This window comes from Hibiscus syriacus, unplaced genomic scaffold (genome assembly GCF_006381635.1).
Source record: "Hibiscus syriacus cultivar Baekdansim isolate YM2019G1 unplaced genomic scaffold, ASM638163v2 tig00001818_pilon, whole genome shotgun sequence".
Taxonomy (NCBI): Eukaryota; Viridiplantae; Streptophyta; class Magnoliopsida; order Malvales; family Malvaceae; genus Hibiscus; species Hibiscus syriacus.
In genome coordinates, this window is record NW_024061892.1 from 349,408 (window position 1) to 493,586 (window position 144,179).

General features: G+C 34.2%; 7 protein-coding genes and 3 pseudogenes across 11 annotated transcripts in view; 5 read left to right on the forward strand and 5 right to left on the reverse strand.

Moving 5' to 3' along the window:
• LOC120134849 (bifunctional nitrilase/nitrile hydratase NIT4A-like) overlaps positions 1 to 2,960 on the forward strand; it is a 3,383-nt gene extending 423 nt beyond the window's left edge. Inside the window, exons 2-4 of the mRNA XM_039151234.1 lie at positions 812 to 1,105; positions 1,760 to 2,041; positions 2,606 to 2,960. Of these exons, the coding sequence (XP_039007165.1) occupies positions 812 to 1,105; positions 1,760 to 2,041; positions 2,606 to 2,763 (734 nt within the window). The 3' untranslated portion in view covers positions 2,764 to 2,960. The remainder of the gene's footprint in view (positions 1 to 811; positions 1,106 to 1,759; positions 2,042 to 2,605) is intronic.
• An 11,678-nt stretch (positions 2,961 to 14,638) lies between these two features.
• On the reverse strand, positions 14,639 to 17,066 carry LOC120134858 (uncharacterized protein At5g41620-like). The gene is made up of 3 exons (XM_039151244.1): positions 16,434 to 17,066; positions 16,219 to 16,317; positions 14,639 to 16,069 (listed from the first exon to the last, which is right to left on the reverse strand). The coding sequence occupies exons 1-3, from the start codon at positions 16,488 to 16,490 to the stop codon at positions 14,723 to 14,725; spliced, it is 1,503 nt and encodes a 500-aa protein (XP_039007175.1). The 5' UTR covers positions 16,491 to 17,066; the 3' UTR covers positions 14,639 to 14,722.
• Positions 17,067 to 28,186: 11,120 nt separating this feature from the next.
• LOC120134868 (mRNA-decapping enzyme-like protein) lies at positions 28,187 to 32,103 on the reverse strand. Its single transcript, XM_039151254.1, has 8 exons — positions 31,870 to 32,103; positions 31,735 to 31,775; positions 31,612 to 31,661; positions 31,228 to 31,372; positions 30,281 to 30,343; positions 29,466 to 29,592; positions 28,468 to 28,926; positions 28,187 to 28,347 (listed from the first exon to the last, which is right to left on the reverse strand). Exons 1-8 carry the CDS (start codon positions 32,017 to 32,019, stop codon positions 28,291 to 28,293), a joined length of 1,092 nt encoding a protein of 363 aa, XP_039007185.1. The 5' UTR covers positions 32,020 to 32,103; the 3' UTR covers positions 28,187 to 28,290.
• Positions 32,104 to 48,521: 16,418 nt separating this feature from the next.
• Positions 48,522 to 52,541, forward strand: LOC120134878 (protein TOC75-3, chloroplastic-like). Its single transcript, XM_039151263.1, has 7 exons — positions 48,522 to 49,725; positions 50,358 to 50,579; positions 50,719 to 50,826; positions 50,939 to 51,130; positions 51,220 to 51,468; positions 51,731 to 51,985; positions 52,161 to 52,541. The coding sequence occupies exons 1-7, from the start codon at positions 48,583 to 48,585 to the stop codon at positions 52,398 to 52,400; spliced, it is 2,409 nt and encodes an 802-aa protein (XP_039007194.1). The 5' UTR covers positions 48,522 to 48,582; the 3' UTR covers positions 52,401 to 52,541.
• A 2,824-nt stretch (positions 52,542 to 55,365) lies between these two features.
• On the reverse strand, positions 55,366 to 57,627 carry LOC120134648 (transcription factor LUX-like). 2 transcript variants are annotated; one of them, XM_039151098.1, is made up of 3 exons: positions 56,786 to 57,625; positions 56,704 to 56,743; positions 56,409 to 56,673 (listed from the first exon to the last, which is right to left on the reverse strand). In XM_039151098.1, exons 1-3 carry the CDS (start codon positions 57,534 to 57,536, stop codon positions 56,484 to 56,486), a joined length of 981 nt encoding a protein of 326 aa, XP_039007029.1. In that variant the 5' UTR covers positions 57,537 to 57,625; the 3' UTR covers positions 56,409 to 56,483. The 2 variants fall into 2 exon arrangements, with proteins under 2 accessions (XP_039007021.1, XP_039007029.1); XM_039151090.1 differs by adding an exon at positions 55,366 to 55,438 and having other exon boundaries at positions 56,466 to 57,627.
• An 11,379-nt stretch (positions 57,628 to 69,006) lies between these two features.
• Positions 69,007 to 97,205, reverse strand: LOC120134425 (annotated as a pseudogene).
• On the forward strand, positions 83,863 to 102,171 carry LOC120134898. 4 transcript variants are annotated; one of them, XM_039151286.1, is made up of 3 exons: positions 83,863 to 83,869; positions 92,891 to 92,896; positions 101,737 to 102,116. In XM_039151286.1, exon 3 carries the CDS (start codon positions 101,756 to 101,758, stop codon positions 101,990 to 101,992), a length of 237 nt encoding a protein of 78 aa, XP_039007217.1. In that variant the 5' UTR covers positions 83,863 to 83,869; positions 92,891 to 92,896; positions 101,737 to 101,755; the 3' UTR covers positions 101,993 to 102,116. The 4 variants fall into 4 exon arrangements, with proteins under 4 accessions (XP_039007217.1, XP_039007222.1, XP_039007211.1 ...); XM_039151280.1 differs by lacking the exons at positions 83,863 to 83,869; positions 92,891 to 92,896 and adding an exon at positions 100,735 to 100,878 and having other exon boundaries at positions 101,745 to 101,999; positions 102,037 to 102,171; XM_039151291.1 differs by lacking the exons at positions 83,863 to 83,869; positions 92,891 to 92,896 and adding an exon at positions 100,010 to 100,081 and having other exon boundaries at positions 101,745 to 102,116.
• A 2,882-nt stretch (positions 102,172 to 105,053) lies between these two features.
• On the forward strand, positions 105,054 to 107,902 carry LOC120134434 (annotated as a pseudogene).
• Positions 107,903 to 108,036: 134 nt separating this feature from the next.
• On the forward strand, positions 108,037 to 109,066 carry LOC120134445 (probable protein phosphatase 2C 24; the record flags this gene model as incomplete). The annotated part of the gene is made up of 2 exons (XM_039150881.1): positions 108,037 to 108,145; positions 108,750 to 109,066. Coding segments are annotated over 2 exons (426 nt in total), but the record flags the coding sequence as incomplete, so codon positions are not given.
• A 513-nt stretch (positions 109,067 to 109,579) lies between these two features.
• LOC120134887 lies at positions 109,580 to 113,894 on the reverse strand (annotated as a pseudogene).
• Positions 113,895 to 144,179: the final 30,285 nt, after the last annotated feature.

Consider the following 144,179-nt stretch of genomic DNA (forward strand, 5'->3'; position numbering starts at 1 on the left):
TGATAAATTTTTCAGATACCGGAAGATAACAAATTTTGGGTTTTTTTTTTTGAAAAAATAATTAAAAAATATAACATTTTTAATATTTGATTAAATAATCACTTTAATTAATAGTATTTTAAAAAAAATTCATTTTTTGGGTGAGAAGTCTCTTTCGTGGATGAAAATAGCTTCTAAAAAGTTCTTTAAAAAATAGGGTGAAATAGACAAATGCTTGATTATGATATTATTAAATGGTTATAAATTATAAGATATTATTTTGTTAAGTTATTTAATTATTATAAGTTATAAAAAAAGTAGTTAATTATTTATGTTTTTTAAATTTATTTTTTTTATTAAAAATACTGACATGGTTTGAGCTGGATATAAACTTGGTATCAATAAGATAAAATTTAATTTTTGAATTTTAAATAACTATTATATTCAAGTTAGTGTTTTATAGTATGGGATTTTTCTGTAATTTTTAGTGGCCGAGATTTTATAAAATAACATCTTATATTTAAAATATTATTTTATAATTTTTAATAGTGACTCAACAAGGGATACCGACTTCTACTAAAAAAAATAAAGATGAAAGTAACTATTAGTCAAATGTTAGGAAATTATTTGTTCTAAAATAAAATTTTGAAGATAAAAATGCTCTATTAGTGAATATTTAATCAAACCGTAAGTAATATTTTGATATTATGTCAAACAATGGAGGTAAATTTTGATTCTTAAGATACTATTGTAGCTTAAACTTATAATTTATGATCCAAAGTTGATGTTACTAGTCTTATTTCACATTAATGGCTAGTGCTAATTGTTGCAGGTCCTGAAATTGAGCGTTTGGCGGTCATGGCTGGAAAGTATAAGGTTTACTTGGTGATGGGTGTGATAGAGAGAGATGGATATACTCTATATTGTACGGTCGTGTTTTTCGATTCCCTAGGCCGGTTCTTGGGGAAGCACCGGAAGATTATGCCAACTGCAATGGAGCGTATAATTTGGGGGTTTGGCGATGGATCCACAATTCCAGTTTTCGATACTCTGATTGGGAAAATTGGCGCAGCCATTTGTTGGGAAAATAGAATGCCACTTCTAAGAACAGCAATGTATGCAAAAGGTTTGAACTTTTGGACCGTTCGCTTACATTTTAATGCTGAAAGTACTTATTGCATTACGTAATGTTATTTTGATTGCAAGTAGGGGCCAAGTTAGACTAGAAAAAAATTATTATTATTATTTTGCTTGGAAATGCATTTCATTGTTTAATTCTTTTTGAAAAATGCTTTATATTTCATGATTGAATTTGGATGAACTTTTTATTAAATGAACGGTGGTTCAAAACAAGCTAGAATGAAAAGTGATACTGGTCGGATTAAACTTGAAATTGTGGAACACCATATCGTTTATGCTAATGCTAGCAATAGAAAAATTTGTGTATGTTTTCATTAAGTAGTTTACTTCTATAAATTTTGATATACTAATAATTAGTCTTATATAGATTTTGTGGTATTCTTTTTTTTATGCAATGTTTGTTGTATGACTTATATCGTGTTCTATTTCCTCTTATGTGGTATAGTTGTGTATGATTGTATTCCAGTTTAATGTCATCAGTGTAAGCAGGCATAACATTTGCTGAATGCATTTGTGCCGGTTTGAGGATAGTAGATAATTGATCATGTTAGCCTTATTCAACGTCAAAGAATTGTCAACCCACAAAGTTTTAAAGCTATTTAGCATTTTTTATGTTTTGATCGTTTACATTGGATTGCAGGTATTGAAATATATTGTGCACCTACTGCTGATTCCAGGGATGTGTGGCAAGCATCAATGACCCATATCGCTCTTGAAGGCGGCTGTTTTGTTTTGTCAGCCAACCAATTCTGTCGGAGGAAAGACTACCCACCTCCTCCAGAGTATCTGTTTTCCTGGACAGAAGAGGAACTCACTCCAGATTCCATCGTCTGTGGCGGTGGAAGTGTCATTATATCACCATCTGGAGCTATTCTGGCTGGACCCAATTACGACGGGGAGGCACTTATATCGGCAGATCTAGGTATGTACCGTATTCCATGATTTAATATCTACCTACTCAACTTTTCTAACTTGGCCAACATTGCTGGATTGAATGCAATTGGTTGTTTCTGGACAATGCATTAGAGAAATGTCTAAATAGTTCAAGGTGCTATTTCACTTGGGATTGAACTCTGAACCATAAGGTTCAATGTGCCGAGCTAAACAATACGTTGCGAGTTAGTTGAATTGTAACATTTGTCATGGTCCTAGAAGGAAACCATAAAAACAAAAAGTTTGACCCAGGATTCAAGCATACATAACCATGTATTAACCTGTTAGATGTTTCTTGTGGACAAAAGTGTGAGATCTAGTAGATTGGTTTGGACCATGGTACCATGCCTCCATTTTTGTGTCTGCATCTGTTTCTCTCTCTTTGTTTGCCTGTTCAAGTTCTTTTAGGCGGGGGATTATTGTTTACTATGATTATTTCCTTTACACGTTTTGTCTCCAATAGTTTCGATTCGGTGTGCGAACTTTGAAATTAACTTTCTTTATTGATTACCGACTGAAATGAATGATATATGTATGATCAAATGACTTGCAGATATGGGAGAAATAGCACGGGCAAAATTCGATTTCGATGTGGTAGGTCATTATTCAAGACCAGAAGTGCTTAGTTTGATTGTTAGGGACCATCCAGCGAAGCCAGTTACTTTTACCTCAGCAACTGAAAAAACTGAAAACACTCATAAATCATTGTGACCATAAGGTATATTCATTGGTCCCTTACAATCAGATGAATACAAGTTGTATAGCCATCCGATGACTGTATTAATTTCTCGGTATCTATTGCATCACTTTCTACAGATGATCCCCTACTCTGTGATCATGTTCATGCCTTGTATTGGTATAAAGATTTCTTGAACTGAAAGTTTTATGCTGGGATTCATTAGCTATTATGGTGGAGGTTCAGTTCATCGTGCTTGCCATTGATGTGGTTTATATTTCTAGGAAATTTCTGTGAACAGTCTAGATGATTATAAGGTAGTATCTGCTTAGAATTTTTTTTCCGACCATTGACAACGAAAATATGCCCTGTAGACGCAACTGCTCAAATTTAATGCATCTAGGGAGAACAACACTCTTTTTAACCACTGAGGCTATTTGTTAGGCTTATAGATTTTGGGATTTTTAGATCATATGCTTTCATAACATTACTAAAATAATTAATTTCAATTTTCTACTTAATAATTTTGAGTACCGAAATTAGATATGCTGCAACTCCCTCCCTTTAGAAAATCCATTCAAAATTTAGCTTGAGATGAAAAAATTGAGGGTATTATTCTTTTAGTGGACTCTTAGGTCCTCAGGTTACTTCTTAGTTTTATGATTTCGTAGCTCTTTTACCTCACAAGCCTAAATTGGACATATTCTTCCTTGTAGCTTAATCAAGGTAGATTTTGATAGATTCTGGTCGAATGACATGGTAAGGATTCAATGTGAAAGCATTGTGGACTTGATAATTGGTTCTGGAATTTCATAAGGACTGATAAATTAGGGACTCAATTTGTTTTTTTACTTGCTCAATCGGAGAATATTCTTCAAAGGGGGGACTTTTAGAAATAGTTTCACTCTTTTGGTATCCAATCTCCTTATGTTTGATGTTATTGTAGGTCTTATGCCTATCAAAGGTAGTTTTCAAATGAGTCTTCAACTTTTTCTTTAGTTTTACGAATAGTGATTTGTTTTCGTCAAGTTCATACCAATAGTGATTTCTTTAGTATAGAATGAAACAGTGGGTGTCAGGTTAACTTGGGTTCATATGGCTTCTTGCAATGAATTTCAAGTTCGAGACGTAAATCACAGATCTTGATCAGGGATGGTGGATATTAGGACATCGAAGTCGAACAATCTCCTAAAAATAAAGTTTGACTAATCTTTAAAAGACTAGGATCAGTGTATATTGAAATGAAGTGGACAAAATTGATTAAACGATCAATGATTACCCAAAATAGTCATTTTTCCTTATAATACAAGCTAGTAACAAAATCCATAGTGATTCACTCAATCCCGATATTCAGTTGAAGATGAATTTAGTAATAACCTTCTTTATCTCGGACTGCTTTTGAAGATGTTGATACATTTTTATGCTTCCAAGATCCACAACAAAAGAAATGCTGTGATCTCGCTATAGTATGGCAATTTTCAGTTGACAACTGTGGGTTCTAAGTGATGATTTTAGAAGTAGAGGTAATCATCAAAGTTTATGAAGGAATCAGAATTGGCACTGGTACTAATCTAATATTGAATGGTTATTAATCGAACTGATGTTCATCTCTAAGCCCATACTCGTTGAATAAAGGTTGACATAATCTAAATTTCGACCGATTTACTCCAGAGGTGTAGATAAGTTTTCGGGGAGTTTTAAGGCTACAATCCAAAGAGAATTTGATTCAAAGAGGATTCAAAATGGATTTATAAAAGGATTTTGACAGATACCAGGATAATTTTACGACTACATGAATACGCAATATTATATTAAAAACCCCATTAATTATTCTTTTAAACAGTAACCCCTTAGTAGATTTGTTAAAAAAAAACCCAAATTGTATACGTAGGATTACATCGCATCCTATCTAACACAAGAACGTATCTCGTATTTCATAGGATGCAAGGTATTGTGCACTTTTCAGATTATCCAATTTAATATGATTATTTAGTATCTCGCGTTTTTCAGAATGCGAGGTATTCGAGATATTAGAAAATTATCGATCGCAGAAGTTTCGAGATTTAAAATTTGAAAAGATTCTTTGTAGTTTGCGCTTTGTATAACACGATGTACATTTTTCCCTTCGCATCGGGGAGAGTGCAATGACCACTATAAATAGGGCTCCATCTACCCAAATTCCTCACACCTTCATTAGAAAAAACTATCTTATATATTCTTTCTCATATTATTATTATGGCGGGACTACTAAGGGTTGATCTTTCGCATGTATACACCTATTGGAGGGAAAATTTGGCGGTAATTTTTATTTTATTTTTTGTATTTATTTATTTATTTTGAATTTATATATTTATATATTTATTTTTTATTTATTTATTTTGGATTTATTTATTTATTCAACTTGAATTTATTTATTTATTTCGAATTTATTTGTTTGTTTATTTAGTTATTTTGAATTTATTTATTTGTTTATTTCAAAATTATTTATTTATTTATTTATTTATTTATTTATTTATGTGAAGGGATATAAACGTTTGTTGATGAGTTTTATCAACCTTTTCTCATCCCCTAATGACGATATTATTTCATACTTGCACGAAGTCGGTTTTGGTTACATTGGCACCGTAACTGGTGGTACGAAGTTGCACCCTCCATTGATAAACGCGTTGATTGAACGATGGAGACCGGAGACGCACACATTTTATTTTCCTTGTGGGAAGGCGACTATTACCCTGAAGATGTTGCATACCATCTTGGGTTGCCTATTGATGGAAATCCTATTACCGGTATGGCTCATGGGTGTCGACACCCGTTTTAGCCCGGATACACGTTGTTATTATTATTATTATTATTATTATTATTATTATTATTATTATTATTATTATTAATGTTTTTTACCTTTGCATGCCACGGGCCCACTGAGCCCAAATCACAAAGCAAAACGACCCGATTATAATCCGATCCGGACCCGATTTGATCTCCTACGTGAAGACATTGTGCCTGCAATTCCACGCCTGCCATCACTGTAGCCCCATATTCTGCCAGCACTAACCGATTACGCCATCAACAAGCTCCACGCAGCACGCCAGGACCACTGCTCCATGCAATAATTAACAGAAAATTTTGTTTTTTTATTCTTTGTAATGGGATATAAAGCAATAAAAAACATATTTTAATGGGGGTTGATTGGAAACCAAAAATAATATAAAGAGAGGGGAGGAAAAATCAGGGGTCTCGATTGAAAAAGAGAGAGGAGAGAACAAGGGAAGGGACTCCCAATTCGAACAAAACAATGTAAAAGTCCTTTCCCCTTGTCAATTTTCAGAGGAAAAAATAAATAAAAAAGAGTTCAAGCAATTTTTCCTAAATTTTTTTCTATTTCGATACAAGCAATGTTTTTTACCATTCGGTAGAGCACCACGCCGACGTTAGGGAACATGTTTGATAATTTGAATGGTCAAAACGGAGAAGGAGATCTGGCGAGCAACATACTGAAGACTCGGGTCGATCGGAACGCGGACGGCAACGAATCGAAGAGAGGAAAGTCGAACGATCTTCGGCTGTTTTGCGACGATCGACGCATCCTCCGGTGAAACATAGCCTAGATCTGAGACGGGGAGGCCGAGACGGATCTCCAGGTGAAATTTGGTTGCCAACGGCCACCAGCAACGGAGAAGGCACGGTGGCCGACGAGTGGTAAGCGACGTAAGTTTGAGGAAATTACATTTAGGACCCTTAAGTTTGGCGTATTTTTGCAAAATGGTCATATGAAGGGACCGTTTTTATAATTTACCCATTTCTGATGCATGTTATATATTTTTGTTTTAATTTATGTTTGGTCCCTATACTTTTAGCCGTGTTTTACATTTTGGTCATGTGTAGTAATCGTTTAATTTTTTAAAATGCTTAGGGATTAATTTAGTGATTTTACCTTTTTATTTCTCAGCACTAACTTTTTCAGTTTATTTTCTTCCAGTTCCCTCTACTTTATGCGTGTTTTTCCATTTCAGTCACTAACCCTCTGTTTATTTTATTTCATTAATTTTGTGCTATAATTTGTGCTTACTTTAATTTAGTCATTTTATTATTGTGATTTATTCAAATTTTGTCACTAGTTTTTTATTTTTATTCATTTTAGCCACTGTTTGTATTCTGTTTATTATTAATTATAATTTAGATATGATATTTTCAATTTATGTATTCTAATCACTGATGGTTTATGATTTGGATATTGTATTTATTTTTATTTCATTTTAGTCCCATTTCACTTGTTGTCTTATTTTTTAGATATATTTTAATTTGAGTGCCTTACTTTAATAATTTCCATTTTGGTCTTAAATGATTAAAGTTGGTGTATTTACGATTGTAGTGCTTGGATTGAAAAATATTTGCAATGGTTGCCTTTATTTTTGTTGATTGTATATTTTAATCCCTAAAGTCACTATCATTATTATTTGGATCCATCGTTCATATATTTGTTAATTACTCACTAGTTGTAATATTTTTAAATATTATTTTATTCGGGGAATTTATAGAAACGTGCCTTAACTAACAAGGAGTGTGTTTCCAAGAATTGTTCGAACAAGATAATGCATTTTATATTCGAATGAATTAATTTTTGTTTTAATATATGTATTTTATCTAAAAACTTGGGCAATATTATTTTTATGGGGAATCCATGAAAATGCCCCCTTAACTGACAAGGAAGGTATTTCGAAAATTGTTCATGCAAAATAACAACCTTTATATTTTTCTAAGAATGAATCATAATTTAAATGTATATTCGAATTTTCCAATTTCAATATTTAGATCACGTATAATCACTTAGGTATCGATTTTGGGCGTTGTGGGGGTGCTAATCCTTCTCCATCGACTCTCGAACCCTTTTCAAAACGAATTTCTGGTTAAACGCATATCAAATTTTATATTTTAAAATTATTTTTCTTAAAATTATTTTAAAAGGTATTTTTAGGTATTCGGCCTACCTAACCCAAAGGTCGATAGTGACTCCGAAAATATTTATTTGTTTTATTTTAAAACCCAACCTTCTCCTCAAGATTTAGTTGGATCGATCCCCGAAATAGCCCTAGAAAACTTAAGGACCGTTCCGAAAATGGGGACTGGGAAAAGTTGTGTGAGGAACTGCTCGGAGTTACTCATATAAAAGACAATTTGGATGGAGAGAATGTCTACATTATATTTTTGGACGACGATTTTAATCAGCTCCCCACCGATTATGCCCTAGGAATTAAACATGTACTTTTTTAAATATATGTTTATTTATTGTAATTTATTTATTTATAATATTTAAAGTTTGTTTTAGCTTATGTTATTGTAAATTTTTGACGATAATTTTTTAATGTATTCACACCATTTTTATTTTACATCAATTTTCTCATGCTCATATTTTACAAGTTATTAGGGGGTTTTGATGCCTGATAAATCTCGAAACAAAGTGTATATTACATGGTTGTATCATCTACATGATTTGCAGGCATCTAAAAATAAGAGTTGGGAATCGACAATGTTAGCCTTTTTGTTTCAGGAGTTATGTAAAGGTGTTAATCTGAACAAACAAGCACTTGGAGGTTGTTTGATGTTGTTAAAAATCGTGGGCTTGGTTTCGAATGTCTTTTTTAGCATCAATTCCTTTACAACCGATCCCATTACAATTTCCACTACTTTGGAGGTAATTACAAATAACCTACATTTATATATTTATTACTAGATTTTTTTAGTTTTAAAAATAATTACATTTTATTATATGAATTATATGTGGACTGTCGTACTTAGTCACTCCCACCTACCAAAACGTCTGCGTGATTTTAGATTGTCGATCGATAAGATGACATACGATGTAATTGATTTTATAATTTTAATTTGTAAATTAAATATCAATTTTTTATTTGAGTTTTTCTGACATAGTTTAAAAAAATATTTGTGTAGTTCGAGTGGACGCCGTACAATGATAGTGCTATTGCAACATGTACTCCGGATGAGATACGTGACAGTTCGCATGTTTGGATGTCGGTGGTCCCGTTGATAATCTATGAGATCATCTAGTGGTATCTTGATGATCGCATATTGCGATAATTTAGTCGTGTCCAAATGATTCCGCCACCACCAATAGCCTTGGACAATGCCTTACATCGCCTAACGCGACAGGGGAAAAAAGATGTTAATTGGGAGGTGTATTATGTGGATTGGGTGATACAGTGGATGTTGAGGCTCGTTAGGTAGCCCGTTTCTAAACCCATCTGTTTCAGATGATTACATGTCGTGGTACGAGCAAAATGGGATACTGCGTATACTGATCGAGGAGGAGCAAGTGTGAGAAATTTATAGGCCTCTCCAAAACCGTCCCTTGACGTAACGTGGTACAAGTCGGAGTAGACAAAAACACGTTCAACCCTCATCATCGAAAATGACACAAGAGCCACCTACAAAGCATCATACGTTACTGACGGCACCTACATTCACCCACTTGACTCAATCGATACTTCATCATATGGTGACTCCGTCATCATTTCAGTATATGATACCATCGATGAAAGGTTTTTTGCCGGTATATTTCTTTCCTATCTGGCAGTCGTTGTCCATTATCATTTCCCTCCTACACCAGCTGAACCATATTATCTGTCACCTTTATGTGCATCTGTTCGACTATTAGCAATAGACTTCAGATCTAACAATGTTTATCAGATGCCACCACAAAGCATGTTCTACACCGGTCTTGGTCCCAGTGGCAGTGGTAGTGGTGGTACTGGCCATATAGATGAGGGTGATGATGATGATGATGGTGGTGGTGGTGATCAAAGTGATGATGGTGCCCCCCAAATATAGATTGATTCGTAGAAATCCTCTTCGAACTCATCGTTCACTACAATGCGGTACGAATGAACATAGGCATCATTAGTTGTTTAAATTTGTAATTTTTTTAGTTATTCAAGTTGCATTTTCTTTTTTTAGTTTGTTTTCTTTTTTGTTTAAAAAAAGTATTCGAATATAATATAATGTTCTAGTTTTCTTTTAATTTTTTTTAAAATTATTAATTTGTTTAAGTTATCCTTGAACAATATGATAATTAGTTGTTCGATTTGATGCATAAACAACTTGGGAATCATCATACTCACACAAAATTTATTTTAATACTAATTTAAAAACATAATAAAAAACAAAATACACGAGTTTTTAAAGCTCTCTCTCCCAACATTCAAGGGTAATATGTAGCTGAATTGGCTCTTAGTCCTCATAGCCTTGTGATAATCTAGTTACTCCTTCATTGCTTGTTGAATATGGTTCTTCCTCAAACGTTACAGTCAACTCGATGTTCCTATCACCGACACGTGTGTAAACCTTAAACATTTTCCGTAGGTCACTAAGGTCAACATATAATGTGTTTCAGTACCAGTATTTTCCATGGGAAATTTAGCTTGCAACGAACACATCTGTCGTGTTGTAGATTTTTTAAACTCTATTGAAATCAAGTTGTACAACTCATCTTTATTTATCTTGGCATTGAAGGAAGTGTATAAATAAGTTCCGGAATGGAACATAGTTGTAGAAAATCTCACCATTAGTATTTGTTTTACGAAGGTGTTTCATCCAAAATGGATATCGATTTTGTTTTTATAAACATATTTTCTCGCTCCTTTTAATGCGAGGCTTGCCATTCCAAATCAAATGTTGCTTCCACGTTAGAAATCTCTTCCATGTCAAGAATATTCACCACATTAAGAATCTCTACCACGTCACGAACCCCCTCAGCAACCCGTGTTTTATATAGAGCAAGTTTCCTGCCACGTCAGGAATCTCTGCAAAACTAGTGTTTTGCACAACGCGAGATTACCCAGCTATAAATAAATTCCCCCTTGCACTGATATTGTAAATTTTAACACGGTCTATGCTTATAAGAGGCTTTTCTTGTAGTGGCACAACTTGGCACTAAACTTATATCAATATTGGTGCTATAAATTATGCCACCCGAAGAGAATGACTTTTATAAAAGATATGGCCTTCTTTGACGAAATGATTGTTTCATAAATTTCATCTTCTTCGTCAAAACAATAATATTTATAAAAGACATTCTCTTCGGGTGGCTTCCACTGCAACATTCTCGTGACGTGGATCTCGCAGTGGTGGACATGACTTTCGAATTCCATTTTTATGCCCAACCTGATCCACTCTCCATCATGTATATGTTTAGGGATGACAATGGCTCGAGTTAGGGTCGGATATAGATTCGTTGTTAATAATTTCATTTAATGCATAAATACAATCCAATTATTGTACATAGTTAATTGAATCATACGTAGGGATGGGAACATCTTGAGTTAGGGTCAGATTTTTTATCAATCTGACTTGATCATGTATCCTCCACTCGAACCTGACTCAACCCGAAAATTATATATTCTCCATCCGACCCGACTCTACCGAAAAATATATAACCTCGACCTAACTACGATTCAGATCGAATTTTTAGAGTATAAATCTGACATGACTTGACCCGACCCGGTATAAAATAAGGACAATTAAAACATAATAACTTTTTAAGAAATTACATTATTATCCTTTGGTCGGGTCGGATCAAAGTTTTTTCACGCTCTACCCGAACTTGATCCAACTCGACCTCACCCCCTTAAAAAATCGACTCCACCCGACCTGAACACGATTTTTTTCGAACCTATCATATTGGGTAGGGTTGAAACCAGTCAATTTCGGGTTATATTTTCATCCCAAATCATATATCCCCAAACTATAGGTCACTTTTTAGATTGGTTTTTAAACTTTTGAATATTTTAATTTCATCCTCAAAATATGACTCTCATTCTAAATTAGTCTTTAAAATTTTGAACATTTTAATTTCATCTCTAAACTATGACACCCTTTCTAAATTAGTCCCCAAACTTTTGGATATTCCAATTTCATCCCCAAATTCATCCAAATATGTAATTAGTTTCAACCATAGATTAAACTAAAAAAATTTCAAACATATAATAATATAACTTGGCCTATCGATTTTATTAACAAAAAATGTGAGTAGTATATATTATATGTGATGTATAGTTTGGGATGAAATTGTAATGATCAAAAAGTTTGAGGACCAATTTAGAATAAAAGTCATAGTTTAGGAATGAAATTGAAATGTCTAGATATTTGATGACTAATTTAGAATGATATTCATAGTTTAGGTATGAAATTAGAATATTTAAAAGTTTAAGTCTCATTTAAAATGATTGTCATACTTTAAGAACATGCAATGCAATTAACTATATTTTACACAACAGATAACTCAAGTTTAGAGATATTTTTATTTTTTAGATAAATCATATGAGAACATACTAGAAATAAGAATTTTGTCCCGTAATTTATGTCTTATATTGACTATACATATAGTTTTAGGAAATATATTTGATCAACGAAAATGACAAAATTATTCCAAAAATGTGATTGATAGATTTGACTGATTTATTTTGATATATGTAAGAGAATAATACATATAAGGTGGGTAAAAAGAAAATATAAATATTGTTATTTGTTGATTTTTCTAATATGATATTGTGAATGAGATAAATTTAAAAATTAAATTAGATACATTTAGGGGGACTGATGAAATATAGCTCATCATGCTTACCGACAACATGAAAATTCACTAAAACCGATGTCATTTTGAGCTTCAATTGCACACACAGAATATTTTAGAAATTAAATGAAATTATATTAATTAATTTCAAGATTAACATGTATTTTTTAAATTTTCAATTCAGACATAAAAAAATTCATAACAATATTACTATTGAATGAATTCGAGTTCAATGATGATAGTGTGTATAGAAACTCTCGTGTGGGTAAAATAATGCAAGATGAGACTCAAAACAAGAAAACGCTTTGGACCTGGGGTGGAGGACAACAAATAAGAGCTGTTCTTATTTGATAGGGTAAATTACGTATTTAGTCACTCATCTATTTTTTTTAGTTATATTTTGGTTACCTAACTATTTTTTTTCGAATTTGATCAACTATAGTTAAAAAAAATAGAACTACCGGCATGAATATCTTTTATTTTTCTCCATGATGACGAGGCCTTTTATTTTGGAATATGTCAACATCATCATTAATTTTTTAACGGTGAGTGATCAAAATAGAATGTTAGGTATGATTTTTTTTATAGAAAATTGGATGATCAAAATGAAATTGTGAGAATAGGTGAGTGACTAAATATATAATTTATCCTAGTTAATAATACAAATTACAAGCCATGTGATGTGTTTGGAGTTTTGTCAAATGTATGTTTCCGAGAGAATTTCCATTCTACAAGATCTGGTGCTGGTAGGATAATGTCACATGGAAGATGGTGACTTTATAATAAAACAAATACATAAGATACCAAGTAACATGTCGGAAATAATTCAAATATAAAAAACATAATATTATTTAATTAATTGTTATTTAATATAAAAAATGGTTAGTCTTAATCCTGGTCCCAAACATCCCCCTGATTCTACCTTTGAAGTCCTCATTATGCTGCATAATTGAGTTGTGGTCGGTCATAATTGTTAAGACTTGGGTTGTCCTAATTTGAGCAAAAAATATATAACAAATCGAGAATATAAGACAACATAAAATAAAGGATAAAACTAGACTTATGTGTATATAATCAAGATTAAAGTTCAAAGAACATGCAGAAGCACTAATTAATTTATCCCAATGATTAAATGGATCGTTGTTGTTTTTAAAGGTTATGGGTTCGAACATCATCGACTGAATTAGGATGATTAAATATTCATTGTCAAATGATTAAAAATATTTAAAACATATACTATTTTATAATCACCTTAACTTAAAAAAAAACATACAGTAAAAAAATAGGATTCCTCATCATATACTACTTTAGAACAAGACATTGTAACCCTTATTTTTTTTCTAGGGTATTAAAGTAGGATTCCTCATCATTGGAACTATAAATTGAGTACTAGATCATTTAACTGTCGACACCCGTATTTTTTTAAGATATAATGACGATAAATATTTCTAACATCTTATTAAAATGTTATTTTAAATCTTATTTTTACATATATTTTAATCTTAATATCTCATTTTTTAGTAAAAAAGTTCATATAGAGATAAAAAAAATTGTTAACCAATAAATAATTTATTAACGTTATATGATATGAATCTTTTTTTATTTATTTTGAATAATATGAACTTATTTACTTTAAAATAAAATATCGATGATCAAAATATTTTAAAGAATAATATAAATTAAAATAATTATTTATTCAAATATTAAACATATTTTTTCACATTATGTATTTTTCCAATCCGATTTAATCTTAAGAGGGTCTTTTAAAATGAAAAGTCACACATTTGAATTTAAAGACAATACAATCAAACTCTTACGCAAGTAATCCCATGATCACTAATGTTTGGATAAGTATTCGTTTTCACCACTGATGTTTGAAAAGTTATTAACGTTATGGTTTGTTACAAAAATGATCACTCGACGTTGTTACAACATCATCTTTCATTTCATCATTGCAGAAGAGCTAAATCAGTCATAGATGGTTCGATTGAATAAGAAGAAGGGGTTGGATTTAAGAAAGTTCGTTGAAGAGGAGGAAGAAAGAGTTGAATTAATAAAATTCAATGATGAATGATGTAGCTTACCCGTGATAAGTTCGGTTGTAAATGATTTGACTAGCACGCAGCTTCATTTGTCAGATAATAAATTTAATTAGTGATAAGAAACGAGAGCAAAGATGGGTGTCAGCGAAAGTATAGTTTGAGGAGAAAATACAACAATAGGATTCTTAAAATGATGCATTAATTGCAATTGTATTCATAATTCATAGCTTTAATTTGCATAAGTCAGCCTCTCAACAACTCGGAGTTGGCCGATTGAGTCAAACATAAGCAAAGAAATCAGCCTTTGAATTCAAGAAAATGCAACAACTCGAGAAAAAACAAATAAATAACAAGTGCTCCTCTCACTTATCAGCTGTGGCCTTCACTTTTTTTGCCAACGAGATTAGGCTTCAACAAAGGCGAGCCAGTCCGGCCGGCCGCCTCCTCGGAATGCATGGACCGACTCCCTTGCCGGGTCGGACTTGGAAAGCTTTGGATGGGAGCTATCCTATTACTAGATAATATGTGATCTCTAAGACTCTTTATTGATCTATATCTTTTTATCTCGTCTTCGTAGCGTTCGTTCGTTTGTCGGTCAAACTCTTCTGGGCTTTCAAGGCTAAAATCCACATCTTTAGAGTTTGAACGTGCTCTTTCTAAGTAAATACTTCCCCATGAAATCATCTCAGAAAGTGATTTCCTCCTCTTATTTTCCTTTTCAATAGGAATCTTCTGTGAACCACCATCAACATAACTTCCGCTACCATAGCTCCATTTGTAGCTCATGTCATTGTTGTCCATGTTTAATTCAATGGATTGAAGATCACTATCACCTGAATCATCTGCTTCGCACTCTTCTCCGTCGACAACATCGACTTTATTGGCAACTTTCTCGACCATTTGACAGGAACCCAAATCGATATCCTTCAAATAAGCTTCAAGCTCTTTGATCCTCTGCATATTCAATGAACCACCACCATTTTCTTCGCCTTGTTTGGTGCCTAGGTAGGTCTCAAGTTCATTCCTCAACTTTTCGACGGCGGCATTCTTCTCCTCGAAGTGATATTTAGCTTCAGAGAGCTTCATCTGGACTCGCTCCTCGCGTAACACTTCGGCAAGCCGAAGCATATCCCTTTCCTTCTCCATTTCTTCCTTCGCTTCAGCAGACTCTCGTTGCAGTTCTTCGATCTTAGATTGATCTTCTCCGATTCCTCGAGCCAACTCATCGCAGACTTGCTCGAGAATCTCTTTGGCTCTCTTCTCGCTTTCGAGCTCTTTCGTTGCCTTGGACAGTGATGCAGCTGTATCAGCCAATTCCTTTCCGAGCTTCTTGTTCAATCTCTCAGTTTGCCTCCTGAGTTTCTTCTCCACCTCGAGCTCTTCGGCGATGCACGCTATGGCGCCGCGGATTCTCTCGCGCTCTCTCCTCTTCCAAGCAGCCTTTTCCTCGGCGAAATGTCTCATGAGATGCTCGATTCCATTGCGGTTAGATCGTTGATCTCGAATCAATTGATCGACATGGATTCGTGCTCGGTTAAGTTCAACATGTAATGCCGAGACTAATGACATGATCGACGAATCTTCGAAATTAGAAACTCGATTCAAGATTTTAACGATTTCTTTAGAGATGGCTAAGCCATTCCTGACATCCTTTAAACGAGTTCTGATTCCAATTACGCATCCACCATGACTTTTACCTCTAGAATGAGCTTCAATCTGCATTCATGGCATAACATCAGTACCAATATCTTTTACTTATTTTCCCCCAAATTTTCTGGGAAAATAAGGGTTCAGCCCCAAATTTATTGTCTAAATTCTCAACACAATCAAGAACCAAAATAGTTTTTGGAAAATTTCTTTATCACCTCCATGCTCCCAAACTTATAGTCGGTAACTAGAAGCTTTTGAGAATCGATTGAAGCTCTTCTTCTCCTGTTAGATTTGGCTCTGCCTCGATCCGTTTTCTATGAAATTCAACAGCAAAACAACCAAATAAAAAATACCAATGAGATTTTCACAAGAAATGTTTTCTAGAACTTCAAAATGATACAAAGAATAAGAGAATAACTAAAAACCCCACCTCTGAAAAGGGACTGTAAGACGGATCAGGCAAATTTTGCGGCAAATCATGAGGCATTTTTGCAACTCTAGGCGCTTTTCTCCTCTTATCTTTCTTCTCCAATACTTCCTTACGCTTGAGTCTGTAGTTTTGGATCAGAGATTATGAAGAAGATGACGACCAGTCTCGTTTTCTTATCTTACCATGGTGTTGTTGCCATGACATTGTAGATTTCAAAATTTTGATGTAATTTCGATATCATTCGATATCTCATTGAAGATTTAAGAGAAAAAAATCATAATTTTCGAAGATCTCTTTTATTGTTTCATGAATGGGAAGTAAAAAAAATCTCAAGAGGAAGAAGAAGAGAGATTAAAGAGTAGGCATCTTTTCTGTTTAGGTAAGTCCCTGCCGAACTTGTTGCCTTGAATTCATCAAAGAAAGTGACAATCAATCAAAGATTCTTCTTCTTCTCCAGGATTTTCCAGAAAGGAAGAAACAGTATACAATAAATACAATGAAAAAGGAAGATCAGAAAAAGCTTTTCTCAAGAAGTGGGCAGCTGTCAACAACAACAATTGTCAAAAGATTTGACAGAGAAAATAAAAGAAAGGCAAAGATTTCAGCTGTTTGTTTTTGAAGCGTTATTTATGATTTTATCTTCTCGTCTCCATACGTGTATATATAGTCTCATTATTGTTTTCTATTACGTGAAGAGATTATAGAATAATATCGATTTTAAATATTTAATTATTTAATAATAAATAATTAATCATCTTTGTAGACTTTCTTATTTATCTGGTCTATCAAAAATATTATTTTATTATTATTATTATTATTAATTTTGTTTACAACTTTTGCATGCCCAACACTTGAGTCTCAGAGCTCATTACAAGTGACCCAGCTATCACCTAGAAATCCAACTGAAGCCCAATGGAGATATCCAACCCGGTTACAATTTAATCTAGACCCAACTAGAATACGATTGATCCAGGCCTACCTGGATTCGACCCGCACAACATTCGACCCGAATCCAAACCCAAATTCAAAACCGACTCGGTTCCCTAGGGTTTCTGAAACCCTAACCCTAAAGATATGATGTCTATTGCTGCCTGTTCTCCACTGTCACCGTCGAGCTGTTCTCGCCTGCTGCTTCCATCCTACAGTGACTGAGTCAATCAACATGCTATCAATCAAAAATAAAAAATGGAAAACAAATCAAGTCCAAAATCCCGAGGGATTTATCAGATCCATCAAGCATGCAAATAAAAAAAAGAGGAGATATCAGGGGACCAATCGGTGAGAGGAGAGAAAAAAAATGAGAGAACAAAAAATCGAAGGAAAAAAAGAGAAATCCTTACTTATTCGAACCCAACCCCAAAAAAAATGAGAAAACCTATTCGAACCATTGGAAGTAAACAAGAAAAAGAGAGAGAAAGAGGGTTCTTACCGCTGTTCGAAGCATCGGGAAGCCCGAGGGTCGCCATTCCTCTAAGATTTTGAAAGGTATAAAGTTAGATCTAGGGCTCTAGGGGTGTTTCTAGGCTAAACCAGTTAGAGATGTGAGTTGAGGGTAAGAAGACGAACATGTTGGGGTGGTCTGGGTTCTCCGACCATCGTGAGCCGCCGGGAGCTCCATCGACGAGGTCGTTTTTCTTTCCTCCGATGAGAGAGTTGAGAGAGTTTTTTTTTCTCTCTCTCTCTCGGTTTCTGAAGAAGAAAAGAAATTAGGGATATGAGAAATTGAAAGTAATTTTGGGGCTTAAATATGCAGCACAAAATGGTGTCGTTTTGGCACCCCTTTTTTCATGTTTTTGGGTTTGGGGAAAATAGTGGGGTTAGTCCTTATGTTTTGTAATTTCATCGAGTTTTTTATTGTTTTGGGGTTAAATAGTACTTTAGACACCTAGTCTTTTGTATCATTTTATTTTGGCCATTAATGAACTTTGAGACATCTTAATTTGAGCTCTTATCTTTCTATGTTTACTTTTTAGTCACTATCTCATGTATTATATCATTTTCTGTTTATGTTTTAATATGATCATGCTATTTGTAATTGTTTCATTTTAGTCACTGTTTGGTATTTGGTTTAATTATTGTTTAGTCCTCTATATTTCTGGTTATTTATTTTAGTCCTAAATATAATTTATGGGTTATTTATATTTCTAGTTCTTGTATTATTTAACATTTGCGATTTGGGCTCTGGTTTATTTTATAATTACTATTTAGCCTTTTTAGTTTCTGTTAATACCATTTTAGTTCCTAAGTTTCTATTTTTTCTATTTTAGTCCTTTAAATGTTTGTTTTTGCTATTTTAGTCCTTAAAGTTTTTATTTGTACAATTCTAGTCCTTTAAATTTCTATTTTTTCTATTTTATTCCTTTAAGTTCTTATTTATGCTATTTTAGTCCTTTGATTTTATGTTCTTTATTTTAATCCTTTAAGTTTTTATTTTTGCTATTTAGGTCCTCAAGTTTCTATTTTTGCTATTCTGGTCCTCAAGTTTTTGTTAATCCTATTTTGTCCTTTAAATTTTTATTGTTTTTTTTAATCCCTTATGAATGTATAAATTTAACATAGTGTATATTTTTAGGTATAACATTAAAATAAATGTTATTATTTTATGTTGTAAATATTTTATTTTACATTTCTCATCGCATTTGTTTCTATTATATTTCCTTAAATATTAATATTATTCGAATATTTCAAGAACACATATGCTTAGAATGAGCTTGGAAAGCGTCACTTGGTCAAAGTGGTGCATCCAATACAACATTTTAACGACATGAGAACTTGAAATAAAATATAGTTTATTTTACTAATTAATGTGTTCTTATTTAAATGATACAATGTACATTTCTAAACATTAATTTGTTTATTTTAAGCAAATCTCAATTTTCAATTTATATTCGATTAGCGTTTTATTGAAGAGAGAATATTCTTTAGGGATAAGAAATAGTCGAGATAGCTTTCCCGACGGAGAATTGCTAATCTCGATATCTCTTTTCAAGTTAAAGAATTTTCTTTAATTAATAATTCAAAGCAAATTAATTAAATTTCAATAAATGAATTATAATTTAATTTTATATTCTATTCATGATTTCCACCATTTACGATCATGTGTAAGCGATTCAGTACCAGTGTTTGGGCATTGTGGGGGTGCTTACCCTTCCCCACACGTAACCGACCCTCGAACCCTTTTAAATCGAATCTTTGTGAAAGCAGCCCAATTTTTTTGTCTTAAAAACGATTTTTCCTTAAAATTGTTTTAAAATACGTTTTTAGGTATTTGACCTACCTAACCCGAAGGTCGATGGCGACTATTTTCCATTTTATTCAAATCAATTCCAAATCACTCAAATTTTCAAAATTAAAGTCATAACTGTTTTTTAAAATAATATTTAATTGATTTTTAAAAAAAATGGTTATGACTGCTTGACGACTCCATTGGGACTTTTTTTAGAGAGTCAGGCTGTAAGTCGCTTACACATTGTCGTTGTGGTAGAAATCATGAGTTCGAGTCTTTAGTTAATTTATGATCCATTTATTGAAGTTTTTAATTTCTTTATTTTTAATTATCATACTAATATTTTAATATTTGCTTTCAGCCCTGTTCAAGTTTTTGTTGAGAGTTTTTATTTGTTCGTCTTTTGAGTCAAATATAGGTATGTTCCTCCTCACACATATCACGTGCATTTGCATAACATGAGCTCTAGACACGAGATTCGATCCAAATTATTTGGGGTTAATGCTTTACTCTCGTAAGAATTTATTATTCGTATGAGTTTTAGCAAATAACCCATGGGATACATACCTTATACCTTCATAGGGATTTATTCCTCATATGGGTTAAGGTAGTGAATCCCCTCGAATTGAACTCGTTTCGTTCAAAACCTGTAATGGGTGAGGATCGAGGGTTTGGCAGCCCAAGGGGGCACCGACATCAAGGACAACTCGAGTACCCTTTTCCCTGTTAGAGTCTAAACCATGCATATAGTGAACCGTAGAATGGTCACCCTAGGTATAGTCATACCTAACCTCTGTCCGTCAGTAGGTACCCAAAATACTTGTACACAAAGGAGGAGCATTTTTGAACCTTTCCTTTTGCTTTAAATTTTGTCGAATAAAAGCATACGAACTAGATACCATACGGTAAGTTACAAAACGCTTGAGGGGAATCATTTTCAAGGATGAAGATCTGAGATAAAACAATGATCCACTTCAGACTCAACATCTAAGCGAAGGCATGTCTATAAAGTGGATTGTCTTGTAATGTAAAGGCTTTTATTTCTGGTGAAAATTGCTCTACGATATTCATTGTTGGGATTAACATTTTTGCATCTGCATTTGCATCTTTGCATTTTGCATCTGCATTTTATTTTTAAGTATTTTCACATGCATCATTCATAAAAACATGGGATCAATTTGTGAAGAAACCGATGGAAGTGATCCTGATCATGTGACCACATTGAGAATAGAAACAAGAAGTTGAAATCAGTATGATGTGAGCTTGTTCAGCTGGTTGCAGGGTTGAGTCTTCCAGGATGATTTGAGAAAAGAGTCTACATATCTTGAGGGTTATGCTGTTGAAGCTATATAGGAAGCTCTAGACATTCCACTGAAAATTGTAAGGCACTGAAGCGCAAGATCCAGAACCTGATGGATTCAGGGGCATGGATAATCGAAGAAGGATGGGGGCATTGCATCTATCATTTGCATTGTGAGCATTGTTTTGTTTGAACTCATTTTTTTTGTCTTTAATATTTGCTTAAATGTGTTTAATCTTTTAATGATCGAACTTATGATACCTTCTAAGGTTGAAAGATTGAACAAGTTTTAATCTTTAGTTCTTCGAATATCGAATGAATTACAGATTCTCTTAATTCTTCAAGAATTATGGATTTTTGACATATGAGAAGATTAGACCTTTCTTATTCGTCTAAAACCAGATATAAATCTCTTGATTCTTTACCCGAAATAATTCATGGTCACTACCAAAAGACCAAATTTTGACATTACCTTTCCTTGAGACTTTGAAACGTTGCCTTTATCTTTTTTGAGACACAAAAGTCATACCCTTACCTTTCTTTGAGCCAATAAAGCTACATCATTGTCTTCTTAGACGCAAAACAGACATTTTTCTACCAATAAAACCTGAAGACATTGAGTACAATATGTTCACTTGAACATGAACCTTCTTCTTGTTGGGACCGTCAGCGTACCCCATGGCGCAGTGGAAACAAAACTCGACGGTCTCACCAGCGATCCAAGTACAAAAAACTGAAATCGGGAGGAAGAGATTCGAATACTTACAGTGGGTTCCTTGAAAAACAGCAAGGACAACAGTGAATACTGGTGGTATAGATCGGTTCGAATCTTAAGCCTCCACGAAATCACGTCTCGGCCTCTACTCAGTTCACCCGATTGAGAGCAATCTTTGTTTTCCCCAAAACCCCTTTTGAGAGAAAACAGCTGAAGGTTTTGAGTGTGTTGTGTAAAATGACTGCTAGACCTAACACACCCTTTTATAGCCAAGTTACCCTAATCATATTAGGGTTTTATTATTTCAAATTAATTAAATCTATATTTAATTAATTAGAATTTAATAATCCTCTTATATCCAAGTTACCCTAATCATATTAGGGATTTTATTATTTGAAATTAATTAAATCTATATTTAATTAATTAAAATTAAATATTCGGGATTATTAAAACATATATTTAATTAACTCTAGATATATATTTTAGTAACATACAACAAATTGTACATCTTTGCTCATTTCAATCCTAGGGTGTGACATTGTAGGTTCTTGTAACGTTAGCAGTAATTATTAGAACAATTCTAATATTACATACAATGAGTGACATCTAGCAATATATCATTGTCACCTAAGTTACAAGAAAATATGATTCGACATATCATCTTGGTGATTACTCTTTTATGTATTACATCCTTATGTCCTTTATATCTAGAATAGGCACAAGTCTTGGAATAGCCACACTTGTATAGCCCATCTATTGTTTCTTGATATCTAGAGTAGACTTTAATTACCGAATAGTTTATGATATCTCATATCAACTTATTCGAGATAGTCTTACTCAATCAAGTGGCCTATGATATATTTCCTATTATGTAGGAATGAAAAATCCTATCTTAATCATACATACCCACTACATATATTGAGATATATTTAATAACAAGTCTTGGAAAAGTCACACTTGTATAGCCCATCTATTGTTTCTTGATATCTAGAGTATACTTTAATTACCGAATAGTTTATGATATCTTATATCAACTTATTCGAGCATGGCCATGTGTTTATAGTCTTACTTAATCAAGTGGCCTATGATATATTTCCTATTATGTAGGAAGGACAAATCATATCTTAATCATACACACCCACTACATATATTGAGATATATTCAATAACAGTCTTTATAGAGCAACCAATTACGGAGCTTGTTTAGCTGCATCAAAACATACAATAATATATGTTGGGATAGTATTGATCTCAAGTCTGAGGATCATACATATAGTCATCACTATGAGCAATGTTATGACTGTCACATAATAATCCAAGACATATGCTCATGGTCGGTCAATCCAATACATTGTTCTCTAACAATATAATCATATATCAATTCTGACATCTCTATGTCAATGACAACTCATTGTCGTCAATCAATAACATGTTAGTCTTAAGCGTATTATTATTGTCCATGCCCATAATAATACTTGACTAGGGATCTTTTAATAATAACAATTATGTCATTATATGGACTTATTATCTTCCAGTTTATGTTAAACACACATATATAAATGAAAATAATAGCGGCAATGCATTTATTCAATAAAATCGGTAAATAAAAGTATTATTACAATCATCATATGATTGGTCTTTGGGCATACTCTAACACTTCTAAGGAGACAACGTGGGGCATCTAGCTCGATTTTTGGAAGATTAGTCTGAATAATTAAGACATATTGGGAGCAAGAAGCAGAAAAAAGAAAATTTAATTAATTCTATCATACATTAATTACATTGTTTTCATGTGAATAAAAATTTATCCTGAAAATTTATCCCCCTGAGGATACCTCTTCTGCAAAGACTTCCATGTATGAAATGATGAACAACTTTCTTTCTTTATCCCGTCGCAAAAGGAGAAAATTGTATCCCTTGTGTCCCCATTTGAGCCTGGATGATATTTTCTCATGATTCAAATCTAACCAAGGATCACCCTCCACACTGGGGGGTAAGGTGGAGGAAATCTACTCGTATAAGTGAAAACATTGATTCAGATGAGATACCGAAATAGTCGAAAGTTCAATTTATATTCGATTAGCATTTTATTAAAGAAGGAATATTCTTTATGGATAAAAAATAGTCGAGATAGTTTTCCCGACAGAGGATTGCTAATCTCGAGATCTCTTTTCAAGTTAAAGAATTTTCTTTAATTAATAATTCAAAGCAAATTAATTAAATTTCAATAAGTGGGTCATAATTTAATTTTATATTTGATTCATGATTTCCACCATTTATGACCACGTATAAGCGATTCAGTACCAGTTTTTTGGCATTGTAGGGGTGCTTACCCTTCCCCACACGTAACCGACTCCCGAACCCTTTTAAATCGAATCTTTGTGAAAGCAGACCAATTTTTTGTCTTAAAACAATTTTTCCTTAAAATTGTTTTAAAAGACATTTTTAGGTATTCGACCTACCTAACCCGAAGGTCGATGGCGACTTTTTTCCATTTTATTCAAATCAATTCCAAATCACTCAAATTTTCAAAATTAAAGTCATAACTGTTTTTTAAAATAATATTTAATTATTTTTAAAAAATGGTTATGACAATCTTTATTGTAGCCGCTAGTGATAGAACTCGGGATTTCTAGAAATAACAATCATTCTTTTAATTATTGAGGTAATTTGGTTTGTGCATATATATTTTTCATTAGGTCCTTCAGTTTGGTGATGATTTATTGGTAATTTAATTTTCATCTAAAATAATTAAAATTAGGATAAAGTATACAAATGATCATCGACTGTAAGATGATGTTTTGTTGAGTTCCTCAATTATTAAAAGTTACAAAATGATCCACATACTATAAGGTGTTGCTTTTGTTGAGTCTCATGATTATTTAGTATATTTCAAACTCGTCATTTTTGTTTAAAAAATTGACGAATTCTGAGATGGATGTTTACCTGTTGACTGAGACATGATAAAATCTGATCCCAAAATCTCAAAAAACTATCATATTTTAATCAACATGTTAACATTCAGCTCGGATTGTTGTCAATTTTTTTAACGGAAAATTACGAGTTTGAAACATAATAAATAGTTGGGTAATCATTTTGTAACTTTTAATAATCGGAGTATTCAACGAAGCAATACCTTGTAGCCGGGGACTATTTTATAACTTTTAACAGTCGAATGATTAAATAAAATATCACCTTATAGTCAAGGGAATACTTTTATACTTTACCCTAGAAAGAATTAGAGAAAATAACTTCAGTGACCGAAAATGTCTTGTAATATTCGACTTTAACCAACTTTTTTTGGATTTGCAAAAATAACCAACAAATTCGCAACACGAACTCCTATTTCGCAACACAGTTTCCAAATTCGCAACTCGAACATGGAAATTTTCGCAACGCTAATTACCGATATAGGTAATCACAACTATTCGCAACGCGAATTTCGTTTTCTTAAATCGAATTCACCAATTTCGCAACTCAATTACCGATATAGGTAAACACGGTAGAAAAAATCCGGTCAAAAATCTCAATTCGACAATTTGAAAACTGAGTTGCGAATTTGGCAAATTTGTGTTTCGAAATGTAAAATCTCGTCTCTTAAAGAAAAAAATTAAATGACATAAAATGCACTGGAGTGGTTTTCAACATGGGACATCCCAGTTGCTAAGTCCACATATGAATCACTCAGCTAAACCTACGCCTGCAAATGAATTGAACAAACACGAACAAAGGTATGTTCATGTTCGTTCGTTCGTTTAACTTTAACCAAACAAACGAACTGTCGAAATGATTTTTTCTTTAAGAGGCGAGATTTTACATTTCGCAACACGAATTTGTCAAATTCGCAACTCAGTTTTCAAATTGGCGAATTCGGATTTTTTACCGGATTTTTCTACCGTGTTTACGTATATCGGTAATTGAGTTGCGAAATTGGTGAATTCGATTTGCGAAAACGAGATTTGCGTTGCGAATAGTTGTGTTTACCTATATCGGTAATTAGCGTTGCGAAAACGAAATTCGCGTTTCCATGTTCAAGTTGCGAATTTGTTGGTTATTTTTGCAAATCCAAAAAAATTGGTTAAAATCGTATATTATAAGATATTTTCGGTCACTGAAGTTATTTTCTCGAAACAGTTATCAAGCATATCAAATGTTTTATATTAGTTTTCAATTAATAATAGTAATTTCTTTCCATATATCTAGATTTTCCAAATTCTATACATATAATTGAAGTAAATCTAAATTCTAGAATGAAAGTAGAGCAGAACACATCTATCATCACTTAATTATAATTTGTTTTTGATCATCCATTTTAATTTGTTCAACTAAATCACTTAATTATTTAAGTGTCATTAGTCAAGCTACTTATCGTTAATGTTTAATGCAGGATAACTTGGCCATTAAAAAATTGATATAATCATATATTTGGTCATCACTATTGTTTATATATACGATCAATTTAGTCTTAATTCTAATTCAATTAAATAAATTTAAGGGTAAACTACTCAAACGACCACTTAACTATGGAATTGGTGTCCATATAACTACCATACTTCCAATTTTGACGATATGACCACATAACTATTTAAGTGGTTCTAATATAAATACTTATTGTTAAAAACATACGGTGTAAGTGATGTGATTGTTATTGACTAACGGTCTTAGGGGCTTGAACCAAGGACCTAAGGGAACAATGGACATACTTGAATCATTGAGCCAAACTCCATACTTAGTAACATATACAAATACAACATTTACCATATAACCTATTATAAATTTGCATAGAAAAAATAAAGTAAAATGCTTATGAGGAGACTTAAACTTGAGAATTTAATAACTGGAGCGCACACACTTTAGCCACGAAGCAGAAACTCGTACTTGTATAAATTTAACATTTCATATACATAATCATTTAATTGACTTTTCTTTAAAAAAATAAAAGGAAAGATTGATATTTTTATATTATAAAGCTAATTTTTGTTAGTTTACACATTTATTTTTATATATAATCATTAAATTAAATTTTAATTTAATTTAACAAATGATTTTAAATTTTTATTAAAAATAAAGTGTATGTCGCATTTCTTAATCAAATTAAAATGATTAAAATTTTATTTTTTAAATAATTTAATATATAAAAAATAATATATGAAATAATTTTAGAGTAATAAATAAATTTATTGGTCAAAATATAACAAGTAAATAAATTGGCATGGTGGTTAGACTTTGTGCCTTCCATTTAAGGATGAATATTGGTTTGTTTTTCGGCCAACTTGATTCGACCCAAAAATATGTACATTTCACTCGAAACTTGATTTAATTTGGATTTAGGGTTATTTCATCTAACCCAAATATGACTTGTCATTTTGAGATAAAATTTGAGCTTAACTCGACCTGGTCCGAAATAAATATTTTTTAAAAAGTATTTATTATATTCAATAAAATAAAGATATACTTTAAAAAAATCATAAAGGGATATTATTACAATTATCTAAGTTAAAAAAACATTATTTTTTGAGTCGATTAAGATATTTTCACCCGAAATATGAACACAACCCAATCCAAACACATTTTCTAAAAAATGTAACCCGAACTCGTATCTTTTTAAAAAACAATGAACCCAATAAAATTGAGTTAAATCAAAACCCGTAGAATTTGGGTGACATACCAATCCTACTTCTATTCACTAGGCTTGGGATTAATTCCCATTATACTCTCTTTGAAATTAGTTCAATTCCTATTTTCCTTAAGTGTTAATATGTTGTTAATTATTTCCATTCAACTATAAGATATTTTGTCCTAAAATGAAGGGACCGAAATGTTTTAAAAAAATAGAAATCAAACTAATTATTTTAGTAAACAATAAAGATTAATTTTGTTAGCATTCTCATCTAAAAATGAATCTTAATTATATGATTTTTAATAAGATATTTTTCAAAAATCTAAACAACAATTTTAGTGTAAAAATCACATCACAACAATTTTAGTGTAAAAATAAAGTTAGGAAAAACGAACATTATCAAAAACACATCGAAATTAGCCGAAGTCTGAATTTTTTTATGGGTATATATTTATATATTTTCTAATTTGATTACTAAAATATAGCTTATTTTCAATTTAAACCTCCACATCACTCATTCGTTGGTTAGAAAGACCACATTTTTAACGCCATCAATTAGAATGAAATCTAAAAGCCATTCTGACAGAAATTAAGGATAAAAACAAAATTTTGGATATAATTCAGGGATCAATTTACCTATTAAGCCTAAAGAAAATTATTTTAGATCTGGAAAAAGAAAAAAAAAACTTTAAGGACAAAAATAGGAAAAATGGTATAATTTAAGAACTAAAATATGCATTAAGCCTTTTTTTTAACTTCCCTCGTTTAATTAAGTCATCCTCAATATACCAAGTACGAACTCTAAAACGCGTTGCGGGGGGGGGGGGATTCATAATCATATTATCTATTTATTAATCATTAAGAGTATATCCATGGAGGAAGACAAAATGATATACAAATTGTATTTTTTTACCCTTTAGTAAAGAAAATAACAACAATCACAAGACACAAAAAAAGTACAGAAAAAGGAATAAAACCAGTGCCTTGAATATGGTGGTTAAGAGAGATGTGCATTTAGCAGTGCTCGGTGGACCATGTCAATGAATTGATTGTCCTGTTATAGATACAATGCTATGGTCAGATTCATGGCAAAATAACAGTTAAAAACAAGAACCAAGTTCTTTCAAATCAGCCTAGAGGCTCGAAACAATGCTGATGTGCAGACAAAACTAACCTGAACCAGAGCCAAAAGTGCATCTAGAACTTTCTCTTTGCTGACAATCAGACCATAGCTCTGAGGGGGAACAGCAGGAGTAAGAGATGGTGATGGTGTGGGTGGTGGAAAAGGTTGGAGCAATGGAGCACCATAAGGACGTTGCAGACTCGAAGGAGTGTTAGGTAGAGGAGCAGTGGGCAAAGAAGCAGAAACGTGTGTTGAAATATGTACAGAAGAGGAAGGCGGCTCAAAGAACGTTGAGGGCTTTACAAGATTTGTATAATTGCTGTTGGATTCAGGAGTACTGAGTAGTGGTTTCGACATAGTAGAAGATGGTAGAGACAATAGTTGCAAGGCTGATTGTGTGGGGGAGGCAACAACGGTAGGGTTAGAATGTGCAGCAGGCATAGCTGCAGAAGATATGTATGGTTGTGCAGAAACTGCTACGTTCGAACCACTTCCAACATTCTTAACTGTCTGCAACCACATAAGAAAGGATTCAGTCACTATAAGAAATATCATCGCAATGCCGAACACATTGAACACTTCACAATCTTTAACAAGACAAATTTAAAATCACATTGACCGTTCAACAATAATATTACCTCGTAGCCCTAACATGTTGAATTGTTCTATCCTTTACATGTAAATTTTAGAACTTAGGACATGGCAGAAAGAGAGATGGATTAGAAAAAGGACTAAAGAGTTAGTTATAAATTATAAACTCGATACGATGCATCCCCTTTCCTTATAATAAACATGCTTCATTAAACAATTATCATTCAATGTGCTATCCAACAATGCATAAGAACGTCCAAGTATTGGCAGTGAAAGTAAAATCACAATTCTGATCATTAATTCAAGACAATCTGTCATTGTAGAGTCTCACAATGAGCCTTCAGAAAGGATGATAAATTTTTTGTAGGCAGAGAACATGTTGCATGAAAGCAGAGGATAGAATCAAACGCATTGAAAATTAATTCATTAAGGTACACTGTTTAGAAAAGACTGCATACACTGAAGAAATTCACAAAGGCATGATCAACAGGGGCATCAGCAGCATTGGATGCAATTGATAATGATGGCTCCAGAGGACCGTCCATAATGGCCACTGTTGGAGCAGCCTCCAGTTCTTCAAACTCCCTGCATTTGTAATTAGTATCATTACTTGGAAAATTGCAAAAGAATAGGAAAGTTCCTTAAATATTTACAGGAAAGTCAAAAGATATTACCAGTAATGGTGATGAAAAGTAAGAAAAATTCAAATATCTTGGAAATTTACAAATTAGATAGAACGACATCAAAATTGTTGCATTCATAATTCATTACAGTTAAACTTTTTACAACTGAATCTACATTTCAAAGTACAAATTTCCTCTAAAAAAAATACACCAGCAAATCTTGAAAATTAGGCAGGATTACAAAAATATTGCTACTATTTTATCACAGCATACTGCTGGCTGAAACAAACAAAAGCACAAAAAACCAGCACCTATTTTGGTAGAACAAAAAAGGATTACAAAGTCCAATATGATAATAGTCTAAGGAACTCAACTTAGAGAAACAAAAACACAGGGAAACACTACCATATCTTTCAGAAACATATAAGACAAAAGATGGTCGTTTAGTTTTGAAGGATTTTCATATTTCTTGGAAACTGCAATATTGATTGGAAAAAATCAAAGACAAAAGCCCTACAATACTAGAAATCTAGAGAAAATTCAACTTGGAGTAATGTGAATATGCTGATCTTAGAAGAAAATGTTAATTCCAAGTATATGAGGAAACATATGCATCAACGATAAAAAAAAGGGGGGAATATAATGCTTACCCTTTTGTGGACGTTGCCTCAGCCTTTGACTTCTGAGGAACCTTTGAGTATGCCGAAAGAATCCTGAAGATGCCAAAAGTACATAAAATGGCATGCATATGCAGTTAAAATTTGCGCCACCGCCCCAACAACAAAATAAAAAATTCCAAAGGCAATCTAGAATACAATTAAATTCTCACCACAAAATACACACACAAACATGAAAGCCTCTTTGAGAGAGCTATAGCATAAGCTGAGCGGCTGAGCCAGCTTGAATTCAAGCTTTATATTTGCAACATAGTCCTAAAAAGGCTCAAGGCACATAGCAAGCAAAACCTTTTGGTTTCACTCAAAATACAAGGTCCAACCTACGCTGACTATACATTCCATGGCACTACTATACACTTGCACTTGACCATACACTGCCTTTCAGTAACGTAAAATCTTAAACAAAAGATGACCTAATGATTATTAATAACTCATAATAGGAAATGAGAAGCAAACAATTTATTAGGCAGATTCTCTAAAGGGAAGAAGCAAACAAAGGGTGACTATACATTCCATGGCACTACCATACACTTGCACTTAACCAGACACTGCCTTCCAGTAACGTAAAGTCTTAAACAAAGGGTGACCTAATGGTTATTAATAACTCATAATAGGAACTGAGAAGCAAACAATTTATTAGGCAGATTCTCTAAAGGGGAGAAGTCACAAAAATTAACCCTCATGGTTCAAAATCAAAATAATCATATTTAATGCAAAATGGCACCTAAGAAAATGTTTAAAAGTGGACAATCATGCAAATACATAGACAGGGAGAGAAAACCCTTCTAATTACTATCGCAGACTAAAGGAGAACCAAAAACGTATCAAATGACCCATGACCAGGAACTCGGCAAAGACAGAATACTCATATGAAGTGTCTGTTAACCGAAAGAAAAACTAATGACAAAAATTAGTAGTACCTGCTAAAAAGGTTTGCAACTTCTTCAAGTTCACGAGCATCATAGAACCAAATACCATTTATTTCCTGAGAAGCATTGCGGTAAAGTAGATATTTATCCTGAACTTCATACTCAAAATCTCCCAAGAGATTTTCCACCAAATTATCTGTTTAAAGAGGTGCAATGAAGTTTCTTAGTTAAATGAACAAATTCATCTTATGATATTCTATTTTTTAGCTTTCAAAACATTACTACAAAACACATAACGCGAATCAAAACGTAAAAAATGTTAGAATAAAATAGAAACTGCATAAGTAAACCAAGCATTCTGGGACTTAAGTTACAAGAAGAAAAATGTAAAAAAAATATTGATAAATGAAAAAACAGGGGCAGCGTGGCACTAACCAGTGTTGCGTCTATTCATCACAATAAATTGAAATCTAGGCTGCGTATTCCTGAATTATGAATCGAAAGTAATACTTCAAATTTATAAGTTTTAAAAAAATAAAATAAAGCTTTCAAAGTTACCTCTTGACAACAAAAAGAGATCCTTCGACGTCCTTACGGCTCTATAAAAAGGAAAATAGACCAAAGAGAAGTTAATGAAAAGAAGCAGAAAATAGGAGTGAAAAAAAAATAAAAGCATAGAAAAAGGAAAGAAACCCATTGGCTAAGGTCGATGTTGAAGTCGTAGAAGGCTACATGAGCGGCGGTGAAGAGAATTTCCTCGATGAAAGGGTCGATGCGACGGAGGACCGTTAGATTGAGGAGCTTGGTGCTTTGTTGGTCAAGATTAGGCATTAATTTCGACATTCTCTTCTTTCAATAATTCTATTGAAACGGAAAAAACCCTAAACCCAAACCTAACCCTACAGTTGCACAGATTCTTGTCCTTTAGGCTTAAGAAATGGAAATGATCGAGAAGCCGAACTCTGGTGGTTAAGAAGTTGTACAATAAAGATTAAACTACACAAATGGTCACTAGTATTTGGATAAGTATTTATTTTTATCATTGATGTTTGAAAAGTTATAAATTAACTATTAATATTATCGTTTGTTACAAAATGATCATTTGACGTTAACAATCATTAATGTAGATGACCTAAAGCTAATGTAATACGTTAACTGTTAATTTGACACCGTTTAACGATTAGTTTGATCTACTTTTTTCTTTTATCTCCACTCGTCTATATATTTCTTTTAGCTCAAAACTCATTAGATGAATTAAGCTTTCATTCCAACCTCATAAAATTTAATACAAAGGTCCTCCTACCCAAATCAAAACTGCACAAACCAGCCCTGCACACCCAAACCAGGGGACAGCAAAAAAAAAAAAGGTTCTCTGCAACGAAATAAACAAAACTTATACCACCCTATACAATCAAGCTATCAATGACCCAAGCAACACAAAATATTCTCTTAACAGACCCCCCCAGTTTTAACTCTCATTTCATTTCTTCTCTTCTACCATTTTCCCCTCATTTCATTTTATGCTCTCTTCTTCGTAGATTGCCTTACAACTTTACTGGTCTTTGAAAATATCATCAACAAAGGTAACTTAATCCCTTACCCCCTCCAAATTTTATTTTCTGGGTTTACTTAGATTCTTCTTGGGTCTGATCTAATTAGTTCGCTGTTGAAAAAGGAGGAGAAAAAAGAAAGTAAAGTAACGCTATAGGAGCTATTAAACTTCATCAACGGGATCTGGTTGGCTCGCTGTGACGAAAGAATCATCATTTTCACGACCAACCATGTCGGGAAGCTTGATCTGGTTTTGTAGAGATGTCGTATTGTAGGTTTGAAGCATTCAAGGTCTTGGAAGAACTACCTGAACATTGATTCTCATCCGATTTTTGGGGAAATTGATAGATTGTTGGAAGAAATGGATATGACACCGGCCGATGTTGCTTAGAACTTGATGTTGAAATCGGACGATGATGAAGAAGATGAAGCTTGTTTGAAGTGTTTGATTAAAGCACTTAAGGCTAGAAAAGAGGAAACAATGAAGAAAACAGAGGAAGAGCCTAGTTTAAAAGGCAAAGGATAAGAAAAACGAAAGAAAGAAGCAGGAAAGAAACAAATTGTTGAAGAGGTTGTCACATAAGATGCAAAATCAGCTAAAGATGATGTGGTAGAAGAAGAAGACGAAGGGGTTGGGTTGAAGAAGAATATGGGTCGGTCAAAATGGTCTAATATAGTCAAATAATACCAAAAAAATCAGCAGTTAACGTGGTACATCTGCTTTTCGTCACTTGACTCTTAACATCAATGTTAGTGATTAATTTATGATTTTTAAAACATTAGTGATGAAAATGAACACTTATCTAAATATTAGTGATCATTTGCATAATTTACCCTACAATAAAAACATTAAATATATGATTATATAATTTATTAAAGGTTTAATTAAAAAATAAGTGTGCAAACTATAACTTAATTTTTAAATTGTTTTTTTATTAAAAGGAGTTATCTAATATTTTTTTATTATAATTTTAGGTGTTTATGTTGCATTAATAGTTAAATAAATCATTAAATAATATATGTTAGTACAATCGTCGATATCAAATTTATTGATTAAGTAATTCAGATCGAGTACTGCAGAAGTGAGGGTAATTTTTCCAACCCAATTTGCTCTATCACAAACGCTAGAATTTGAACCACTGACCTTGCTTAAGAGATTTAGTGTCTTATCCATCCCACTGGACCAATTGGTTATTAGTAAAAAATAATAATATTTTTAGAAAAAATACAAATATTATTTTAAAAAATAATTAAAAAACCCTTAGCCGCTTAACATCCCCTTTCCCGTCAACGGCTTATCTCTTGAGCTCAATGTAGTCATTAGTAGGGGTGACAACGGACAGGACGTGGATGATTTTGCATTATCTACTCCGTCCTTAACACTTGCGGGTATAGTTTTGAGGAATCCTCATTGTATGTTCGGAGATTTTTTTCTCCCCATACCCATCTCTTACCGATCCCTACGGGTTTCGGTTAATCTTCATCCCAAAAAATAAACAAACATTTTTTAAATCAATATAATACCTAAAACTTGTAAGATATATTAGATTATCTCAAATTGGTATATATATATAATATGAAAGTTTCAAACGTCAATATTCATCTTACATCCAATGTATATGTACAATCTTACCATTTTCAATATCAACAAATCAATGTATATTAAATGAAAAAATATTTAAACTTCAATTTTAATTACTTTAAGATGTAACAGTGGAAACAAGTAATCTCACAATTTTATTATATATAAATTTTTTTATTAAACTATATATTAAAGGTATATAGGTAAATGATTATAAATATATTTTTAAAATTTTGTAAAACATCGAGGATCTCTACATATATTTTTCGGGGATCCTCACGGTTATTCACACGAGTACGGTTCGGTTATCCCCACTGTTCGGATATAGCAATCACTGTCCCCATCCTCATTTGAGCTTCGGGGATAAAACTTCCCCATCCTCATCCCGTAGATGAAGATTTCGGTTATTCCCCATTCCTGTCGGTTTAGATCCTTACAGATTTCGATTTTTCTCCAGCCAATTTCCAGCCCTAGTCCTCAGTGCCAGTTGTATAATGATGGACACAAACGAGATAAATTGGCAATCACTTGGAGTGCATTTGCAGCTGTGGTTTGATAAGGTTGGTTCAGGTCAGGTCTTGAACTGATGGGCTTATATATCTTGCTACCTTTGCCATCTTCAATTACTTGGGTTCCATGGTTGTCGCATTGTACACAAAGGAATAGCTTTTTTCTGCCTTGAAATGCAGTTTTTTAAAACTTCTGCAATGGATTATGTAATTTCATTTATACATTATGCAATGCATGAAGACAGTTTGGTTGAAATTTTCAAATCACATAACCGGGGAACTATCGACTTTGCCAAGTAAACAATTTGTTTATTGTAAGAAATTAAAGAATCCCATAATTGCGGTTACACAAATGAACATCAAAATAAAATAACCCAGAAGCTTGTCTTCATGGGAAAAGAAACCATGGAGCATTACACGATTGTACAACGCAGAAGAAGAACATCCATCATTTTGCATCATTGGCAATAACGCATTTGTTTTGAAACTGAGCTAAGAAAGTCGAAGCCTCTACATTAAACCCTGTCCCAATAGGTTGCTTCCACCCAAATGGTGTAGGTGTTGGAGCATTCATATCCTTGGGTGTCGGGAACGTGAACTCGTCCGTCTCGGTGAACGGAATAGGCGATAAAGAGAGCGGTGTGAGTAGCGGAATCGGAGTCGGAGCCTCAGAAATGCCGGTCGTGGCAACGGAGGGTTTCATTAATTGATCAAGCTGAAGAGATTGAGGGGCATGGTTCTGTAGCCTGGTGGGTGGCTTCCCTACTTGGATTTTGCTTATCCCAACGAATCGTTTCTCAAATATGTTCCCACAGTCCTCCATTGTTGAAATGAATGAAAACCTTGCCAAAGGGACAAAAAGCAATGGAACTATCAGTGGTTAAGCATAAGCATGGAAATGGCAGACATAAAAGAAAGTAGAGACAAGAAGGGGAATGGTCAGTTAATAAGTAGTTATGGGAAGCCATTTTTTTAACGACAGTTACAGGCATCCGTCACTTACAGCAAATTACTGATGGTTTGAATTATTTGTGAGGCTAATATTTTTTCAAAACACTTGAAATAGTCATATAAATAGGAAACATGAGACAGCCACAACCGAGTCAGAAAAGGTTGTTCTTTTTTTAACCCAAATTAATCAGAAAAGATTGTTGGTTTTATCGGTAGAGGAATAATTATATACAAATACTTGATTTTGAATTGGTTTATTATTTTAGGTATCCCGATTGATCCATATTTTTAAGAGTTTTTTTTTTTAAATTTTGTTGTGCCATTCTCATTATTTTCCTCCATAGGACCAACAAAAGTATGCTCGAGTAATTATATGATGCAATGATATATATGATTAATCCATGATATGTTTGATTCCGAATATGAAATACATATTAGATGTGCTAAAGTAAAGTAATTTATTTAATTATTGAAATCATGTGAATTGAAATAAAATAAATGTTTATATATTATTTATATGATTATGTTTAACCTATTTTGATAAAACGGCAAAATGTTTTTGGACTTAATAGTTCAATATTTTCAAAAATGATTCAAAGTTCATAAAATTTGAATTTAGACACAAAATTAATGTTAGGGTGAGTAGTATTGATATTATTCTTGCAGTATCGATATTGCATGAACAATACCGATATTGTTGTTATAGTAACAATACCAAAGGTAAGATAAGTATCGATACTACCACGATAAGAGAGTTAAATAAACAATTTTGTCAAATCAGACGAGGGTTTGGAGAATTTTAGGAAAGGTTTTGAAATTTTAAGTAGACTGTCTCAAAGGTTTCGAAATTTTAGATGAGGATTTTAAAACTCATAGTAGTCTAACTCAAAGGTTTCGAAACGAGTTCGTATCCTATTTTACGAAAATACAGTTTACTAAATTACAAAAAAAAAATCCCTATTTGATGCTTTAACCAAGAAACTTTGAAACACCAACTTTGACGTTAAGTTATACACAACATGCATTAGAAAATCACCAAGAAAATGACATACACGAATTTATGTCATCATTTACACACAATTCAATCCCATATAAACCTTAAGCAGAAATCATGATTTAAATTCAAAAGGTTACAATTAGACATGCTTTTAAGTAGGCACATTTATGTTAACAACATAAAATTTTTATATGGAGTGTGTACAAATCAAATTCTAAAGTGGACATTATCTGTAAAATAAGTAACTAATAGAAGAAAACTCAGATTTCAGGGTGGGCACGATCAATAAAATAAGTCACTAATCGAAGAAAATTTAGATTTTAGTATGGGCACGTGGCCACCTTCACCAAGCTGTGTGGCTACGCTACTGATTTTATGTAACATCCTCAATACCGGGTTAGTGACTAAAATGAGAATTTTTGGAATTTGGTGATCAATTTAGAAAAAAATTGAAAAGTTCAGGGATTGAAAGTGTAATATTTTGGTAGTGGATTAAATGGTAATTATGGAAGAATAGAAAGGGTATTATGGTAAATTTAGCTCAAAGGATATTTTACCTCCTTATTTAGGGAGATAACACGTGGGTATGAGAGTTGTATGGAAACTCTCTTCTCATTCTTCTTTTCTCTTCACGTTTGCTTCAGCTCCCAAAGGTACATTTAATTTTTAGTTGGTTAATTCTTGGATTTTAAGTTGGGTTTTAATCTTTAGATGATAACTAAGCTTAAGTTGTCTTATAATCAAAAGATGAAGAAGTTATGAGAAATTAAAGCGAAAAGGCTTTTAAATGAATTTCTGATAAAGAGTCAATAAATAAAGTTTGAGTTCGGAATTGAGTTGTCATCAACTTAATTAATAGATATGAAGTGATAGAATTGGATTTATAACATATTGAAAAATTGGTATGATTATTGATTTCTATATGGAGAAAGGAATTTTGAGGTTTAAGATGTGATAAATGAGTATAAATTGGTTTAAGCATATGTATGTGAGTTAAGAACATGAAAGGGGAGGAAACATGAAGTGTTGAAGATGAAAAGAGTGAATTTTCGTGCTGAAAATGTGATTTATGGGCAAAGTGTATCGATACATATTCAATAGGTACTGATACACTCTTGAACGAAAAATCATCGAATGCAATAAGTGTATCGATACACAGGGAGTGTATCGATACCCCCTTAAAATGAAAACTTTCAAATGCAATTTGTATATCGATACATAGGTAGTGTATCGATACACTCGTTAAGAGATGTACCGATACACTATAGAATGTACCTATACCTACCTTAAATAAGAAATGAAAGTAGCATTTCTTTTAGTTTAAGAAATGAAATATTAGAGTATATCAATTAGAATATTGATATGGATCCATGTATTATTATATAGATATAGAACGTAATACCGTTCTGGAACAATCAAAGAATTAGGATTGAATCAAAGCAAGCAAGGCTAAGGTGAGTGCTTAATAGAGTTATAGTTCAATGGAATTAAGACTTGTGATAAGTCTATTCCTTGTATTAGTTTCCATAGTATAATAGTTATGAACATGCATACATGATGATTGTTCTAATACATGCATAAGTTATATCTGTTTACATGATTTGATAAATGATATATGATTCATGTGATATGTGATAGAGGAAAAGATACATGTGATTACAAGAGAAATGATATGAGTACATGAACATATGAAACATAAGAATAATGCCCATGTTATATGATATGAGAGCTATAGGTATAGTTGGCATGCCAAGAGTCGAGGGTTACATAGGTCATTCGGGACAAAATTTCACATGCCCCTAGTGGGACCCCATACGAGCTGTGGTGACAGCATATGTGCACAATCTTAATGTACTCGAATGCCTTAAGTTCTAAGTAATGTATATGGGCCTACAAAAGGTATCAAAAGTGTTTTCTTTATTAAATATTATCATGTTGTTATTATTTATATTGAATTATGTGTGACATGATAGAATAATTAGATTACATGTTCATATGTATAGGAAATGCATTATTATTATATTTTATGCATCACTAAGTCTATGACGTAGCGTGTAAGTGATTTACACGTAGGTATAGAAAAGCAAGAAGACCAGTCTTAGAAGCAGCAGCGCAACATATCACAACTTGAAGATCATATCAGAAGCACCTTACACAGTATGTTGGTTTATGTAATATCTGTGTTGGCATGTAAATAGAGTCGTATAGTATATATGCTCTGATCGATTTTGTCATGTTTCGAACCTAATGATGTAAATATAGTTTTTGTGTTAGTAAAAGTTTAAATTTACTATGGTTTTTATAAATGTATATGCTTTGAAAAGTCAATGTGACACCTCAGATTCGTATCTGGGTCGGGTACATGTTGGGTGTTACATTTTTACCACTTTTATAAGCTTCAAATTCTATAGAAATTACCTAGTAGCATTATATCAAAAGCATAAAAAGCATGACAAGCATGATCATACATTTAAAGTTATGCAAACCTTTACCTTTATATGCAACACATAGCTACCGACATCAAATTACACAAAACCAAACATAATTGTATAGTCACCATTCTAAGTGTTTAGAATCAAGATCATTTAATTGTTTTAACTCGAAATTGACCTGTAACTCTTAAAATGCAATCTCAGACCCTATTATAACCGATCTCCTACTAAAGCAGTTAAAACAAAATATAGCTTACATAGTTCAGTGAAAGAGTAAACACTAATCAAAATGCACAATAATTAGAGACGACGGGTTAATCAAAATGACAATGCTATAAAAGTAGTACTAAACGTGTTAATCCAGACAACGGGTCATACTAGGGGTGTGCAAAATTACCCGACTCGATTGATTCGACCCGCCGACCCGGATCTAAAAAAACCTGGTAATTCTCTAAAAAAATTACATGACTGAGTCGGGTACCCGACCCGATATTTCCCGGGTCGGGCCCGGGTCACAAAATCTAGTTTTCCCGGGTACCCGGTTACCCGAGTACCCGGTTAGTTTTTAATTTTTTTATATATAATTATATAAAATATAATAAATTATTTATATTATTGATTATTATATTTTGTATTTTGAACTTTTAAATTTTATGTTCGGATATTAGAGTATGTAATTCGAAGTTTCGAACATTTAAATTTGTGTATATATTTTTTTAAATTAATAATTTAAAAATAAAAAATTAAAAACTGGGTATCGGGTACCCGATTACTGGGTACCCGCAAAATCCGGGTACTCATAACATCCGGGTTGGGACACGGGCTGAAAATCATCGACCCGGAAGTTCCGGGTACCCGAAAATCGGGTACCCGAAAATCCGGGTACTCGGATTTGCACACCCCTAGGTCATACTAATTTACTCCACTCGTAATTGTTAGGATTCAAATCCCTAATCTTGTTTAAAAAATTTAGTGTCTCATCCTACTAGACTAACTGGTTATTGGTCAAACTTAGCAACAACATGATGAATTATTTGAAAGGTCATATATTTCATCGTTAAACCATAGAGATGCACCCAAAAATATGTAAATTGAAACGAATATTCCAACGGGTGTATATTAGTCATTCTACTCGAAAACCAGCAGGTGTTTATCAAAGCACCAAAGGGTAACACGTAGTAAAAACTAAACATAATAATATATAATCCAACCAGCAAGTTTTTATCACGAATGCACTGCTTCTCTCGAGGAAAGCTGAATTAATTAAGAGTTGGCGCTCATCTATGGCTTTCATGATGAACAATAAATCCTCAATGCTTATTTTTTAAAAAAATTGGGAACAAAATTTTCTTTTAATAATTTGAGGTAATTATAATGTAGTATTTGTTCAAAGATAACTCTCAATTATTTGACATTAAATAGTCACACTCCTAGTATTCTTAGTGCCCGAACTTGGAACCTTAAAGAAGAGAACATATTTTTTTTACATAACGATAATTTTAATACTTAATGTTTACTTTTTTTATCAATTTATAAATTATTTTTTATATCTTTAAAATTATTGATTGGTATGACATAATATCCTATAAACAATAAAACATACATAAATTATCCAGCAAGTTGACCTATCAATGCAGTGAACCCTTTATCAGCTTAATATATATGGTTTAGATTTTAATGATGGCTTAAATGAAACAATGGGTGGAGGTGATAAGGTTAGATGGTGTGTGATGGTCGGTTTGTGAAGAGGTTTGGTTTTTCAGTGATTGTTGGAGTTTGAATCAAGGGTGATAATCACATATGGGCTAATGGGTGTTGAGAGAACGTGAAGCCACTAAACTAAACAACTACAAAACCAGAAAAGAATGTTTTTTTCTCATTGATTAACACTACCCTTTACATGCATTATATAATATTCATACATTCATACGATTACATGGTTGCTAACAACCCTAACCAACTGACAGACTAACTGCAGCAACTCCAAGAGCAGTGATCAGTTGCAACTGCAACTACACGAGCAACTGTGTTGAAAATATTTTGATGTTTCGATGTAACAATGAAGTGTTCTTGAATTTTAAGGTTTTACAATCACTTTTAAAGTATATTCGATTAAATTATTGGAATATCACAAATATTACTCCAAGTTTTTCAAAGGTTATTTTCAATCCTTACTTAAGTGTAAAATTGTGTTTGAAACTTAAAATATTTTTGAAACAATTTTTGGAAAGTATTTCAAACCATAATCGAGCCAAAAATTATTTTTAGGAAGGGATGTACCGATACACTCTTTAGTGTATCGATGCACACCCAACATCGAAGCTATTTTATGTACCGATGCACAACCATGCATCGATACACTCCTATTTTTTTTATTGAAAACATCGAATACATTTTGTGTACCGATACACATCCTATGCATCGATACACTCCTGAATCTTTTGAAACATCGAATGTAATTAGTGTACCTATACACCCCAAGTGTACCGATACAATAGGTCAACCAACTGTCGAAATAATTGAATTTTACACTGAGTGTACCGATACACCTTGAGAGTGTACCGATACACCTTGAGAGTGTACCAATACACACACGCTCCCAACTGTTTTATTTAATTGTTTTCACACCATAATGACTCTATTGACTTCACCAATGATCCCCAACGTTCAGAAGTGATCCAAGGTGTATTTAAATAAGCTTAGGAGCCATTGATCAACAACAAGAAACAACAATTGTGAGAGAAACAAAGAGAAAGCCTTAAACATCAATTTTGAGCAATTTAAGCCAATCTTCACTCAATTTTCATTTTGCTTTCAAGAACACTAAGTGTACTCAATTGTATTCATTTTTTAGTGTTATTTCTTTGTTCTAGAATTGTGCAAACATCTTGCCTAGTGAGGTTTTTTTTATAAGTTTGTAAATTTGTGTATTTCTCTTTGGGAGAGAGTGTTCTCAAGAATTTGGGGTATAATTCTTGAGGGAGTTGTAAGGTTACTCTTTGTCCTCAAAAGAAAGAACAAATTAGTGAATTTGTTGGAAAATCCTTAGTGTAGATAGCTAAGGTAGTGGACGTAGACTTTGGTTGAGAAAGTCGAACCACTCTAAATCGATGTGCAAATATTTTCTATTTTCTGCAAAAGCTTCCACCAAAATTTTTAATTGTCAATTCACCCCTCTTGATTATTTCGTCGATCGATTAACTCAACAATTGGTATTAGATCTACACTTATTTGAAGTTTTAACCACCTTTTGAGTCGATTCAGGAAGAGTTATATCGATATTCAAGTCATCAATGGCCTCCACTTCGAACGTCGACTTCGGTCTTGATTCAATGCCTGTCAACAAGCCTCATTTCTTCAATTGAGCTAATTATGCTTATTGGAAGAACAAAATGTGGTACTTCATTCAAGCAAGCAACATTGGAGCATGGAATATCATAGAAGACGGATACATCATACCTTCCACTCATTCAAGATTGTGGAGTGAAGGAGAGACAATAATGTTCCAGCTCAACTCAAAGGCTATCCATATTATATTTTGTGCTCTTGGACCAGATGAATATGGAAGAGTTTCATCTTGTACAACCTCCAAGGAGATATGGGATAAACTACAAGTTACTCATGAAGGCACAAACGAGGTAAAAGAATCTAAAATTAGTCTTCTAACTCATAGCTATGAAAATTTCAGGATAAAACCGGATGAAGACATCAAAGCTATGACGGATAGATTTTTCATGATTGTTAATGGTCTCAAATCATATGGAGAGATCATTCCAAATGAGAAGCTTGAGAGGAAGTTAGTTTACTCTCTCCCAAAATCTTGGCAATCGAAGAAGACGACAATTATTGAGGCTAAAAATTTAAAATCTTTAACCCTCGTGAGCTTATTGGTTCTCTCCTCACGCATGAAATGATGCTTCAAGATGATGAAGACCTCGAGAAAATGAACGAGACAAAGAAGGAGACAAAGAAGAAGAAGAACGTTGGAATTGCTCTCGAATCCACAAAAGATGAGAGTGATTCTGATGAAGATGACGATGACGAGGAAATGACATTATTTGCCAAAAGGTTCAGAAAACTAATGAAGCCTAATAGAGGAAGAAAATTCAAACGTAATGAAGGCTTCAAGAATGAACCAAAAGAGAATGACCCTATCATTTGCTACAAATGCAAAAGGCATGGGCATATCAAATACGATTGCACATAATTGAAGAAGAATGGTTAATCCAAAAAGAAGCACAAGGCACACGTGGCTACATGGAGTGATGATGAACAATCTGATGAAGAGGAACAAGAAGTAGCAAACTTGTGCTTGATGGCTTTAGGGGAGAATTCTCAGGTAACCTCTAACTCATCTGATTTTGAAGATTATTCTTTTAATGAGTTAGTAGAGGAATATACTAGGTTGGCTTCGAATTATGATAAATTATTTTCGAAATATAAGAAGGATATTTCAAAATTGAAAAACGAAAATAATCTCATATCCAAGACCAACAATGATCTTGAAAGTAAAATTAATGAATTGCAAATCAAACTAAATGAGTTTGAAAAGAAAAATCCTGATTTGCATAATTTACTTTCAAAAGTCAACGATGATCATAAAAAAGAAATTGATGATCTTAAAGCTTCTTTCGATAAAGTTGGAACAAAACGTTTTGAAGATGGAGAAAGTTCAAAATCCAATAGAAAAAGTTTTAAAAATTATAAACATAGAGGTCCCCAAAGAACCTCAAATGAAAAAATCATTAGAAGTATATGGGTTCCTAAAGGACTCATTACTACTAAAGATAAGGATATCCTACACAAATGGATACCCAAGGGGACTAGGATTTTAAGTACTAATGAATATGGACCCAAAAGAATTTGGGTACCAAAAATAAAAAATTAATCTATGTTTGTAGGAAAAGGAGCGTTGATACAAGGCGCAAAATACAAGTTCAAATTCATGGTACCTTGATAGTAGATGCTCAAGACATATGACCGGAGACAATAGCCGGTTCATTGAGCTTAACGACAAAAATGGAGGAGATGTGACTTTTGGTGATAATTCAAAAGGTCACATTGAAGGTATATGTACTATAGGTAATACCTCTTCCATACAAATTAAAAATGTTTTATATGTGCATGGGTTGAAGCATAATCTATTGAGTAATAGTCAATTATGCGATAAAGGATACAATGTCTTATTTGAAACAAATGGTTGTAAAATTGTTGACATTGCATCTAATCAGATTATGCTTGTTGGTCATAGAATATGAAACATTTACATGGTGCATTTAGATAAAATAAATATGACTAATTTATGTCTAGTTGCTAAGGATAAACATGATAGTTAGTTATGGCATATGAGACTAGGACACACTAGCATGAGTGTTTTACAAAGACTAATTCAAGGAGATTTAGTAAGAGGATTGTCAAAGCTAAAATTTGATAAAGATAAAATCTGTGATGCATGTGCTAAAGGAAAACATCAAAGAGTTTCTTTTAAATCCATTAATGATGTATCAACTAGTATAGTATTACAATTGATCCATATAGATCTTTTTGGGCCAATTAGGACTGTTAGCTTGGGTAGAAAACAATATTGTTTTGTATTGGTAGATGATTATTCTAGATATACTTGGGTTCTATTCTTAAGTACTAAAGATGAAGCATTATAAAAATTCGTCACGTTTTCAAAAGTAATCCAAAACGAAAAAGGTTACTCCATAAGTAATGTTAGGAGTGATCATGGTACTGAATTTTAAAATCTTGGATTTACTGATATTTGTAATTCTAATGGTATTAGCCATAATTTTTCAGCACCTAGACCTTTCAATAAAATGGAGTTGTTGAGAGGAAAAATCAAACTTTAAAAGAAATGGTTAAAACCATGCTTTGTGAAAACAATTTGCCAAAATATTTTTGGGCGGAAGCCACAAATAATGCTTGTTATGTTATAAACCGAGTAATGATTAGGCCAATTTTAAAGAAAACTCCATATGAACTTTTCAAAAATAAAAAGCCTAACATTAGTTATTTCCATCCTTTTGGATGTAAATGTTTTGTTTTAAACAATGGTAAAGACAATCTTGGCAAATTTAATGCAAAAAGTGATGAAGGAATTTTTCTGGGTTATTCCTTAAATTTTGAAGCTTATCGAGTATTTAATAAAAGAACTTTAGTGGTAGAAGAGTCTATACATGTTGTTTTCGATGATAATCCCCTTCCGATGAAGGATTCTTGTGTTGATGATGACGTAGATATTGTAGAAGCAAATGACGTTAGACATGACGTTGGAGAACCATCATTAAAGGAAGAAACGAAAAATGAGAAACTCACGATATTCTCTAGAATCCAACCATTGAAGAAAGGGAAGTCTCTTACTCAAGAAAATACAACTATATCAAAGATGATGAAATTATAGGTGATCCATCCAAAGGGGTAACAACTCGATCTTCTCTTAGAAATATATGTAATTATGTTGCATTTATCTCATGCATAGAGCCTAAGAATATCCAAGAAGCATTAAAAGATGAAAATTGGATAATGGTTATACAATAAGAGTTAAATAAATTTGAGAGAAGTAAAGTATGTACATTAGTTGAAAGGCCTAGTAATAAATCTACTGTAGGTACTAGATGAGTATTTAGGAATAAGCTTGATGAAAGTGGTAATATAGTAAGAAGCAAGGCTAGACTTGTTGCTCAAGGCTATACTCAAGAAGAGGGCATAGACTACGATGAAACATACGCTCCTGTAGCTAGGTTGGAAGCAATAAAAATGTTATTAGCATTTGCATGTTTCAGTGAATTTAAATTATATCAAATGGATGTTAAAAGTGCATTTTTAAATGGTTTTATAAAAGAAGAAGTGTATGTGGAACAACCTCCTGGTTTTGAAGATTTAAAATTTCCAGATCACGTTTTTAAATTAACAAAAGCTTTATATGGTTTAAAACAAGCTCCTAGAGCTTGGTATGAAAGATTGTCATATTTTTTTAATTGGAAAAGGTTTTTCAAAAGGGAAGGTTGACACTACATTATTTTTAAAGCGAAAAGGTAAAGATTTATTAGTAGTTCAAAATTATGTTGATGATATAATATTTGGTTCTACTAATGATATTCTTTACCAAGAATTTTCTAAGCTAATGTAGAGTAAATTCGAGATGAACATGATGGGGGAGCTCTCATTTTTCTTGGGACTCCAATTCAAGCAAAGAAAAGATGGCATCTTCATCAATCAAGCAAAATACGTCAAGGTTATGCTCAAAAAGTTTAGATTGGAAGATAAAAAACCCCAAGCCACTCCAATGAGCTCATCTATAAAGCTTGACAAAGATAAAGAAGGTAAATATATAAATGTTAAACTTTATAGGTCTATAATTGGCTCTTTGCTTTATCTAACCGCAAATAGACTAGACATTATGTTTAGTGTTTACTTATGTGCTAGATTTCAATCATGCCCTAAAGAATCACACCTAAAAGTCATTAAGAGAATCTTTATATACCTTAAGGACACTCCTAGTTTAGGACTTTGGTATCCTAGAGACTCTAGCTTTAGCTTGCATGCCTTCTTCGATGCGGATTATGGAGGATGCAAAATAGATAGGAAAAGCACCTCCGGTACTTGCCAATTCCTAGGAAATATGATGATTTCATGGTTTTCAAAGAAATAAAATTGTGTTGCATTATCTACTACTGAAGCGAAATACATTTCAATCGGTAGTTGTTGTGTACAAGTTTTATGAATGAAACAACAACTTTTAGAATATGAAATTGAAGTTAGTACCATACATATCAAGAGATTCAGGAGGCTTGCAACATGTTCAGACACCGGAACTGGACTTCTATAAGAAGTTAATGTATCGGTAACTTCTTTCACCTTTGTAAGATAAACTCGCATGCTAACTCCTCATTTCTTGAGGGATTGAAGCTTGTAATGTAAACTTATTACAGTAGTGGCAGAACGATTAGTAAAGAATTGCAAGACTTTGTTCCATACCTAAGCTAATGTTTCAGCACCAACAAACTGAGGGAGTAAGTGAGGACTGACCGTTGACAACAACCAAGAAGCTAATGCACTATCTTGGGCCAGGAACTCCTCATACTCTTCATTGATAACTGCAACTCATTCTTCTCCAACCACTGTTTCTGGAGGAGGCAGCATTGTTCCAGTCAACATTCGCTCAGGACGATGTTTCCTCACAATGATTAACACTTGTTGTTTCCAAAGAAGGAAGTTTGTTTCATCAAGAATTACATTCATCCTTTTGTTAGTGAAGACTTTGGTGTTTCTTGAAGAAAACTCCATTGAAGTGGCTGTGAAAAAAGCACTTTGATCCATAACAACACGAATAGAGAAAGCAAACCCTAGGATACAACAGCAAATGATACCATGTTGAGAGAACATGAAGCCACTAAACTAAACAACTACAAAACCAGAAAAGAATGTTTTCTTTCTCATTGATTAACACTACCCTTTACATGTATTATATAACATTCATACATTCATACGGTTACATGGCTGCTAACAACCCTAACCAACTAACATACTAACTGCAGCAACTCCAAGAGTAGTGATCAGCTGCAACTACAACCAGCAACTACACGAGCAACTGCAGTAGCTTACTTCAAGCTTACTTCAACAATGAGAAAGTGTGATAATTATCCTTTGAAAATTTAAAATTATTATATATTTTTATTATATATATTTTATTGAAAATATATTTTATCATTTTCTTTAAAATTTTATATGTTTATTTTTTCTTAAAATTTTAAAAATTCATTCACCTAATATAAAATTCTGTTTACGTTCATAATGATAGGAATATGACGATTGAAAGTTAAGATTAATAAATGGTGATAGTTAATTGATATATGCTCATAATCAAGGGACCTATATGTTACTATTGTTTCTTGTACATGTTAAAGTATATTTTTTCCCGTTTTGCAGCTTCTAGAGAAGGATAGAGAATGTATGCATGACCTATATGTGATAGCTAGGTGTTGTAGAAAGAGTTAATTGATTAGGGTAATAGTTGGACATAGATGATGAGATATCTTCACTTAGAAAGAAGTTAAAATCAAAAAGTGGCTAACGTGGTTATAATATATCACATTAGTATTTTGTCATCTATATTAATAGCTAGTTATCGATTTATTATAAATTGATAATATCAATGATTAATTTAATACTTTTCAAATATTAGTAAAAAATGAAACTTCACTCAAATTTTATTGACCAATAATATAATTTATCCAAAATATTATCACTATGCCTAATCTCTCATTTCAAAAGTAATCACAAATTATTTCAAAAAAACAAAAAAAAGTAATCACAAAGAAGAAAAAAATATCAAAAATTTGTGTTCCCTTATCCTCTCCCCAAAAGGAGATCAAAACAATGCAGTCTTTGTCTTCCCCATCCCACCTGCTCCCCTCCTCCACCCGCCGGCAACTGCCCCTTTCTTCCTCACGCGCTTCCCCACGCTCCACCACCATCAAATGCAACCTGCCTTCCCAGAACCCAAAACCCCAAAACCCCACTCCCCTCCTCCACTCCCTCTCCAAGCCCCTTGTTCTTGCCTCCGCTTCTGCTGCCACTCTCCTCATCACCATCTCCCCCATTTCCAACAGTCTCCCTGGAGGCGGTGGAGACAACTGCGGCGGCTTCTCTGGTGGCGGCGGGAGCGGAGGTGGGGGTTCCAACGGTGGTGATGGAAGCAGCGGCAATTTCTGGGAGAAGTTCTTTTCGCCTTCGCCGGCAATTGCGGACGATAATAACCAAAATCAAGAATGGGATTCTCACGGATTACCAGCCAACATTGTGGTTCAACTCAACAAGCTGAGTGGATTCAAAAAGTACAAACTTTCAGAAATTTTATTCTTCGACCGACGGCGATGGACCACTGTAGGTACCGAAGATTCGTTCTTTGAGATGGTTTCGTTAAGACCAGAAGGGATCTACACCAAAACCCAGTTGCAGAAGGAGATCGAAACTTTAGCCACTTGTGGAATGTTCGAGAAAGTTGATATGGAGGGCAAAACTAACCCAGATGGAACTTTGGGATTAACCATTTCGTTTACAGAAAGTACTTGGCAATCAGCTGATAGGTTTAGGTGCATAAATGTTGGGCTAATGGCTCAATCCAAACCTATTGAAATGGACCCTGATATGACAGATAAGGAAAAATTGGAGTATTATATGAGCCAAGAGAAGGATTATAGGAGGAGGATAGAGAGAGCTAGGCCTTGCTTGTTGCCAATGCAAGTACATAGCGAAGTGTTGCAGATGTTGAGGGATCAAGGGAAAGTGAGTGCTAGGTTATTGCAAAAGATAAGGGATAGGGTTCAAAAATGGTACCATGATGAAGGGTATGCCTGTGCTCAGGTTGTCAATTTTGGTAACTTGAATACAAAGGAAGTCGTTTGTGAGGTAGTGGAAGGTGATATCACACAGCTTTCGATTCAGTTCCAGGATAAACTTGGAAACGTTGTTGAAGGGAATACCCGGCTTCCTGTAGTGAGGAGGGAGTTGCCTAAACAGGTGTACAATCGATGGCTTTCTTTTCCCATGTTTAGAATGTTTATTGTTATTTGTTAGATATTGCAGATTCTTATTGTTGTTGTTATAGTTTGTGAGTTGTAATCTTCAATGTTAGTTAGGGAAGAATGCTCTTTGGTTCAATTGTATTCTTGAAGCAAATATTTAATTGTTTTATACGTTTTAGAAATGACTGCAAAGTGTACTATCGGATAAGTTAACTTGATAGCTAGGAAAGAACCACATTGTAAATTCTGATATCTGTTGTTTTGGTTTTTTTTACCGTAAATGGTAGTATGCGTGATTTGATCTTTGGTACAATTATGAAATTCTTGAAGCTAGTTGTTTTCTATATTTTGAAATAGCTTTGAATAAGAAGTGAGAAGAACTATTTTATGAAGTTAAGTAAAGCACTGACTTTGCTGCTTTTGAATAAGCTTTCATGAGCTATGGATTTGCTGATAAAATATATTTTGTCTTCAATTCTACAAGTAATGATTGATTTTAGTGTCTGGTTTCAGTCTCTGATGAATGGCTGATTGTTAGTTCCTTTAGCTGTAGAGTTGCTAATTATGCCTATTTATTCAGTATTGATGATGATTGATTGTTGAATCATGTCTGCATTTAATTTACAGCTTCGACAAGGCAAGGTTTTTAATATTGAAGCTGGGAAACAAGCATTGAGGAACATAAACTCGCTTGCTTTGTTTTCGAATATCGAAGTGAACCCACAACCTGATGAGAAGAATGAGGGTGGCATCATTGTTGAGATAAAGCTCAAAGAGCTGGATCAGAAATCAGCTGAAGTTAGTACGGAGTGGAGTATTGTACCCGGACGCGGGGGACGTCCCACATTGGTATGCAAACCTAATTATATATTATACCTTGAAAGTTGAAATTATTCTTGTAGATTACATAATTGATTGTAGCTTAAAGCCTTAAACTTAAAACTTGTGATTTATAGTGTTTGCTTATTGTGATATTTTTTCTGTTCAGGCTTCAATCCAACCTGGTGGAACTGTCTCTTTTGAGCATCGGAATCTCAAAGGGCTTAATAGATCTATTCTTGGTTCCTTGACCACTAGTAACTATTTTAATCCTCAGGTGCTTTTTCCTAAATATGCATGTTGCTCTCTCATAGTTCTTGCAGCAACTTTTCTCTAGTGGTAAGTGTAAATTTGCATCCTAACAATATTTATGTTTTTCTTTTCTTTAGGATGATCTGGCTTTCAAACTAGAATATGTGCACCCATATTTAGATGGTGTCAATAATTCTCGCAATCGAACTTTTCGTGCAAGCTGCTTCAACAGCCGGAAACTGAGTCCAGTTTTCACTGGTGGGCCAGGAATCGATGAAGTCCCACCAATATGGGTTGACCGAGCTGGTGTGAAAGCTAACATTACGGAGGTATTCTGCTATGTTTAGAAAAAAATCAGGAAGTGACTTTAGGACTCTATGTACCGTCAACTCTATTGTGATCAGTACGTTTCTGGCAGAATTTCACCCGTCAAAGCAAATTCACTTATGGACTTGTGATGGAAGAGATAACAACACGAGATGAAAGCAGTCATATCTCTGCAAATGGTCAAAGGGTGCTACCAAGTGGAGGCATCAGCGCAGATGGACCTCCTACCACTCTCAGCGGTACCGGTGTTGATCGAATGACATTTCTACAGGCAAACATCACACGCGATAATACCAAATTTATAAATGGTGCTATAGTTGGTGAGAGGAATGTGTTCCAGGTTAGCTCATATATTTACATTGTGAATCCGTCTTTGCTGATACTGTTCTAATCAGCAATGAAATGAAAGCATTGTTGGTAAAACATTTGCTCACATGTTTGTCATTTATTCTAATAGAGGTACCAAAGCCATTGTAGACTTGTAGTTATCCTTTTAAAGTTTTAGCCTTCATAACTCTAGTTACATTGTGATTTATTCATAAAATTATACTTGAAAATTTATTTCCTATCTAATTTGCTTGCATTTTTTATGCAATGCACAGGTGGACCAAGGACTTGGTATCGGTAGCAAGTTTCCATTCTTTAACCGCCATCAATTGACACTTACACAATTTCTCCAACTAAGAGAAGTAGAAGAAGGTGCCGGCAAACCCCCACCACCTGTTCTAGTCCTTCATGGCCACTATGGAGGTTGTGTGGGTGACCTTCCAAGTTATGATGCTTTTACTCTTGGAGGTCCCTATTCTGTGAGAGGTTATAACATGGGTGAGTTAGGTGCAGCCAGAAACATTCTTGAGGTAAGGATATACCTAATTAATTTCTTTAAACTTTTGTTTCTCTTAATGTCATCATTTATGCTGTATTTCTGGTGAAAATGCTAAAGAGGAATCTGATAATAAAAATTGTGGGAGAGTTTACACTTAATGAAATGACTAATTTATCTGAAATCTGTTTTCTGATGTTGCCTGCCAGCTTGGAGCAGAGATTAGGATACCGGTGAGAAATACACATGTTTATGCATTCGCAGAGCATGGGAATGATCTAGGAAGTTCAAAAGATGTGAAGGGCAACCCGACAGAGGTCTACAGGCGCATGGGTCACGGTTCATCATATGGGGTTGGTGTCAAACTGGGTCTGGTGAGAGCCGAGTATGCTGTTGATCATAACACCGGAACTGGTGCAGTCTTCTTCCGATTCGGGGAGAGATACTAAGATGTGATTTAAGGTCTAATACCGCCCTGCTTAATGCAGGGTAGCAATTCTGTTTCTAGCAACTGTTGGTGCTGTTCTGAATGTTACAGAGATTTTGAGATGAATGGAACTAGGCGCACTATTTAATCGGCTTTCTTATTTCGAATAAATATTTTTGTTTTTGTATTATTTAGCGTTACAACTTCATCCTATTCTGTGCAAACCAGGAACTGTTTGGATTGACCACTCTCCTTCCACGGGACAGTTTAGAATGAAGGAGATTTTTTCCCTTCTTACATAGATTTATGTTGATATTACTCGACGATGTATTAGTATTCAGTCGTAACAGGCAGGGTCACTAGGAGCATATGAAAACCATCTTTCAAGTGCTAAAGGATAATAGGGTAGTAGTAGCAAAGTGATAAAAATCTATATTTATGGCACAGTCTGGAATCAATAGACCATCAACACTCATGATCAACAGCACTAGCTCGAATAATTGATAGGTTACAACTTTGAGATACAATATTGACCCGAAAGATTAAATGCCGCAATCGATGCATTGTGCAAAGAAACAAAATCTGTGTTAATGGCACTGTCTGGAATCATTGATGGTATCAGAGGAGCCAGTGAGTTGGACATGGAGTTGCAAAACATAAAAGAACATATTGTGGTCGACCGACTCACAAAGTAGGGTCATTTCTTTGCATTCCTTTAAACATTACGATGGTCGATGGCAATGATAATAATGGTACAAGGGGATCATTAAACTACACGATATACATCGATCATGGTTAGCGATCAATATCCCATTTTCTCCAGCGATCAGTGGACATAATTGGCTAGGTTACAGGGGACCTGATTGTATATGAGTTCGGTATTCCACTCCCAGATGGATGGATAGATCGAGGCACCAAATCCATACTTTAAGTTTAGTTTTTTACTTCATTTTAGTATTTCGTTTAAAATTTAACATTAAGTTTTGGAAATATTTTTTGAAAGTTTAGGTACTAAAAGGGACCAAAACTAATAGTTTTTGTACTAAACACATTAAGTTTTTAACAGTAAGATACTAAAATGAAACAAAAACTAAACATTAAATATGATTTAAAAAAATTAAAATTTAGGTATTAAAATGAATCAAAATTGATAATTTATGTACTAAATGTGTAGTTTATCCTTTTATTTAAATGAAAAACCCCTGGCGATTTGGTTTTTTAAGTATTTTGACCCAAACATTTTTTTAAGAGGGATTTTTTAAGTTAAAATGAAATGTTAAAAGACCAAAATATCTTAAAAAGAAATATAAACTAAAATAATTATTTAATCAAACTTGAGATATTTTTTATCTTTATATCAAGAAATAATTACTTGCCTGAATCAGCCAATGGGACCATGCCCGAAAGGCCAATACAACTCCTACTATTGCCTGTAATAACACTACGTGGAATAGAAGAAGTCTACGGTACAACTACTTATTTTAATATTAATATAAGACGTGATTTAAAATATTACAAAATAATAATATATTTTAAATTATGTGTAATCTAAAATATTAATTTTTTCTTATTTTTTTCTGTTACAAATATATTTTAGGTTACAACAGAAAATATTATTATTTTCATAATATTTTAAGTTACAATCGAAAATATTAACAAATATGATCTTTTAAGTTGTACGCAATCTAAAATATTATACTGTTTATAACATTTTAGGTCGTGCTTTATAATATTTTAGATAGTATCTTTCATTAACCTTATATTATGCTGTCGTAGTCTATACACATGGAATATATAAGTAGATGTTGTAATAACTAATTGGGTAAATTACATTGTTCCTTACTGAACTATACTTTATCTTCTATTTTCGTCACCCAACTTTCAATTTTTTTATTTTACTCAATGAACTTACAGATTGAATCATTTTGCTCACTCCCCCGTTTTCTCTCTAACGGCTAGTGATGCGACATTTTTTTTATTTTTTAATATAAAATAATTGAAAAAATAACAAAAAGCCAGAAGGTGGCCGAATGCCACCGTTGGCCACCATCGACCATTGTATATGATGGCCGTTCGATACCAAATTTTATGGGTGGCTTCGTCTCAACATCGTAATTTCGAATCCGACCTCCATTTTGTCGGAAGTTACTCCAAAGTCCACGAATTTGAGATTAAAAGTGATGAATCCAAAACGTTTCAGTCGAGATTCACGGGTTTTAGGACATTTCTGGTGAAACAACCACTATATTCAGATTCAGGGGTCGAGATGACCCAACTCATTAAATTTGTGATCGGACAACCACAATCAACGACGATTGAAAATGGCCAAAATGAAAATGAAATAGTGGCCAATGAAGAAAAAAAAAATAAAAAAGGGTAAATTACACAATTCCTCACTGAACTTTACTTCCTCTATTATTTTATTCACCGAACTTTCAATATATGATTCAAAATGACGTCGTTTTGATGTATATTTGAATTTTTCAAAATTACATCATTTTGATGCTTGTGTCACATCATAACGCCGTTAAATAGTTAGCGACAGAGTGAACAAAACGATTCAGTTTGTAAAGTTCAACGAGCAAAATAGAAAATTTGAAAGCTGAGTGAAGAAAATAGGAGAGAGAGTATAGTTCAATGAGGAACGGTATAATTTACCCTAACTAATTAGATTATATTAGGGCTAAAGTTCAAGCCAATAGAAAAAGGGTAAAGAAGCTCAATATAAGCCAACCGATGATAACTAGCGAGAATGATGCCAAGTGATGGACTCTGGCTTAGCTTTTTTATTTGCTTTTAGTTTCTTAAACGAAAAGCAAAAAAAAAAAAATGATAGTCAATAATAATACACAAGTTAGTGGTAACTACGAATTAAATAAGAAGAATTGAGATTTAGTGACTTGACTGAATTTCTTGGATTCTTCCTGCCGCTATCAAGTGAATAAAGGTAGGTACGATATGTATCTTCTTTAATGATATCAAAGCAAATCAAGAAAGAAATCCAGTGAGAGGTTTGTTTATATCTTTCCCATGTTCATTCGCAAGTCTCCCTCCTCCCGTCTGCAAAATCACGAGAAAGATGAGAGTTCAGGGACAAGTAAACATCAAGTTGATACAAATTTTCTGATTCTACAGAATAAGAATCGAATTCTTAAAACACAAGAATAACACTAAGCCACAGCAAGCATGTGAAATATCAAATCAAACCCCTTAAAACATCGAGCAAAATAACTGGAAAATGCATCGTTTTATCACCCATCATAACGAGGAAAAATAAGAGAGGGAAACAACTTCATCTCGGTGATGCAATGAAGTAGGCACATGAAGCAGATAGTTGAATTCAAAAGTACATACAAATGCAGCAGGCATGGATTGAGGTAGTGCTAGGTTACAGTAGCATCCATAAAATTTTTAAGTTTTTATATATTTTTCATTAATTATCTAATTTTTACATTCTTAAAATTTCATAATTTCGTACCCTTAAATTTTTAATATAATTTGTCAAGTTTATACCCGTCACATAAATTATTGTGTTCGTCCTGATACAAGCTTCCATTACACAAAACTATCTAGTAAAACGTCTATTCTTGTGGGAAAGAGTTGCTCACCAACCAAATCGGTGCTAGCCCTAGGACAATCAACTAGACACAATTATATGCAGATTGCAGAACAGGCAACAATCATATCAAGTAAAATATATGACATTACCCTAAAAACAGAGTCGTTGAGTACAAATGTGAAACTATTGCCTCATAACCCTGTATAAAACTTTAAATCGTATTTTCACATCCATTCCAGGTATACCAAAATAATCTAACCTCAATTGGGTCCATTCCATTCAAATCCTAAAAACATCCAAGCAAGTTCCAGAAGCAACAGTGTTCCACATCAGTTTATATCTCAAGAAAAGTTCGAACAATACAAATTTTAAAACAAATTATGGTGCTGCAATTCAATTTTCAGCAACAAAAAGTCAGACCTTTTAACACGCACACACACACAAAAGGAAAGATTGTAGCTAACAGTCGTGAGTAAACAAATCAATAAAGCTGGGAATTCTTATTATAAAAGAAGGAAAAGGACTGACCTTGGTACAAAAATCTGACTAATTTAATTTATCATCGGGAGCCATGTGATGGGGATACGGCACTACTGACCCATATTTATTCCCACCAGACCAATCTCTCTGCTGCATCATCCCATAGGAGTTCGCTTCGTACCCATTCTGGTGATGCTGCTGTTGTGGTTGATGATACAATCCTTGATGCATCCCCATATGTCCATACATTGGCATCGGTACTGGCATCATTGGTGCCCCATAAGGCATCGGTATAGCCATACCCAAATGCCCATTCAAATTGCCACTACCCCCACCTCCATTACTTCCTCCTCCACCACTGCCGCTTCCACTCTCGTGAGGACTCTGCGGTACCGGCGTTGATGCAAAGAGCTGATCGGAAGCCGATGGGCCTTCGTTGTTCAAGCCTTGCATTCTTTTCAAATAAAGCCGATATTTCTGCAAATGACTGGCGACGTTTTCCCGGGTCAAGCCTTCGACGTTCATTAACTGCATGATCGTTTTGGGAACCGCGTATTTTATCCCTAAATGAGCCACCACATCGACGAATCTCTTGTGCAGTTGCGGCGTCCAAACTAAACGCGGCCGTTTCAGGGTCCTACCCGATGGATCGTCTGAATTATCCGTCGTCCTAGCCTCTGAATCCGCTTCCTCTCCAATTACCACGTTCCTCAACTTCTTCGGGTCCGATCCGGTACCCAATCCCGAACCGTCTCCTTCCGGTTCGACTACTGTTGTGTCATTAAAACAAGGGGAATTGCTATTCGTTTTATTGGTGGTTGAGGAGTGGGCCCCGGTAGAGCGGAGGGAAAAAAGAGTATCCTGAGAAGCGCGGTTGACATCAACAGCGGTCCGACGAGGCTCCGGCGAGATACTGAAAGCGTTGGCAAGTTCCGGCGGGATTAAGGATTGAGTTAAGAGAGTTAAATCATCGCAGTTAGGTAACCCCGTCTCCCATTCGAGGATTCTTTCGCCAACATCGTCGTCTTTATCAACGAAGGCGGTGACGGTGTTTGCGGTAGCTTCTTCATTGTCTCCGCCGCTAGCGTCAAAGTCAGTCATCCTGACTTCTTCACCCATTTTTATCTCTTTGACCTTGAGATTAGAGGTTAAAAATTGAATGATTTTTCAGATATTTTTGTCTTTAGATCGAAATAAAACGGTAAAAACTGCAAAGATTTTTCAAATAACGGCGTGAAAGTGAGGGAGGCTGTTTGGAAGGAAAGGAAAAATAAATTTTCTTTTCGAAGAGGAAAGAAAAGTGTAATACTATCTGATTCCAGATCGGTGTAGCGATGGGGACAACGTCGACGACTTAAACAGATATTTTTGATCCGCTAAATATCTCTCTCCCTCCACATTCCTCCAATTATATTTTGACACGCAAGTGAAATGTGTGTCTTCTGGATGGAACCGGTCGTGCTGGATCCTCGGCGGTAGTATTTCGTTTTTTTCATATTAAATTATTCTATCTACTAAATTTTATAATATATTGTGATTTTGTTTATTTAAACCTTATCATTGAAAAATTATTTAATATATAAGTAAACAAAGTAGATATAGATTTGTTCCAGAATTTGTCGTCATTTCAATTTAAAAATTTATCTTAAATTTAAGAATATTTAAATAAAAATATACAATTCAAAAAAAAAATATAATAAAAACATCTATTTCATCACATTAAATGAATCTCTTTTAATTTTTAAAATTATCTCAATTAAAATATCTTATTAAAAAAATTAACAAACAACAATACTTATATATTTTTTATTTTATATGTTTAATTAATTTATACTTATCAAATTAAATCTGTCAAATCAATTAATCAACTTTTAGAGATGATTTTATCATTTTTCTTAATCAAGTAAATCTTTTAAAATTATGTATATAATATAAGGATGGGCATGAGACCCGAATTTGACGGGTTCCGACCCAACTGGATCGAGTTTTTTTTTTTAAAAAAGGTTCGGTTTCGGGTTGGATTTTTTAAAGGTGATGTTCGGGTCAAGTGAGATTCGGATTTAGGGTGAAAAATGCCCGACCCGGCCTAAAAAATATAATTTTACCTTATATATATTTAGGAATAATTATAATAATATCCCTCAATATATTATTTTTTTCAATTAAATCATTATTTTTATTGAATAAAAATAATATTTTTATTGAATAAAAATAATATTTTTATTATTTCAGGTCAGGTCGGGTTCGTATTTTATCTCAAAAATTCGGGTCAGATAGAGGGTATATATTTTTCAGGTCGAGTCGGGTGAATAATATAAAATTTTCGGGTCGGATTGGTCGAAACCCAACCCATACCCATCCCTAATATAATCAAATATAAATTACAAATCATTGGACATATGAAGTATTATAATTTTAAAAAGTAGACATAAATAGGGATAGACTTAGGTGGATGTAAGTGGAGGCGATCTCCACACTAAAATTTTAAAATTGTTATATATTTTAGATTTTTTATATATTTTATATTAAAAATATGTTTTTGTATCTTAAATTTTTATAAATTTAAATTCATCATTGAAATTTTATAAATTTAAATTTGTTCTCTTTAATATATAATCATGTATCCATCTCTGATCATAAACATATATTAAAAATTGTTCTCAATCATTGCGTCTTATTACTCAAATATTACTACTTTTTTATAAAAAAAATATAATATTAAATTTAACATTTTATTTTAAATAATTTTTAAATTTTTTTTCATGTTACGTAAGGTGAGTGTTTCGTGAGAAGCTTTTTCAAAGGTACTTATAAAAGATGTTTTATGGACACGTTGTGACGGTTTAGACCAAAAATGAAAGAAAAGATAAAAAAAGATAAAAAATTAAAAATTATAACAACTTAAAATCGCTATACTTGATCATAAATTTATTAAATCTTAGATCATTTAGGGCTGTTTGTTTATTTCAGAATGATTAAGTTTTGAATGATTAAGTTTTAAATGATTCAAATGTTAAATGATTCAGAAGCTCTGTATAAATTAACTCTGAATGTGACATGTTGTTTGATAATGACTCTGAATCATTCAGTGTTGAATCATTTAACACTGTTTTACTGAATCAGTCAACACTGAATTATTCAGAGGTGAGAAAAAAACAGTCTGAATGTTGAACGGTTCTGCATTCAATGTTGAATGATTCCATTCAGAGCCAAACAAACAACCCCTTAGATTATTTTCGAACGGTTTAAGTATAACTTTTAAATTATATATTTATTTATTTTATGATTGAAGATAAATTTAATGTATATGAGCATCATTATTATTACTTGGCTCGTATTCGTACTCATGCAAATACATATTTATTGTTTTTGGATAAAAAATCATAAAAAAAATATGTTTATTGTTTTTGCTTTCTCTTTCATTTTGGTCCAGCCTTTAAAAATTTTGACTAAATATTGAATAAATTACAAGTAGTATCTAAACTATTATTTTTATTTTGTTTTGGTACTTAACTTCTTTTTTTCATTATCATATCTAACGTTTAGTTTAAGTTTTAATTTGGTACAAGTCATTTAAAAAATTAACATAACTCTTGATATGTCATTTTTTTTTTATTTTTTTCAACGATGACATGGTATTATCTAATGGTGACACGTCAACATCACCGTTAAGTTTTTAACAACGAGTTACCAAAATAAAACTTAAATTAAATGTTAGGTATGATTTAAAAAAATAAAATATGGGTACAAAAATAAAATAAAATTAATAGTTCATGTGTTAAACGTGTAGTTTACCCTAAAAATTACAGAGATTTTATTTTTTTTAAATAATATTTATTTCTCAATAATAATATAATAAGTTGTAAAGTCTTGTTCTTTCATCATAAAATATTACGATAGAACCATCAATCATATAACAAAAGTAAGCCTCATCTACTATGATTGTCAGAGATTTACCAAAGTGGTCCAAATTCAATTGATTGTCAATTTTTAAAGGTAAGTAATTAAGGAACAATATATTTATTAATTAGAGTTGTTTGATCTTGTATATAATTTTAGTATGTTTAGTACAACATCACTCGAGGATGCATTTCGAAATTTATAGGAGTAACTTATTTTATTATGATTATGTGATATTTATGTATTCGACACCTTTTAAATCATATTTTTTTTATTATTTACTTTAACTTTTTTCTCTAATTTTCTACTTATTATTTCATAGAAATGATAAAGTTTTTTTTGACATAAAAGAATGCATGTTATTATTATTATTAAAACTAGAGCCATTAAATCTCTATCACCAAAACAAATCCAAAAATAGCATACAAAACAGTTGGAAAGCAAAAAGCTGATAGACAAACCAATCGTTCAAACAAAACACAAAAACAAAATTGAAACCGGAGGTGGGTGGAGGTGATCGCCTCCCTAAAATTTTAAAAAGTATACATAAATAGGGATAGACTTAGGCGGAGGTGGGTGGAGGCGATCACCTCCCTAAAATTTTAAAATTATCATATATTTTATATTTTTTCTATGTATTTTACATTGAAAATATGTTTCCGCACCTTAAAATTTTATACATTTAAATTTAACATCTGAAAATTTATAAATTCAAATTCGTTGTCTCTAATATATAATCATGCATCCTTCCCTGATCATAAATTCAAATTTTTGGTGCTCCAATCAAACGTGACAAAAATGTCATATCAATTCAGGATGTTTTGGATTTTGCATCCCTTCAACCCTCTTTAATTTATGCTATAACAAATTTGTTTTGTCTTGTGTGTTTGTTTGTTTGTTTGTTTGTTTGTTTGTTTTTCTTTGTTTTATTTCTTTATTTCTAATTTTAACATTAGGTTTTTTAGTAGAACAACTTCCCAAGCATGTTGCAGCCATTAGAAGGAAGACTCGTTTGTTGTTGGCACAAACGATGACATTTCTGATAAAGTTCACCCTCCTGCACAAATGTCACTGTAAATTGCGATATCTCTGACCAAGCATCACTTGAAGAGGATAATTGATCATATTTGGACTTCTCCACTTGTGGAATCTGAGGAAGACAGAATCTGAGGAAGACACGCCACTACCCACCATCATACAACCTGAACAACCCACTACTAAGCTAAGGAAGTAGTGCATCAAGCAGATGGAGCACAAGATAACTCCACCACCATCAAAGTAAATGTTAGTCAAGAGACTGGTGTAAACCAATATGCCACGGCAAAGTTGGATGCTATCGAGGAATCAACAAGACAGACGAGGGAGCAAATAGACACCCTAAGCGATGATCTCAAGACTTTCTTTGCTTATGTCAAGCAAAGAGACGCAGTCATGGCATCCATTTACAAGGAGATATTCCATCATTTGGCTCATAATCTTTCAGTCTTCCAGGACGCGATCTTGCCAGCAATTGAAGAACATTTCCATATGTCAACCAATAAGATGTTACGCCTGAGCCACATGACACTGTCCTACTCAACACAGTGCCTGAGCAAGTACCTGAGTTTGAGCCCCAATCCCAGACCGAGCCCAAACTATCTAAAGATACCCACAATGTTGATGAACCCTAAAGTGAGATACCCAACCAAATAGAAATATCGTGGCAACCTTCGCCGCACAAGAGTAAACGACACTTAAAAAAGTCTGTTGGGCGTGTGAAGACACCGATTGCCAAGGCTAATAAGGGACCGATCACCCCAAATATTGAACCTGAATCATACCCTAAGTCAAGCCCTACCCCACTAAGGAAGCGCACCAGGCGCAACACTGCCAGCTCGTCACCACCACCACCATAGGAAGTTGAGGTACCTTACTTTGTATTACATTAGATAGCATGTAGTTTAACTTTAATTTTTTTTATTAAATTATTGAGGACAATTCTTCCCTTAAGTTTGGGGGAGGTGGTATTCTTAGTAGGACATTTGAATTATAAGGTTAACAGACATTTGAATTATAAGGTTAACAGAATCATTATGCCATGGCATTAGTAAGAGTTAGGATAGTATGTTGAAATAAGTTAAGGATGCCCAATGATGATAATTCTTTATGGCTAAAACTGAATGTACATGAATTTAGAGTTCGATAGGATTTGCTCTAGGACTTGGTTGTTTGTGCTTTTAATGGTTACACAATTGTATGCTCTTTATGCTTAGAAATTTTTTAGGAAAGAAAGCTTGAATGCCTTAGTGTGTATTAATTTAAATAAAATTAATTGATGAATTAAAATCCCTTATATATTTTGAATTACAGTTAACTGTGAATAAATGCTTCGATATAACTATAGAGGGACACTCCTTTTTGCTATGACATTGCCTGGATACTGCATTTTAATAAATAGCAGCCATTGGCATACAAGTGAATAAAAATAGTCACGGGGTGAATCTGCCTTACTAGCTCAGGGATAGAAGGTATGCTCTCATTCATCTAAAGTGTGAGATATTAGTTATGACAAGCTGACTTCCCTTGTAACAGTGCAAAAAAATTATTTATATTTATTAAGTGTTAAGGAAATGTAAGTAATGAACTTGTGCTTAAACTTGAAAACATGATATGGCAAAATAGTGGATGTTCCTTAGAATTTTTCTAACTTGACTAAGCATAGATTGGATATATTCACGCACAAACACTCACAAAAGACCTTGTCCTAGGGTAATATTCTTAAAATCTCCACTTTTTTAACTTGTTTATGCCAAAACATTTCTGAGGGCTGAAACTCTATCTCACATGATTGTCTTGATTATGAACTTTGCCATGACATTTTTATTTTGCTCACTGCTATCCATTGCTTGAGGATAAGCAATAGCTTAAGATTGGGGGTATGATAACTCTGTAAAAAGGCTATATTTAGGGCCTTTTCACTTAAGTTATTGATTGTTTAAAGGCTCATATAAGTTTATTTAGATGCATTTAGGAGCATATAGTTGCATTTGGTGGATTTGGTTAGCCTTAGCATTTTGTTTTGTGAATTGTGCTATTTTATGGGGAAAGTTTGTTTTGGATGTTGGTGTGCATGATTCTAGGAGCAAAGGGTGTGCGAGGAAAAATGTCATGGCAAACTAAGTTGTTTAAGCTGGCCGCAGAAGAAGACTAAGGAGTGAAGATATTTTCACAAGTGGCTAGCTGTATTTCCAGCACGTGTTCTTTGCTGCCAGCCATCTATGTGGGGACCATTGCCACCTATTGTACTTACACTCACATGAAGGGAATGATCCTAGGGTACTATGGGTATTTTGGCCCAAAAAGCTAGGATATTTTCTTAGTATAAATATAAAAGTTTGGCACAAAAGTGAGGGTGCTAATTCTTTTTGGGAAATTGTGAGCTAAAAAAGAAAAAGGGCTGCTAAAGGTTCCACCCATTCTTCCCCTTTCATCTTTTCAAAGGTTTTCCTCCATATCCAAGCTAGAGGGAATGGCGTGCTACGCGTCTGAGAGGAGCTAACTGCTAAGGTGACGTTCGTGGTGGTATGAGGAGTAAACGACAGTCAGGGTTGGGAGTTTTCCTCCACCCTTAAGCTTTTATTTTCATTCAAATATTTGGGTTGTATGGAAAAAAATATTTTCATGGATGATTCGAACTCCACCATGAACTAAACTTTATTTGGTGGAGGTTCATTTATGGTTCACTAAGTGCTTATTTTAATGAATGTTTGAGGCTTTTATGTTTATCACTTGTTATGTTCATTGTTTTGAATTACTTAAGATTGTAGGAGACATGAGAATGACCATTTCTTAAGTACATTACTTAGTGGTTGAGAAAAACTAAGTTAAGGATCCTTAGTGTTTGAGAGAAACTAGGGGAAGATCAACATGAACAATGAGTTTTAGATAGTAACTAGAGCCTAATCCAGTGTTAGTGTTCGAGAGAAACTAAAGTAGGTTTTCAACGACTAATAGGAGTTGTGCTTAATAGATATATTAGGTGTTGTTTCTCGGGCTGAAAGGATTACCGTGGCATTCTAATTTGTCAGGTTCCATGACTAGAGATAGCATATGGACACTCAAGATTAACTCTGTCGAGCAAGTGAGCCATAGAAACTTAGACCATTCTAAAAGACAAGGCTTAGGATCCCTTAATGACTCCATCATTCATTCCCATTGTAGCTTGTTTGTGTGAGGATTACCAATTATCTTACTTATTTTTCGAGTTATCAATCTGCTCAGCCTTAGCATTTTTAATTGACTACACTTTAAATATATCATTTTGCCACGACATCCCTATTTGCCACCCATTCACACTACCATTCCAATTCCAACTACATACATTTCATTTTTCCTCAACAAAATCATTTGTGCATACCACTGGCTAAACTTAGATAAAGTAGTTTGTTTCTTTGACTTAACTTGTAATTTTCTCCAATCCCTATGGAGACGATACTCACTCATCACTGTATTACTTGTGCTATTGTATATACTTGCACATAATTTTAGTCCAATATTAAGCACACACAACACGAAACAATAACATTCGACCATAGTAGTGTTTACTAAGATTGGATGGATTTTGATTCAATTGGATGTTGTAATGATAAGAATAACATGAATTTTATGCAAGGAAGTTAAATTCATGCTTGAAATTGAATGATAAGCTTACCGTAAGTGTTTTAATAGGTTCATCCATAGGGGAAAATGTTGAAAATTTTCCTAAGGTCTAGAATTGATATTGGATGAATTTTATAAGGTTTGGAGATTGAGTTGGATCAATTTGGAAGCTTGAAATAGAAAAAAAATGTTATTTTGCAAGTTTTGAGAATTATGGGACATTGATGCACAAATGTGTAAATTGGGGTATTCAATGTTGAATTTTAATCATGGAATGCTGAAATTTTAAGTTAGAAAGTTGATTGGAATCAAATTGCAAATTTGGTAAATTAGGTTGGAATTTGAAAAGTCCTAAGAATTTAGGGAATTGATTGTAAGTTTGTAAATGTGATGGTATTATTTTGGACAAGAAATTTTAATTCTGGAAATTGTATTAGCATACTGATTTTTATGTTTAAACATTGGTTTAGGATCAAATTGCAAGTTTATAAAAGTAGGTGGTTGAATTCGAAAAGTCTAAGAAAATAGATGATGAAATTGCAAGTTTTCAAATATTTGAGGATTGGATTGAGTGTATTATTTATGTGCTGGAATTTTCGGTAATTAATGTGAAGTGATCATAATGGTGAAGGACCAATATAAGTTAAATAGAAATGTTGATATGAATTCTAAAAAGAGAAATCATAATTACTGGCTTGATTGTGAAATTGGTAAAAGTTGAAGGGTTGATGATGAAAATAAATATTTAAGGAATCGAATGAGCATTTTGGGAAGTTTGAAATTATGATGGAGATATAATTTAGTTATATATCGATTAAGTATCAATTTTATTTCTATAGACTTTTATATTATTAAGTTTAGATTATGTTAATATGATACTAACATATAATTTGAATATTTTATGTTATTATACGACATTGTCAGATCATGATAAATTTAATGATCCTAACGACCCTAAAGGAAAGGATAAAGTACACGAGTAAAGAAATATCATATAAGCTTTGGTAGTGAGGCAAATGTGAGTGTTGTTTGTTTATTTAATCATTTTAATTGAGGAAGACATACAATAAGTCAACCTTATAATATTTATTTTTAAGTATGATTTTATTTTAGTTATGAAATGTTTCTATAATGTTGATATAAAGGTTTTACAAATGTTTTCAGGTATGAACTGCCCAAACTATGATTTTTATGATGATAAGTTGAAACGATTTTGATTTAGAAATGTTGTTTATTAAATGAATATGATACGATATGAAAGCTCGTTGCATGTTGCTTTGAGAGTCATAGGTACATTTGGCAAGCCATTAAGTTGAATTAAGTCAAGTTAAGTTATGTTACATTCGTGTACATTATGAATAACATCGTTGGTGCATATATTATGATTTGCACTTGGAGTGTATCTTATGATGATTATTATGATTGTCACACATTATGTTCAACTCACGTACCTCGTATTTTCTTAAATATGCATTGGACTTTGAAAATGAAATATGTATAATTGAAAGGAAAAATGATATGCTTATTTTATCTAATAACGTTTATCATGATTTTGATAAAATCATGAGATGATATTGATTTTCAGGTTTATGATGAAGAATTTTGCTTGAGTAGTTGGTTTGAAAATCTTCATATTTTAATATAGTTATTTTTACATGTTTTAATGTAGTTATGATATTTTATTGTTTTATCTCACCTTAAGTTTTATTACCTCACTATGTTATACTTAGCGCGTAATGATTTTCATGCGTAGGTTTTGATAAAGAAATGACGTGCAGTAAGGAGCCTCCCGATCATCTTTTTAGAGATCATATGTATTATCAGTATCAGTAAGACATCTCTGATGTTTCTTTTGGATTTTAGTGGCATGTATATTATATGTGTTAGTTGTTGTTGGGATATTTAGATGAAGCTCAATTGACAACCGAAAGTTTTACCAAGAGGGGTTGAAGTGGATTTGAAAAAAATTTAGGGATTAAAGAGATTTAAAAGATGAGAAAATTGATGCACAAATATTTATAGTGACTCGACTTCTCAACCAAGTCTACATCCACTACCTTAGCTCCTCACCAAGGATTTTTTAACAAATTCACTAATTTGTTCTTTCTTTTTACAGGATCAAGAGATAATCTTTACAATATATTTTCAATGGCTAAGATAGAACCACTTTCCTTTAACAAAAGGAATAAAATGTGTAAACAAGAAAACCTCACAAGGTAGGTGTTTACAAAATTAAGCTCACTAAAACACTAGCTATTGGGGATAGGTGTTCTAACCCTTTTTCAAGTGTTCTCAACTTGTTTTTATATGTTGGAATGAGTTTTTGGCCGTTTCTAGCCATTGGGGATGATTTGGAGCCGTTGGGGATAATTTTTCTGCAAAATAAAACTGCCCAGGACATGGAGTATCGGTACTCCTTTAATGAGTATCGATATTTCCTTTATAAATAAACTAGTCGTTAGGGATAATTTTTCTGTAAAATAAAACTGCCCAGGACAGGGAGTATCAATACTCCTTTAATGAGTATCGATAATTCCTTTATAAATAAACTAGCCGTTACTAGACGTTGGGCTTGACCAGCATCGATACTAAGCTCATGGTACCGATACTACTACATAGTAGTATCGGTACCCCTTGGAGTATCGGTACCTATTTTGCATTTCTAGAATTTGAGCTATTTGAAAACCAACTGGTAGTATCGATACTACCTTGAGAATATCAATACTTCTCTTACATTTGGTATTGATACTACGTGAATAGTATCTGTACTGTTATTGCAGTATCGATACTGTAAGAACAATATCGGTACTACGTACTTAGAAAAGTATTTTGTGCTCAAATTCTATTTTAATTGACTTTAAATTATTTTTGAAAACTTTTGAAAACTTTGAACAAATTCAATTCAAGTCCAAAAACATTTTGCCTTAATTTGTTATATCAAAATATTATAAAACATGATTCAACAATCTCCCCCTTTTTGATATAACAAAACATTTAAAAAATTATTTTTTGGAAAAACTCCCTCTTAATAAAACATTTAATGAAAAAGAGACATATTTTCGAAAATGTTAAAGCTCCCCCTTTTTCATTCTTGAAATTGAATTTTTCAAACTCATACTTCTCCCCCTTTTTGTTATATAAAAAATAATTCAACTTTAAAGTTCAAAAATAACAATGGAGAGTAAGTGATAAATTTTAGCATAAAATCATTTGAAAAATCAAAGCTCCCCCTCAATAAAAGCGTTCCAAACAAAAAATTTGACTTTAAAAGCTTAACACTTAAAAGACATTGAATTTCAACAAAGATTAACAAACATATTAGTAGCATATAAAATTCAATATATCCAAGTCTAATATACTTTATGCAATACCAATTTCTTGTATTTAAGTACATGTGCATAAAGCTATCCAAAAAAATGTTATGCATTTAAAAATTGATATCAATTGTTAGAGAGATATCATTTGCAATAAATCACATGCATAAAAATTTAAATTAAGGTAAAAAAATTAAAATTTGTAAAAACAAAGCATTAAAAACAATTTTGACCAAAATTCATTATGATGAACAAACATTTATGAAACATCATTAAAACTTTACAAAATGTTCATCACAACTCTTTTTAACATACATGAGATAGAAAACATAAAATTTTTTAAAATCAAAACTCATGCATGCATACAACAAATAGACAACCAATTAATAAAAATAAACATTAAGCTTAGAGGTTACCCATTCCTTTTCAAGTGTGGCTAGAGCATTATAGTATCTCCACTTTCATTACAATTGCTCCCATACACCTACAAGAGACATTTAAGTAGATTTTGGTATCCAAGTTGCTTTGGATCCTTGAACGTTAATTTCAATGCCCCTTGTTGCCTTAGGAATCCATACTTGTTTAATTTTAAAATGTTTTCCTTTCTTTAAAGGACAAGTATGTTCCTTGTGACCATGATAATGACAATTTGAGCATTTTGACATTTTTAACATAGATGAATTGTTTTTAGAAATGATTTCTTTTTCTTTTGTTAAACATTCAAGCTTAACTTTCAATTCAAGATTTTCTTTTTCCAAATCTTCAAATTTAGTTTTCGGAAGCTCAAAATCATTTTTCAAAATTTCATTTTGCTTTTTAAAATCCAATTTTGCTTTCAAGAGAAAATCATTTTCAACTTTGAATTTTGAAATCAATTTCTTTTATTTGGAATTCATGGTCTCAAATTCCAAATACAATTCATCGTATGCATCTTGTAACTCATTAAAAGAAATGAATTAGATTAACTAGAGTTAGAAGATACCTCGGGCTCTTCAAGAGCTATTAAGCACACCACCTTTGTTGGTTCTTCTTTTTTGTTCCCTTGAATTTCTTCGAGCTTATTACAAAGCTCATTGGCATTCGAACAAGAAGAAACTCCTTCATAAATATCAAGACCAAATGCACAAAACATCATGTGCATGGCTTTAGCATTTTGTTGAGTTTTCTTCCGTTCTTGGGCTCTCTACTCCTTCGTCTTCTTCTTTGGAGAAGAGTAGTCATTCTCGACCATATCTCATTCATTAAGATCATTGGATTGGATGAATAACTTCATTAATTTCTTCCAATGATGATAATTAGCTCTATTGAAGTATGGAGGCTTATCGATCGGTTGGTAGTCTTCCATGTGAAATGAGCCGAAGGTGGAAGTCATCTTCTCGGTTGCTTCAAAAAATGGATAGAGCTTCTTCAAGGATCATCTGAATGTTGTTAGACCTTCTAAAAGTCAAGCAATGATACAAATTATTGGGATATAGATGAAGCTCAATTGACAACTGAAATATTTATAAACTATTCTTGTTTACAGGATCAAGAGATAACCTTTACAAATCTCTATTGTTTTAATGGCTAAGATAGAATCACTCCTCTTTCACAAAAGGAATAAAATGTGTAAACAAAAAAATCTCACAAGGCAGTTATTTACAAAATTAAGCTCACTAAAACACTAATATTTACAACAGAAAAGAAAATAGGAATAAAAAGCTCTTCTCTTGTGTTTGATTGCTTAGATAGGTGTTCTAACCCTTCTTCAAGTGTCCTTAACTTGTTTTTATATGTTGGAATGAATTTGTGGTCGTTTTTAGACGTTGGGGATGATTTGGAGCTGTTGGGGATAATTTTTTTGCAAAATAAAACTGCCCAAGACAAGGAGTATCGATACCCCTTTAATGAGTATCGGTACTTCCTTTATAATTTTTACATAAACTACCTGTTACTAGCTGTTGGGCATGACCAGTATCGATACTAAGCTCATGGTATCGATACTACTATGTAAAGTAGTATCGATACCACTTGGAGTATCGATACCTATTTTGCATTCTGGAATTTGAGCTATTTGAAAACCAACTGGTAGTGTCAATACTTCTTTTACCTTTGGTATTGGTACCATGTGAACAATATCGATATTGTTCATGCAATATCGATACAGTAAGAACAATATCGGTACTACTTACCCAGAAAAACATTTTTTGCTCAAATTCTATTTTAATGGACTTTGAATTATTTTTGAAAACTTTTGAAAACTTTGAACAAATTCAATTCAAGTCCAAAAATATTTTGTCTTAATTTGTTATATCAAAATATCATAAAACATGATTCAATAGTTGTTTTATAAGTTTTATTTTAAAATGGTCTGTAATAATAAACTAGGACAATTTATTTTGGGTAGTTTTACTGATATTTGAATTTATGCATGAGCATTATGTTTATGTTTTATATTTTAAAATGGTTTTCAAATTAAACAGTGTTTAGACAATTTTAAATAGTTTATGAAACATCACTAAACTGCCTAATTGCTACTTAAAATCAAATTTGTTTTTAATGTTAAAATATTTTTTATAGGTTTATGCAATTAATGAAATAGTTTTCAAATTGATAAAGGAATGTTTTAGAATAAATTTTTTTTAAAGCACTTATGCTCAACAAATGTATGTAATATTTATGAAACATCTGTAACTCGTATTTCGAGACTTATATGGGTTATGGATGTTACATTTATTGGTATCAGAGCTGCAGGTTTAGTTGATTCTTGGTCTAAACCGAGTTTATGTTATGTTGGAAATATGCACATGCCACTAGGATGTCGAAATTACTGATCTGGTATGGTGTGATGATTTTATTTACGATGTTGCTCCTTACTAATGTATAGATATTTGTGATTGTTTAGATGTCAGATTCGGAGGGATCGAGCGAGCTACCGAATAAGAGGTCCCGAGGGAACTAATAGTGGCAGTAACAATGAGGACGAACATGTATCTCATGTCCAACACGACCAGTAGGGAACACATGCACATCATGGTGTGCCAGCTCCGGATCAGAATTTTTGTGGGAATCAAAATTTCGGTACGAGATTTGTATTAAAGCTATAAAACCATAAAGTTTGGTATAGAAATTAGATAATCAAATCAAATCAAAATTTCACAAAAATTTGAAGGATGCTAGATAAAGATTTGAAATATTATTTCTATATTCTAGATCAATTAAATTTAACATGGATCAATGGATTGAAGTTATTTTTCAGATTTGGTTGAATAGTGAGAATTTAGTAACTAAAATGTAATTTTTAAAAATTGCATGGCCAAAGTAGAAAGTTAAAGACAAATTTGGTTCATCGTTGACTATGGAATATTTTAATGGAAGATATTACAATGGAATTTGGTAATTATCAAGATTCATTAATGATAATTTAGGGATTTCTTATTAATTGAATTTTAAATTCAATTATACTAGTTTTGAAGAGTTTGATTTTGAAGGGTTTATGGAGGGCTTATTGATTTTGAAGATTTGATGAAAGATTATTACGTTGTTGATGTTGTAGATTAATTCTAAAGCATGTATGATGATTAAAATGATGTGTAGATGCATATATAACATTTGGCCGTAGTAGGGTTTACTAAGATTAGATGGATTTTGATTAAATTTGATGTTGTAATTATTAGAATAACATGAATTTGATGGAAAGAAGTTGAATTCATGATTGAAATTGAATGATAACCTTGCCCTAAGTGTTTTGATAGGTTCAACCATAGGGGAAAAATTAGGGGGAAATGTTGAAAAAATTCCTATGGTCTAGAATTGATATTGGATGAATTCTATATGGTTTGGAGATTGAGCTGGATCAATTTGGAAACTTGAAATAGAAAAGGGCTATTTTTGAAAGTTTTAAGAATTATGGGACATTGATGCACAAATGTATAAATTGGGGTATTCAATGTTGAATTTTAATCATGGAATGCTGAAATTTTAAGTTGGAAAGTTGATTGGAATCAAATTACAAATTTGGTAAATTTGGAGGTTGGAATTCGAAAGATCTTAAGAATTTAGAGACTTGATTGTAAGTTTGTAAATGTGATGGTATTATTTTGGATGAGAAATTTCAATGATGGAAATTTTATTAGCATGCTGATTTTTAAGTTTAAACATTGGTTTGGGATCAAATTGAAAGTTTATAAAAGTAGGTGGTTGAATTCAAAAAGTCTAAGGAAATAGATGATGAAATTGCAAGTTTTCAAATATTTGAGGATTGGATTGAGTGTATTATTTATGTGCTGGAATTTTTGGTAATTAATATGAAGTGATCTTAATGGTGAAGGACCAATATGAGTTAAATAGAACGGTTGATATGAATTCTAAAAAGATAATTCATATTTAGTGGCTTGATTATGAAATTGGTAAAATTTGAAGGGTTGATGATGAAAATAAATATTTAAAGAATCAAATGAGTATTTTGAGAAGTTTGAAATTATGATGGAGATATGATTTAGTTATATATCAATTAAGTATCTATTTTATTTCTATAGACTTTTATATTATTAAATTTAGATTATGTTAGTATGATATTAGTCTATAGTTTTAATATTTTATGTTATTATATGACGTTGTCAGACCACAATAAATCTAACAATCCGAACGACCCGAAAAGCAATGAGAAAGCACCCGAGTAAAGAAGTATCATATAAGGTTCGGTAGTGAGGTAAAGGTGAGTGCAATTTTTTTATTTAATCGTTTTAATTGATGAAGACTTGCAATAAGTCAACCTCATAATATTTATTTTTAAGTATGATTTTATTTTAATTATGAAATGTTTCTATAATGTTGATATAAAGGTTTTACAAATGTTTTCGGGTATGAATTGCCCAAATTATGGTTTTTATGATGATAAGTTGAAACGATTATGATTTGGAAATGTTGATTATTAAATGAATATGATACACTATGAAAGCACATTGTATGTAGCATTGAGAGTCGTAAGTACATTTGGCATGTCATTAAGTTGAGTTAAGTCAAGTTAAGATATGATACATTCGTGCACATTATGAATGCATCGTTGGTGCATATGTTATGATTTGCACTTGGAGTGCATCTTATGATGATTATTATAATTGGCACTGTGAAATACCTAATGTGCACATTTTGTTCAACTCACGTTCTTAGTGCCTCTTAAATATGCATTGGGCTTTGAAAATGAAATATGAAAGTTATGAAATATGTCGAATTGAAAGGAAAAATGATATGATTATTTTATCTGATAATATTTATCATGATTTTGATACAATCATGAGATGATATTGATTTTCAGGTTTACAATGAGTAGTTGGTTTAAAAATCTTCAGATTTTAATTGTGTTACTTTTACATGTTTTAATGTATTTATGATATTTTAATCGTTTTATCTCACCTTGAGTTTTACTGCTTCACTAAGTTATACTTAGCACGTGATAATTTTCATATGTAGGTTTTGATAGAGAAAAGGACGTGCAGTGAAGAGCCTCCCGAGTATCTTTTTGGAGATCATCTGTATTATCAGTATCAGTAAGATATCTCTTATGTTTCTTTTGACTTTTAGTGGCATGTATATTATATGTGTTAGTCGTTTCATAAGTTTTATTTTAAAATGGTCTATAATAGTAAACTAGGACCATTTATTTTTGGTAGTTTTACTTATATTTGAATTTATGCATGAACATTATGTTTATGTTTTATATTTTAAAACGGTTTTCAAATTAAGCGGTGTTTAGGCAGTTTTAAATAGTTTATGAAACATCACTAAATTGCCTAATTACTGCCTAAAATCATATTCATTTTTAATGTTTAAATATTATTTTATGGTTTTATGTGATTATTGAAATAGTTTTCAAGTTGATAAATGAATATTTTAGAATAGAACAAAATTTTAAGCATTTATGCTCAACGAATGTATGTAATGTTTAAGGAATATCTATAACTCGTATTTCGAGACGTATACGAGTTGAGTGTTACACAAGCGCACCACTATCTTTAAGCATACCCAATGATGCCCAAGTACACCAATGTATGCCACGCTTTAGAGGGGATTTTTGCCACTAGAATCGTGCGACAATACCTTCTAGTTCAGCACATAAACTTCTCAGTATAAGAAAGACATTCATTGAGTATAAAGGAATCGTATGCAACACAGCCTTAATGAAGACTTCTTTACCGCCTTGTGATAAAAGCCTGGCACTCCATGAGTGAATTCAAGAGGACAACAGATCCTTCATAGAGCAAAAAGATGAACTCTTGTTTCGACCGACTAGAGCGGGAAGGCCCAGATACTTTTCTGGATTAAAGGAATTAGGGACCTACAGGACTCGGCACACATCTGGTCGATTATCCGATATGACATTTGAGCTGGAAAAAATCTCGGATTTGTCGAAATTGATCTCCTGTCCCGAACATTAGCCATACAAGCGCAATAACTCCTTTAACTCCGCAGCCGCACTAGCCTTCACTTCTCGGAATATGAAACAGTCATATGCAAACAAGTGATGATTAATTGCTGGAGCGTATCGGTTAATACGAACCTCTCTTAAAGAAGCCGTGGGCGCAAGGGCCCGAAGCAAAGACGACAACCCTTCACTACAAATAAGAAATAAATACGGGCTCAAAGTACAAAGTTAATATGCATATTTGATGTTATCCTTTATATTTTTTTGAAATAAATAAATAATAAAATTATGTATAAAATTTAAAACCGTTAAAAAAATTGACCTATATTAAGATTAAATTCTGATTCCGTCGTCCCTGACCTGAAGTTATCTCAAGTCTTCGACGAAAGAAGCCTTGATAACGAAATTCAAGACGGTTTGTGCTTTCTCTTTTTCTTCTTCTTCTCTGTCCGTCGGATGATGTTTTGTTTGCTTGCATGGCCACTGTTCGGCTGCTCCTTATGAGTAATCATCATTATAAAATCATGAACATTTTCTTGAGATGGGAAAATATTGTTAGCCCACATTACTAGTAAATTTTTAAAGATTTTATAATAAAAAATAAAAACAAAATACTAATAAGATTAAAAAAAGGTGAGGTGATTTTTTATTAATTTATATGTTGAGTTTTCAAGATTTTAAAACATCACATCAAACAACATCGATGGTAAAAAAATTATTATTATTATTTTTTGAGGTCAAATTTGAGTACCAGGAATGTCAGAAATATGAACGTTCAATGTCAAATAATTTTATAATCAAATTATTTTAATGTTTAATGAATAACATAAAATAAAAATTATAATGTGAAGATGTCTTGTGTAATTAATTCTTGATATTTTTTAATCTTAGTTTCTATAAAATTATGATAAGAAAACATATTTAGTGTTGAACAAGCTGCTCACCTTTGTTTCATCATATTTTCTTAGGTCATAAGTTCTATACCCACTAGGAAGACACTTATTCCTTTCCCTAGAGTCTTATCTTCCCCCACCCCTCTAGGTATCATTAGGATTAGATTTAGAAAAATAATAGAATTAATTACATCATATGTTCCCAACCTATAACCTTTGTTTTAAATCGTTCTTTAAACTTTTGAACATTCTAATTTCATCCGTAAACAATAATCCTTTTTCTAAATTGGTCCCTAGACTTTTAAATATTCTAATTTCATCCTCAAATTCATTCAAATATGTAATTAGTTTTAACTGTAATTTAAACTAATTTTTTTCAAACATATAATAATATAACTTGGCCTAAAGATTTTTATTAACAAGGAATGTGATTAGTATATACATATAGTTTGGGATGAAATTGAAATATTTCAAAATTTTGGGACTAGTTTAGAATTAAGGTCATAATTTGAGGATGAAATTGAAATATTCAAAAGTTTGAGGACTAATATAGAATGATAATCATTGTTTAGGGATGAAATTAGAGTATTTAAAAATTTAGGGATCAGTATCATACTTGAAGACATACGAGAGAATTAACTCTACTTTTTATTAGAGTTTATATATTAATAAGTAAATGCATGCTATTGATAAAAAATTATAAATTAAAACTACAATAATTACTAAACTAGTTAGATGTGTTTTAACGGATACATGGTTATAATATATTGTTTGAGTGAAAATTTATTTTAAAAAAATTAAATTAATAAAATAAATAAAAATTTAAAGTCATTTTCGTGAAATCAGCTAAAAATAATAATTATGTATATCCTATATTTATTGCACAATTTTTATAATGCGAAATTACAACATGTAAACAATATTATTGAATTAAACATTATAATCTTATACTAGAATCTAATATTATTTCAACTTATCAAATGGTTTCTATAGTATAAGGGAAAGTTGTTGTTTCTATAAGTCTGAGTTCGAACAACTATATTTATAAAATGTATGTATATTTTTAATAGATTAAAAAAGTTTTAAACAGATATTATCTCATTACCATCATGTTGTTCATAAAAAAAATATAATATCACACCCTACTTTCATCTTTCCTTGAATAATTCAATGTAGAGGTGAAATTGGCTCTGGGAATTTATTGAGCTTAAATTGAGATGGTAAAGGAAGACCATGGCCACTTCCAAACGTAGTAATGCGATGGGGGAAGAAGATGAAACGTAGTTGTTGGGAAATAAACCGAGTACGAGTAATTTCCCTATAACCAGATTAGTGAGAATATGAAATAAAAGCGGAAAATAATACCCGAAATTGATAACGGAGTTCAGCCAATTATACCTACGTATTCGAACTGCTGCAGATCTTTTACTAAGAGAGAAAATTTACAGGTGTTTACAAAACACTCACTACTCACAAGAAAGCTCTCTAGTATTGGGAAAAAGAAATGATTTGGGATTTTGGGATGATTTTGAAGCTAAATGGGTAAGGGTATTTATAGTTGAAGCTTATGGACTAATCTTATAAATACCCTAAAGTATACAGGGACTAAAGTGTAATTTACCCATTTAAAAATTCAACAAAAAATTATTATTGCACCGAATTCCACCCCATTAGCAGCCTCACACTTATTGACTTTCAATTTCAACAATCTCCCACTCGAAGACTGATTTTAATCTTTCTTCACACCTCGATCAATGCAGCAATATTTCTAGTCTTGTTATTCTAGCATGCCAACTGAAGCTGAACACAACTTCAGTTTGTCCGTGGTCACCGTCTTTGTTAACATGTCCGTCGGATTTTGAGCTCCACTAATCTTTTCAAGTTTCAAAATCCCATATTCTAGAAGAGATCGGATAAAATGATACCGTAATTGTTTGTGCTTCGTCCTGGAATGAAAAGATGGATTTTTCTCTAGATGGATATCACTTTGACTATCGCAATACAAGACATTGTTTTGTTGTTTCTTGCCTAACTCTTCCAAGAAACTTTGGAGCCAAACCATCTCCTTGCTGGCTTCAGTTATGGAGAGAGCAACTATCTTCTGTAGTTCAGAAACCCAACTCACTGCAGTACCTCCTAGAGTATAGACATACCCTGTAGTGCTCATTCTGATGTCAACGTTTCCGCCTTTGAAACAAAGTGCTTTGTTTGTAGTACCCCATAGATATCTGAGGATCCATTTGACTGCTTCCCAATGTACCTTGCCTGGATTATTCATGTACCTACTAACAACTCCCACTGCATGAGCAATATCTGGTCTAGTACAAACCAGGCATACATTAGACTTCCAATTGCTGAGGCATACGACACCTTCACCATGTGTGCACGTTCTTCCTCCGTCTTTGGTGATTGTTCTTTGGAGAGTCTAAAATGAACACCTAAAGGTGTACTTACTGGTTTAGCATCTTGCATGTTGAACCTGGAGAGTTTTTTTTTGATGTACTCAGCCTATGATAACATCAAAGTCCCCGACTTTGTGTCTCTCTTAATCCTCATCCCAAGAATCTACTTTGCAGCGCTCAGATCTTTCATTGCAAACTGCTTCGACAATTGTTGCTTCAAGTTTATAATCTCTTGCATGTCTGAACCTACAACAAGCATGTCATCAACATACAACAATAAAATAATGAAGTTGTTGTCGAACTTCTTGATATAGGAACAATGATCTGCTTGGCATCTGGTAAAACCATTGCTATCCATGAAACTATCGAACTTCTTGTACCATTGTCTAGAAGCTTGTTTTAAACCATACAAGCTCTTCTTCAACCTACATACCATGTTTTTCTCTTCTGCCTTTATTAAGCCTTCTGACTGCCTCATATAGATTTCTTCCTCCAAATAACCATGAAGGAAAGCTGTTTTTACATCTAACTGCTCAAGATGTAAATTTTCTACAGCTACAATTTTCAACACCAGTCTGATTGTAGACAGTTTTACGACTGGAGAGAAAATTTCATTGTAGTCAATACCTTCTTTTTGTTGAAAGCCTTTGACAACCAATCTCGCTTTGTAGCATTTTCTCTCATCGTGATCTTCTTTGATCCTGTAAATCCACTTGTTGTGGAGCGTTTTCTTGCCTGGTGGTAATTCAGCTAATTCCCATGTCTGATTTGACATAAGCGAGTCCATCTCATCTTTCATGGAAGACTCCCACTTGACTGAATCCTCCACCTGCATTGCTTCATCATAGCACTCTGGTTCACCATTCTCAGTCAGCAACAAGTAGTGCAAAGAAGGCGAATAACGCTGGGTTGGTTTAGGAATTTTGGAGGAGTGTCTCACTTCTGGTGTGCGTGGTTCTTCTTGAACTGCTTCAGGATTGATCTGAATATCATTTCCAGAAATCTCCTCAAACTCAGCAAATTCCTTTGTTTCAGCTTTGGTATTGGAGCTACTTGATTCTATGGTTGCCTTGTCTTTGTACATCATATTCTCATTGAAAATGACATCTCTGCTTCTGATGATCTTCCGATTTTCATAGTCCCAAAACTGGTAACCGAACTCATCACCGCCATAAACAACAAATGCACATTTGTTGGACTTAGCATCAAGTTTACTTGTTTCAGCAGAGTCTATGTGTACATAAGAAATACAACCAAACACTCTTAAGTGTGAAATGTTTTTTTTCTTTCTTGCTCCAAACTTCCTCTGGTATTATGTCATCCAAAGGAACTGAGAGCCCAAGGTTGATCAGGTAAGTTGCAATGTTGATAGCTTCAGCTCATATAAATTTGGGCAATCCGACATGTATCCTCATGCTTCTGGCACGTTCATTCAGAGTTATGTTCATGCGCTCTGCTATACCATTCTACTGCGGTGTCATAGGAATTGTTGTCTCCATATTGATCTCATTATTTGCGCAGAAATCTCTGAATCTACTGTTTCTGTACTCTCCTCCAATGTCAGACCTCAATCGCTTGATTTTTAAACCAGTCTCATTTTCCACCATGGCCTTCCATTTTCTGAAGGTATCAAAGACTTCTGATTTATTCTTCAGGAAATAAGCCTACACCTTTCTTGTTGAATCATCGATGAATGTGACATAATATAATGAGCCTGCAAGAGATGAAACTGGAGATGGTCCCCATACATCAGTATGAACCAACTCTAACTTTTTTTCCTTAGGTGTCTTGCCAATCTTTGCAAAACTGACTTTCTTTTGTTTGCCAAAGATGCAATCTTCACATAGTCCGACATCTACATTCTTTAGATCCGACAACTTCCCTTTTGACAAAAGTGTCTTCATCCCTTTCTCGCTCATATGGTCAAAACTTTGGTGCCATAGGTTTGATTTTTCATTAGCATCTGCTACTACAATAATATTCTTTAAATTTGAGGTTACATAGAGAGTACCAGACTTCTTACCACGAGCAATTAAGAGTGCTCCTTTGGTAATCTTCCATTCACATCCTGAAAAGGTTGTACTATATCCTTCTCCATCAAGCTGTCCTACAGAAATCAAATTTCTTTTGAGGCCAGGAATATGTCTCACTCCTTTCAACTTCCATGTGGTTTGGTTTGGCAACTTTAATCGGATGTCTCCTTTTCCGACGATCTTCAAGGTTTCATCATCAGCTAGATGAACCTTTCCAAAATCACCACTAATATAGTTCTCTATGATTTCTTGGCATGGGGTGAAGTGGAAAGATGCCCCTGAATCCAAGATTCATGATTCAATCGGACTGTTGAAGCTTAGAATCATGGCATCACCTGTCTCCTCTGTCATGTTGGCAGATTCCTGTGCGCTGGTATCTTTCTTTGCTGCTCGGCAATCTCTTTTAAAGTGACCATTCTTGCCACAATTATAACAGTTATAATCTTTCTTTCTCGTTCTTGATTTTCCCCTTCTGGATTTGGATCTGCTACGATTTGCATTTATTTTTGAAGTTCTCCCTTTAAACTCCGTGTACAAGGCTGAGGAGGTTAATGTTTCACCTGATTCTCTCCATCGAATTTCTTCGCTCAATACCAGATCCCGAATATCATCGAATTTTAATTTACTATTTCCCGACGAGCTGTTAACTACTGTAATAGTAGCATTACAACTGTCTGGTAGAGATGATAAGAGAATTAAAGCTCAAACTTCATCATCGAATTCAATTTCCACGGAACTCAACTGGGTTGTAATTGTGTTGAGTTCATTTAGGTGTTGAGCCACTGATGTGTTATGAATTAGGATGAAGAATTTGGGTTTAAGAAAAGAATAGAAAAGAAGAGAAAAGATATTCATTCATTCATCAGAGATAATTCCAAATAGAATCAGGTACAGTTTATATAATTACAAGTACCAGCTGGCATGTACTAGAATTCTAAAAAATTAACTGACTAATGCTGATTCATGCAGGCTTATAAGCTTTAGGGTATCTTAAGAGATTATCCCCGAGGCCCACCATTACCCAGGCCCATATTTTGCCTCAGCAGACCCAAGATCCTTCTCTATTCCAGCCCCAACGTTAATTTGCTCCCCAGCCTTCTCATTTTCTAATCCTTCCTCGTTCAAAATCCCTATCTGAGGTAATTTCCTCCCAATTTCCCCTTTTTCCAACCCTAATTCCTCTTCTATCATAACAATACCCCTCCACCAGATGATCCTTGTCCCCAAGGATCGAAATATAGAAACTGAGTCTTCAGCACCGAATAATCTTCCCACATCGCCTCTGTTGGTCCCATATTCGTCCATTGAATCAACAGTTGAGTTACTACCTAGTTTTGGCGTTTAACCATCCGTTTATTCAACATAATAGTTGGGTAAACTTTTAACTAGCCATCATTCGTGATCTCTGGAGGATCAATTGAAGGTACTCGCCCTTTCCCAATTTTTCGTTTGACTAAACTGACATGAAAAACATGATGTATTTTCGAATGCGATGATAATTGTAACTTGTACGCAACTGACCCAATTCGTTGTTGTATTTTATAGGGATCGAAGTACCTCACAGCAAGCTTCAAATTTTTCCTTAAAGTGAGAGATGTTTGGCGATACGACTGAAACATCAGGTAAATTTTGTCCTCTGTCTTTATACCTCTGTGTCAATTGTTTAAGTAAATGATTCCTGCTGCTTTCTTTGTTGACTTCCCATATAGTTATGACATTCCCCTTCCCTTAAAATGATCCTTGTCCCCAAGGATCAAACCCTTCTAATATCTCATTACCAATTTTCGCTTGCAATAACTGATATCTCCGCTTGAATTGTGCCAACTCCCGGAGAGCCTTCACCTTTTCTTGCAATGCCTGTGCAAGGGTTTATGAGGCATTAAGCTTAGTCTCAGCAGTATTTGCATAGAGAAAATCCCTCTTTTCTTTCCGATTAAGAGCATCAAAGGCCACTCCAATATCAGCCAACGGATTTGTATTACTGCTTTGGGCAGCAGATTCTGGAATCTGAGGGGCCATAGACATGGTTTGCGGGTTAAATTTACCATATGAATTATTCGAATTTGGTTGCATGATTTGGGCATATGGATTAACATTTTGCTGTGAGGGTTGGCCATAGGGATTAGCACCGGTTTGTGGCAGTTGGCTATAAAGATTAACACTTGGCTGCACAGATTGGGCATATGTGCTAGCACTCGGCTGTGCATGTCCAAAAAGTGGGAAAATATCCGCCAGTGAATTATTTTCCTAATTTGGAGTTGACAATTCCTGAGGCAAAAACTGGGAATTTGTTAATGGAGGGGGTACGGTGGATATACCAGGTGCAGAGTAAGCATTGGCGGAGAATGAATCCCTAAAGTTGAAGTTGGTAACTGTCTCGGAATTTGCAGAATGTAGCTGAGGAGCTACTGCATTTTGGTTTGTTGTAGGCTGGAAAGTAGGCATGGAAGAAGAAATTTGTTTCATACACATATACCCGATAGAGATAACAATTTTCTGAACTGCCTTAGTGATATGATCTCGGTTATGTGTTCCTAGTCATATACGATGTTGCCCGATCGTGATTCTAGTAAAAATTTCACAGTGCTTTGATTGAAGACTGAAAATGCACAAACAACGTTATAAAAAGGGAAATCTGTATATATAAATATGTGTATGAAAGTAATGGAAATGATAGAATGCACTTGAAGTGAATTATAAATGAAAGAAGTGTGGTGTTGATAGTGGTTGAATGAATGTAACAAAAATGGTGAAGGATGTTTGTGGTTGGCGTGGAGAATGATAGTAATTCAAAGGATGAATTGTGACCCTCTAACTATATATGAGCTAGGAACCAACAATATAATAAAGATGGAATCGAAGTGATAGAAGGTGGAACGTGACCCACTAGTTATAGTAGAGCTAGAAACCAACGCTATAACAAAATGAAATGGATGAAGGATTCAAGACCGACAAGAAACCGATAGAGTTCTAATCCAAGAACTAAAATGAAAGAAATCTTTCAAAGTATTTTCATAAATCAAATTGTGTGTCTACAAATGATCCCAAAGGTGCCTATTTATAGTATTTCTAAGAAGCATATGAAAAGACTCAAAAGATGATAACATTTTCATCAATTTAGCAATAAAATGCACTTGAATGCTTTATCTTCTTATGTTCAAAGTTGTATGAATATTCTAGATCATTTTGGTGAAGAATCTAGATAATTTAAAGCTGAATATGGCCTTAATTTCGTCCAAGAAGGAGGGGTGACTCTTGGGATACCTTGCTTTGCTTGCAAATGGAAGAAAAGAGGTTAAATGAAGTCATAGGATGAATGTGGACATCCTACATGTCCAAATCAGCTTGTCTCTTCAAATTCCTTGATGATTTTATCACTTAATTTGATGATTAAATGAAATAAAATCAGCCTTCATTTCTTGTTCCTTGGTAGCATGTGAATAGCCTTCAAAGAATGATAAGTAAGACTTGAATAGGTGAATTATGAAGGATTGAATGCATTGTCTCTCCAAGAATATGAACAGCCTTGAAAAGATGAAAATAATTAATCCTTGAATTGCTTTGAATAGAAGCATTAAGAAAGCCTTCAATTGCTTGTCTCTTTGTAGAAGATGAAAGAACTTCCTTAGCTCAAACTCATCCAAAATCATCCTTGTACAAAATTCCCGTAATGAAAATTCCAGCCTGCACTGTCCTCAGTAAATCGATCATATCTCAAGCTCCCGTTATCGAATTGAGGTGATTCAAAAGGCGTTGGAAAGCTAAGAGATATATGAATAATTTACAATTGATTTATGGGTCCAAAAACATCTGTATCACATCCATAATTAGAAGACATTCTGACTGATGTTCTTTCATCTGTTGAAACTGTTCAACTTCTCTCAACCTAGACACAAAGGTGAACTTTATTCAATCTTTAATTGAAAATATGCATGAAACAATTAAGAGTTAGTTTATTAAATGAACTAGTTTGATGAATGAACTAGTTTAATTAATGAACTAACTTTATTCAATGAACTAGATGCTTGAATGAAGTAGCTTACTAAATGAACTAAATATGCATAAATGAACTACTTCCCTAAATGAACTAGATGCTTTGAATGCAATGCATGCTTAACGTACAACACACTTATTAAATGCAATGAATGTCATGCAACTAATAAAACTCATGCAAATTCATGAAATGAATGATATCATATGACAAGCATATCCTAAGAGGTAAATACAAATATATGATAAAATATAGTGCATAAATGAGTAGGTATAGGACGAAGTAAGGTAGAACCAGCCTTGGTGAACTTCAACGATTTAATTAGATCAAGAACAAAGTTAGGACTGATTGGGATCACATCATTCCCTCCCTCTTTAAAGCGATTTGTCCCCAAATCGACGCTTGCTACAAAAGGAAACAATCTCGACTTCCTTTTAGCTGGGAACTTCTTCATTATTGTTTTGCACAAACACCATTCTTTGGAATTAAGTTTTGCTTTCTTGTGCACTTCATTTCCATGTTTTTTATCCAAATAGGTATATGTTTTTTGCACTCCTTCTTTGTGTTCCTTTGAATCATCATGAGGGTGGATGGAGAGTCTAGACCTTTGAACTCCTTCAAGTAGGTTGGTTACACCATCTTCTTTAATCTTTGTGCCCTTCCACATTATGAACCTTGAATAGATTGATAATGCTAGTTTCATCTCCTTGAATCGATCATCACAAGCAAGAGAAATTTCATGAATCAATGTTCTACAAAATAAATCTAATTTAGAACATGGAACATCATTAATAAAATGAATGAACATAGAAAGTTTATGAACGAATTTTGCCCTTGACATTCTCAAGAATCAGATTTATTGAAACTTCCCTTTTATGAGGTTCTTTGAATGGATGGAGTAAACTTGGAATGTCAATGAACATGTCCCTTATAATTTCAAGTGATTCTGAAACTTCAAGTGTCACTCCTTTTGGAACTTCAATGGACATGTTTCTTGAATCATCATTTTGTAAAGGTATGACTCTTGGAATATCTTGTAAATCAAGAGGATGAGTAGGAAGAAAATATTGGTTAGTAGAAAACAAATTTCCAACTCTTCACTTTCTTTTCTCTCACTTTCATGCTTCTTTTGAACTATCTCTTCAATACCACACTCTTGTTTTTCAATGTGCTCATTTTCACTCTCAATTCTCTTTTCAATGCTCTCAATTTCTTTTTCAACTCTAATTTCTTCTTCTTTTTTGCAAACACTTTCTTTTTGTAGTTGTTCATGAAATTGTGTTTCTTTGAAAAAATTATCAAAACACACTTGAAGACGAGCTAGACTTTCTAGATTGAAAGATGCAAAATTCCTTGGCTCACTACGTGTTGAACTTTTGACATTGCTTCTTGTTAGAAAATTGGGATCCTCATTGTAAGATCTTCTGCTACAATTGGGTGTAGAACTAGAAAAGGATCGAGTGTCATCTCTCCTATTTAGTTGTGTTTTGATATTCGTTGGACGTGTTTGTGAACAAGAAGGTCGTTCTATCATTCGATCTAATTTCTTTGAGATTGGGTCGATATGCTTTTAAAACAAACTCCTTATCTCTCATGTCATGGCTTGCATTTGCAAGTTTGGTGCACCACCATCATTTTGGTCGCCACCTTCTGAAATATGAGAATTGTCTCTAGAAATACAAGACATTATTAGTAATAAAAAATGAAAAATATACCTCACCAACAAAAAACCTCACCAATACACTCCAAGGAAAAGTCTCTCATATCGTGTTTCACTCGGGATGGCTTTTACCCTTAATGCACACTCTTGCCTTTTACCGCTCTTGCTTTCCTTTAAAGTTCTTGTGGAACTCCCTCGAGGTTTACAAGGTGTCTTGTAGACTTCGGCTGAAATAATTTGGGGCTTGGTTGGAAGAATGATGTGAGTAAAGAAAGAATTGGCTACAATAAAGAACGAATATGAGAATAGGCAATGAAATCGTAAAGATAATGAAAGAAACGATGAAACGAATACGAAACCTTCTTGTTTATTTTTTTCAAAGATGAAAAGAATTACTCCAACCCTCTTTAATTTTTTTTTTCTTTTTTCACAAATTTTTTATATTTTATTTACTTTTTTTCACTAACCCGGGAGAGAGGAAATTGCAATCTTACTGAATCGACTCACTATAATACCAAATGATATGATCTCAGTTATGTGTTCCGAGTCATATACGATGTTGCCCGATCGTGATTCTAGTAAGAATTTCACAGTGCTTTGATTGAAGTCTGAAAATGCACAAACAACGTTATAAAAAGGGAAATATGTATATATAAATATGTGTATGAAAGTAATGGAAATGATAAGTAAGACTTGAATAGGTGAATTATGAAGGATTGAATGCATTGTCTCTCCAAGAATATGAACATCCTTGAAAAGATGAAAATAATTAATCCTTGAATTGCTTTGAATAGAAGCATTAAGAAAGCCTTCAATTGCTTGTCTCTTTGTAGAAGATGAAAGGACTTCCTTAGCTCAAACTCATCCAAAATCATCTTTGTACAAAATTCTCGTAATGAAAATTCCAGCCTGCACTGTCCTCAGTAAATCGATCATATCTCAAGCTCTCGATATCGAATTGAGGTGATTCAAAAGGAGTTGGAAAGCTAAGAGATAGATGAATAATTTACAATTGATTTACGGGCCCAAAAACATCTGTATCACATCAAGAATTAGAAGGCATTCTGACTGATGTTCTTTCATCTGTTGAAACCGTTCAACTTCTCTCTTGCACCTAGACACAAAGGTGAACTTTATTCAATCTTTAATATAAAATATGCATGAAACAATTAAGAGTTAGTTTATTAAATGAACTAGTTTGATGAATGAACTAGTTTTATGAATGAACTAGTTTAATTAATGAACTAACTTTATTCAATAAACTAGATGCATGAATGAAGTAGCTTACTAAATGAACTACTTCCCTAAATGAACTAGATGCTTTGAATGCAATGCATGCTTAATGTACAACACACTTATTAAATGCAATGAATGTCATGCAACTAATAAAACTAATGCAAATTCATGAAATGAATGATATCATATGAAAAGCATATCCTAAGAGGTAAATACAAACATATGATAAAATATATTGCATAAATGAGCAGGTATAGGACGAAGTAAGGTAGAACTCCCTTTGAATCAGCCTTGGTGAACTTCAATGATTTAATCAGATAAAGAACAAAGTTAGGACTGATTGGGATCACATCACTTAGTGTCATCACCTTTGCAAAACATAAGCTTTCTAAAGAATTCCCACAACTTTCTTACTCTCTCCTCATGCAAAATCACAAGCTTAACACCCATAAGAATTGTAGACCCACACGTAACTATGACCCAGAAGAATTCATATCCAAATACAACAACCCATTTTTTTGCTATTGACAGAACAAATTGTGGCCTACAAAATGAACTAATCTCCCTTTTAGTCATACTCAAACTCCCAGCAAATGGAATTATACTTCTTCCCATTAACAAAAGCCGAAACAAATAAGGATTAAAGACCTCAACATGTGTATTGACATTCATAAACTCTAAGAAATAAATTTCTCTAAACATCGATTGAAATGCGTCTTCTACTCTTACATGCATTTTATCAAACACGTGAGAAACATCATGTTCCCTTTGTCCTTCAGGTGAATAAATTTTGAGGTGGATAAAAATGAGTTGAAAAGTACCCAATGAAGGTCGATCCATATCTTTTTCCCAAGTAATTTGTTGTTCATAAGTCATATGAACTAGAGTTGATTTAGGATAACTAGTAACACTCGAATCAGACTCTTTAAGCATCTTTTGTTGCACATCACGAGGGAACAAAATTTGATTAAAAACACCACAAGAATTGAATTGAGAGTCTCGTAAATCTTCTGTTTTGTCATGGGTTTTATCCAAATTCTACTGCTTGCTCATGGGAGTTGTCTGCTCCATTTCTTTAGTGCTCTTGGCCATTAGATTCAAGATTCTTTGAAGGCATTCCCTAGTTTCTTGTGATCTGGCTTCCAAGTTGTTGAGTCAATTTTCCCAAATAGTTTTCTGTTCTTCCCACCATTTCGGTACAGTCTTGGATGGTTCTCCACTGCTCGTTTCTTGAATTTATGGAGGTTTATTTTCCACCATGTTGTTTTCTGCTTACCCAGCTTGAGTTGGATCAAGAATAGGCTCTGATTACCAATTATTATAAATTAGGATGAAGAATTTAGGTTTAAGAAAAGAATAGAAAAGAATTTAAGAGAAAAGATATTCATTCATTCATCAGATATAATTCCAAATGGAATCAGGTATAATTTATATAATTACAAGTACCAGCTGACATGTACTAGAATTCTAACAAATTAACTGACTAATGTTGACTCATGCAGGCTTATAAGCATTTGGGTATCTTAGCAGATTATCCCCGGGTCCACCATTGCCTAGGCCCGTGATTTGCCTCAGCAGACCCAAGCTCCTTCTCCATTCCAGCCCCAACGTTAATTTGCTCCCCAACCTTCTCATTTTCTAATCCTTCCTCATTTAAAATCCCTAACTGAGGTAATTTCCTCCCAATTTCCCCTTTTTCCAACCCTAATTCCTTTTCCATCATAACATGATTTCCCTTCCGCCATCCACAAATTGAATAATCGTCTCATCAAATGAACTTTGTTTGAGGCTGATGACTTCTCATACATATTGTAGAGAGCCGCAATAAGACTCGCTGTGGTCTTTTCCTTTGCTATGTTGAAAGCAACATTTCAGGACAACGTTAGTCGGATAACTCCAAGGGCTTGTCTGTCGAGAAGAGCTCAATCTTCATTCTTCATACCCTCTGGTTGCTTTCCTAAGAGAGGTTGATATAGATTTTTCTGGTACATAAAATCTTCAATCTGCATCTTCCAAAAGCCAAAGTTCGCACCATCGAAATTTTCAATTTTCACTTTCCATTCGTCTGCAACCATTGCTCCCACTCGAATCTGGCTTCGTTTGGATCGTTTCTGATAATTCTTGCGAATCACATTGTATTAGAACACCTCTGTCGACAAATTCGTAACGCCGACAAAAATTTTACTATTCATGAAATTCACTATTCATGTGAATAGTAATGAATAGTAACCTCGCAAAAAAATTGATACATTTCACAACTAAAAACTCTGATTACCAGTTGTTGGGAAATAAAACGAGTAAGAGTAATTTTCCTATAACCAGACTAGTGAGAATGCGAAATAAAAGCGGAAAAATAATACCCAAAATTGATAACGGAGTTCAGCCAATTATGTCTACGTCTCCGGACTGCTGCAGATCTTTTACTAAGAGAGAAAATTTACAGGTGTTTACAAAACACTCATTACTCACAAGAAAGCTCTCTAATATTGGGAGAAAGAAATGATTTGGGATTTTGGAATGATTTTGAAGCTAAATGGGTAAGGGTATTTATAGTTGAAGCTTAGAGACTAATCTTGTAAATACCCTAAAGTGTGCAGGAACTAAAGTGTAATTTACCCATTTAAAAATTCAACAAAAAATTTATTATTGCACTGAATTCGGTTCTCCTAGCAACAGCAACACTTATTGACTTTCAATTTCAACAGTAGTGCGACGGGGTCAAAAGAAAAGGAAATTGAGGATCCGACAAGAATTCAGATAGAAATCTATATCTAAAATCTATATTTTCACTTAAAACTTATGTTAACCGTAACATATCTTGGACATGGATATCAGATGCGAACTTCCAAATACATGGTTGTTTTCTAAAACGTATATATCATAACAGTGGGTTCTGTTGGCATGGTGAGTTTATGATCAACATGGGTTCTGCAAACAGTAATTTCCCAAAAACTTGAGTCTAGAATTTGCAACATCGTAAATAATCATAACACCCCTAAGTCTGCTTTCGAAGAGATGTGGCAGATCATTGCTCTTTTGCCCTCTTCCGTGCCAGAAAACGTTCTCTAGCTGCTGCAACTGCATCTTCACCTCTTTTACGATGGTTGCTTTTTGGTTGATCAGCAAACGGTTGTTTTTCTTAAGTGGTTTCTTGCATTGCAGTGTCTGAAAGTATATCTTTGGTTATTGGCTTCGAATGTCGAGACTCAAATACTTCTTGAGAACCTGTTTAATCTCGAGTCTGGTTAGCCCCAGCAGAAGACTCCGTAGCAGTTGATTCAGGCAACGATTGAACTCTGTTGGATGCATCTCTCTCTTTCTCCTTCTCAGGTTTACCTAATTCATGCTTTCTTGAATCTGATTCATTTGACCCAAAATGCAACATTTTTACCAAGGTTGAAGTAAAAATCGCTCAGGTTACTCCTCTTGGTAACCTTTAAAACAGAAAAATGGTCATCACTTAGTCAAGGAAAACTAATCACATATAGACATGAGACAGAAGAGAATTGGGGAATTAAATGACAAACAAGAACACCGTCTTTATTCCACTACTAACAAATAAAAATTAAATGTAAATTATGTATTCCATCTTCATTTGTTGTATCTAGCTAACTCTAATAACATGTGAATGCGATTTTTTTCTTTAAATATTACGTTCTCATAAATGTTTATCCCAGATGATGAATAGACATAATGTTTCTACACGCGCACGCACAAATTAAAGATAAAATATGAAAAGATCAACTAAATGCAATGGTCCTAGCAGAGAGAGTAATATTAAGAATATGATGCTTTATGGCACAGAACCTATACCTCCTGCAACAGTTCTTTTCAATATATAATTCACCTTCAAGCAATGCTTCAAATTTTCCCGTCCAAGCAGATAAAAACAAAAGTGATTTGCTCATTTAGAACACTCAAATCAACATATTTAGAACAACAGCAGCATGCTAACCACCCTAGGAATCAGTACCAATTAATTCAATCATAAATGTTGTAACATACGATAAAAATAAAAACCAAAACCATAAACAATGGAGTCGAAAACAAACAACACAAGAAGCTGCATAAAAGGCTACACTTACATCCTCTTTCTCCTCTCGGAGTTGTCGTAGGCGTTCCTCCTCCATCCATTTTACCTGCTCAGCAAGCTTTTTCTTGTAGGCACTTGTCACAAACTTATCCTTGTCTGCATAAAGGTGATCCTCTTTACTTCTCTCTTTCACAAGCTTCCTCTCGTATACTATCTCCTGTTCCCATTTCCTTTGCTCTGCTTTTTTTTATTAAATTATTAATATATTTTGGCAGCTCAAAACAGTTAACATTATCACCAGTCAAATTGATGATTAATTTCAAGTTAGTTTTGAGTGATTGTTGAATAATTTTTTTTTTAGTTTTAAGCAATTGTTAAGTGAATTTATACCTGCTGCATTTTATATATAGATTTATTTATTTTGATTTTTTTGGGAGGGTGGAAAAAGGGGAATAATTAAGCTAATAGCAAGCAAATAATCCTAGAAACCACAAAACAAAGAGTTAAAATTATTAGAGAAAATATACCTTTCGCTCTTCGCCATCGTGAAGACGGGGCAAACAACCTTCTCTTTCATCTCGTCGTAAACTCCATCATAATCAAACACTGAAGGATCTTCCTCTAAAGCTTTCTTATATTGCTCCTCTACCTTCGAAAAAGAAAATAAAACAGATAAATCTCAATTAAGTTTTTTTTTATAGAAAAAAAGCCTCGAAAGAAAAAGGAGTGAAGGAAATCAATGTGAATCTTACATCCTTGAGAGCTTTGTTCTTGTGAGCTTGGTGGGAAATCTCTCTCTCCGCGCCATCTTCGTCGTCTTCCTGGAAGCCTAGAGGAGAAGGTAACGGAGGTCTTGTCGTCGGCTTTTTCTGTTGGGACGACAGAACCCTAAGCTGTAAATTGTAATTCTTTATCTTTTTTAAGAACAATAATTTAATAGGACAGAGATGACCGGAAATATGATCGGAAGTACTAGTCAAAGGGTACTGCATGTTAGCTACATTAACCAATCATAATCCCTTTCAACACTGTCATACTTAGTTTCTAGGTCTAAGCTTTCATGGTTTTTGATGCAAACATGATCCATTTGAAATTGCAAGTTGCAGAGCATACACCAGGAAAACTCACTGGAGATCTATTCATTCATCTCTAAAGCCTCAGAAAGAATATGAAAGGGAATTTAGAAAGCCATTTTAGAGAAAACACACGATTTTATTTAGAAGGGCTAACTACTGCCTCTTACAATCTACAAGTTCTCCTTTTATAAGCTGAAGGAGAAGGAACACAACAAACACACATATTTTACACGTTTGCATACAGTACATAAGATTCCAGACAAAGTCTGGTGCTCTGAAAAGTAAAAGATAAAAGCATTAAAGTGGCTACAGTAATATGTCACTATAGTCAATGGACTCATCAGAAGTGATATTTAGCTCAATTATTCGGTCCTCTTTTTCCTGCTTTTTCTTGTAGCATGCTAGCTGATAAGCCTCATGCCAATCTTCTGGGTCCATTTCTATCTTATTATGTCTGTTCTTTTGATGAGTTTGTCGTCTTTGAAAACTCACCACTTTTTCTAGCAACACTACTGACCCAAGGATAATCTTGGGACCATTCTGATAGATCTAGTAAAATTTCTCAATATTCACGTGTTGCCTCCATGATTGCTTTGTAGTAAAGTGTGAAGAGTGTAGGGTCTAAGGGCCATGAGTCCCATGGTGCATCAACATTTGGTGGTGGCCATATTCCAATGGGAATCTTTCTGTTTATCTAGCATAAGTATCTCTGGAGTTCTCTATACTGGTCATCAAGTTTTCTGACATCATCATGGTATATACGGTGTATCCATGCTGTCGGAAGTGTTCCAAGCTGGTTTGATGCTCCATGATGAAGAAAGTAATGTGCTTGTAGAAAATGATCAGTATATACTTTCCTAGAGTCTTCTGAGCTTTTTTGTTTACTATTTCTAGCCATTGATTCAAAGGATAAAACCATTGAAAGATAACAAAAAGATTTTTGAGTTCTGGGTGAATCAGTCCTAGTTCTGGTTGACTCGATCCTCTGATAGCTTTGTCAAGAAAATACTGAAGATCTTCCAAAACAAATTGGATGGCTATATGGTGTATTTGGGTAAAATACCATAATAACCATTTTAACTCGTCTGGTACTTCAGTGAACTCAAAATGGTTTGGATGAATAAAAGGATAATCAGGATGTAATCCATAAGGTTTTAGGAACAGACCTCCATAAAATCTAAAAAGATCTAGCTGGTATTCAAACATCATATCTTTGGCTTTTGAATGGAATTTGTTTTCAATTACCAGTCTATAGACTTCAGGAGGGAATTCTGGATTAAGATTCGGAGGGATAGAAAATGTTGTTTCTGATTGAAGATAGGGTTTTGATCTTTTTGGTGGTTTTAAAGAGGATGAGGATGAAGCTCTGTACATCATTATTTTTTTGTCTTGGTTCTGTGATGGTCTGGATAATAAATCTGCAAGAAAATTAGTTTTACCTTTTATGTGCTTGCAGTCAAACGAATACTTTGAAAACCATTTTGCTCATCTGAGAAGTTGTGGGTTTGGGATGACCTTTTGTTTAAACTTCAACATCCGATGAAAAGAGGACATATCCATTTCTACCAAGAAGTGATGTCCTATTAGATGAAATTCAAACTTGGAGATTCTTTTCGTTACTACTAGGATCTCCTTGAAGGTTGAGTGATAATGGATTTCTGCATCTGAAAATATTCCACTCTTGTATTCACAAACATATCTCTTCTTGTCTTTCTCTTCTAAAATAATTGCTCCCCAGTATTTATCACTTGCATCTGTTTGGAAAATTCTTTTTCCATCTGAGGGAATTTGCAATGATGGTATATGTTGGAGTTTCTCTTTCAATACTTTTATTGCTCTGGTCTGAGGTTTCTTCCATGAATGATGATCTTTTTAAAGCATTTTCCTCAATGGATTAGTATACTTAGAGGAATAAAATCTCTTAAATAATTTACTATCCCCAGAAATTGAAAAACTTGCTTCTTTGTTAGATTCTCTTATGGGAAATTTAATAATTCCTGAGCAATGTGAGGTTCTGGGTGATATTGTCCATTTTTTATATGCATCCTAAGGAATTCAATCTCCTGTTGACAAATCTTCATCATCTTTTATGACAACATGATCTTGTACTGTAGAACCAGTTGTTTAAACTGATCTAGTAGTTTGAGATGGGAGTCTTGATCTGGGTTGTACAAGAGAATATCATCAATGTAAATAAGAACACTCTTCATTATGGGTTGAAATATTTTGATCATCGCCTTTTGGAATAGTAATTGAGTTGTCTTGAGTCCTAAGGGCATGACCTTCCATTGGTAGTGATGGTTTGGAATGCAAAATCCTGTTTTGGGCCTTTCTGTTGGGCTTATACCCAATTTCCAAAATCCAGCTTTAAGGTCAAACTTTGAAAAGATCTAGGCATTGACCAATCTTGAGAATATTATGTTTCTGTTGAGTAGTGGAAAGTTATCATCTTGAAGGAACTGATTAAGTGATTGATAATTTATGACAAGTCTCAACTTTCCTCGTGCTTGTTCAGATCTTTTGTTGACATAAAAAGTTTCACACGCCCACTGTGAATCTGAAGGTTTAATCAATTCTTGTAGTAGGAGCTCATTACATTCTATTTCTTCTAATTTTTTTATATTCAGGAATCATTCCTGAATAACTGGCTTTGGCTGGATTGATATCTTCATTCTTCTTGAATGGTAACTAGATGAAGAACTCTGAATTTTTCCATAATGGATTATCACACTTAGATAAGAATTCATCATGTGATTCTGCATAAGCTTTTGACTTGAGTTATGCTATAGCACAAGAAATTCTCTCTTTAGTCTCCAAAAAATACAATCTAGAAATTTCTACAAATGGCTTAAACATTTTTTTATAGTTAAGACCATTAGGTAAAATTATCAAATGCTTTGCCTTGGTGTATAGGTCAAACCCTACAACCAAATATTTTTCAGGAAGTTGTGATCCGAGGAATGTAGTCGTAATAGAACATCCTGGGAAAATTTGAATGGTAATAGTCTTGTTGATGAGATGAGTTGCAAAGGTCTGGTCTGTTGTAGAATTGAAATATCTGGTATGGGGTTTCTGCCATTCTAGAGGGAGTATTTTTGGATTGATGATTGTTTCTGCAGCTCCAGTATCAATGAAAGCAATCACCAAATTGGATTTTCATATTTTCCCATATAAACTATTGTTGGGATATGTGGTACAGGGACTATAGACGCCATTGAGGAACTGATCTTGCTTTGAAGCATATAGACTCCTTCATTTTCAGAAGTTCATTTTGTCTCTGATGTAGAGTCTTCAATATCAAGGCTTTGGATGGAAAATAGAGATTGATCAGTAGGCTCATCATCAATAAAGAAAAAAATTCAATATCATCTTCTTCTTTAATTTTGATCCCTGTTTTCTTTTGGTATCCTGATTTGTTATTTCAGCTTTTGAATTTCCTTTTCCTTCTGTTCTAGATGGGAAAAGAGATTTTTTCTTGGAGAGGTCGTTTGCCGTTCAACTTGTTGCTATCCACCTTTGATTCTACCTGAGTAAGTTTGACATCCATTTGTCTAATTTTGGAATCAATCTTTTTCAAGGTAGTATTTTGAGCAAGAGCATTTTTAGTTTGCCAATTGAGTGTTGCTTCTGCTGCACTTATCTTTTCTCCAGAAAGCTGACTAGGGATTTTAGGAGCATGTCTATACTCATTTTCAATTTGAGGCTCAAGAGTTTTAACTTGGGTTTCAAGATTCTTTTGTATCCATTTTTGGATCTTTTTTTAACAAGGTTAGATTAAGGTTTATGGATTTGTTGAAGGTGGTGGTGGTGGAGATTTTGGTTTTGGTGGAGCAGATATGAGAATATTCTAGGTTGGTGTAGGAGTCTTGTGTGAATAGTCAACAAGAAATTGGAATTTCCATTGTTTTCTCGAAGTGGTCCAATAGTAGGTCTCCTTACATGTATCTTTTATAGAGGTTGGAATGTGAGGACTTCTTCTTTTGGTTCCTGCCTTGTGCGGGTAATAGGCTATGTGAGAGATTCCATCAAGCCATGAATGGAGATTATCTTCAGCACATAGTTTGCATGAACAGTCAAGATCCTACGAGCTATGGCCAGTAACTAGATCTATTTTCAAGTAAATTAGTTTCCCTGATGCATCAAATTTTCTATGTAGGAGCTTTCAAAACTAGGTTTGCATAGCTCACAATAACAGTCTGGGTCCTTCTTATCATGAGACTCCCTATGATCTCCAAGGGGTAACATCATCAATTGAGTAGGGAAAATTGATGGTGTTGGTGAAGTCTTTAGATGACAATGATCAAATCTGATTTCAGTTGTTCTATCTCTTTTAGTGATAATCTGGTTGTTGGTAGAATTGACTAGTTGTTTTTTTCATGGATCTGCTCATAGTTTGTTACCTATTTTTTTTTAACAGTTGGATCAATTCCTTTATTGAAATTTGTCGAGGAATATGAACACAATGCAATTGTTCATGTGTATTGACTAAAATGAGCAGCGAGTCTCCAGTTCTACTTCTATTGAGCTTAAAAGCATGATCCTGATTTCTGTAGACTATCTGGTAGTGTAAAGTTGCACTAATGGAGGAATCAACTTGTGGTGCTCCAACTATATGGATATGGACCTTCAAGGCATTCACCAGGTTTAGATCTGCAAGGGCCATAGTAAAGTTTGGGAACAGAGTAACTATTACTAGGCCATTATTCATTGTAGCCTCAACAGTACCAATACAAGCATTTTTGTACTTCATGTATCTAGTATCAAGTAGAGTAATTCTGGCAACAACTGATTTGCCTTCTGTGCCATGATAGTTAAGGGCCAATCGTATTGCTCCAAAGTGGATATGGGAATATCCAACCTCTATCAATTTCCCTGGGAAATCAGGGGGAATTTCTGAAGTGACAAATTGTTCTATTTTTGATCCCGTAATAAAGTGTTTATCAAAACGGGAAGACTGAACATATTCTTTTACTCTCTTGGATGAGGTATGGATAAGGGATTTGATGCTTTTAATGGGAGAAAATGATGGTTTTTTATAAGTGAAATATGGATTTACAAGAGGAAGTTCAGTAGGTTGAACCTTTTCGTCCTCATAGTAATTTACTTCATAAAGAGATGAAATCTTTTTATAAACATGAATTTTTAAAGGAAAATCTCTCATAATAACAAGAGATTTAGAAGAAGAGGGATTTGAAATTAATTTTTCCATGGATATAGGGTTTTTCCTTCCTAAAAATCTTTATAAATGAATAAATAAATTTATGAGTCTGGCTCTGATACCAAATAGGACAGAGATGACCAAAAATATGATCAGAAGTACTGTAGCATGTATGTTATGCCAAACGGGGCTCTTCCACTACCTAAAGTGCACTGCTTCTTAGCTCACAGTAACAGTCTGGGTCATTCTTATCATAAAACTCCTTAGGATCTCCAATTTGCAAGTTAATTAGATCGTTTTATGATATGGATGAAAACTATTTTATATTAAATTATTTATTTTAAAAATTATTTCATAGATAATTACAAGTGTGTATGATTTTTTTAGAAATAAAGATAGTTAATTTCATTATGAAAGAAAGAAATATTTAAAACTACAATGGAGATTTATAATTAGAATCGTAAATTAAATACATAATTAGAATATTTTTTATAATTATTAAAATAAAAGCTAATCACTCAAGAATTAAGATCATGCAAAGATTATACAATAAAAAGATGAAAAACTCATTATAAAAATTGAACAATAGATAAATACAAACAAATTAATTGCTACGACAAATGAATATAGTAGGAAATTAAACTATTAAAAGACCAGTGACAAATATAAACAAAACAAAACATAAAATTATATATGAATGCATGTTGTATATTCAAATTCAATTAAAATATCCAAAATAGGAAAAAAAATCAATGGAATAACAATTAAAAATTTAACAAATTTATATAATTTGACATACCATTAAATCTATCTCTTAAAATTATATGTTTAGTAAATATAAGAAAAAGTAATAGTGCGGAGAAAGTAATATTTACTAATTTGGTAGTGGATAGGGCACATGCTCAGTAGCACCTGTAACTGTGGAGGTGTTTGGCAAAAAACTGATAGTTGATAGTTGGTAGCTGACTTTAATAGCTAGTTTGACCAACTGATTTAATTAGCTTATTTGAAAAACTGATTTGATTAATTGTTTGTATAGAAGTGTTTGGTAAAATTTAGTTGATAGATGATATGAGTAAAATGACAAATAAGGGTATGATACATTTATTTATTAAGTACATATATGTTTTATAATATTTTAGTCTTTATTGGGGTGAAATTATTCTGATAAAATACTTTTGACAAGAAATTAAAAATTCCTTAAGAAAATTAGTGAATATATTTTTTAAATTTAATATTTACAAATATTAACTTTATGAGATTAATACATATTGTTAACCTTGTATAAAATATCAATACTACATTTTTTACTTTCATGTTTTCCTATATTTTATTAACTAAAATATATTTGAGAACCTACAACTAAAAAATAGAATAATAAAATAAAAATTCACTAAAATATATTAGCATGGAGACTATTTGATTAGATTAAGTTTTATGAAAAATATGCAATTATGAAAATAATAAGGTCAAATGTATCATTTAACATCTTATTTTACAATCAGTTCTCCCAAACCGTTGGATTTTCCAACGTTTTTATTTTCAACTTGTTTTACATAATAAGCTCTTTTAAAAAGGTGTTTACCAAATACTAAAATAGAAGGTTTGACTATCATTAACCTATTAATGCTCAAATAAGCTAAAACCCCTTCAAGAAGTTGGTTACCAAACACCCTCATAGGGTGAAAGTACGAATGCCATAGTCCAAACTCTAAATCAGGTGGATAAGGGTGAGTGTTAGATAGAGTTGAGTCGAGTTAAAAATTTTTGAGTTATTCAAGTTGATGTGTTTTATTTTATAACTCGAAATTGACTTAAATTTTTTTTGAGTCGAGTCGAGTTTATAAATTTTGAGTCGAATCGAGTAGAATTTTTGAGTTTTTATTTAAATTTAATTATAAATATTTATAATATTATGATATTGTTTGATTCCAATCTAAATGATTATTTATAACCATATACAATACATATACATTTTTTCATATGTGATATACCAAACTTAAAAATCAATCTACTAATTACTAAAAAATTTGAGTTATTTGAGTTGTATTTTACTACTCGATTTGAACTTGAATTTTTTTTAGTCGAGTCGAGTTCATTACTTTACAGCTTGAAGTTAATTCTTGTCGAATTTTCTCAAGTTGAGTCGAGTTAAAAAATTTTGATTTTTCGAGTTGAGTCGATATATACTTACCACTAAACTAGAGAAGTTAGAGTAAGTGGTGGAACACAAGAGGAACTAGTGGGGTTGTGGCTTCGAAAATTTAAAAAGTTATAATTTAAACACTTAAATCTTTTCAAAATTTTAATTTGGCATTTTTATTTTTTTAAAAAATCATATTAAACTTTATAATTTTTTAATGTTTTTGATTAAGCCTCCTCCCATAATTTTTAAAAATTGTCATTAAGCCTCTCAAAATTTCAAAATTTTTTAGTTAGGCATTATCTTTTGGAAGAAATATACAAATTGAACCCTTCAAACTTTTGGAAAATATTGATTTAAACCTCTTAATTTTTTTAATGTTTTAAGTTGGGTCAAATTTAGATTTAAAACTCTTTTTTCATTAGATTTTTAAACCCATTTATTAGACCCACTTAATATTTTTATATTTCTAAACCATATTTTATTTAGGTCCTTTAATAATTAATATAATAAAATTAAAATATGAAATATATGAACCAATAAATGATAAAATAAATCTTCACCTACTTAATATTTTTTAATTGAAAAATTCTAAATCAAAGATATAGGATGAATCGAATATTTTTAGTTATTAAATATTCCTTGGTGCGATAAAACGATGCCGTTTCGAAAGGATTTTCTTTTTCATTTATGCACATCGATGTCGCGAGCCAGCGGATCTCCTCATCTCACGCCTTATCTCATTCCTCTGCTGGTTGCCACTGAGATTATTGGAACTCCATCGGTAAGTCATCTTATCTCCTCGAATGATCAAAAGTCAACATTTCATTTCATCTCCTTTACTGTAATCGATTTATTGTTGTGTTCATTGAGAACAGTCCAAAATTTTTGTTCTTTGATCCTTTTACTTTTGATGTTATTTTCATTTGGAATTAGAGAATCATTTGTAATTGAGAGAGATTTCACTAGAATCTGGAAGAAAAGTTATGGGCATTGTATTCTTCCGAGCACGGTGTTGATATTTTTTGGAATTTTAATGATGAAGATGAATCCATGCATGTTCTTAATTGCATTGACACAAGATTTTATGTTAGGGTAAACTTATAAAACTTTAAGGGTGAAAATAGATTACCTATAGAAAATGCACAGAAAATATCTAAAATATATAGAAATTTGAAATTTCTCGGGGTAACCGCCCCCAGCCGCCCTTCCTCGTTCCATCACTTCTTAGTTGTTCACCCAGTTTAAACAACAAAAGATTGTATTGGCTATGTTACTTGGATTCATCAATCTTCACTAAAACATTTATGACCTAACACGCGTTTGACATATTAACTTTCAACATACTAATGTTGGATGCATAGCCATTATTCACCCGTATCCGAAGCTAGCTCTTGTTCGAGGAACATATGTATTTGGCCTATAGGGTAATATGCCAGATTCTATCATCTATATTTTGCTAGCTATGTTTACATTTCCTATCTTTAGGTATTGTTTAATCTGTTCCAAATTAAGAGTGTAGAATTCCGATGCAGTCACCGGCACAATTCTATCTTCGGATCTTCAGAGTTAGTTTGGGAAGTAAACTTCTACTTTTGCAACTGAACTTACATGCCTTTCCTTATTGCAAACACTGGGAACTTTTTGGTGACTGATTTGCCGGATAGGTGCAATATGTCATCAAGTAAGAGCATAAGCTTTTATGTTCGACATTTCTTGTAAAGGAGGGCTGCAATTGAATGCTTTTTGATCAGTTCTGATGTGTTCTAGTCTAGTTATATGGGCTTATTAGAATGGGGAAATGGCATTAAAGGATCCTTAAGGAAGTTATTATAACCAAGTTAGTTCGGAATTAGTTATTAAAATCTATGAATAGGTCAACAGTGTCGCTCGTAACCCTGTAGGGTATTTTTCGAGTATAAAAACTCTACCGATTGTGTGTTAAAAAGACTTCTACTTCTGTTGTTTTAATGCAACAGAAGGAATTGTGGCAACATGGTTTCTTTGCATGAATGATAGGAGAGAAGAGTTATGTCCAAATCTGTGTAGTTAGTTGAATTGCTTTCAAATTCCATGAATGTCGATTGATATCTTCACTTTGAACTTCAGTATCAAAGGATTTAAAAATTTTACTCCCTATCGAGGTTAATGATATGTCCAGCATGCTTTTGTTATAATCAACCGGTTCTTCTGTGGTCTGAGTACTAATTTATGATTTCAAATATATAAAATTACCATATTAATGTATCGCCTTTGATCTTTATAATTCCTTGATTTGCTTTGTCTTGTTTCTCCCCCAAGTTTCGGTCATTCATTCAGCTGTAAAGATGCCTCGTTATTCTAGTATCACTGTAGAGCTGTAGATATGAAGACATGCATTCATTTACTGTTCGATATTAATTTACTTTCGAGTTCGTTCTGGCTGATTTCTGTTTGAATCTGGCCAGGTTATTTTATCATGGGAAACAAGCCTGCGAAGCAAGAACGACGAGAAGAGATCATCTTGAAAATTGTACCACCATTGGACCAAGCTTATGCTCAATGGCTTGCTCGGGACATAGAGAGGATTCACGGTTTTACTCCGAGAAACCCCAGTGCAGTAAAACCCCCAGATCACTACATTGAGTACATGCGTTTGAATGGTGGGTTAGATGTAGACTTGGATGATCCAGATTTGGCCCATTTGTTAAAGTAAGCAGGAAAACTTTTGCCATAAAAGATTATGAAATGAGCTTTGAATTGGAAGGTATGTTGAAGGAATTACTGGCTTTTTGAACTATGTTGCTGTTGTAAATGCTTGAAACAGCTGTGTTTTGCAAGATCATGGAAGCTCTTTCATCGTTTATGCAGTGACGATTTCATGTTTTCTTTTGATTTGTTGGATTGATTCTTTAGCAAATCCAGTTTTTCTTTTCTTTTTTAATGAGATATATTGAGAAGAAACAAAAACTAATGGCTGAAACACATTTAAAAAAATGTAGAAAGTATTGATACATCAAATTTAAAGTTTTCTTTATAAAAAATGTTTACTAGCTAGTTATAGGGGGTGTGGACGAGATAGATGTGTAATACCCGCTTACCTTTTTTTTTCCCTAAGTATCAAACATTTTTATTGAAGTTGATTTTGATGTATGAGATATCAGTTGAATTGCAATAAATATTTAAACAGGATCCAAACATTTACAATGCATGTTGTATTCTTGAAACAGAAATGATTTTTAGTTAGTTTTCCAACGTATTTTGAAACGCCTCAATCCTACATCGAGAACTCAAAATATGTTTGTTTTGGTGAAGAAAACTATACAAAAATTTGAATATGGATTTAATACGAGAATTTTAATTTATTACGATTTTTAAGTATTTTATTCATTATTTATAATTAAATTAAGTTTTAAAATTTTTATTATTTACTTAGGGTTTTTTAATTAGTGTATAATTCAACATTCATTAAAAGATGTTAAACTCTTTTTCTTTTTTTTAGGGTTTTTGAGATAAACACTCTTATTTTGAAAAGGAAAAAAAAGAGAAAAAAGATTAGGAGATCAACAAAAAAATTTAGCTTTTTCAACGTTATACTAAGAGAATTATTTCTTTGTTTAAGTTTTATTCTATTTCGTTCTTATTTTGGATTCACGTCTTATTCAAATATTTGGATTACTTGCTACGTCGAATCTCGAAAATTTATTTTGTTTTAATCTTAATTTTGTTTGGATTAATATTGATTATTCTTCTCATTCTTATCCTTTTAGTTTTTTTCTTGCGTTACAAATATACTATACTATTAATCCTGGTGTTTGCGTATGGAGCAAATTTGGTTTGGCGGGTGGCCCTGTAATGAGCATCTGTAAAATTTGATCTGAATTAGTCGATCAATTAATCGAATACCAGTGATTAATTCCAAAAAAAATATGTGAACCTTTTACCTATTATTATTTATATTTTTCTCTTTTTATTATTTTCTTAATTTATATATTTATTATTTTATTTTATTACTTCTGGTAATTTCGATATTTATATCTTTTTGCATTTAATTTTTATATCTTTTAGATTCACAATTTATATTCAAGCTTTTAATTATTTGTTTATTCTATTTATGCCTTTAAAGTTGAACAATGATTCTTCTTATTATTTCTTTATTTTGACACCTGCAATTTTTTTTGTTTCACTTTTTGTATATTAGACCTAAATCGTTCATTTTTTTTTATTTTTATAATCCTAGTTTATTGTATTTTGTAGTAACAAAACTCAAAAATAAATAATTTGGATAATTTCATTAAATTTCGGCTTAAACTATAATTTTCTCAGGATAATTCGTAACCGTGTTGGTACCGAAAGAACGATGTGGGGGTGCTCATCCTTCCTCACATGAAATCGAATCCCGAACCCTTCCAAGTGAATCTCTGGTAAGATGTAGATCCTGTAAGAGGTAAAATTTAGATATCCGATCTTACCTAATCCAAAAAGGTTGGTGGCAACTCCAAAAAAGTAAAATTCACTTTATGTCGAAATGTAATTTCAGGCCACTCGAATGATCATTTCGATAACTTGGTGACCATAGAGAGTCAACTTAAAATCGGTTATTGGTCATCTTTTGGAGCAAAAGTTGTAAGTTTAAGCTTAATTTATCTTTTTGATCATCGTTACTTATATTCGAGGGGTTTTTTTTTCTAAATAAGTAGTTGTAATAACATGTGAATTTCAATGGTTTTTAGATTTAAAAAAAAAAGAATAATACATCTTTTAAGCTCTATACCCGAGCTTTGTCTCTATTTAAGTGGGGTGAAAGCAACGTCTTTATGAGAATTTATTCTCCGTACATGCCTAGCAAGTAACCTTCGGGGTACATATGTCTCATACTCTCGTGAGAATTTATTCTCTATATGGGTATAGGGAAATGCATCATATTGAGTTTAACTTGATCCATATAAGCATGTGATGGATTTAGGATCGACGATTTGATAAAACCCAATGGAGCACAAACAAAGATAATTCAATACCTTTTTAGAACCAAACAGTGTTGCAGTAAAATTCAAGCCCACCCTAGGATGCTCGAGTTCTCTTACCTTGCCCCTTTATTTATTGTTCAAAGCATGCAAACTATAAATGTAGACGGTTAGGATTTATTATTTGTCCATAAAGCATGCAAGATAGAAATCATGTTCGGGTAAAAATAAAAGTATGTGGGGTAGGAAATATTTTGATTTTGATTTTATTGATCAACTTACCGTTACTGACTTATTCTTTTGTTTTGTTTATTTGTTTTTGTTTTTCATCAATTGTATCGTTATAACATAGATGCGTTGAGGTAGGTGTCAAATTAGAATAGCTTCCGTCAAAGGATAAAAGGTTTACAATGTAGGAATTAAGAACGTAGAGGCATGATAGTGGTTAGAAAAGATGCAGAAATAAAAAAAAATGATAGCTTGCGAGATGAGTAAGTGTCAAAACTAGTTGATTGCTTCAATCAATATTAAACAAAATGATATCCAGGAGCAGCGAAGCATATGAGGCATCTAGAAATACGAAACGAAGCAAAAATATTATCAGTGCTATGGTGACATTGCCTACTTACTCTATCTTAAAGTAGATGATACCTTACTCCAAGCTTTGAAGCAAGTGAACTTTATATGGTCCCTTATGATGAAGCACTATAGTAACATTTTTGTTGGGAAGAGACTCAACATTAAGGATGGCAATTTAACCTGAATTTGACGAGTTTCTACCCGACCCGATAGGGTCAATTTTTTAAAAAAAAAATGGGTTTGGGTGAAGTTGGATTGGATTTTTCAAAGGGCGAGGTCAGGTCGGGTTCAAGTGGAGGGTGAAAAACTTTCGACCCGACCCAAAGATAATAATGTAATTTTCTTAAAAAGTTATTATTTTTAATTAAATCCTTATTTTTTTTATCGGGTTGGGTTGGCTCGAATTTATATTCCAAAAATTTGGGTCGGATTGGTGTCAGGTGGAGGATATATATTTTCGGGTTGGGTGGAGGTTATAAAATTTTCGGGTTGAGTAGGGTTTGAGTGGAGGATACATATTTTCGGGTCGAGTTAGGTTGACCAAAAATCAGATTCTAACCCGACCGGTTGCCATCCCTACTCAACATAAAGTTAAAGCAAGAGATGCAATTATTTAGACTTTTCTGAATCAAGTTCGTAAGGTAGGTTGGGATGATTTTGAGAATAAATAAGATTAGTTTGATTGTTTTGATTTTGGTTGTTTTGGTTTTGGAAATCTATTTTTGAGTGATGTATGAAGATCAGAAGTTGTCCACGTTCACTGCACCAATTGTTGATGAGAACAAGTTAGGTTGCGTCGACTGACGGTTCATCCCTTTTAATTTAGGCGAAGAGTCGTAGGTGGTGCAAGAATGACCATTGGTCGATGATTCTCTAGTGAAAAAAAGAGAACGAAGAAGATGTGGGAGAGAAAATGAATGATTGAGATGAGAAGATGAGAAAGAGCCCATTGTCAATTTTGGGCTAAGGGTATTTATAATGATCCTAGTTGGTGGTGTTAATCATATGGTAATCATGACTGTTTGTAGATTAATTAGTTAGACATATTTGATAGTCAGATCTTGAATTTCATTTTGGTATATCACGTGAGCCTTTCAGATGTTTTGTCTATGACTTGTAGTGGACTCAGAGTCCTATACTTAAAAGATGGGGCTCCTTGGAGACTCCAATAAGCGCGGGAGTTAGTTTGAAAGTTTTTCTGATGAAAATTTGATAATTTTTTAAGGTTATTCCTTGAAAGTATAATAAATATTTAGTTTTGTGATAATAAAAAAATTGGCTTGTATTTTGACCCATGAAATATCCTAAAATATAAATCATATATTCTAAATATAGAATTTAAAATTCTAATTTGCATAATTTGAATATAAAATTTAAAAGTAAAAAATAAAGAACACAATTTCTTTAGTTACATAAAAAACACATGCAAACACAATTTTAAAAATACAATTAAAGTTTATTTTTTCTATAGATCATATAATTTAGAGAGAAAAAAACCATGTAAAAAGTTTAAATTTCATTAAGAAATATGCGTACGTATAAGTAAATATTTTATTATATATTTATGCCATTAATTCAATTTATTTAGTTTAGATAGTTAATTTGATTTGATAATCGGTTTTAGATATTTAAATCGATTAATTATATATGCATATTTAAATATAAAATTAAATACTTAAATATAAAATAATTTAATCTAATTACTTGATTAAAAAATTAAGAAAACAAAATCTTGGATACCTGACTTGAGCTAATATTTTAACTCAGACTGAACCTTTGAACTCGTGTAATTTAACGGACCACATTTTCGACCCACAGTTTTCAATATTTTTTTTTTATAAAAATAACTGATATTTTCTATCAAATCGCTAGATCGAGTGATCGATTAACTAACTAAATTTACATATAGAATATTTTTAAACATTTTAATTATAGTTTATAAATGCTAAATGGCTTTGTAGTATTTTATTATAAAATATAAATTTCGTTTATTAACCTCGGTGATTATAATGTAATATTTATTTTAAAACTTTAACTATTTGACGATAAACGCTCAAACACCTTTGCATATGTAATACTCAAAACTCAAGACTTTTAAAGATAACAATCATCTCTTTAACAATTGAGGCCATTTAGTTTGTGCATCATGAAATAAAGTTTTTTTTTAGATGATTATAAACTATTATTTAACAATAAATATTAAAATTAAAAAAAAAAGAAAAAATTAATAATAATAATAATAATTTCAATATTAATTATAAAACTGCTGGCGTGAGATAGCTCCGCCTAACTTAGGTTTAACATGAAGATGATCCTCATGTAAGGATGTAGTCTAGATTAATTCAAACAAAAAAAATGGAAATTAGAAAGAGGCTGCCCTCTGCCTCTTTTTTTTTCCCTTTCATTGCATGCGCATGCCAAATGTTGTGAAAGGCGTGCCCTGAACCTGGAACACTATGCCTACATGCACTCCACTATCCTATTCCTCACCACGTACCCCGCCCCCTTCACCTCAAATATTCCTACATTCTTTTCAATTTCCATATAAACCACGCGTCACTCTTCTTCTCCTTCCTATTTCCCGGAACTTTTCATGTTAATTACTTGTTGTTAAGGCGGACATCTGCTGCGGACTGATGAGCGAAGGCGAAGAATCAGCACCGTGCCAACCGACTTCTTGTCAAGCGAGGAGACGTAGAATGACATTTAGACGGTTTAAATTCGTTGGTTTCACTCCATTGGAAGCCGAGAATCACCGGAAACGCCGCAAGCTCCAAGCATAGGCAGCCGCGTGTGCTCTAGACCGTGAAAACGTTGGAGATAACAATTCTTCCATCTTCGATGTGGACAAGAAAAATGGAAGATCAAAAACCAAAGGAACGGCAGTTAAAAGTCACACAATTCCATCGCCTTTAATGGCTGCAATCACAATCGATTCAGAGTCATATCCGAAATTTGCGTTGCTTCGGTCTGCGGACGTCGAAGAGACATGGAAGACGCGGTCTCTATTCATCCGTCGTTTCACTGCAAAGTGCAAAGGCCAGGACTCCGCCGCCAATGGCTTCCACTATTTTGGCGTCTAAGATTTGGTAATCGGCCCGTTTCTGTTTGGCTCCCGAGAAAATGCCGTTCACCTAAAAGAAATAGTTCGTTCCTTATGATAGATAAAACACTGTGTAATTATGATGATTTGTGTACGAAAATGTTCACAGCCTGATCGTCTGATCGTCCGGATGAGCTGAACCGTATACAAGAAGCCGGGAGTCGGGTCCTTTGCTCGGACTGTCTTCGTGTCCTTGGAGTCCTCGCAATGTCCAGAGCCATAGGTAAATCATCCTCCCTATCCGTTGAACTAAACTTTTTAGGTTAAATTACTTATTGAATATGCACCTATTACTTACTATTTATTTTAGACACTTAATTATTATTATTTTAAAATTATACTAAAATGTCTTAATTATTATTTTTTAAAATTATACTAAAATGTCTTAATTACTTATTTTTTTAAGTTATAGTAACTTACATTTTGGTTATGATTTGGTGATACATCATTAAAAACTAAAAATGTTGACATATCACCATAAAATAATACCACAACAACATTGAAAAAATAACCTAAAATATACTACGATAACTTAAAAAAATACCACATTAATAGCAATGTTAATTTTTTAACAATAAATGATTAAAACATAACTAAAACATAACATTAGTATGCTTTTGAATAAATAATTAAAACATATTAATACGCTAATATATCATTAATCTTCTAATTCTGAATTATTAAAACATAACCAAAAATATAATTTTGGAAAAATAATAATTAAATAAAAATATATATATTAAGCAATAGAGTCATGACAAAACAAGTAATGTACCCCACCTTTTTAACATGATATCAAGACCACTTAGGAAAATTGTGTGGCACAGGGGATAACTACTTGAAACCTTATGTGAGCTGTGAGCCGGAGGATACGATTAGGGATCGGACGGCGGAGGATGAATGCTTGATTCTAGCGAGCGACGGCTTATGGGACGTGGTGTCAAATGAAACAGCATGCAGCGTGGGGCGCATGTGTTTGAAGGCTCAGCCGGAGGGAGGAGTAGGGTCCATGGTGGAAGATGGAGGAGGGATATCGGACAAGTCGTGCAATGACGCCTCCATGTTGCTCACAGAGCTGGCCTTGTCCAGGCGTACTACCGACAATGTTACTGTTGTCGTGGTTGATTTGAGGACACCCACCTAGCCCATTTGGAGTATCAGTATTTTCAATTTCTTTCATATTCTCCTCAGATATAGAATACCTTCTCATAAAAATCATGATTGGTTGCTTTTCCACCTGTCGTAGAAAACTTTGGGATTTCAGTCGCATGACACCTAAAATTAAGTTTTCTTTGAATTTTTTTAAATTAAATTATTCAAGTTTTTGTTTAAATTTATTATCAATATTTATAATATTGTACTATTATTTAATGTTAATTTAAATAATTTTTTTATAATGATATAAAATATACATAAATTTTTCTTTCATGTGATAAACATATGTCCCGTTGAACTTTAATTTTGATAAATTAAAATGGACGAAAAAACAAGGGAACCGAACATAGTTTGGTTTGTCGATGAGTGATTTCATGTGCTGACGGTAAACGGACAATTGGGCACCATTTTTGTTAAAAGCAAATCGACAGAGAAGGAATCTGGATGGCAATAGATATCAAGTCCGACAAAAGGGGGTGGGGGGAAGAAAACAAAGGTGCCATACGTCAATCATGCCTTGCCCTTTGATTTCATATGGTTAAAAATAGTTTAAACAGATGAGCTGTGCACCCTTTTGACATGGGAGACGATATGGTCAGATCTTCAAGGAGCTCCAACACCAACACCACCTAATCCTTTGAAGATTTCTTCTTTAAATCACACGTGAGACTGCAACAAATATGACCATATCAGCATTGACTAAATTATAAATTAGGTTCACAAACCACAGACAATGAAACGTTTGCAATCAATCTTTCAAACCATTCATCTGTGATTGCATTAGTTCAACGCTGTAAAATGATTTCTAGAAAATGTATAATAAAATGTAATTCATTATACGGAAATCATTTTTCAATGAAACAATTGAAAACAACAGACCTTGAATATTTCATTTCCAGAATCTGTTTTCAATGAAACAAACTAAATATTTCATTTCCAAAACCTGCTTTCAATGAAACAAGCAGACCCTAAATGTTCCATGCTTATTAAAACATGAATATGCATAGAACTCCATGAGAATTCCCAGAAAAAATAACATGTATATAAAACACAGAAAATTATAGTTATAGCTAATAACAACAAATCAAAATACACAATAACTATGTGCCTACTGACAAGTTCTATTTGAGTAGGAATTACATATATAATTAGTAAATTACCTAAAGGAATATAAAGTTCAGGTATATAAATATTCACTTGCTATAACTAGTCTCGAGAGCTCCCAGCATGTCAATAATATAAAAAATGATTCTGAACCAAATCAGCCAGTTAACAGTTCTCCTGAGATTTGTTGTATAACTCCAACAGATTGGTTCTTACAAATTGGAGCAAAGAAACCCCAAAATTAAATAAAACACATATGACTAGGGATGGGCATGGGCTGGTTGGGTCGGATTTTTGGTCCGCCCGACCTGAGAACAATGACTCTTCCACCCGAAATCCGACCCGATTCGCATAATATATACCCTCCACCCGACCAGGCCCGAAATTATAAAAATATATATTCTTATAATATATATATATATATATATATATATATATATATATATATATAGAGGGGTATTACTATAATTATTCCTAAATATATATAAGGTAAAATTATATTTTTTTTCCAGGTTGGGTCAGGTATTTTCACCCTAAACCCGAATTTGACCCGACCCGAACACCATCTTTAAAAAACCCGAACCGACGCGACCCGAACCCGATTGAGTCAGGTATTTTCACCCTAAACCCGAATCGGGTCCCATGCCCATCCCTACATATGACATATGCTACAAACGATGACAAGTAGCACACAAACATAAGAAATTAACTTTTCGAACTATAGAAAATAGAAAATTAACTTCAAGGTTTTGTTTAACCACTGCCACAATACAGTAACCAGGTTTTTGTAATAAAAAAAACTAACTTACATCAGCTATTCTTCGTAGGAACAGAGACAGCAGTCATTATGCCCCTCGAATGAACCTGGACCTTTTATCTGCAGGCTTAAGAATTTGGAATGAACACATTAGGCTTTCATCAACACTCATCATCGCACCAGCTTTATCAAATTCTCAGCAATAGTTCGGAGCTGAAAATATGGTAACGAGCTTCCGGTCAGAAAATAACTCGTATCCATCTTCAACAACCTGAACGAAGCATTAGGATCAGCTACTTATACTAAACTTGGATGCAAAGAATGAAGTAAAGAGTAAACACCCCTAACCTGATGAGCACGACAAACAAGGTCCATATCATTTTTCATTAAGAAGTCGGAGACTCTATCTGCGCCATATGTGAATGAGACTCCTCTATCATTCATACCCCGGCCTTTGATATCCCTACCAGGATCCGACCAAAGTAAATCACAAAGCAAACCAGAATCGGGAACATCAGTTGGTAGGGGTATACTCCTAAATTAATTTGATCAAAATTTGTTAGATCAGGGGAAAGACCACCATGCATGCACAATATTTTGTCATCTATTAGAGCAGCCACCGGAAGACAGTTAAAACAATCAGTACATGTTTTCCAAAGTCTCACATTGAACCTTCGTTTGCATTCATCGTAAAATCCATAAATCCGATTAATAGAGGCACATTCATGATTCCCTCTCAAAAGAAAGAAGTTCTCAGGATATTTGATCGTATAGGCTAGCAAAAGGCATATTGTTTCTAGACTCTGTTTTCCACGATCAACATAGTCCCCGAGGAAAAAATAATTAACATTTGGAGGAAAACCCCCAAATTCAAAAGGCCGCAGAAGATCAGCATACTGCCCATGAATGTCCCCTGAAAGAAGGAATTTAAAACACAGTTAAAATTTCTATGAATTAGGAAGATGTAATTCCAGAAATGATGTTCAAAGTAACATGTCAAATATAAAGCTTCCATTCTAATTTCTTTACTTCTAACACTTTGAAATTGATGCCACCTCCACATAAATTGAAAGTGAAGTTAGTTCAAGAACAACTCTAAACTGTGGAACTAATAGGCAGCAGGCTACTTGGGCCTATCTCTTCATGATGGAATCACCAAGTCAAGCCAAAAAAGTATTATTTCATCTGCTTTTGGTACTATCCTTCAAAAGTTACCATAGACATAAAAAAGATGAACAATCATTTTGTCTTATAAGTATTTATAAGGGAATATGTCCCAATGGCATAAATGATTCATTACCATTGAATTTAATAAACATCTTATATAGCTTTCAATAGATAAGAACTTTGAGTTTGGTCAATCAAGCACCCAACATTAACTTTTCCCGTATAAGCCATCAGAAAAACCCCATGTATATAACATAGAAAAATGAAATGCACTAGACTGAAACAGAAAAATCTAATGCTTGCGAGGGAACTATTCCTATATTACATAGACTTGCAATCTCCAAAACTTAGAAATTGTAAAAGGAAAAGGTAATAAACTAAGATGTTTATTTCCATGTAGTTATTTTAACTCATTTAAAGGGCGTATATTAATGATCAATCCGTTCTATCCTCCTAAAAAGTTCAACCTGATATCATCAATTTAATCATCTAATGAAATCAATAAAATCAGAGAAATATCATGTTTGTTGATGAGTTCTTGCAACGATCTTCTCAAACCCTCCCTAGATTCCAGCAATGATAACATAACTGTGTCTATAAAAAAAATAACATAACTGTCACCTCATTTTCTTTTCTTATACATCATCATTGTCTAAGTCTAAGATAAACATTTATACATAATGCAATTCTTATGCTTTATTTATAGTGAAAACTTCCTTAATTCTATGTCTCTTTACTAATCATGTGGCTCTATCATTTATATAGTCTTCTCTTAGTCCGTCATGTAAAAAGCCACCAACAAATGGTTTCCTGCAATCCTTTTGAGCATGCAACCGGCGCAATATCAAGTAAGATAAAGAAAAGCAGCAAACCCATTTTAAGCATCCTTTTATCTAGATTGTAGCCCTAGCCCTCCCTCTCAAGCATTAAAACGCTATGAAAATCCAAAAGAAGCAATTTCTCAAGAGGATTAAATTTTCACATGGACCATCAATCTCATCTAATTCAGGAGATATGGATAGCAGAGTTAATCCATAGCTAATGAAGTACATATTCAACCTCATTTGCAACCTATTCTAGACCACAATTTCAAACAGGAAATCAGGATAAGAAACCAATCATACCAAGAACAAAGGCATCAACATCAATTTTAAATTAATAAAATTTAGGCAAAAACCTTCAATGCACCAGCTCTTATGGCTACAGACATACATCATTAAAAAATCAATAAAACAAATCCCAACTTTTCCATTATTCAATCAAATTCCTAAGAAGGGGTGAATTCTTACAACTTTCCTTCAAACAATCAAAATTCAAACACCTGAAGCCAAAAACTAAATACCCAAAGACCTAAAACATGGGTTTCGATCATCATTCAAATGAAAAACAAAAAAATGTAACAAAATCGTACCACAGATCTTGATGGGAGCTTCAAGTTCAAGAAGATTAGGCTGTTGAAGAAAGATTTCTCATGCAACGGTGCAAAGCTGACGGATCTTACCTTCCATCAGCTGGATTTGCTTCCCTGGCCTCGCATGCTTAAACTCCAATAAACGATATATGATATCATCCAAAAGAGCAGGGTCAATCGAAGCAGATCCCATAGTATGAGCAATTTAAACAAAAATCTCTCTAACAAAGAAAGCCTAATTCTTTACTTTTCTCTTCTCGGCTTTTTGAACTGAGTTCTCCTTCGGGATACTTTGAAAAGAAAAGAGGCGGAGAACAATGTGGCCTGACTTTTCTTTTCTTTGCTTTTAATTAATTAATATTTGCTTGGGTAGGATAAAAGTAAAAATAAACTAATTAAAATAAAGACGTTGATAAATGGTGACTGCAACTCCGATGTGACGGAGAAACCTATGTTTCTATATGCTAATGAAGCAAATATTCGCCGGTCGATTAATCTGGCCCTTTTCGTTGTTTTTATATTAAGGCTTTGCAAACGCCATTTGTTTTGGGATAAAAATTCGAATGCTTAATATAAAATTAAGTTTTTAAATTATACTTAAAATTTAGTTAATATTGACAAAAGTTTATTAACTCTACCCGAAATTAGGGTTTTTTTCTTTGTTTTGTGATAGTCTCTTTCTCTGCCTTCGTGACAGTTTTCTATTTTTTTCTTAGTTTCCTTGATTTTTCTGGTTGGATTTTGTGGTTGTTTCTTTCTAGTATTGCTCCGATAGGGGATATTGATCGTGAGTTAAAGTAGATTAGGGTTATTATCGATGTGCGTAAACCTTTTTTATGGCACCACCAAGGAGAAGAAACTATGCACCGAGTCCTTGACTAAAGGAGGAAGGTGTGGAGGTAAGATCGTCAAATAGTTTGGGGGTGATATCGAGTGTAGTAGTGGGATTGGATGGAAAAACCTCTGAAGCAGGTTCTGTACTGGATCATAAGGTTCTGTTATGTGAGGGACGTGTGCATTATAGCCCATCGGATGTGATACAATTTCTGCTGAAGAAGATAATCCCATGAGTAAACCTGAGAATGTAAAAAGACAGGTGTGTGTTGGTGACGGGAGTCATCCAGAAGAAAAATTCGGTGGAAGTGGAGAATTCTATTTTATCGATAAAACTGAACAACCAGGCCAGTCGGTTGTAATGGAACTCATTGGTAGGAACATCCGGGGGTTGGTGCAGCCCTGGATAGTTCGCCGTCTCCGGCATATGCTTGTGAGACATTAACCCTGTTGTAGTTTTCTTGATGAAGACAAAACTACAAAGACAGAGAATAAAGAAGGTTCGGGTGATGTGTGGTTTTCCACATAGTGTTATTGTTGATGCGTTTGGGACAAAGGGTGGGTTGTGTGTAACATCCGACCCACTATGAGTCAAGTGTCACTAAGTGGTAATCAGTACGATCTACCTTGGCTGATGATTGAAGATTTCAACGAGATTCTCTTCACTATCGAGAAGGAGGGTGGTCGTTTACATAACGAACAATAGATACATGATTTTCATCGAGCAGTGGAGGATTGTGGGCTAAATGATATCGGTTATAGTGGCTCTTAGTTCACTTGGGAGAGGGGTAATATAGTTGCAACAAACATTTGTGAAAGACTAGACAGAGGGCTAGCCAATTTTGCTTGGAGTTTACTTTTCCAGAACTCCAGTTTGTCAACACTATTTTTTCGACCATTGCTCGTTTCTCATGGAAACTAATGTGGCACAAAAGACCAATTGCATATGGCATTTTAAATTAGAAGCTTCTAGGCTTCTGGAGAAGTCTTGCGAGGAAGAGGTTAAATGGTTGTGGAGGGAAGCTGTGGGTACTGTACATGAGAAATTGAATTTTGTAAGCCATGGTCCCGATAATTGGTTCAAAGTTGTTTGTGTGATGAAATGTCTTAATATGTCAGATTTGAAGAAACGTTTAGAGGCTTTGGTGGAGTTAGCTCCCACAGATGAGGTGCTTGGTGAAATTGTCGATACAAAGTTGCATTTGAATTTAGAGGCTGATAAGGCAAAGTTGTATTTGGAACAGAGGGCTCATGGTTGACATGAGGATCCTTGAGGGGGTTGTGCCATGTATAACGCAAGAGATGAATGGTTCTTTACTCTGGAACTTCACGAAAGAGAAAGTGCTCATAGCGGTTAAACTTATGAGCCCGTTAAAAGCTTCAAGTAAGGATGGTCTTGCAGTGCTATTTTATCATAGATTTTGGCATATTTTTGGCGAGGAAGTGACCGATTATTGTATTAGCCTTATTCAAGGTCAGTACCATGGTATCAAATAGCGTTTAGAAACCGTGATAGCGGTTTCGAAATATTGTGATTGCACCACCGTCCGAAACCAGTTTTGATGGTTTTTACGGTGGGTCACGGATTCACACCAATATCGGTTGATTGCGCCCGTAATTTAACGGGAAACGGACGATTGCGCCAATAACGGGACGCAACCACCGTTATTCAATCGTGATTCCAAGACAAAATAAAAAACCAACCTCTGCTGCAATCAATTGTAAACGAAAACAAAAATGAAAGTGAAGGGACTTTGGATTCCCGAGTTAGCTCTGACCAGTTTTGGATGGAAGATGCGCCGGAGAAAGTCCTTCGAGTAGCAGATGATGATCACCGATTCCTTGACCCACCATGAGCAGTTTGTGGGTTTATGGATCGTTTTGACAGAGGATTTTGTTTTTGAATAGTTTTGAAGTCCACCCTCTGCTCCCCTCTTTGGCCTCCATTCTCTCATATTTGGAAAAGAAATGAGTGAAAATTGAAGAATAGTCAAATGGGTGGGGCTGTGGGGTGAAGAAGAGTGAACTGGGGAGTGAATAAGAGTGAAATGAAAAGTCTTCCCTGATTGACGTCCGCTTCAAATTAGGAAATTTGATCCCTCGTTTTCACAACACTTCACCCGTGTTTTCTTCTTATCCTTTTCAAGGCTTAATATACCATTTGATTTATGAGTTATATATACATTATTTTTGTAACCACCCAAAAATTATAAAATAATGTTTAATTGAAATTTGAGGTTAATTATGAAAATTGGTGAAATTTGGGGACTAAATTAGAAGTTCATTAAACTTGTAGCTTGTTTTAGAGTTAAAGAAAAATTCAAGGACCAAGCTCTGAATTTACCCTAAAATGTTAGGTATTGGTTGTTATATACGTGAATTGGTTTCTGAAAATCAGAAACCAATTTCTCCTAAATTTCCCTCTCCCAACCTCAACTTCCGACGACGATCCCGACACCGTCCGAATTCCGATCGCCGTTTTGAAAGCACCATCGTGTTCCTTATTGAGTCAGGAATAATCCCCTCAATTTAATTGAAGCAAAACGCTTCCAAACGTCGTGAATTTCAAGTCAAAGTATCGACGTTTTTTTTAGCTCAATCGCCTAGAAAATCATAAATTCATCGCCGATCGTTGCTCCGTTTACGACACCTCCCGCACCATCGTGTTCCTTGTGCCGTTCCGAGTCCGCCGGTGTCATCCTCGGTCTCCGTCGACGGCAGCGCGTGGGGAGGTGGATCAGTCAAAGATTCGGCCGAGTCGAAATCAAGCTCTCCGCCGTTCAAAAATTTGAACCGATCTTTGTAAGTATCTCGAAATCGCTCAAAATAATTTTTAGAAATTTTTCCGTTATTTTTAGAGCCCCGGAGGACGTCGCACGCGGCACACACGCCGCCGCAGGGCGAGTGAAATCTGGAAACCGGTTTAACCGGTTTGACCGGTCCTGAATCGACCCGTTGACCCGACCCTACCCGTTGACCCGACCCGACCGTTGATCGGTGCTATTCTGGGAATTAATTTGGTTTTGGTGTTATTCTGGGAATTAATTCGAAATGGGTGCTATTTTGATAAAAAAATTCAAAAAGTGATATTATGGGAATTAATTCAAAATTGGTGCTATTTTGGGAATTAATTCGAAAAGGGTGCTATTTTTGTAATTATTTTAAAAAGGTGCTATTTGTGTAAAATGTTTGACAGTTTGTTGACCTCCTTTAACCAGAACTTTGATCGGCTTTGACCGGCTATTAAACGACCGTTAATCTTTTCTGAAAATACCTATCCTGACAGTTTTTGACCTCCCGAATCCGTTTTTGATGTCCGTTTTGCTAAATTCAAACCCGAAAGTCTCCAAATCGTCAGTCAAACCCGTTGACTTTAAGTTTGACCGAAAATTCGAAATTTCGGATGGTCATACTTTATGTTTTTCGACGTCCTGAATATAATTCCGAAGTCCGTTTTGCCAAATGCTGACCCGAAATTCCTGAATCGAGCTTGTAAACCCAAAAGGCTTAATATTTTAATATTTTGATTATTTAAATGAGATTTGGTCAAGGATTTATTCAATAAAAATATTTTATGAAGGTACTCGTGTTTCACCTGAGCAAGGATCAATTAGGTTCAGTGTCATCCGTTCGTTAGATCAACCTGAACCGCGTACTACGAGAATTACCCGTAGGTTTCCGTATATTATTTAAATAATATTTAGATTATTTATATTAGGATTCCAATATGGATTTTTCCAATTCGTAGGATCTAGCGCTGCAGCAGAACGTGATCGACAGACCCAGTAATAGGCTTCCCTATCTGATTTCCAAGACGGTTACAGGTGTGTTTCCTGATAGTGTTATATTATTGTTTTAAAGTATATAAATATCTGAATACTGTGTATCTGATTTCTGATTTACTGTAAATTTCTGATATGATTTCTGGTTACGGTATTTATTCCGTTTTCTGAATACTGATTACCCAACATCTGAATTACCATACATTACTGATTTGATTTTTGATTTCTGTATTTCTGTTTATGGTTTTCAAGCTTGAAATATTCTTATGTTTTTAAAGAATTATTCATTGTTTTATACGAATACATTCATGTTCATTTCTATCATTAGGGGGAATATTGTTGGAGGAAGGTTACTGCATGCTCCTCGGCTGTGTGCTCAGGGCCTTACTGTTATTGGTTGTGCGGAGTGTATGGTTCTGGGGAACCTACACAAACAGATTGTGAAAGGATGGGGGTAGTGTTCATGTTTTCAAAACATGTGCATAAACAAATTTTATTGAAATATTTCGTTAGTATGTTTTTGTACACTGTTTGGAGTACACTGGGCTTTTTAGCTCATTCTGTAAATTTTAACCTTTTTCAGATAACAGCAGACTGTAAGCTAGCATATTTGGCATCAGGAGAAATCAACTACTTTATTTTGTACGAACATATATTTCTATATGTTTTTCGGTTATATTGGTGACATGTATTTTATTATCATTTTGGACATATCTGTATTATTAATATTATGTTCTATATTATATTTAACGTTCTATAAGTTATATATAAAAAAAAACCTCTGAATGGGATATGTGACCCGCTTAGGTTTGGGTCTATCTTACAGACCGGGTCTGGGGGGTTACATTTGGTGGTATCAGAGCTTTCGGTTTTAAACACTCAGACTGTATATGGGTCCTAAACTTTGAATTTTTAAGAAATAAAAAAATGTCACCTTATGTTATGATTTAAAGTTTTCTCGAAGGTCCCTGATGCTAATCTGACATATGTTTCAAATTCTTTCTGTAGAGCCTTATAGATCCAACGATGAATGCTGCTAGAGGTCGCAGGACAGGACGTGGACGTTGTAGAGGGCGAGTCACTCGACCTTCTGTTACGATAGACGATCCGATGTCACCATGTGATCCTCCTGTTCCGCAAGTAGATCCGACTCTTTCTCATGATGATCAGTTTACTCCCGTGAGAGACCCTTCCGTCACTGAGGATGAGGATACTGAGATGAATGAAGACGCCATTAATAGAGATATCTTCCGTATGTTTCAGAGAGCTGCTAGAGCCCCTAGTAACATGACTGCAGTGGAGATTTCAAATTCTTTGGTCGCTGCTGGTGTAATTCCATTCCAAGGTATTACCGGTGGACCTCCGACAGACGCTGAGTATTGGCTGGAAGACACAGAGAGGATTATGGATGAAATGGACCTCAGACCTGAGCAGAAGTTGAAGGGGGCCCTAACTATGTTGAAGAAAGAAAGCTTCAGATGGTGACAATCCATTTCTGGTAGTATTCCGAGGAACCAATTAACATGGGATCTTTCCAAGACGCGCTTCCGGAGTCGCTACATCGGAGAGAGATATCTGTAGGAGCGACGCCAGGAGTTTTAGAATCTAGAGCAGGGTAATATGTCTGTTATGGATTACGAGGTTGAGTTCATCCGATTGAGCCGATATGCTCTTGGACTTGTGGACACTGAGGCAGATCGATGCTTGAGGTTCGAGAATGGACTCAGGTATGAGATCAGGAGTCGAGTCGCTACCCATCGAGAGAGGAATTTTGATGCTTTGGTTGAGATAGCCAAGACTGCTGAGGAAATAGAGCGACTGGGTATGGAGCACAAGAGAGATAATGATCGAGCTCAAACCCGATTCAGGAGGCCTTCTGGTTCTGTTGATTCTTCAGCACACCCTAGCAAGAGAGGCAGGGGTGAGTCCTTTCAGAGAGGTGGTAAGAGTGTCAGACCTATTGCATCTGGTTCTTCAGCTGTTCAATCTTCTAGACATGGTGGATCTTCTGGGTCGCAATCTTTGCAGTCATGTAATTATTGTGGGAAACCTCATTATGGGGAATGCAGGAAGAAATTGGGTACATGATTCAGATGTGGTTCAAGTGACCATATTGTAAAGGATTGTCCGGAGATAACTCATTCAGTTCAGACACCAGCTCGTACTCAGAGTACTGTTCAAACTCCTGCGGGTGGTCGTACTCAGGAGAGAGCATTTGGATTAGCTAGTAGAGGCCGAGCATCTCAGAGTAGGGGTCCAGTCAGATCTGAGGCCAGACAACCTGCATTGGTTTACACTGCTAGACTTCGACAAGATCGTGATGGGCCTAATGTGACTGCAAGTACTGTTACTATTCATTCAATTCCATACTTTGCATTGTTTGATAGTGGCTCTACAAATTCCTATGTATCACATTCTATTTATGAGGGTCTAAATATTCCTGTTGAAAATACTGAGCGTTCAGTGATAGTTCAAAGTCCCTTAGGCAAATCCATCGTGTTGGATCGTATTTTTAGAGAGTGCCCTATAGAGATCAATGGGGAGATTTTTCTGGCTGACCTGATGGAGTTACCATTTGAAGAGTTTGATTTGATTCTCGGCGTAGATTGGTTGGACAAACATCGAGTAAATATTGATTTTGAGACTAAGAGAGCTGTTCTGAAGACCCCATATAATCGAAAGATTGTAATGATCGGGGAACGACGTGGATTTCTGACGAATGTTGTGTCTGCCTTGGTAGCGGAGAAGATGATCATGAAGGGTTCCGAGGAGTTTCTTGCTTATATTTTGGACACTAGGAGATCGCAATCCGATATTGAAGGCAACCGAATTGTCAAGGAATTTCCCGATGTTTTTTTCGAGGAGTTGCCTGGATTACCTCCAGATAGAGAAATCGAGTTTGTGATTGAAGTCTATTCTGGTTCAACCCCGGTTTCAATGGCTCCTTATCGTATGGCCCCAAAGGAGCTTAAGGAGCTTAAGGAACTAAAAGTTCAACTTCAGGAGTTGTTGGACAGGGGATTTATTCGACCTAGTGTATCACCGTGGGGAGCTCCAGTTCTCTTTGTCAAGAAGAAAGATGGGACATTGAGACTCTGTATTGATTATAGAAAACTGAACAAGCTCACTGTTAAAAATAAATATCCTCTGCCCAGGATCGATGATCTATTTGACCAATTTCGAGGGGCTTCTATATTTTCAAAGATAGACTTGAGATCTGGTTATTATCAACTCAAAGTGAAAGATTCGGATATTCCGAACACTGCTTTCCGTACTCGATATGGGCACTATGAGTTTTTAGTGATGTCATTCAGGTTAACTAATGCCCCTGCTACTTTTATGGATCTGATGCATAGGGTGTTTCGACCTTATTTAGACCAGTTTGTAGTTGTATTCATTGATGACATACTGGTGTATTCTAGAAGTGAAGCAGAACATGAGGAGCATTTAAGGATTGTTCTTCAGACTCTAAGGGAGAATAAGCTATACGCTAAGTTGAGCAAGTGTGAGTTCTGGCTCATCGAAGTGACTTTTCTTGGACATATCGTCTCTGCTGATGGCATTCAGATGGGATCCGAGCAAAGTGGAGGCTATTCTGAACTGGAAGCAACCCAGAAACGTCTCTGAGATCTGTAGTTTCTTGGGCTTAGCGGGTTACTACCGTCGTTTCGTTGAGAGGTTCTCCCTTATTGCAGCTCCTCTGACGAAACTATTGAGGAAATATGTTACATTTGTCTGGTCTGATGACCAACAAGATAGCTTTGAGAAATTGAAGACTGTTCTAACTCAAGCCCCAGTGTTGATTCAGCCTGAATCTAGGAAGGATTTTTCTGTCTACAGTGATGCTTCTTATTCTGGATTAGGATGTGTTTTGATGCAAGATAGGAAAGTTGTTGCTTATGCGTCACGTCAGTTAAGGCCGCATGAGCGTAACTATCATACTCACGATCTGGAATTAGCTGCTGTAGTTTTTGCTTTAAAGATCTGGAGATACTACCTCTACGAAGAAAAGTGTTATATCTATACTGATCATAAGAGTCTGAAGTATCTGCTTACTCAGAAAGAATTGAATTTGAGACAGCGTCGCTGGTTGGAGCTTTTAAAGGACTATGATTTTGAGATAGAATATCATCCAGGGAAGGCTAATGTAGTGGCAGACGCCTTGAGCCGTAAGACGATATCATATCTCAGAGCCTTATTTGCCAACTTGAGCTTATTTGATGATAATAGTTTGTTAGCAGAGTTACAGGTTAAACCTACTTTGGCCGAGGAGATTAAGGCCAAACAACTCCTTGATAGCTCGTTGCTTCCCATTATTGAACAAGTTAAGCAAGGATTGAGTTCGGAGTATATGGTGGATCAGGATGGTATTTTGTGTTTTCACGGTCGTTACTGCGTCCCTAAAGATGATGAGTTGAAACGGGTTATTCTTCAGGAGGCTCATAGTAGTCCTTATGCTATGCATCCTGGTGAGGACAAAATGTACAATAATCTCAAAGAGCACTACTTTTGGACTGGTATAAAAAAGAATATTTCAGATTTTGTGGCGAGGTGTTTGACTTGTCAGCAGGTTAAGGCAGAGCACCAGCATCCATCTGGATTATTACAATCAATTAAGATTCCTGAGTGGAAATGGGAGCGCATTACGATGGACTTCGTTACTGGTCTTCCTCTAACTCCTTCCAAAAAGGATTCTATCTGGGTGATTATTGATCGACTCACCAAGTCAGCGCACTTTATCCCTATTCGGGTTAATTATTCTCTGGATAAACTGGCTAAGTTGTACATTTCTGAGATCGTTAGACTTTATGGTATTCCGTTGTCTATCATATTTGATCGAGATCCGAGATTCACTTTCAGGTTCTGGAAAGCTTTGCACGAGGCTCTGGGTACTCGTTTGAATTTCAGTATAATTTTTCATCCTCAAACTGATGGACAGTCTGAGCGAGTGATTCAAGTGTTGGAGGATATGTTAAGAGGTTGTGTGATTGATTTTCGTGGTAGTTGGGAAGATTTCTTGCCATTAGCTGAGTTTGCTTACAATAATAGTTATCAGGCGAGTATTCGCATGGCACCGTATGAGGCTCTGTATGGACGTAGATGTCGTACTCCTATATGTTAGACAGAGTTACATGATAGAAAAACTTTGGGTCCAGACTTGGTACGAGAGACTAAAGATACTGTCAGATTGATCCGTGATCGCTTAAGAGAGGCATTTGATAGGCAGAAATCATACGCAGATAAGCGACGTAAGGATATTGAGTTTGAGGTTGGAGATCAGGTTTTCCACAAGGTATCTCCATGGAAGAAAGTATTAAGATTTTGACGTAAGGGTAAACTGAGTCCGTGATTTATTGGACCTTATCGTATTCTGAAGAAAGTTGGACCTGTTGCTTATCAGCTTGAGTTGCCTTCCCAGCTCAGACGTATTCATGATGTTTTTCATGTATCTATGTTGAGGCGATACCATCCAGATCCAGATCACATCATTCAGGTTGATGAGGTAGAGCTGAGACCTGATTTGTCATATGAGGAGGAGCCTGTTCAGGTTTTAGAGAAAGATGAGCGAGTTCTTCGGAATAGGCGTATTCCAATGGTCAAAGTTCAGTGGAGTAATCGTAGCCCCTCAGAAGCTACTTGAGAGACATTGGAGTTAATGGAGGTTCAATTTCCTCATCTATTTTCATAAGGTAAATTTCGAGGACGAAATTTCTTGTAGAGGGGGAGAATTGTAACCACCCAAAAATTACAAAATAATGTTTAATTGAAATTTGAGGTTAATTATGAAAATTGGTGAAATTTGGGGACTAAATTGGAAGTTCTTTAAACTTGTAGCTTGTTTTAGAGTTAAAGGAAAATTCAGGGACCAAGCCCTAAATTTACCCTAAAATGTTAGGTATTGGTTGTTATGTACGTGAATTGGTTTCTGAAAATCAGAAACCAATTCCTCCCAAATTTCCCTCTCCTAATCTCAACTTCCGACGACGATCCCGACGCCGTCCGAATTTCGATCGCCGTTTTGAAAGAACCATCGTGTTCGTTATCGAGTCAGGAACAATCCCCTCAATTTAATTGAAGCAAAACGCTGCCAAACGTCGTGAATTTCAAGTCAAAGTATCGACGTTTTTTTAGCTCAATCGCCTAGAAAATCCTAAATTCATCGCCGATCGTTGCTCCGTTTACGACACCTCCCGCACCATCGTATTCCTTGTGCCGTTCCGAGTCCGCCGGTGTCATCCTCGGTCTCCGTCGACGGCGACGCGTGGGGAGGTGGATCAGTCAAAGATTCGGCCGAGTCGAAATCGAGCTCTCCGCCGTTCAAAAATTTGAACCGATCTTTGTAAGTATCTCGAAATCGCTCAAAATAATTTTTAGAATTTTTTCCGTGATTTTTAGAGCCCCGGAGGACGTCGCACGCGCCATACGCGCCGCCGTAGGGCGAGTGAAATCTGGAAACCGGTTTAACCGGTTTTGAACCGGTTTTGACCGGTCCTGACCCGACCCGTTGACCCGACCCGTTGACCCGTTGACCCGACCCGACCGTTGACCGGAGCTATTCTGAGAATTAATTCGGTTTTGGTGCTATTTTGGTAAAAAAAAATTTCAAAAAAGTGATATTATGGGGAATTAATTCAAAATTAGTGCTATTTTGGAAATTAATTTGAAAAGGGTGCTATTTTGGTAATTATTTTAAAAAGGGTGCTATTTGTGTAAAATGTTTGACAGTTTGTTGACCTCCTTTGACCAGAACTTTGACCGGCTTTGACTGGCTATTAAACGACCGTTAATCTTTTCTGAAAATACCTATCCTGACAATTTTCGACGTCCCGAATCCATTTTTGAAGTCCGTTTCGCTAAATTCAAACCCGAAAGTCTCCAAATCGTCAGTCAAACCCGTTGACTTTAATTTTGACCGAGAATTCGAAATTTTGGAAGGTCATACTTTATGTTTTTCGACGTCCTGAATATAATTTCGAAGTCCGTTTTGCCAAATTTTGACCTGAAATTCCCGAATCGAGCTTGTAAACCCAAAAGACTTAATATTTTAATATTTTGATTATTTAAATGAGATTTGGTCAAGGATTTATTCAATAAAAATATTTTATGAAGGTACTCGTGTTTCACCTGAGCAAGGATCAATTAGGTCCGCTGTTATCCGTTCGTTAGATCAGCCTGAACCGTGTACTACGAGAATTACCCGTAGGTTTCCGTATATTATTTAAATAATATTTAGATTATTTATATTAGGATTCCAATATGGATTTTTTCCAATTCGTAGGATCTAGCGCTGCAGCAGAACGTGATCGACAGACCCAGTAATAGGCTTCCCTATCTGATTTCCCAAACTGTTACAGGTGTGTTTCCTGATAGTGTTATATTATTGTTTTAAAGTATATAAATATATGAATACTGTGTATATGATTTCTAATTTACTGTATATTTCTGATATGATTTCTGGTTACGGTATTTATTCCGTTTTCTGAATACTGATTACCCAACATCTGAATTACCATACATTACTGATTTGATTTTTGATTTCTGTATTTCTGTTTATGGTTTTCAAGCTTGAAATATTCTTATGTTTTTAAAGAATTATTCATTGTTTTATACGAATACATTCATGTTCATTTCTATCATTGGGGGGAATATTGTTGGAGGAAGATTACTGCAGGCTCCTCAGCTGTGTGCTCAGGGCCTTACTGTTACTGGTTGTGCGGGGTGTATGGTTCTGGGGAACCTACACAAAAAGATTGTGAAAGGATGGGGGTAGTGTTCATGTTTTCAAAACATGTGCATAAACAAATTTTATTGAAATATTTCGTTAGTATGTTTTTGTACACTGTTTGGAGCACACTGGGCTTTTTAGCTCATTCTGTAAATTTTAACCTTTTTCAGATAACAGCAGACCGTAAGCTAGCAGATTTGGCATCAGGAGAAATCAACTACTTTATTTTGTACGAACATATATTTCTATATGTTTTTCGGTTATGTTGGTGACATGTATTTTATTATCGTTTTGGACATATCTGTATTATTAATATTATGTTCTATATTATATTTAACGTTCTATAAGTTATATATAAAAAAAACCTCTGAATGGGATATGTGACCCGCTTAGGTTTGGGTCTATCTTACAGACCGGGTATGGGGGGTTACAATTTTAATATTTAAATCATAATTTTATTATAATTACTAAAAAAATATTGATATAATATAATATCTGATATTTTTTAACGACCATAATTTGAATAAAATAAGATATATAAAAAAATTAAATAAAAATGAGAAAAGATATATAATTAAGAAGTCAAACCATGAATTAATTATTTAAGTTTTTTAAATAGATTCATTATTTAAGTTATGTACTCATTTAAGATATTTAGATGTTAGGGTGATTAAATCTTTGGTAAAAATATGAATTTTTTAAAAAGAAAAAAGTATTATTTTTTCCCTTTTTTATATTTTCAGTTGTAACCTTTGTATTTATATTTTAATCTAAATAATATCTAGTAAAAATTAGAGAAAATGAATAATCACTTTATAAATATTTCACTAATATCATTTTAAGGCTGATTTCACGATTTAATTTGTTAACTTTAATACCTAAATTATGAAAAATTCCATTTTATAAAAAATATAAGAAAAGTCCTTTAAATAAATAAATAAATGTCTAAAAAACTATTCAGAGTTTGAGTTTAAGCATACTTGTGTTCCTCAACCCGTGATGGGTTTGATTGCTGCCTTATGACCTAAGGGTGTGTATCTTAAGGCTGAGGATGCAACAAATGCAGCACTCTACGTAGCAAGTGAAGACCAAAAATATGTTAGATTGCATTATTTGTTCATAGACATGGGCTTTACTCTGTCAATCCGTCGTTCTACATGTTCCAATGCCCTGACAACGACCATTCATATAATATTCTAAAGAATTTTAATATTTTTTTATAAATTTTAAGTTTCTTAATTTTTTAATTTCTTAGATTTTTATTTTTATCCATTTTAATTTCTTATATTTTTTTAATCTCATAGTTATAGCAAAGTTTATTTTTATCCATTTTAATTTCTTAATTTTTTCCTATGTTGATTGTTGATAGTCTTATTTCTTTTAAATAATAATGTATTCACAATGTCATCGTTAATTAATTATCTTATCATATCATCGGATTTTTAAAGTTTCTATTTGATTAAACTATATTATATATATGTCAATTTCGCTTAGAAAACATTTTAAAAATCATTAAAAATGATTTATAATAATTATAATTATTTTTATTATGTTTTAATATAAATTGTGCAAAATTTAAAAAATTCACGACCGCGACACCCACAGTAAACGCGATGACATCCGTTATGTCCGCAACCGCGATAAACGCGACGTGACTGAAAACGTGACCGCGAATACTCTGGTAATCATACCCACATTGTTCTCATTCCGATTGTGAATTCTCCTTTTTGTCATATAAATCTTTGGAACGTGTTATTTAATATTGTGTCTAAGATGTTGGTCTTCGAATTCAATTTTTTTAAGTGTTTAAATTGATGAGACTCAAAACACCTTTGTTCTAGGTAAACTGATTATCGATAATATTATCAAAGATTATGAGTTACTATAGTCCTTTGTTCGCAAGAGAGGGGGTCAGAAGGGTTTTTTTTTATTTGAAATTATATGAGTAAAGCTTATGATAGGGTAGAGTGACATTTTATCTGGTCAATCATGACATGAATGGGTTTTTCTCCTCATTGGATTGAGATTTTGTAGCGCATCGTGAGTTTAGTGTCATACTCAATCATTTTGAATGGACTAGTCGACCGTTGTTTTGAGCCACAGAGGGGACTCCATCAGGGACTCGTTGAGTTCGTATTTATTTTTAATATGTAGTGAAGGTTTATCTTCTTTACTACGACAGACGGATGCTGATGGGAGTTTGAAGGGGTTCAAATTAATATCTATGCTCTCACGATTTTGCACATTCTCTTTGCAGATGATTGTTTAATTTTTGGAGAGGCAAAGACGATAGTGGCTATGCACTTGAAGCCTCTTTTAGTTGTGTATGGTGAGAGTTTGGGTCAAATTATAAATATCGACAAATCGGGAATTTCCTTCAGCCTAATGTGATTGACGAGTATCAACGTGATGTTAAACGTGTCCTGGATATTTCTAGTTTCCCTAATTCGGAAAAAATATCTAGGTCTCCCGACTATTATTGAAAGAAATAAAAAATGGTGCATTTGCTCATCTAAAGGAGAAAATTTCATTCTCGTATCTATAATTGGCTTATTTGTACGTTGTCCTAGGGAGATAGGGATGTGTTTATAAACTCAGTTCTTCAGGTTATCCCATTATTTGCTATGAAATGCTTTCTACTCCTAAAATCTTTGTACCCAGAGCTAGAAGGAATCATGGCTCATTTTTGGTGGCAGAAGTTTGAGAATAAACTGGTATACATTAGTGTACATGGGAGGGTTCATGCGATTTGAAGGAATCGAGGGGATTAGGATTCCGAGAACTGGCTAAGTTCAACATTGTACTTTTAGCCAAGCAAGGTCAGAGGCCTGTAACCAACCCTTCATTCCTTATCGGTCGTATCCTCCGTGCTAAGTACTTCCCAAATGAAGATTTTTGCAGTTCCAGGTTAGGCTCACATCCGTTCTACATTTGGCGTAGCATCTGGAGTGGGAGGGGTTATTAGAAAAAGGTTTACGCTGAAAAGTGGGTTCGAGAATTTCCATTTCTGTTTGGAACGACTTCTGGTTCCCTGGGAGTCTTCCTAGCGATTCGATAGTTACAGTGTCTGGTCTAATTGCTGCGAAAACTAGCAATGGAGGGAGGAGTTTATTGCCACTATTTTTTTAGGAGGAAGCTGAGTTAATCGAAGCTATTCTAGTTTCGAGTTTTGGGTAAGAAGACAATCACGTATGGGGTGGTGAACGATCGAGCTTGTATAACGTCTGAAGTGTATCCGTTGAAAGCTCTTTTCAACAGAATTTGAGCAAGTGCATGTCAACGTAAGATAAAATTGCAAGTATGAAAGTTTTATCATAATTTTGTTACAGTAAAGAAAAATATATTCCTCAAGAGATCAACAAATGAGCCTTATTGCATGTCTTGTGTGAACATTGTTGAGTCTACTGTGCATGTGATTAGAGATTGTTATTTGGCGAAATCAATTTTGAGGAGTTTGAATATCCAGTGGCCAACCCACATAGACTCTAGTGACTTTAAGAGTTGATTAGTGTGTGTTTTACTTCATCACACAACAGATAAAAGTTCAATTATTTTAGTTGAGTGTGGGCACTGTGGTATGCCCGAAACAAACTTATTTATGAGAGTCATCCTATGCGTTCTGAAGATATAATTTGTGAAAGCATATTGCCTGGATTTCACCACAGCAAACGCGTGTCTACATTCTTCATCCCACCCCCATAGTTCGATGGAAGCCTCCAATCTCCCCATCAATCAAGGTGAGTTTTGATGCCCGATTCATGCGAGCACAAAAGATTGCATGGTCAAAAGTCGTTATCTGGAACTGGGAAGGGAAGCTAATGGGAGCTACTAGGAGAATGGTGATCAGAGTTGCCTCAGCTTTTGCAATGGAGGCGAGGGAGACTGTTCACGCTGTGGAGCTTGCCTCTGATTTGGGTTTCCACGATGTGGTTATTGAAAGAGACTCTCGAACTGTCATAGGGAAGTTAACTTTGACTGAAGCAAATAGTTCAAAAATTAGCGCTCTAGTCTGAGAAACAAGGTGTCGAGCGAGGGTCTTCCAAGCTTTCCACTTCAATGTCACCCCCGGATCTGATAATGTTGCAGCTCATCTACTAGCGGCGGATGATAGTCTTGGAGCGATGAATCGTTTTTGGGTTGAAGAAGGTACCTGCTGCTGCTTCCAAGAGTAAGTGGCAGAGAATTCAAGATGGTTAGTTCCTCTTAAGTGAAGCTTCGTGTGCATGTGTCTAGAGATTTTGGGTCCACTCAACAGTTTTTTCTCTCTCTCTGTTTGAGCTTTCATCAACGTTTCTAGGACTACAGAGAAAGAGAAAGGCCAACATTTGATTTCCTAATTCTCACTGTTTAATTTTACTATTTTAATCTTTTTCACAAATTTCTAGTTTTGTTATTTTTTAGAGTCACATTACATGTACTCCACTCTTTACAACTTCCCAAACTATTTTTGTTTTTCTTTTCCAATTATTAATAAATGGTTAGCATTTTCATGATTAAAAAAAATAAATTATACTTAAAATTAATTTTAGGAGTTGAAAGAATTTTTTTGTTAAAAATAAGTGACTAATATTTTTAACGTTATAATTTTTAGATGTCTATATCATAATAATCATTAGAAAAAAATTAAATGACACATGTTACGTTTATATATTTTTAAAATTTTTATTGTATAAAAATTAAAAATGTTATTATTTTATGAAAGACATATATTTTTAATATCACAAAAATTCTTAAAATCTTAACAATTTTAATTTCAAATCTCATTTTCAGCTGTTATTGGATTGTCTGTGAGCATAATCGATGTCATTCATCGGTCACACACTAAACTATCATTGATCTTGTCGTCACCCCCATATATCTACATCCCTAACCTTAAAATCCCTAAAAATTTCTTACATTGAAGATGGAGAAGGGTGATTTTCTCCGATCTTGTTTACTTTCCAAAGTTTCTCTCACTCCTAATCTTATTAAATTGTGAAAAATGATGCTTTTACAATTCATAAAAGATCACACAAAGCTTATCAAATTCATCCCACAAACCACTTAACAAATTCAACAAATCTTTCACACAAATCTTATTAGAGAACGCACGAAGAGCAACAGTACTTGAAGAAGCCTGAAACACCAAACCATAATTGAGAGTACCACAAAGATAACTCAAAATGCGTTTCACTGCCAACCAATGCAACTCACACGACCTGTGCATATATTGAGCTACAGAACCAACACTATACGAAATATCTGGTTTAGTCTGACTAAGGTGAAGTAAGCCACCAACAACACTACAGTAGTATTGAGGATCATTAAGTAGGTGACCACCATCACTATTTAACTTAGGTGTATAAAGCATGTGAGTGGGTATCGATCAAGCATCAAGCATATCAGCACGATCTAACAATTCTTGAATACACTTACGTTGCTTAATAACAAGGCACCATTAGAATGTTTAACCTCAAGGCCAAGAAAAAACCCCAATTCACCAAGATTTTTCAAAGAAAATTATGAACCTAGAAACCACACATCATCCTTAATCAAAGCACTATCACTCTCAGTAATCACAATGTCATATACATATACTAGAATGAACACACAACGATCATCTTTCTGACGAACAAATAAAGAGACATTCACTTGTGTTCCAATAAAACCAACACTAAGTAAAAAGAAAAGAAGTTTAGAATACCAATTTCAAGGAGATTGTTTCAATCTATATAAAGATTTGATCAATTTGTACACCAAACGCTCCCCATTTGGAGACTTTTACTCAAAACCAGGCGGTTGCACCATGAAAACCTCATCGACCAAATCACTATTAAGAAACGCATTATTCACATATACTTGACGTAACGACCAACAATGCTGAATGACCAACGAAAAAACCACATTCACTGAAACACCCTCAGACCAATACGGGTGACCCAATCCAATCTGAGGTGTTATATTAGGGTCACTGGAGCGACCTACAGTAAAAATCCATGAGAAATTATTTTTTGTAAAACATGTAAAATCATAAAACAATTTATAAATAAAATACAGGTTCAGAAAACCATTCATGTATTACAAACAAAATTAAAATCATACAAGTTCCAGACTTAGTATAAAAATCAAATTGACCTACATGCCCCTAATTACGCTTGTACCGTACTCTATAAGCCAAGCTGAATGAACTCTCATTACTGAAGTCGATAGTTGCACTGTATCGATTCTTTTAACCTAAAACGGTGAGTAAAAGAGTGAGCTTTGGGGAGCTCAGTAATACAGAACTACTAGGTAATGCTGAAGGACATGCAAATAAATGACAAGCATAAAAAAAATTCTCATTGATTCAAGCATCTACATGTTTTCGTGATGAGCTGAGGTTCCACTGATATTTCTTCAGGTAACAGACAAGTAGCTTATAGCTCAGAGGAAACATTCAGAGGATCAGGTTCAGAGATTGAAATAGACGACTAATGTGTTCCTTCAAAACCAGAATAAAATGTAATCATAGTTTAAAAACAATAGTAGTTATTTTAGTAAAACAAGTTTTTAATATCACTATAGTACCCTCCATCCGAATACTCTATGTGAAATTCCCCAGTACATCATCCATAAGGACTTACCCTAGACCTCTAGGATCTAGGAGTCCAATATGAATGATCAGAACAAAAAAGATTTACCAGCTAGTTGAACATCAAAGACTCTAGAATCCTACCCAATTAATACCTCAATAAAATAGTTTCATATAGAACCAGTAATATCAGAAAACAAAAATCAGAAGTTGGGTTTTTATTTAAAATACAAAGTTTCCCTCCAACCGTATACCAAATGCAGTACTCCAGAGCAAACATCCATAAGGACTTACCATAGACCCCTAGTATCTAGAAGTCCAATACGAGTGATTAGAACAGAAAAAATTTACTAGCTAGTTGAACCTCAGAGTTTCCAGACACCTACCCAAACATTACCCCAATAAATCAGATCAGATAGTAGACAGTAATATTAGAAATTAGGAGATAATTGTACCTTGTGTTAGAAATCAAAAACCATATATCAGAAATTGTACTTTATATAAATCAGAGAAAATATTTTTGTAAATAGGGAACACACTAGAGGATCCAGATAATTTCCAAAGGCACTTGAAAATTATTAGGAATAGAAAGTATGAACTTAAGCAAAAATTGATTGGATTTTAGGATCGAGGTTCCTATTAAAAGGGTTTAATTGCTAACGGGTCTAAATAGACATTCAGAGATTGATGCTTCAGGACCATTTAGGATTTTAGGTGTATTAGAAAGGTATTTATGAACCTTTACATCAAACTAAATTAAGATTTCATAGTGAATCCTCGAGTGAGGTCCTAATTAAAGAGTTCGATAAAATAACAGACCAAATCAGACGTTCAAGGCCGATACGTCGGGAAATTTAGGAGTTCAAAATCATCCACAAAGTATTCAGAAACTAAGACATTCAGATATTCACGATTTTAGATATATAAGAAAAAGGTTCTGATATCCAGGCATGAAAAGATACTTTAGTCACTTTGAATCTTAGAGCAATTCCGAAAAAACGAGGATAAACAAAAATTTACGGTATTCGAGATCCCTAACAATGACATCGGCTCCCAAGTCAAATCAAACTATAAAGGTCTCATCAATGTGGTACATATCCAGAGTTCTGACAGGAACACTTCACGGATGTAGATTTCTTATTTCGAACTGTGCTTTGAAGTTAAACAACTTATCATCTTAATTTCTTTATACGGATCCCAAAGTTATTCATGAGTATTCATACATAATTAATCAACTTTATTCTCATACTATCGACATGATAGAGACAGTTTTCATACTCGAGTCGTACTTCATAATCCTTATGGCCAAAATGACATTTAAGGTTTTACCGATATTCCAAAACTCATCTCCAATAATTCATTTAATCCAAGTTATAAGGTTATTTGGGGTCCTTCTAAAACTTAATGGTATTCTGGTCATTTTAATGCTCAGGTGTATTTATGTCATTTAAGTAAATTAAGTCGTACGAAAAGCATTCGGTAGGAATAATTTCCAAGTATTACTCAGAGATCAGGAATTTAGATCGTATATCCTCAAGGTTAAAAGTCACTGTCGAAAGCTTTCCCAATAGATTAGAAGTTTAACAGGTAAGTCAAAAGTCTTATAAGCTTTAAGGGTATTTTGGTTATTTTCCTAGCGGGAGTTGACGATATAGATTCTTAGCGGGAATAAATAAGAATTTTAGAGTTCGAAAGCTAACTTATTTCAACATAATATTTATATTGGTCCTTTAGTTCCTTAAATGAGCCATTCAAGTCCTAAACAGTTCATTAAAAATATACCAAAATCAGAACAAGTTCAGAATAACCAGTGTAACACCTATCCAACTCGTATTTAATCATGCCTTGAACAAATAACCAACGTGTATCATGAAACATAAATAGGGTAGTACAGTTTTACCTCGATATTTGTGCCAAATTGGTTGATAAAATAAACTCCATTCGATTTCCCTTGAACTTGAATTCAATGTCCCAAAATATATTAGATACAAGGCAAAACGAATTTCATCATAAATAGAGTTTAAACGTGAAAATCGGATCAAATTGGATGATAAAACGCTAAAAAAACAGCTTACTGAGTTGGAATTTGGCAAAATGGATCGCAAAATCGAGTTCATGACGTCGAAAAACTTTAGGATAGGTGGTCTCGGTGAAAAGTCAATATCGTTCAACGACCGGTCAACGCGGGTCAACGACTCAGGCGCATGACTCTCTTGGCTCGACTCGGGTTAGGTTGGGTCGGGTTGGAGGGAAAATTCAAACCGGTAGGTTGACCGAAAATAAGCCCACATGCGATGACGACACGTGTTGCCATTTTCGGTGGTCGGTCGGCCACCAAAATACGCAGAATTGAATTTTACAACAAGGGGTGACACTTACCGATGTTGGTTGGCGACGGAGAAAGATGGAGGACTCGTTAAATCTTCACCAAAACTTCCTTCTCCTCACCTCTCCACAAACTGACGACGGTGAGGGTGCAACCGGTACTGACGGACGCTGGACAACGAGAGGAAGGCGATGGCGAGGGCAGTGTCATCACCGAAGCGAAGAACGGCGGCGAAACGAAGGTGGAAGATTTCTTGAAGAGAGAGAAAGAAAGAAAGTTGGAAGAGAGAGAAAGAAAGAAAGTTGGAAGAGAGAGAAAGAGATTTTTATTTATTTTTCTGTGACCGGGTATTGGTTCATCTTTATAGGGATTTAAATCCCACTGAAAAAGGTCAAGTCACAACTTTGGCCACTGAGTTTTCAAGATCTCCAAAATTGGGTTTTGAAGTCAATCAGAAATTAGAAAAAAAAAAAAAACTAGGCCTACTTTGGGGTGTGACATTCACTGTTGAAGATTTGATCACTAGACTAAATGTATTATGGAAGTCATGTCCCGGAACTTGAGAAAACCCCTTGGCAAACAGTCTCACCTTATAGCGAGCTACCGTTCCATCAGGGAGACGTTTAACTCGAAAAATCCATTTATATCCTATCGCAATCTTGTCTATAGGAAGTAAAACCAACGACCACGTGCCGTTATTAATAAGAGCCTCATACTCAGAAAATACCGTCAGTTTCCATTTAGGAAATACAAGGGCCTGACGAATTGTAATAGGTTCACTCTCACCAAAATCTGTCTTCATCACATGAAACAATTTGTGTTTAAAAATTCCATGCTTGCTTCTGGTCATCATACTGTGAGTATTAACAGGTAGAGCATCTAATTTACTGCCCACAATACTATAATTAGGAGCAGAGTTACCACACACAACATGTGGCATCATGTCATCTTGAGAACAAGCAGGTTGCACGCTAACCTCAACATTACATGGTATAGCTAGCCCACATGAAAGATTATTTGATTGGTCAGCATAACCCATACTGGAGTCACTTGCATTGATTGCACAATCAATAGTCTCAACATCATCAACACGCTCTACTATTGGCCCACAAGCAACACGATTCGGCTAGTCAATATATCGCATACTGTGGACAGTTGCATGATGTCCACAATCCACTTATAATTGGTCATTGACTGCTTCTGGAGAAATAATGGGCTAGTCACATCCTCTAATACCAACATTCGGTCTACCGTGATCAACTTAAAATTGATCATTAGTCACACCAGGTTCCATCGAAGCTGGAGCCAAACAAGATCGATCTTGCATAGTTTCAGCACGTAAATCATTCGACGCACCAGGAGCAACAAACAGATCATCGCAACGTATGGACACGAATACTCTTCCATCCATCGCTAAACAATAATAACCCTTGTGGTGAGGACTATAACCAAGAAATGTGTTCGGCTGTGAGCGAAAATTAAACTTATGAGATGAAAATGGCCTTAAACAAGGGAAACACTGATCCAAATTTATAAATAATTTATCAAATGGAGACACACACCCCAACACTTTAGTAGGGAGTCGATTGATCAAATGCACCGAAGTTACATCCACAAACGACCAAAACTTCAACGGTAACGAAGTTTAAGCTAGCAACGTTAAAGCCATATCAATGACATGACGATGTTTGCACTCGACAACACCATTTTGTTGCGACATGTGAGGACAAATCACTCTATGAACTACTCCACCATCTTGGAGAACCTTCGATAACCGACAATGCTCTCCACCCCAATCACTTTGCACCTTTTTAATACTAGCACCAAACTGAGTATGAAACATCTTTTGGAACAAAGGAAATGAATTCAAGGCTTGAGACTTGTCCCATAACAAATACACCTAAACAAGTCGAGAGTAAGCATCAACAAACGAAACATAATATTTAAATTCATTGGATGAAACATGCGGAGGCCCCCAAAGATCCGTAAAGATTAATTGAAATGGAGCAGTAAATATTGACTGAGAATATTCAAACGATAAGCGATGATTCTTTCTCATTTGACACGCAACACATATAGTCTTATTCAAGTCATTGATAAGCCGAGTATTACAAGAATTACTCACTTTAAGCAAAACATCACGAGACGCATGTCCTATCCGCCTATGTAAAACATCAAAATCCAAACTAGTTGCATTAGAAAAAATCGAATGACCAACCACAGAATCAAACACATCAAGTCCACCATATTCCTTTCCTTCAAGCAATATAATGCCAGTCTCCTCATCCTGAACAATGCAACGATGAGCATGAAACTCCAAGAAAATGTCATTATCTCTAGCAAGCTTAGACACTGAAAGAAGATTTTTAGTTATATTCTACACATGGAGTAAGCTATTCAAATGTAAAGAACGTGATGAAATAGATAAGCTAGAGTGACCAACACGATCAACACGTAAGCCATTCATCCCTAACAATAAGCTTACCCGCACCATGAAACCTAGAATTATCCTCGACAAGAGTTGCATCGGCAGTGATATGGAGCGTAGCCCTGGAATCAACACACCATGATGCCTTCAATTTATCATTCTACCGAGCACAACACTCACCAGCAAACACAGCCCCATATTGCTCAGTACCCCCAGCAAAACCACAAGATTGACCTGAAGCATTGGAATTATATCGGCACAGATTCAAAAAAATGAGTCACGGTAAGATTGAAACCACCATTGACAACCGCCGCAGCCCCAACTCCGGAAAAAGATTTTTCAAATCTGTACCAACAACAGTCGCCAAGGTGTTCGAGCTTGCCTCAAAGCTGACATTGAAACTGATGTCGACCACCCCGTCCATGTTAGTTTTTTCAGTAATTATTATGGACCTAGTCTGTAGGGAGTTGTTTTAAGTTGTTATGCTTTGCATGATTTTAGGAGTAAGTTGCATATTTTTTGCTTGTTTAGTTAGTTGTATAGCCTATTTAAAGAGGTTGTTTTGCACTATGAATAAAATGACATATTCCTTCCAATTATCTCATTTACTTTCATCTGTTGCTCCCACAACAGTGGCATCAAGAGCCAGGCTTAATTAGCGATAAAACAACAGTTGTTTTCCCCCTCCTTTATTTAACAAAATGGCCTCTGATAGTTTTGTACAACCATCAATTCCTCGCTTTGATGGTCACTACGATCATTGGAGCATGTTGATGGAAAATTTTCTCAGATCCAAGGAGTATTGGCAAGTCGTCTCTATGGGAATACCGGAGTCTGGCACATCAGCAACGGATGCACAACGACTAGAAATTGACGCTTTGAAATTGAAAGATCTTAATGCAAAAAATTATCTCTTTCAAGCGATTGATCGTTCAACATTGGAAACTATCCTTTGCAAAGATACGCCAAAGGATATTTGGGATTCCATGAAAAAGAAATTCCAGGGATCAACCAGAGCAAGGAGGCAGTAGCTTCAGGCACTTCGCTCAGAGTTTGAACTTTATCGAATGCAATCTGGAGAGACCATTTTGGACTTCTTCTCAAGGACGATGGTTATCGTCAGTAAGATGAGAACATTTGGCGAGAAAATAGAGGATGTGGTTGTAGTCAAAAAAATTCTCCGCTCATTGATACCAAAGTTCAATTATGTGGTATGTTCCATTGAGGAGTCAAAAGATCTTGATCTTTTGTCCATTGATGAATTGCAAGGTTCATTGTTGGTTCATGAAAGAAAATTGGTGCAACAAAATAATGCAGAATTAGCATTGAAAGTTTCATCAGATCATTCGATTAAAGGCAATGGAGGACGCAAATCAAATGGCCACAATGACAGAGGCCGAGGTAGAGGTCGCAGCAGAGGTCGCGGTAGAGGAAACTATGGTCATCGACAGAATTCAGGAAACCAATCTAATGAAAGAGCGAGAAGACATGGCAGTTATCAAACACAACCAACAGACAAATCAAATGTTGAATGCTATCGCTGTCACAAGTATGGTTATTACAAATAGGAGTGTCGAACCACTTTCTCAGGTGCACATGGGGAATAATCCAATTTTATTGGAAATGAAGGAGAGAAAGATGAAGATATATCGTTGTTGATGGTATGTCATGCAAAAGAACCTACCAATAAGCATTTGTGGTATTTAGACACCGGATGCAACAATCACATGAGTGGAGATAAGACAATTTTTTCGACTCTTGATGAATCATTCAGAGATAATGTGAAGTTTGGCAACAATACTAAGATCTCTGTGATGGGAAAATGACATGTAATAATTTTAAATAAATCTAATGTTACTCAAACTATGTCTGATGTCCTTTATGTCCCAGATTTAAAGACCAATTTGTTAAGTATTGGTCAATTGCAAGAGAAGGGTTATGAGATCAAAATTAAAAATGGGATGTGTCAAGTTCAGGATGGAAAAACAGGATTAATTGCTCAAGTAGCTATGACAGTAAATCGAATGTTTCCTCTATACCTCAATCATTCTACCAATCTTGTTTTGCAGCAAGCTTGTCTGATCAAATGCAGCTATGGCATTTTCGTTACGGTCATCTCGGTTTTGGAGGCTTACAAACGCTTAAATGGAAAAACATGGTAGTTGGCCTCCCACAGTTCTCTTGTCCTACAAATGTTTGCGAGGAATGTGTGCTCAGTAAGCAGCACCGAGAATCATTTCCAAAAGGAAAATCTGAAAGAGCAAGAAACCTATTGGAGATAGTGCACTCTGATATTTGTGGGCCAATTAATCCCATTTCTAATGGAGGTAAATGCTATCTTATCACTTTTATAGATGATTTGAGTCGAAAAATCTGGGTTGATTTTTTACAGGAAAAATCTGAAGCTTTAACTGCTTTCAAAAGATTTAAAGCAATAGTTGAGAAAGAAGTAGGGCATTCTATACAAGTGTTGCGGACTGATCACGGAGGAGAATATAATTCGCATGATTTCACTCAATTTTGTGAAGAGCATGGAATTAAAAGGCAATTAACAGCAGCCTACACACCTCAGCAGAATGGTGTATCCGAAAGAAAGAATCGAACCATTTTCAACATGGTGCGAAGTTTATTACAACGAAGCAAAGTTCCTAAGTCGTTTTGGCCAGAAGCTGTCAACTGGAGCATTCATATTCTAAATAGGAGTCCAACTTTTTCTGTTCGAAATATGACACTGGAAGAAGCATGGAGCGGAAGGAGACCCGATGTTAGCCATTTCAGAATCTTTGGGTGTATTGCTTATGCACATGTCCCTGATCAAAAAAGAAAGAAGTTAGAAGACAAAGGAGAAAAATGCATCTTTCTTGGTGTTAGTGAATGTACTAAAGCATTCAAGTTGTATAATCCTAGACTAAGAAAATTGTCATCAGTCGTGATGTGATTTTTGATGAAGCAAGGTTCTGGTGTTGGGAAACACCAATAATGCAAAGGAATATTCCAACGGATTTTGATGGAGAGTTACACGTTGAAGATACTTCACAGCCACCTAATAAGCAACGAGAAATAATTCAAGACTCACCTGAAGTTCCATTGGAATCAACAACACCGCATATAAGAAGAAGACCTGCCTGGATGAGAGATTATGAAGTTCCAGGAATTTATCAATTTGAGGACCCATTCACTTATTTTGCTCTTTTTTCATATTATGATCCTGTCTGTTTTGAAAAGGCGATTAAACAATCAAAATGGAAAAAAAGAAATGGATGATGAAATTGCAGCCATTGAAAGGAACAAAACATGGGAGTTAACTAAGCTTCCAAAGGGACATAAAACCATTGATGTGAAGTGGGTTTATAAGATGAAACTGAAGGAAACAGGTGAAGTTGACAAATGCAAAGCACGCTTGGTAGCGAAAGGTTATAGTCAGGAGTTCGGCATTGATTACAAGGAGGTATTCGCTCGAGTTGTTAGGCATGACACAATCAGATTGGTGATTGCATTGGCTGCTCAAAATTCTTGGCCAATTTTTCAACTAGACGTCAAGTCGGCATTTTTGCATGGAGACTTGAGTGAGCAGGTATTTGTTAACCAACCTCCTGGCTATATTAAGTTTGTAGAAGAGCATAAAGTGTATAAATTAAAAAAGGCTTTGTACGGACTTAAACAAGCCCCTTGAGCTTGGTATAGTCGTATCGAAGCTTATTTTCTCCAAAATGGTTTTTAGAAGTGTCCTTATGAGCATACCTTTTTTGTGAAAAAGGAAAATTGTGTAAAATTGTTGATGGTCTGCTTGTATGTTGATGATTTGTTATTTACCGGGAATGATCAGACGATGCTTGATAAATTTAAAAAATCCATGATGACTGAATTTAACATGTCAGATCTTGGAAGAATGCGTTATTTTCTGGGTGTAGAGGTTGCACAATCAGATGCAGGTATTTTTATTTCTCAAAGGAAATATGTGCAGGAGATTCTAAAGAATTTCAAATGGCGGACCGCAATCCGATTGGTACACCAGCAGAGACAAGTTTAAAGTTGGTCAAAGATGAAAATGGAAGAGCTGTCGACAATACTTTGTACAAGCAAATCGTGGGGAGTCTGATGTATCTCACTACGACCAGGCCAGATATAACGTATGTTGTAAATGTTATTTGCAGATTCATGGAACGTCCAAAGGAAATGCATCTTCAAGCAGAAAAAAAATCCTTAGATATTTGCAAGGTACAATCGACTATGGAATTTTGTACAAGAAGGCAGAAAAATCAGACTTGATTGGATTTACGGATAGTGACTATGCAAGAGACCAAGATGATAGAAAAAGTACATCTGGTTACGTTTTTATGTTAGGGTCAGGAGCTGTTTCATGGTCGTCACGAAAGCAACCAATTGTCACTCTATCAACGACCGAAGCGGAACTTGTAGCTGCATCAACATGTGTATGTCAAGCCATCTGGATGAGAAAGCTTCTTGAGGAGGTTCATTTCAAGCAAAAGGGGCCTACTATTATCTACTGTGACAATAGTTCAACCATAAAACTATCTAAGAATCCTATTTTGCACGGGAGAAGCAAGCATATTGACTTCCGATATCATTTCTTGAGAGATCGTGTGAATTATGAAGAGATTGATATGGTATATTGCAGAAGTGAGGATCAAATAGCAGATATATTTACAAAGGCCCTCAAACTTGCAACATTTCAGAAGCTGCAACAAATGCTTGGAGTTTGTAAGATGACAAATGCTTGGAGTTAGCAAGGCAGAAAGATTTCTTAGTTTAAACTGATATTAGAAATTAATATTAGTTTAAGGGAGGATTTGTTAGTTTTTTCAGTAATTATTATGGACTTAGTCTGTAGGTAGTTGTTTTAAGTTGTTATGTTTTGCATGATTTTAGGAGTACGTTGCATATTTTTTGCTTGTTTAGTTAGTTGTATAGCCTATTTAAAGAGTCTGTTTTGCACCATGAATAAAATGACATATTACTTCCAATTATCTCATTTACTTTCATCTGTTGCTCCCACAACAGTCCACACCCACCCGCACATGATAAAAACCTATGCCCTGACCCACTTGTTGTGGCAATGAACCATAAACTGGAGAGACCGTATCAGTAGCACCATAATTACCTCCAGCAATAGTGAGTTTTGCCATGTTTGTCGACAATTGAAAACTGTCAACACGTTCAAAATTATGCTGCTGTAACTCAACATCTACAAGGGCAGCAACAACACTATCAAGGGAAAAGGGCTCTCGGCTAGTGGTAATCACCATAATAAAGGAGAGATACTCAGGCGAAAGTACGTTCAAAATGGTGACGATTTGCTCGTACTTGGAAACCGGAGCTTCACAAGTAGACAACGCATCACATATTTCTTTTACTTGTGCAATGTACGCCTGCATAGAGAGATCCCCTTTCGAAATCAGTTTCAGTTTGTAGTGAAGATTCATGACGGTGGAGGGAGATTTATTGACAAAAAATTGAGTGACCTTTGATTAGATCTCCGCTGCCCTCTCCGCCCCGACGAGGTGAGGAAGAAGAGACGGGCCGATAGTGGAAAAAAGCCATGAGGCTATTGTACTATCTTGTGCAACAAACACCTCATAAGCATCATTATCAACAACACTGCCATCATCAAGAGTCACTGTGGCACAAAAAGGTTGAACGCCTTCATTCCGAAGTTTCTCCAATCGTTGATTTCTCACGGTGAGGAGAATCTGCTGCTTCCACAACAAATAATTTGATTCATCAAGGGTGACACCCGCCCTTTTATTGGTGAACATGTTGTCGCAGAAAACCTCAAGCCACCAGAGATCAGCATAACCTGAGAAATGCTCAGCGAAGAAGAAGAAAGAAAATCACGAAAAAGAAAACCAGAACCTCGATACCATGTTGACTTTTCAAAGTTTCTCTTACTCCAAATCTTATTAAATTGTAAAAAAAAAGGTGCTTTTACAATGAGAGGACTAAACGTATTTATAGGCTTAAATCAGCCCCACCTAATGCTGATATCACACAAACCACCTAACAAATTCAACAAATCCTTCACACAAAATGCATGAGCTCACACCACATGAATGATCCTCGACACGACATGATAATGAACATGCATGGCTATGCATGAAACTTCATAAAATGCTAATAGATCTTGAAGAAGAATGGGTATGATGAAGGTAAAGTTGATACCTGGTCTTGTGGGGTTATTTGTTTGTTTTGTTGGCCGAGTATTTTTCTTTCCAAGTTGAGAATCTTATCTTATGAGAATATATAAGAGAGTTTTCAAGGTGGAGTATGAGTTTCCCCTTGGGTTTCAAACGATGCGAGGAGATTAATTTCGAAGCTGCTCGTTCAGTCGTTCTTGACCCTAAGAAAAGGATTATGATTTTGGGGATCATTGCAGATCTCTGATTTAAAAAAAGATTTTCAAGGCCAGTTCCAGTTCAAAAGTCTTCGTCGGTTGAAAATGGCGACAATGATGGATCGACAGCGACGGGGAGATAGAAACGATAATCACAAAACCATCATCCTGCCACCTATTTACAAAGCATTTGATTTTATCGATGTAATCAAGGTTTGACTTGTCGAAGTTGTTCGAAAACAAGAAAATTTCGGTTTCTTTATTCACTTCAAAGTGTTCAGCATCGGTTACGTTGGTAAGGCTTGTATCCATTCCATGGTGAAGAAGTTGAGCTTTAAGGTGTTAGCTACGAAAGAATACAAGGTCAAATTGCAAGGGAAAGTGGAACGACGGAAAGGGAAATTAGCGACGACCAATACTGGGTTTCGCCGGTAGTGGGTAGGTGATTTGTTAACGGTGACAGCGGCAACATCGATGATGATCATGGTTAGGACAGAGCCAGAATCAGAAATAATCTATTAAGTATTTAAATCTAAAAATTAGGGTAGGAAATAGATCTTATGTAACTAATATTTAGATAAAAAAGGACCTAAAATACTATTATATCAAAGAGTTTGGGAGGGGCAAAGCCCCTCCTATACACCATGTATATCCATCCCTGATCA

Bases quoted from the DNA above. Each gene is read 5' to 3' on its own strand.
- LOC120134868 (XM_039151254.1), bottom strand. From the start codon at position 32,019: ATGTCGAAATTAATGCCTAATCTTGACCAACAAAGCACCAAGCTCCTC. The intron at 31,373-31,611 runs GTTAGTGCCACG...CTCTTTAAACAG, and splicing joins GATGAATAGACGCAACACTG to ATAATTTGGTGGAAAATCTC. The intron at 30,344-31,227 runs GTACTACTAATT...TGGCATCTTCAG, and splicing joins GTTGCAAACCTTTTTAGCAG to GATTCTTTCGGCATACTCAA.
- LOC120134858 (XM_039151244.1), bottom strand. From the start codon at position 16,490: ATGCCTCATGATTTGCCGCAAAATTTGCCTGATCCGTCTTACAGTCCC. The intron at 16,318-16,433 runs GTGGGGTTTTTA...TGAATTTCATAG, and splicing joins CTTACAGTCCCTTTTCAGAG to AAAACGGATCGAGGCAGAGC. The intron at 16,070-16,218 runs GTGATAAAGAAA...CCATGAATGCAG, and splicing joins ATAAGTTTGGGAGCATGGAG to ATTGAAGCTCATTCTAGAGG.
- LOC120134648 (XM_039151090.1), bottom strand. From the start codon at position 57,536: ATGGGTGAAGAAGTCAGGATGACTGACTTTGACGCTAGCGGCGGAGAC.
- LOC120134878 (XM_039151263.1), top strand. From the start codon at position 48,583: ATGCAGTCTTTGTCTTCCCCATCCCACCTGCTCCCCTCCTCCACCCGC. The intron at 49,726-50,357 runs GTGTACAATCGA...TTTAATTTACAG, and splicing joins GGAGGGAGTTGCCTAAACAG to CTTCGACAAGGCAAGGTTTT. The intron at 51,469-51,730 runs GTTAGCTCATAT...TGCAATGCACAG, and splicing joins GTGAGAGGAATGTGTTCCAG to GTGGACCAAGGACTTGGTAT.
- LOC120134898 (XM_039151280.1), top strand. From the start codon at position 100,827: ATGCAGTCACCGGCACAATTCTATCTTCGGATCTTCAGAGTTAGTTTG. The intron at 100,879-101,744 runs GTAAACTTCTAC...GAATCTGGCCAG, and splicing joins CTTCAGAGTTAGTTTGGGAA to GTTATTTTATCATGGGAAAC.